This window comes from Nelumbo nucifera, chromosome 3 (genome assembly GCF_055504915.1).
Source record: "Nelumbo nucifera cultivar China Antique chromosome 3, China Antique-T2T, whole genome shotgun sequence".
NCBI classification, from domain to species: Eukaryota; Viridiplantae; Streptophyta; class Magnoliopsida; order Proteales; family Nelumbonaceae; genus Nelumbo; species Nelumbo nucifera.
This window is the reverse complement of record NC_142651.1, coordinates 104,410,880-104,511,991: the sequence shown is the minus strand read 5'-3', so window position 1 is coordinate 104,511,991 and position 101,112 is coordinate 104,410,880. Positions and strand designations below refer to the sequence as shown.

The following is a 101,112-nucleotide window of genomic DNA, read 5'->3' as shown; positions in this document are numbered from 1 at the left end:
GTCACTCCCAAAAGCCTACGGGCCACATTACTGCTTAAGACCAGGTCGCCTCTCCGACACGGGCGAAAATCAAAAAGAGTAGACTATGAGTCACTCCCAAAGCCTGCGGGCCACACTGTTGCTAAATATCCAATCGCTTTCCCAGCAGGAACAAAATCAGCAAAAGTGAACTATAAGTTGCCCCAGAGCCTAAGGGCTACACTACTAAAACCGGCGGAGACCCCCTCGTCTTACTGGCAGCTCGCCACATACAGGCAGCTCCCAAAGCCTAAGGAATTGGATCAAAACTTACTAACTCGTCGACTTACGGGGCCAAAAGAAATCTACTCCCTTCGCTGAGTTACTCTCAGCTCGGGAGTGGGGGGCAATTGATGAGGGCAGATTTGGCCCTCCAGTGAAGTTGCGACACGTGGCACCTCGTGGCAACTAGGCAAGCCCCCAGGCAACAACTTACCAAGTTGGTCCCCCCCCGAGCACCGGTCTGGTTGGCCTGGCGCGACCTGGCACGGCCTGCGCGCGACCTGCGCGACCTGGCCGGATGAGCCTGCCACATGCGCCGACCTGGCAATCTGGCCCGGACGCAGGCATCGACCTGGCGATCTGGCCCGGACACAGGCGCTGACATGACAACAGGACCCGGACACAGGCGCTGACCTGCTGACCTGACCCGGACACAGGCACCGACCTGGCAACCTGGCCGGACGCCGACCCGCCGACTGACACAGGCGCCGACCTGGCAACCTGGCCCAGACACCGACCCGCCGACTGACACAGGCGCCGACCTGGCGATCTGGCCCGGACACAGGCGCCGACCTGACAACATGACCCGGACACAGGCGTCGACCTGGCAACCTGGCCCAGACACCGACCCACCGACTGACACAGGCGCCGACCTGGCAACCTGGTCCGGACACCGACCCGCCAACAGACAAAAGCGCCGGCCTGGCAACCTAGCCCGGACACCAACCCGTCGACTGACAGGCGCCGACCTGACAACCTCGAGGAGTTCATCACCGTACCCCGGTTCTGACGGGATATGACGTCTTACCATTTGAAGGCTTTTCACCCACCTAACCCACGAGGGCACCACTATATAAGGACTCCGACCCCCAAAGCCAAAGGAGGAGAAAAAAGAGTATGGTAACCCCCGCTCTCTAGCTCTCTCATTTCTCTCCAAGCCCTCTGTAATCAGAATGCTAACTTAGGCATCGGAGAGTCCCCACCGGGAAAATACCCCCGGGTCCTCTGATTCAGTTCCTACAGGTCCCTCAGCTCCCGCCGTCTACAAAGGAGAGAAAATCACCTCACGCAGGGGGTAGTCGGGTAGCGCTGCACCAGGGAGCTCCACCATCCTCTGAGTTGCAGACCGCCTAGGAGCAAGTCAAGTGACGAGTTCACCATCAGGGAACACTACCAGGTAGTTCGCCACCAGGCAGTTTGCCATCAGGCAGTTCGTCACCAGGTAGTTCGCCATCAGGCAGTTCGCCACCAGGTAGCACTGCCGGGCAGTTCGCCACCAGGTAGTTCGCCATCAGGCAGTTCGTCATCAGGCAGTTCGTCACCAGGCAGTTCGCCACCAAGGAGCACTGCCAGGCAGTTCGCCATCAGGCAGTTCGCCACCTGGCAGTTCGCCACCGGGCAGTTCGCCACCAGGCAGTTCGCCATTAGGCAGTTCACCACCAAGAAGCATCACCAGGCAGTTCTCCCCCGGGAAGTTCGCCACCAAGTAGCTCATCACCAAGGCACGTCACCACCAGGTCAAACACGAGGTACTTAGCCAAAAAATTTTACACATCCCAAAAAATGGTACGTGACCAAAAACGGTTACATCAATTACCTTTATGTTGATCATGATTCTAGGAATTGCCTTGGTCTTTGCAATGTCCAAGAATTCAGATAGCGTTAAGAACTTACCTTTATTCTTGTTTGCTGGATGTTTTGACAAAGAAACATTGGATACTAGGCTTTGTAGGTCAGCTAAAATGATAAATCTCCAAAGTTATTGAGGTCTCTAAAGTTAAGTAGATAAAATATCTCCCTAACAATCTAAGTTTTGCATCAACAAGTTAATTGGTCTATTCTAACAATGGTAAATTAATTTCCATATTTCAACGTAGTCTTTTGTATGATAGTAACTCTACTAATTCAAATGCACATAATAAGTATATTTGGTTAGCAAAAGTAACCTTTTATTGTTAGTACCGGTAGATAACACCAGCAGCTCTAGGCTAATCTAGAGCTGTCAGTTGGTTGGGTATTTCCTATAGAACAAAATCAATCAAACTAATTATGCCAATTCTAGTTCTGGGGTTTTGCTCCAAATAATAATTAGATCAGAACTAAGGTTTTTAAAACCGATTCAGAAGCGGAACCGTTCTTGCCACCGGTTTTCGAGTCAATGGTTCGACCATCTAGGTCAAATGATTTGAACGGTTTAAATATTTTAACAGGTGATATGCCATCTTACCCATTAGATTGGAATATTAGGGTAAGATGCATATAAATATAAGAGAAATAAGTTTTGACTGTTTGAGAATGAGAGAGATTTGAGAAGCTATCAACGGCTGAGAGAGTTTAGAAGAAGAAGAAGAAGAAGAAGAAGAAGGAAGAGGAGGTGGAGGAGGTCTCTTGCAGGCTGCAACGGCGATGATGATAGTGACTTACAGCAGCAACAGTGACGGCGACGGCGATGGCAAAATACAGCGGCAACAACAGTGGCAATGGAGGCGAACTGGCGATGAAAGTAGATATGTGATTTCTCTCAATCTCAAATCTCATTTTTCTCTCTCTCTTGCAGATCTATCATCTAGACTGCTCTCCCAGATCTCTCAAATCTCTCTCACTGTCTCACACATCCCTCAACTGATCTCTCTTTCCAATAGATCTCAGATCTGAGAGATCTTCTTCTCTTTTCATTCTTATTCTAACTTGTCAAAAGTAATAAACCGCAAACTGTTCTCTGTGTCAAACGGTTCACTGGTTAAACCGTCTAGGTCAATGATTCATTGACTAATGCAACGGTTTTTACCAGGGACCAGGTTTGGGGTAAAGCAAAACTGATCACCTGGACAGTTTCCAGTCCAAACGGTCCAACCGTCTGGGTCAATGATGGTTCAAAAACATTGATCAAACTGGTTCTTGTTGTCACAAATTGATTCAAACATAAACTGGTTATATAGTCAATAATATAGAAAGGCCTCCTAGTTTTCACATGATGTTTGTTATATTTTATCCCTGGTTAGGATCCTAGTCAAGGAACTATCATCTCCCATTCCAAAACAAAGCGTCAAGATCTCCCTATGGATAATTTCCTAAAGCAGATGATCCCAAAAAGTCTAAGATAATTGATCTATTGATGCCTTGATAAGGAGGTGACAGTGGGATCAGCTGAAATAAAAGTTTGTTCACATAGACCCTAATACGACCCCTGGGAAGGATATGTAAGATTCATACACATACACATGAACCAATAATTCAATGTTCCTATAACTATTTTTGATGAGATAATAAGATAATTCCATTTATAGAAACAATAAATAAAATGTGAAAGATGACAAGGATTTCCAAAAAGTTGTTGAAGACAGCTACTCTAAAATCCCCCCCAAGTTAAAAGGTGAAAGTAGTCAATGTTCCCGAAAAGAAAGATTGCAGAACAAGTTTAAGTTCTAGGTTTGAGATATAAATAAATACAGTAACAACTGAGACATTAGATGAACCATTCAGCATAATTGTCATACCAATATATGTAAATCATCCAGAAATCTAGAGTTACCTTTCTTCCAAACATAGATTTCTTTCAACTTTATTTCACAATGGCCAACACATTTGCTATTTCCCTGGGTGGATCATTCAAGCAACTCCTTTTCTACACTCTCCCTAATCCTCTCCGGCTCAGGTCTGAAATGCCTGATGAATCCCTGCACAGGCCAAGCAGCAACATCACCCAATACATGCCTGCCCTTCTATCTAATGCTCAAGTAAAACAGAACCTTAAGTGAATTCAATCACCAAAAAAGGTTTAGATGGGTTGTTCTTTATAACCCATAACCCATGATACCGGATCGGAAGGGCTTTGACTAATCAAAACCCTCCCTGAATTTGTAGAGCTTTGACTAATGATATGGGTTGATTGGTTAAAAGTTTTTCCTATATATCATGTCTTTCCGATATCGAAGTTAATCCTTAGCAAAATATTAAAATGAACCTACTCTTACTAGTTTTCTAACTATTGACAATATAGAGAAAGTAGTCATTTTGATTGCCATTAATCAAAACAATACATACTAAGGATCGGTACCATTAGCCTATTCTAATCGAGACATATGAAAATAGAGAGACAAACAAAGGCAAATCCCAGAAATAATAAAATGACCTAAAATGGGGATTACTCACGTTGTTCTATTCTAATTTTTGCTGCAACATATTAAAAACAAAATAATAAGAAATAAAATGTGGACAAACCACTTAAACATATTCAACAATTCAGTCGGGTACTAGACAAGAAACTAGATAATCATTGAGATTAATTGATTAATTATTAATCACTACTCCAAACCACATGAATCGCAACACATAAACCATTTGAGAGAAATAGAACAAGCTATTCGCTATTGCCCCTGGTCCTAGTTGGCTAGCACTTTGGAGCATTAAAGACCTCACATTGGCAATGCCTTAGTAGACATCCCGATGATGTATTACTCTTTGTAAGTTGACCTTGATCAAGTTGCACATTAAAGAGTTATAGTCGATTATGGTCGTAGCCAAGGTTCAAAGTATCGGAAACGTCAAGTGTATAGGAAAGGCAATTTTAAGAGACATATCGAGATACATCTTTGATATGTATGCGTAGCCGAGAAAAACTAAGATACGCATAAATACGCTTTGAAACACTATAAATGCTTTAATAGATCGTAAAAATACATCAACAACACTAAATGTAGACCTCAATGAGGTGTATATACATTAAATTAATATATTTTAATGGTTTTATGAAAAAATGCATTGTAGTTAATTATAATTTCATTAAAAATTCTATGCTTAACAATAATTTATAAATTATAATTATTAAAATTTAAAGTTTTATGGGATGGGAAAAAACCCAACTCTCTTATCCAACCATAAAATATGCATTTGCACAACTTCTAAGTGAAAATATAATTAATAATTATTTATTTCCAAAATTTATAAAAAATAAATAAATATTATATAATATATTCAAAAAATAGTTATTAAAGAATAAATTTCAATTGATTTGTGGATATGATAGATCATCTATATAATTATAATATATTCAATCATTGTGACCAAATGATAAAATATAATTAATTAATTAATTATTTTTTAATTCTAAAAATAAAAAATAAAAAATATATATTAAACCAGAAATTTCAATGGGTCTGTGGATACGATAGATCATCCATAGAATTATAATATAAAAATTAAAAAATTAAAAATATATTAAAGAAGAAATTTCAATTGCTTTATGGATATGGTAGATAAATCCATAGATCTAAAACATATTTAGTCTTTATAGGCAGAAAAAAAAATTACATTTTCAATTTTTTTTGTATATTTATGTTTTCCCCAAATATCTTCATAAAATTTTTATAAATCTACTGATAACACACAAAAAAATTGTGATTTTGAATGCAATAAATGTAGATCAACATAAATTTAAACATTAAAGAAAAAAAAATCACAAGATATTATAAAAAATTGAAAAACACCTATTTTGCCTTTTTTCAAATTTTAAAAAATCTTCAAAAAAAATTAATGATTCACACTTGTTTCTTGCAAATTTTTGCAAATCTAGCACTTTAGTAATGAGGTTTGGAGTTTTAAAGTCATTTGTGGGTGAAAGAAGCATTATTTCAAGGAAAAAAATCATGCTTTCCCCCTTTAATTTTTTATTTCAGTTTTTTGCCATATCTTTTTCGTCAACACGCTATGAATACACCCCAATATGTATAAAAAAAACAATACGCCCGATTTCCATTTGTATCTTGTATTTGTCTTTCAAAGATATGATACGCCCCATATCGAGCGTATCGTATCGAAATTTTAAACCTTGTTCATAGCTACCATGCTTTCCCTAGGGTTTTGGATCACAATACATGGGAAAGAAGCTCCAACAAGGGAGGTTTATGGTAAAATAGTTTTATTTGAATCAAATCAGCTACCTAAGTTCGATTGGTGGTTGGGGAGTGAAAGCAAATAAGAAATAGAGGATTGTCTCGATAGGGTCAGGGACTATGATTGATGGCTTGAGTTCCTCTTCTGAAGATGTTCAGCCATAAAGAGTGAATGGAAGCTCTCTCCCGTGCAAAAATGAAAAATATTTCCCTCTCATAAAAAATAAAAATGACACCAAAATTAATGCCAAAATTAGAGAGATTAGCAGCAAAATCAATAATTGAAGCATAATAAAGGCATGTTTTTGTTTTGCAAAAAAATAGTTGGTAGGGATGGAGATTGCTTAGAGGGTGCGGGATGGAGATTAATAGAGATCTCCAATTAGGATGGAGCCCCACTCCAACCTGATTATATGTATTAAATATATTTATAATATTATTTATATTATATATATATATATTAAAATATTATTTATATTTAATTTTTTTCTTTATTTTAAGTAAATCTATTTTCTAAAAAAGTTCAATTAAAAAATTTTAAAGATTTGGATCCTCAACGGGGAATCCATCTTTACTAGGGATTAAGGATGGAGGGTAATTTTTGTTATCGAGGTCAGTGATGGGGATTTGTTTCAATGTTATATTGGATGGAGAGTATGGTCACCCTATTGCCCATACTAGACAAAGTACTTGGTAATGTTTAAAAAATTACCCAAAAAAAAAGTAAAAAAAAAAACAATCTGAACTCTCTCTCTGAGTGCAGAGTTAAAAAGTTGGGATATACGTAAAAAAAAATTAATAAAAAGCAATTAATTTTATGAATCCAGGACCAGTTTACCAATTCCTAGTTGGCTAGTTATGGGCTTATGGCTAGTTTTTCACCCTCGGTTTTTGGAGCTTAACCGAAGAGGTTGGATTCACAATTTTTTTTCGGTCCAACTAAATGGTTCATTTCAATTCTCCAAACACTGTCATTGATATTTCAGCATTGATTTGTATATTTAAGCTTATTTGAGTGAAGGTATACTATATATCATGCTTTTGAAAACCAGATCAGACCGGGTGGTCGAGGAATCGGTCAAGCAACCAGTTCTATTTCACCCTAAAATTATACTTTTGACAAAAATCGTTGATTTGATAGTGATCCACTAACCCAGGCGGTCAAACCATTGACCTGAACAATGGTTTTTGGCCTTTTTTGTTTTAATTATTTTTTATTTTTTTAAATCAAAATAGACCGTCTATTCAAATTAAACAGTCGTACCATTTGATCCGGGAACTGGTTCAGTGTCCAATCTAATTTTTAAAACCTTGCTATATATCAATGTTTTAGATCATGTTGACTTAGAACTGTCCAACCCAAGAACCAATCAAATTTCTTGTTCCATTTATACTATGGCATAACATTATAGGAAGAAACCATTGAAATGGTCAATAAAAATATAAAATAAGTCTGGAGGCATCATTTGTTTTATGGCTTTTATATGATTGATATTGTTATTAATATATTTAGGCCCCATTGGTTTATGGGAATAGGGGTTTGGAATCTGATTCCAACTGTTTGGTTGGATAGAATCGGAATTTCATTCCCATTTCTACAGGAATGACATTCCCCCATTTGAGGGAATGGCTATTCCCTGTCCCTCCCTAGTTAGGGAATGAAATCTCATTTCTGCTGATTTCAATTCCCATTCTCATTCATGTCCGAACCAAACAGACTATGGGAATGGGCCATTCCGATTCCGATTCAAATTCCAATCCAATTGTGAACCAAATGGACCCTTAGTTAATCTCATCCAGTGAATTATTCGTCTTAAGGTACGTGTTGATGTTCTAAATAGTTGGACAACACCCATAACTAATACAATGGTTTAGCAACACTATTAGTCAATTGTTGCTAAAGGACCAATGTTAGCAACAGTTGTATGATACCTGTTTTTAATACATTGGTTTCACAACACTGCTAGTCAATTGTTGCTAAAAATTACCTTTAACGACAACCATTTATAACTCTTATGTGGTGACTGTTGCCAAAGACTTTTTTTTTATGTAGTGAAGCTCAATTTGTTTGCATGGTGTAAATGTATGGGACTGCAGAGAGGCTGAATGTAAACTCTGGTTTTGTCTAATTTGTTTACAGGAAGTAAAACATAACTTAAAATAGCATAATCTCTATCTTAAAGAAGAGGATAAAGGTAGTTAGGAGGAGGGTTATCTATTTGGAAGTGAGATAAGAAGATATGGTCCTCACTTTATAAAGGGGTACCTCATCAATGCACAAGGTTCCTATCAATGGGGGGTTGGGGACGGATAGATGTATTACCCCTCCACATATAGAAAGTTGTTTTCAAGATTTGAACTTTGGTATATGTTTGGAATCAATGTTGCATATACAACACCATTTTTTGATGTCGATGTGTGGGTTGGAACCAACGTTTTCTAAGAAAATAATGTCTTTTTTTTTTGGAAACGTTGCTGCCAGGGGTAAGACGTTTCCTGGAGCAATAACAACATTTTCTGTTTGGTACCGATGCTCTAGGAAACGTTTTCAACACCGGTACCTATTATCCAGTGCCACGTCATGTCCTTGTCACTGCCACCTCATGTCCTTATCGGCAGCAATGAGCTGCAGCTCCAGGAAATGCCAAATTCGGTGTTGCTCCAAACCACGCCTTCCCGATTTCCAAACCATGGCTTAGAGCATCGTTTTTTATGGAAAAATAGTTCCAAAGAAGCAGGTGTTTCCTGGAGCACAATTTTTTCTGATGTGGTGCTGATGTGTCACCGTTTTCTGGAGCAACGTCATCGATGCCAAACAAACGCTTGGTCATCCAGGTCACAATGGAGAAACTCAACCGTCTCACTAATCCAAATGAGACAGGCTAAATTTGGAAAGAGTACAAATGCTGAAATGCAAATACATACAAAATACAAGGCTTTACACTCTAGATATTTGTATTTATAACTCTATTTAATTTTGTACTCTACATATTTGTATTTTTGTATCTGTACTCCTTCCAAACTGAGCCTATACTCGTTCGCCAAAAGTATAAATTTTATATTAGATAAGAGTGATGGAAAGCTTATCGAATTGGGTGCAAATTTTGTAACTAATTCAGATTTGCACCATAAACAAACGAAGCCATAATATTTGTATCATATAGAGCTTCCAAAAGCTGCAAGCATGCAAAAGCGAAACGAAAAGAAAAGGATTCTGATGACACTGGAATGCAAAGCTAAAGTTACGCAGTGGAATACTGGCTAAGGCAACCTAAAGAAGAAAGCAAGACACAGATTCAGTTCGTAGAAAATATTTTGATGATGTTGAAGCTCAATAGCATCCAAACGCAGCCTAAGAGACCGATAACAGGCCAAACCCAGCCGGACCTGAGTCTCTGCTGGAGTAGTACTCCATATTGAATTAACTTTACTCCATGAACGATATCTAATTAATGCGCAACACCAACACGTACACATGCATGCATGATACACACGTGGCTACCAAACACTTGGGAGTTGGGAAAGGAGTCAAGGACTTTCTCCTGTAATCTAGGTTTAATTAGCTTCATAATTAATAACCCCAACAGTTTACCATTACTTAGTCCATACACAATTAATATTTATTACATAATAACAATTAATCATAGATTATCGTCACCATCTTCAATACTACTAAAATAATTAATAGAATTGTTTATTTTATAATATATATAGTTACGTCTGCTACTACTCCTTGTAAAATGAGATCTTTTGTACCAACGGAATCGTGGAAACTGGTCCAGATGCATGCACTGACGACACACACATCATCCCAAACAAGCACAGACCACGACAATTAAACGTTGACGCAACCACCCCAACCCTCCACAATTCATGAATCAATTATCAAAGAGAGAGAGAGAGATTTATATATGTGGTTTACATATGCGCAACGTCGAAACTGTAGCAAAATAAGGAAACACTGGTACGAACACACATATTCAGACAGACACATGCACACACACACTCATTGGGAAAATGACTCCACTTCAGTAAACGAGACGATGGGGAGTAATGAGAACGTCTCCCGATAGCCAAAGATCCATTGCTTCCGGTTCCACACTCCCCACCGACTCCGCTGCTTCAGGCTCAAGCTCCAGGAACGATTCCAAGTTAGAAATCTGTTCTTTCAGTTCGACTTTACTATTGGTGTGTTGATTATAGAATATTTCCGCTTTGAAAGAAAATGACGTGGCCGTGATAGTATCCGATTCTCCTTCTGTGGCCGGAAAACTCTTCTGGACTGAGTCGGGGACGAAACAGCATCGTCTCTTGGCTGGTGGTGGTTGTGGTGATGGAACCGATTCAGGCTTCATTTCAGAGAAGTTGAGCTTCGCTTTGTTACCTCGGATCCTCTTGGCCGCCTGGTCGTAAGCCATAGCAGCCTCTTCGGCGGTGTTGTAAGTACCGAGCCACACACGGACGCCCTTCCGTGGGTCGCGTATCTCGGCAGCCCACTTCCCCCACGGCCTCTGTCGGATACCCCTGTAAATGTTCTTTCGAGCTCGGGTTTCCTTATTTTTGCTCTTCCCTTCTTGATCTGTTCCAACCGTGTTCGTCTTTTTAGTACTCTTGTTATTACCACCCGTCGTCCCTACACAACATTAAACGACGTTAGGCTTTTTTCAGTTTTTTCTGTTTAAAAACTTTAAAACCAACTAAATCCAACTTTAAAATATAACCCAGAAACAAAAATCTGACCTCCATTTGGTTGCGTTTTCTTCTCCAACTCCGTCAAAGAAGAAGAAGAAGACAACGAGTCTTTGAGCAGGAGATCGGAGATGGTATCGAATTCCGACCAAAGGTCCTGCGTCGTCAGCTTACGACCACGCTTCGCGGCGATGAAATCGGAGATGATAGCCCCTCCGCACATCTTACTGCAGATTTAAGACTCCACTCCAGAGAGAGAGAGAGAGATCCTGGGGGTCTGCTCTTGGGCAACGCCTTTTATTAATAGTGCGGCCGCTACGTCCAATGATACTGAAACGGACAAAGTCGAAATAAGCTTTCCCTTTTTTTAATCCTTTCCATTTCTTCGTCCATCGTTTCTTTCTTTTTCATCCAATGGTCACAATAAATTCAAAAAAGAAAAGAAAAGAAAAAAAAAAGGTCACAGTAAAGCTTCGATATTTTTTTAGTGATGGATGCTGCAGACTGCAGCCTGCAGCCTGCAGGAGAGACCACGCTGAATGAATTACGTGTTCGTCATTCATTGGCGACAAATTTGAGACAGTTACAAAATGAATTAATTTTCTAAATTTTTAGGCCAATAAACAAAGACACTTTTCTTCCCTCGGATTGGAATCATCTAATTATCAATAATGGCATTAGTCCGTTCAATCTACAATTAATCCTAATTTTAAATGCGTCCAACGTAGTTTGAATCAACACAGAAGGCCCTGTTTTGGTGTAATGGAGTATAGTCGAGTCTAATTTTGGGAGGTTCGTGTAATCGTGTTCGAGCTAAAACTCGATTAAGTTTGAGTTATTATACTCGAATTCGATTCAAATTGATACTTGCAAGATATTCAATCTGGACTTGGCTTGAATCAATTATAAATGAATTGTTACTAAAAATTATAAATAAATTAATGTTTAAAATATTATTTATAAATAAATAAATTATGATATTTGATTATCAATTTTTATTTATTTATATTATAACCAAATTAATATAAAAAATAGATAGTTATTTATATTTTAAATAAAAATATATTAAAAAATAAAATAATATTTTATTAGAAACTCGATTACGCCTATGAGCTACTTGATCCGGGTATTACTAAGCTCAAACTTAATTCAACTAATTACACGATCGGTTCACTCGAATCAAACTCAACTCAACTCAACTCAATAATTTTCAAACCGAATTCGAGTATTTAGCGAATCGAGCCCACATTAGGATTGAATCATTGGAAATAATAAAAAGAATAAGGTGGTGTGTTTTTTTTTCTGGTATTGGACGTTCACAAACACTCCCCAAAATTAAAAGAAATGGGTGGTTGTAAGAATGGGAAGAGACAGCGACCGTAAGATTCTGCGAATTTCAAAAGGAAAATGACACGTGGGTCCCGTTTTGCGAACATCATCATTCATCAGGTCATCAGCTGGCAAGTTGGTTCCAACTTCCAAGAGGGGAGGGGCCCACTGGGGGACGGAAATGAATATGAATATCTACAAACCAGAAAGAAGCCGGTATACCGTTTTTCCATGCCCCCCTCAATGATCAGATCATCATATATCCAGGGGACCTACCCAAAAAAAAGGATGGAAGGACGATCATCCAGGAGGAGAGGGAGATAGCTCTTCGAAAATGAGTGGACCTTAAATCTCATCCCACCTCATGAATCCATGATCCAGACCTCCATTAAATAATAATAAATTTATAATATTTAAAAGTTAAAAAAAAAAAATCCATGATAGAGTCCAGAAGGTTCAAAGTTCAAACTGTGGGGACTTTAAAATGAATTTTATGATTATCAGGGCTAAACTCAACAATCAGTGTGATTGGTTGATTGACGAAGCTCCTTAAATTTTGTCTCTTTCTTTTATTGCATTTATATTTAACTCCTCTCAAAATTGTATTTTGAATTTGATTTTTTGATTATCTTTTTTGGTTTTTTCAATTTGGTGGATTTACCATCAATTTTTTTTTTCTATACTTAAAGTCATTTTGGATTTATCTTTCAAGATTTTAGAATCTCATGCAATGTCCATCCTTTTCATGACCGTTCGGTTCAAACGGATGGCCCGTTTTAACAACAAAAATTAAAAAAATAATAATAATTAAAAATAAAGAATGGCCAAAAACCATTGACTGGGTCAATGGGTCATTGACTGATTCAACGATTTTTTGCCAAGTACCGGGTTTGGGGTAAAATGAAACTAGTTGTCTGGATGGTTCTCGGGCCGAACGGTCCTACCGTCCGAGTCAACTGAGAGTTCTCAATGTGAAATAAAAGACAACTATGATTGTGTTCTTTTATATGAAATGCTTTGTTAAAACAATATTTAAAAAACAAGCATATGATGATCTTTTTAAGTCTTTATATGAGTTTCAAGACTTGAGTACTTATAATTGCAAGTTTCTTATTTAGAAGCCATTGTCTTTTTTAATGTAGTAAATAGCAATGTTACAATTTGAATCCAGTCCCTCCACTAGTTATGACTTATGAGAGCAATGAAACTATTGTGTATAGGGTGTTTTAATGGGAACTGCGCGAGGGCCGAGGGTTTTGATCCACCAAATAACACTTGGATTCTGGTTTGGGAGGGGGAAAAAGCATCAAAGAAATGGATTGTTTGTTTTTGGAGAAAGTTGGTTAATGGGATTTTGGTTCTTATTGACCAAAATAATTATGTTCTTTTTTTAGATTTATGTGGATCTACGAAAAAATTATTTTCTTTGGATATCACTTACCCAATATATCCATCTCCTAAGTGCATAAGTAACTTTTCCACCAAGGGCAAAAGTTGCCAACACTTGGATGAGACAAAATTACCCCTTTTAATAATGGTTTTTTTATGGCTAAAATGATTATCACCTTATTTACATGAGAAATGAAGAAAAAAACATGGGTAAATACACTTATCTTCAAAGTGAAGTGTATTGATTCATCTTTGGCAATTGAGTACCTAGGAGAAGCTATTTAGGGTAGCTTCCTATATGCTTTTAATTGCATTTGCCATGTCCAAAACATAATGATCCCTTTTCTAAATTTTCACCAAACACAACTGGGCCTAGCTTGAAATACTAGAAGACGCATCCCAAAAACTCTCCCAAACAAATGGTCATTGAATACTTGAATAGGAAGCATGACAAGTTATATAGGGCCCTAGAGAGTTGAGAGTACAGATGGGAATCCTATAATACCTTTCCACCGCTCTCTTGTGACCAAATAGCTAGTTTTATGAATGATAATTTCTTAAACTATCCCTACTGTTTAGTTAATTGACAAACTCTATTCTTATTGTTTATATATTGTCATAAAGTATCTTTATTGTTTCTCGCAATTGACTAAATATTCCTCTAACATTAAGGTTCTATCTTCACCTCAATGTCACTACTTGTCGTCTGAAAGATGGGGGTGCTGATGCTTTGTCGTCTGAACCTTAGGAGTAGGTGCTTGCATCTCTTCAACCCCGACGCTGGTGCTTCCATCTAAAACGTGGGGGGTGTGCGGGTGCTTGCCCTTCTTCTTCATCATTGTTGACGAAACCCCTAGTGCCCAATTACCCACTCCGAGGTTCTCTCTCTCATTTGATTGAAACTCTCTCTGTCGTCTAAAACGTCAAAAGTCTCGTTGGCTACTTGGGATCAAATCGTGCTGTCACTAGGGTTGGGGTTACCTCGTTGTATAGCCTTGGGATCAAATGTTTATAATTATAATAATAATAATAATAATAATAATAATAAATTTTTAATATGAAGTTTGAGCATAAGTAGCATCCCCAATTTATAATGGTTTTCATTAGGGGTACAACATCGGCAGGCTTGGCCCAACTCGACCCAACCTGAATATTTGTACAGGTTGGACCTACATTATTGGGCTGCAAGTTGGGCTTGGCCTAAACTTCGGGTTGGGTTGATGCCCTAGAAAGTCCAACCGACTCTAGCCTAACCCAACCCAAATACGTCCATACTCCAAACAAATATATACATACATGCATTGTATTTATTTAAATTCATCTTTTTTTTCCACTTATATATAAAACAAACACGAATATGTACATTTATAAATGAAAATTACACATTTTCAACTCATCATACTCTTAAATTGGATTATAAAGCCGAATGGAAAATAATCATATAAAAATGTATTCATAAATTCTTTCAAATCCAACCAAATTATCCAACCTGACCTTATATAGCTTAAAGTTTGAGTTGAGCCTCACCTCAGGTTGGGCTTGGATAGGGATGGCAATTTTTCCCATTTTCTCGATCCCCGTGGGGATCCACCTCGAATGGGGCGGGGATGGGGATGATTTTCCCCCGCAGGGACAGGGATGGGGAAATTTTTATCCCCGTTAGCGGGGACGGGGAGAGCACTCCCCGCCCCGGGGGGACCCCGATCCCTACCCCGTGGGATCCCCACTAATATATATGTATATATGTATGCATACATTATATATGTATATATGTATACATACATCTATATATTAATATTTTTAAAAATATGGTTGAATATATTTGAATCTTTTCTAATGGGATTATAAATTTTAATTTTTTAATTTTTAAATAAAATAAAAAACAAAAACAAAATAATTAACATTATAAAAAATCATGGAAAATGTGGATAACCTTGTCCCCATTAATAGGAATGGGGATGGACGAGGACGGGGACGGGGATAGGGACTTTAACCTGACCCAACCCGCTCGAGATGCACCTAATTTGCAGAATGGTGCTTTTATGTCTTCCATCATACCTACATCATCGTACATCTGTTGCAATGTATAAGATGATATGCCCAACTAGTCTTTTTCAAAGAGGACTGCTAGGTTGTGGACTTGGATGGTGGTTGGCATATCTGCATTTTTTCAACTCCTGATTTACTATAAATATAATGGATATTGGGCAATAGAATATCCCGGCATTTTCATGCAATGTTCCTTGTCAAAAATTTGTTTGGTAGAGACAGTATTGATAACTTGATATAACTTTAACATGTTCGCCTTTATTAAGTAAGGCTTCATTTGGGAGGGGTGCAAATACAAATAACATCATTTTCACCAACTTTGCATAATTGTATATTTACACTCTTCCCAAACATTCAAAATTACTTGTTTAAATAAGGCTGTCAATGGAGTTCAAAAGTGGAGTTTGTGATTCATACATTATTAGTTTCATGTTTATTTGGATCAATTTTTATGAATAAAGTAGCAATTAAGCTATTCTTGATATTTCTCTCATTCTATCAAAGTTAACTAGGGGTGTTCATGGGTTGGTCCGGCTTTGGGTCTATTCCACCATATGCATTATATTTAATGTATATAATATTTTATATTACATGACATATTTATAAAATATAAAATAATATATATAATATTATATGTATAGTTTTATGATATATATAAATATATATTTTTATATTCAATGTAAAAAATTTTACGGGTTGGGTCAAGTGGGAAATGATTGCCCATAATCATTTAATTGGGCTTCCTTTTCTTTTTGGGAAAATCTCTTAAAGTATCCATAAGTTTTATGAAGTTGATTAAGGCCTCGTTTGATAACTCTTTTTAGAGGTCTGAACTTTGAATTATCTACTTTTAAGATGGCCATTGTCATTTGTATTGCATCTGAAATGCTTTTTAAGATCTGAAAGCCATAGACACTGGCCAAAAGACGTAAATATCCCTCCTTTACCTTGTCAAGATTCGATTTTCCTATTTCGAGTTCACGAGGAAGAAAGAATGTAGCCTCTTCGATCACATTTAGCAGAATCCAGCTTCCTCAGACCATGATTTCTCCCATAATTTATAAATTTTCTCCACTTGAATCAAATGGGTATCGATTATTTTCTTCTTTGAATGCTTCTCTGGTCGACCCAACTGAAGATACAAGTCTCTCAAATCCAAGATCGATGACGGAAATTCCCAAACTTTAAGTACGGAGAAGGTGCTTTAGTACTGTACTCGTTTACAGCGGTTTCATGCATTAGAATATTTGATTTTCTTTGCACTTTTGGTTTTTCTTGTTCTCGAATTTGGTTCAAATTTACTGCTTGATTGTGTATACAGTTATACCAATTTGCACTATATTCTGATAGAATTATTTTAAGGAGAACGGGAGAAGAATAATGGACCTAGCACATTGAAAATCATATTTGTAATCGTCAATTTCAAATGTTAATTTACTAGTTTGTTCGAGTAGAACTGTGAAATGGAGAATAGGAATAACTTTATTAATTATTAATTAGTAATCACTAATTTTTATTGATTATTTTAATTTTTATTAAATTTTAATCATTTTTATTATTTTTAGTAGTGATTAATTATTTTTATTAATTTAATTATGTTATTTATTAATTATTAATTATTTTTCGTAATTATTATTTATTTTATTATTTTTTTGTATGATTTCAATATTATTTTGAATTTGATAAATTATTTTATATGAAATAGTACAAGTTGAGCTCAAATTTACCAAATAATATATTCTATGGGTAAAATAATAAAATCAATACATTTAAGATGTTAAAGTTTTGGTCCAACACAAACAAGCTTAAGTATTCAAAGCCTCTAAAAAGTAGGAAAGCATCAATGCCTCTTTTCAGATTTTAGATACTTTTAATATCTTTTTAATTTTTCATATTTATCAAATGCCACCTAACTCTACCCTATTGTTTAGACGTTGTCTTAAAGTAACCCTAAGTGTTTTAACAATTAACTAAATCCTTCTCTACCATTTCTGTCCATTAGCGTCCCATTATAAGTCACTAACATGTGACACCACGTGACATAGAGAATTTTTTTAAACTCACTTTTACCCTTTGTGGTCAATTTTACCCTTCATTATTTTTCAAGATTTTAAAACAAAACTCAACCTTTTAATTAGTTGAAGGTCATGAACAAAGATGGACATGGAAGAAAGGAGACAATCCCTCATGTTCACATGTTAATAGGACTTTGCAGCATCAAAGAAAGGAGACAATCCCAAATAATTTTGGGTTGTAGATGGTTTCGTTGAACATCTTCATCCGTGGAAAAAGTTTGTCATGAGGAGAAGACCAACATGGTATTATTTAAATATTACAAGTTTATCCAAATATTTTATTTAAAAAATTTAAAGAAAAATAATGAATAAAATAGTCTTTTCAATATTTTTGTTAACAAACACTAACAATAGGAAAAGATTTGTCAATTGAAGTAATTTAAATCAATTTCTAAGCAGTGGGGTGAGTATATCAATTTCCTTAAAAACTAGTGGTACTTTAAAAAACTTGCCCTTTATTTTTATATTTTTTTCCCGGTGAAGACAACAGGGGATGTTTAAGGATTACATTAAAAGTGCGGCGATGTTTTAGAATTTATGGAAAAACTTCAGGAGGTTTATGGATTTTCCCCTTTCTTATATTGGAGACGTGGCACAATGTGATTGTGCAGGTCGTAGCCTTGGCTGCTAATCGCAGCCTAGGAAAAAACCCTCGCTCTGTTTTAGTAGACAAAACTACCCTTCTCTATTCTCCATTCTCCACCACACCATTAGCTTAGCTCTCCATCGATAATTAGGGGGCTCACATAATCACATCCCTTGCGAGGTACAGGACCTCAGGTTGCCTCTCAGAGTCTCTCAGTCGACCCTTCCAGGTAAGCTAATTCAATATGGTTTTCATCAGATCTCGTCGAGTTCTGTTTATTTTCATCAGATCTTAGTTTCTGATTCTGCCGTTTTTGGCTGAACAAATCAACAGAAAGGATCTAATCAAATGGCTGTCAGCCGATCGATTCAGCTATTGCTGAGGAAGAAACTTCAGTCCCAATATACCGTAAGACTCTCTCTTCTTATTTTCATTTCTTCGTTTTGATTTCTTTACTTTCCAAGGCATCGCCTACGATGATCTCAATTAGTTTAATCAAGACTTGTTTTTTGAAATGAAATCCTACAAGTGATATAATCGATTTGTATACAACAATAGAACATTATAAGATTCAGGTACAACTGATAGTAACTACTTTTACCCTGTCGTACATTGATTATTCCATCGGCCAATGACCATGATGATTTATTGTCTCTTGAGATTATTGTTTGAATTGATGTTTCCTTACATGCAATAAGTTATAAGTCATGATTCAGTAATGCCTGTTGAACTACAGAGCGGGGCATTCTGTAGTTCGTACTTCCTACTTCGTTGGTTTTCCTTCGCTTGTTTAGTTGTTTTATACTGCATTTCCTAATTTATATTGCATTTAGTGTTTCTAGTTTTCTTTTTTAACTTTTAGTCTAATGTAACCCAAGAATATACTTAGTGATTCAATCTGAGAGATAAATACATATAATAATTCTGAACTACCTATTCTTTCTCCACATCTTTGATATTTGTAAAGAAATTATAGCTCCATGGAGTAGAATAGATAGAAGAAACTAGAAGAATAATGAGGTATGCAATCGTGCCTTTCTTAGAGTAGGGACATTAAATAGATGAGGGAAGGACAATAATGAGGAGGTTCAAGGTTGCCTCATGGTAAGTCTTCCCAGAATTTGATTTGAGGATCACTTTTCTTTTCTTTTAATAATCATTTGAAGACCACTTAAATGCAGACACAAGAAAGAAAAGCAGGGAGACCAATATTCCAATGGAGCTTCAATACTATATATTTTACCCTCAACCATTAGAGTCAAGGTTGTGTGTGCTAGTAATCACCAACCTACTGCACGACTCCTATGAGGATCTCTACAACCATTTAACTCTAAGTGATTTGTTCCTTGGGTACAAACTTAAGTCAATCTTCATTCTTTGACACAAACTTGTGTCTATTTGGTTAGTTATCTTATTTTCTTTTGGAATTTTATCTTCCCATAAAAGACTTTCTGAAACTATTCACCATGCTAGATGGGTTGGTAAAATCTAGTCTAGCATATTGGATAGGTAATATTGAAGATGGTTTCAAAATTTCCTTTAAAGTAAACAATGACATTTTTGTTAGCTTTCAGAAAGAAGATGGTATTATCTACAATTTGTAGATGAGAATTTCTTCACCTACCATCTACAAGCCTCATCGGCTTGTTGAAGACCTATCCCATCTTTTTTGGATTCTAAATTATGTTCTATGTTTGATATTGTTGGTATTGGTGTTTTGTAATTCTCTACATGTTCTGTTATCCTGGTGCTGAGTCTGGTTTGTTGTTGAGTTAGGTATCGGTGTGTTCACATTTGTAACTTCGTAATTATTTTTTCTACAAAAAATTTTGACCATTCAAATGGATTATATTTTGAAAATTTCAAAATGGTGACCTATCAAAAAAAAATCAAAATGGTGTGCACTGTTCCAATATGAAAAAAGCATTAAAATTGTAACTTTATACAGCTCAAAAAGAATGTCGATGTAGACCTGATTTAATACTTAAAAGTACCAAAATATACACATGAAAAAAAGAGTAATATGTACAAAATTATTCAACATGTTCATATGCTTAATCCAAAATCAAGATGAACATTGAATGCCAAGCCACTTCCTTGTCCCCTTCCCCACCCACCGTTTCTCTCCAAATTCATTTGCACATTGTATTTTGTTTAAAACTTTCTTGCTTTTAAAGAAGAAAATGTTCTTATTTTTACAAGGTCGCCTTGGGAGGGAGAGATGATTTGTATAGAACCTCCCTAATTTTTTCTTTAAAGCACATTGCATACATGTTTTCCACCAAGTCGATTGATCTATTATTCCTTGAGGTGAAGAAATTGTTCATTTGTTTTTTTCTCTTTTTTTTTTCCAGGAACAAAATTGTTATCAATCTTCTGAGCATTTTTGGAAAAAAGTTATTGTAATAGCATTAGTCTAGGGCTTGACAACTGGATATCTCAAAAACCTCTTTAATTCTGTTCTTATTCTTGTTCTTTTTCCTTTTAATTTGTCTTTTTTATTATTTTTGGGATACGACACCTCTTTGTTTTTCTCCTTTATGAAGTTCGTTTTCAGCCAGCCAACAATGTATGTTGCTATACGTCCCTCTAAATCTCTGATGTAGTATGAACTCTATCAAATTTCTATTTTTTTTATAAGCATTAAGCAACAGTAAAGAGGATTTCATTAATGGACCATAAAAAATCCTTGCTATCCATCCAAAAGGTTGGTAGCAGGGTACAAATTGTGGCAGCAGCAATCAAACTATTCCTGTTCTTTCAATACAATTGTTCTTTACATATCTTCTCCTGGGCCTGGAGTACTGTGGACAGGATTATCTCTTGTGGTTCCTGTTCTAGCTAAAGAATTTGCCAAAGTATTTGCTATTTTAAGTATGCTCCTGAGTCCTGACAATAAGTTCAGGTTAGCAGTTGGAGCCCTAATCTAACCATGAATATTAGTATCTGTGGTGCATATTTACCTCAGTCATCCATTTTATGACCACTTGACAGTCTCCATCCACTTGTAACTCATTCCAGCCAGCTGTTGAATCAAACTTTAACTCATATAGTACGGCTAGCAATTTTGTCATTAGCAAGTTTTCAATACCTACGTGCCCTGAGAAACTAAATAGAATGTTTCCCCTATCATTTCTTATTACTCCTCTAATACCTGAAGCAGGTTTACCAGATTTCTAATTCTCAGAAGAATAGTTTCAGCATTTTTTTGTTAATGGCAATTATATGATAATTTGCAGGTTCTTCCATCATTATCTGCCTCCACCCCAAAGCAGGATCAAGATGGGTTTGTCTCTGCTGGCATGAGGTCTCTAAGGGCAATGGCACTTATTGGAGCAGGTGCTTCTGGACTTTTGAGTTTCGCAACGATAGCATCTGCTGATGAGGCAGAACATGGTTTAGAGTGTCCGAGCTATCCTTGGCCTCATAAAGGCATTCTCAGTTCATATGATCATGCATCGTGAGTGTATGATTGTTTTCTCCGTGTTAAATACTTATGCCAATGATTAATTGTTAAGAAGCATGCACTTCTTACTCCTGTTTGATCAGTGTTATGATATGAAGTAGTTACATGATTATGTGAATATAATGTAGCACTTATGCATAATAACTATATATTGGACAGGATTCGTCGTGGTCATCAGGTTTACCAACAAGTTTGTGCATCTTGCCATTCAATGTCTCTAATTTCATATCGTGATCTTGTGGGAGTGGCATATACTGAAGAGGAGACAAAGGCTATGGCTGCAGAAATTGAGGTGGATGATGGGCCTAATGATGAGGGTGAGATGTTTACCCGCCCTGGTAAACTGAGTGATCGTTTTCCTCAGCCATATGCAAATGAACAAGCAGCAAGATTTGCTAACGGAGGGGCATATCCTCCAGATCTAAGCCTTATCACCAAGGTAACTTCCAGTCTTCTGAATTCTCATATCTTTTGATAAAAACTTTCTGGTAAGTTGGCAGTTTCCAACTCTATCTTTTCAGGCCCGCCATAATGGCCAGAACTATGTGTTTGCCCTTCTGACTGGCTATCGCGATCCTCCTGCTGGTATTTCGGTAATTCTCTGCTTCTTTCATTGAATAGATTATTATCTAATTCTTGAATTCTGGTACCTTCCACAGAATATAGTTTTTTAGGATAGAAGGTTGGTAACATACTCTCTCTCTCTCTCTTGAAAATGTAACATACTCATTTTCGATCACAAACACTTGTGAGATTTGGAAATTTTGTTTTAATTTCATGCTTAATGAGAAAATGAGATAAAGTATATCTTTTGTATGTATTTATTTAGGCAAGTTAGTCTGGGGCTGAAAATGATTCCCCAAACTCCTTTCTCATTCCTGATTCATGGAAAAATTTTGGCCCAGAAAACCTTGGATGTGTTCTAGAGTCTAAATAACTGATAAGCTATCTTTTGTGTTCAACTTTTTAAATTAAAAATTGAAAAAGTTAGAGTTTGGCCCATCAAAATTCGGTTTCACACTAATCAGAACTCTTCCTTCCACTTCTTATTAGTGCTGTTGTGGAGTAAAACTGAATTTGGGGTATTTTGATGGCAGCTTTGTAGGTAATCCTGCCCCCTCTGGAATTGGGGGTGTTTTTAGAGATGTGGAAGGAAGAGTTCTGGCCCTTTTCTCTGGCCCAATAGGTTGGGTGACTCACTAAGAGTAGAAGTTTGGCACTCCTCCAGGAGGTCAGATTGGCTAAACAATTGGGTTTTCAACAGTTAGAAGTGGAATGAGATTCAAATAAGTAGGTTGGATGCAAACAAACAGCTTGGGCACTTGGTCCCTTAGACAGCCTGTAATGGAAATATAGAACCTAACAAAGGAACTTGAAGCACAACAGAAGGTTAACACAATAGATGAGTTTGATTATACAATGGGTGGGGAGGGAGGCTAATGCTTTTGGCTGATTCTCTAGCTAAGCAAGAGGTAATTAGGGATCACTTGTGTTGGGCTCAATTGTAATTCTTGTGCTGTTTTTTCTTTAAGAGTGAGGCTGCACCTTGTGCCTCCCTCTGGGAGGCTTGTAATAGTTGCTTATCCTTAACTGATTTTAATGAAATCTTAATGAATTTTTAATTATAAAAAAGGGATCTTAAAGCACATTTTAATGTTCTAGACTCTAGAAGGTCAGCAAATGCAACGACTGACACCTTAGCAAAGCAAGGAGTTAGTAGGAAACTCTATTCTGGGTGTGTAAGTTGCTTTTATTTCGAGGGGTCACCTTGCCTATCAAGGTGACAGTTGTACTAAATTTCCTTTAAGCTTAATGAAAGTTACTGTTTCCCATAAAAAAAAAGTGATCTGTTACAAGTTGAAGGGGCTAGAAGAGCTAGGGGCAGACCAAAAAGAATATAGGCTGAACTTTGAACTACAAAGAGAGCCCATAGTTTAACAGTGGATATGCACTAAATAAAACAAAGTGGCAGGACAGGATTCATGTAGCTAGGGCTGTCAATGGGTCAGGTCTGGTTCAGAACATGGTAGATCCATCCTGAACCGACTATAAAATATGCAGACCCAGAACCCAACCAGACCCTATTGGGTCTCTGAAATTAGAATTGGTAACCCAATAAGAACCAATTATATTAATAGAAAGATTAAAAAAACAAAATAGCTGACAAATATACATGGTACTGTTCTTTGCTACTGTTCATCATCCTCATTTGAAGGAACAGATACTTACAATAGCTCAGAGAGAAATAAACAAAATGGCTAAAGAATCAGTATCTCAAAAAGATTATGAACAATTGTGTACAGAGTGTCACTTAGAGCCGGTAAAGCAGAGATTTGTTGATAACTTGTGTCTAGCTTGCTGCTGTTCTCAATGATTTGGACCATTGGGTGTCAGCTGCTGTGTGCTGGATATGCTGGTGGTGCCAGTCTCCGACAACTCACCATCTCTCTCAGTCTTAGACTTTGATGCCTTAGTTTTTTTTTTTTTTATCAGAAACAAGAACAAAACCTTATTGATTAGATAATACATTTACAACAACTTGAGTAGCCTCAGTTAGTTCAAGCTTTAACACTTGATAGGAGAAGAATAGAAACACTCAACAGGGGAAGAGTACAAGAGAAACTGAGTGAGTGAGGAAAGATTAGGGTTAGGAGGAAGAGAAACGCTTAACAGGAGAAGAAGAGCAGAGAAAGTGATTAATTGACAAAAGATTAGGGTTTTATTCAAATGCCATCCATTGCCTTGTATTAATAAAGCTATTGAATTTACAGTTTTAGACAATTACTACAACTAATATTGCAAAAATGACATATAATATATCATATATGTATAATTAATTGGTCTGGGTCTGAATTGGTTCAGGACAACTAATGCCGATACTGATCCAATAATAATTGAGACAGGAAACATGGGACCGGAACCAACCCCGGGAAACAAAACTTTGGAACCAGAATCTGCATAATCGGTTTGGCTCGTTTGGTTCTGCTGGTTAGACCCAACCCATTGAAAGACCTAAATGTAGGCATGTAGCCAACCCTTATAGTTAGGATAAGGCTTGGATGATGATAGGTAGAATTGTGATTGCTGAGAATTGTGTTGTTTTTATTTATTTAATGCTTACACCACATACAAAGAAATCAGTTTCTGTATTTATGATTTAGATGTATGCAATTAACCCGAGGACTTAGTATTTTTTTTATTTTTTTTAATAATTAAATAATTAATTTGCAGTTGGTGAATATCTCCGTAAAATTTTTACTGCTTTCTTGTTTTATTTGAAATGTTGTCACTTGTCAGATCTTGGTTTTTCTTTTGCCTTTTCTTTGTCTATTTTTGAATGAAGAAGTGGTTACCATTTCTAATATTGAATATAGTTGTAAGAAGTTGACCTGTGGACTCTGTACAGTGAATTTGCAATTAAGCTGCTCAATTACTGTAATACTGTTAGCATTGCCTACAGATATAAATTGTTGAAGCCGAACATTCTGCAACAGTGCAATGTAAAGAAGGATAACTTAAGAATTCACATTCTTTTAACATACATAATGCATGCGTCTTCTGGCTTTCTTGATGCCAGAATGATTGTTACTAGGTAGGCTGAAGATTGTTTCATGTGAACAGTCTTCTGTTTTTGTTGATGGGTGGTTGCAAAATGATGCAACCTGAAGTTAGACGTTTTGAGGCTGTCATGGCTCCTCTTAGGGGGAGTAGAGGACAAAGATTATTTCATGTCGGATGAGGGCATCATGTTGATGGATGACTGCAAAATAATGCAACTTGAGGTTAGACTTTTTGGGGGTTTATACCAGGGGCTCAACTTGGGAAGGCTTTGATTGGGGAGTCGTATCATTAAAATTTCAAAGGGCCTGGCCTGGTGCAGTGTAAACTCTTCAAATTGGGTGCCCAACTTGCACCCCTAATTTATACATGACATGGTGCTTGTACATGGGCTTGCAGTCTTAACTAGCATGTATTTTGTTGATCCCTAAAAGGTTCCAAGAGGGACAGCCTGGGTCCTGGGCTATCAGACAACCCTTTTCATTTTGTCTCCCACGATATATCCTGAAATTCAGTGGTTGATAGCCCTATTTAATTTTTCCATATCTTAGGCATCATCATGTCTACCATGTTGTTGATCACTCTGATCACATGTTTGTGCTCTTATGTGCTGATGTGCTGGATGGAGGTTGTTTGTTTAGTCATCTCATTCACCTGATTGTGATAATGACATTCCAATTTATTGTTGCTTTTTGGCTCACTGATCCTTATTTTATGGTTGTTGATTTTTGTGTTGGATTAACTTGTTACAATTTGAGTGCATTTAATCTTTTCGTTATCACTCGAGGATTTTGTTTCTCCACTGGTGGAACATATCGCTCTCCTATTTATTAACCAGTTACCGGGCCTTTAATTGCGAGACTAGATTCGAGAAGGGCTGCATTATAATCCTTACTTCCCTGGAGGAGCAATTGCTATGCCCAAAATGCTTATTGATGGTGCTGTTGAGTATGAAGATGGTACACCTGCAACAGAATCTCAGGTAATATCCTAGCCCATCCAGCAATCTTTGTTAACAATTAATTTGCTTATACACATGAAGTTACGAGAAGCTAATATTCTTTATCACAACTTGGTGCAGATGGGAAAAGATGTGGTGACATTTTTGTCATGGGCTGCAGAGCCGGAAATGGAAGAGAGGAAACTGGTAAGTTGGGTGACTTGTCCAAACCGCGTTATATCTCAAGTAGGCTCACAATATGTAGAATGCAAAAGCTTGTATTTTGTATTAATTTGTATGTATGTGCATTATACATATTTGTACTTCTACTCTTTCCAAACTGAGCCTTAAGACTTTTCGAGCATTCCAAATGCAGATGGGATTCAAATGGATATTTGTACTGTCACTCGCACTTCTCCAAGCTGCTTATTACCGGCGCTTGAAGTGGTCTGTCCTGAAGTCTCGCAAGTTAATCGTTGATGTTGTCAACTGATCCCTCTTTCGTTATCTCTCAATCTGTTTGTATTGGATTAGATGTCAACTGGCTTCTCTCTTTGTTCTCTTTCCCTTGAAATTCGGGAGGAGTGGAGGACACGAATTGTCAATAATGGATGTTGAGGATCTATTTTTGTTATACCTTATTTCTTCATAATAAGTTTTGTTATACTTTAGTCCCCATTTTAATCTATTTTTGAGAGAGAAATATATATTCTACTCGTACATTTCTCTTGGTAAACAACTTTTCATACTCGTATACATGGTACATTATATTCTTTTTCTAGAACTACTGTAAAGCAACATGCTATGCACATGTATGTGCAAATGAAGAAGGATAAATTAATCAAATTTAACAGTTATGATTTGCACCAAAATCAAGGCAAGTATTTATTTTTTATCTACGGAGAGTATGAATAGGTTCAATGTAGATTTCTGGATTTTACTGCAGATCTATAAGCATTCAAAATGTCAAAAAACCCCATTTTATACATCAATACTCACCCGTAAATTGGCATTAATTCCGAGCTGTATTTTTACCTTTACTTGTCATAATCACACGTGCACACGTGCATACTAAACGCCCTTGGCACTTGTCATTAGTGCCTATAATGATTCTTAAATATAGGAATATAGGATATCCAATACGGTACTACACTGCGATGTTCATCTTAATCTGATTAAGCATGACCAACACCAGTTGGTGGTGTCATTATTTTTTATTACACTTGTGCAAAACCCAAGTGAATTTGCACTCTGGTTCAATTTCATGGGTATTTGACTATAGGGCAAGGATATGTTTTTGTAGGGGATAAAAGTAAATTTGATTTTTTAAGGGTTGATTATTTATACATACCCTGTCTGTATATTTGAGTAACTGTCTCTATAAACCCTGAAATTTTAAAAATAACTCTCTTTTTCACACACACACATATATATATATATATATATATATATATATATATATATATAATTGTTCATCGGCCTCACTTAGCATAAACAAGGCCCCAATCCTCACACCGTTTAAAACTGTTACCATCACATTCCAAAAATTTTTATAATGCCAAATTTGCCCCAAATCTTCAAAACGATGGGCAAATCTTCTTCCCAACAAACATCGGGAGCTTGGTCGTGGCTTTATGAGAAGAAGAAAGAAGACTGGGACCGGTTCTCTAAACCGGTGCTTATTGTTAGCTTTGCCTCGAGCTTGGTCTTGGCTTTTTAATATAATCGTCAATCTTCAAGAGGCTTACCTCCAAACACACAAGTGAGTGTGTTTTACATCTTGGATATGATTCCACATACCTTCTGAGATGGGTGAGTGGTCTACAGCAACAAGTGTAAAGAGCTCATAGGTGATTCCATCCATGAGCACCGCTGTTTCTGTTTGTCTTGACATGACAATAGAGATCAACATCATTGGTGAAATATGAAGAGCATACTGGTCTCTCTGTCCTGTAGATGATAGAACACAGATGTTGAACGGAAAGATAACTCCCTCGTTTTATGTTTATTAGGGAAGTCCAGATGATATAAATAATGGAAGTGATTTGAGTTTAAGTACAATACGTAAGTGACTACACAGGTTAGCCAGAAAACAGAAAACAAGATAAGAGAATAAACTGATAACAATTAAAGTTGTTAGCACACACATGGTTGCATCCTTAACAGTAGAAACCCTTGTCAAGAGTCACATGGCTGTGGAAAACCCTTGTCAGGATGTCACACCATGTATTCACCACCTACTGCTTTGAGCTCAAATTCTTCTACTTTGGTTGTTGATCAAGGTGAATGCCCGACTACAGTTAATGTGAGGTTGATCTTTAAACCCATAGGAGGAGGAGGAGGAGAGGGAGAGAGAAGAAAGAAGAAAAAAGAAAAAAAAAAGCATGGCATATTTTAAAAATTTAATGAATAATCAGGGATACTTTTGTCTTTTAAATTTTATTGTTAGATTTAACTTTGGAAAGATCAATAATAAGGTACATATAAATTGTTTTTAAAAGTTTAAGATATATATGAGTAGTTTCTCTAAATTAACCCTTTTTTTAATTGTTGTTATACTCGTAAACTAAAAGTAAAATGAAAGCAAACTTTACGCTCAAAATTGATTAATGTAAAATAAATTAGCTCCAGCCATGAGATTTGTATTTACACTCATCATTTGGCCTCATGTGCCTACACAACTGGGGTCCCCTTAACACCCCAACCCCGGTGATTTGATCTTAAGTATCTGCTAGCTATCAGATATTCTACCAACTGACCACCATCAGTTGGTGCATTCTTCAACAAATTTGCGTTCACATTAGTGCATTTGCTTTTTAAACTCTTATCAAATGCAGCCTAATCAATTAAATCGTTGCTATTGAACTTATGGAGTGAATGTTGAATTGGTTGCCCGCTGGCGCTGAGCCAGTGAGGCTGTCGGATTTGGACATGAAAGGGTGCTATAGCATCGACGACATGGGTTTGCAGGCTCTTGTATACCCATTAAACCTGCAACCTCCAGCAGGTTGATTTTTTTATCTCAGAGGGAGCTTCTTTAGTGAACTAAATTAAAGATTTGGTTTTTCTAGATGTGTTGTGTTGGCAACAAATAAATGGAAATTCCAGGATGAAGGTCTAAACTAGAATTTTAGGTGCAGATAATCTTGAGCTATTGTTCAATATCAGATGCAGGATTGTTCACCGTAATGCCATCAAGATGCAAAGATAGCGCACCTTGCCTATATCTCATTACAAGTGTTTGAGTTAGCAGAACACGCGGCATGCAGGGGCATCCTGTGATCGGCTCAAAATGTTGAAGCTGGTCAGCACTCTTAGTGCTGCTTACTATCACCGGAGCTACGTAACTCCAGATCGGCACTGCAAATCCCAAGGTTGCAACATAGGATGGATAGAAAAAGCCTTGGTTCTTGCTTCGAAATTACATATTAGATTTTGTGGGACGTGCACTCGACGGTTTTGATCAAATTACGTTTACTTGGGGAATAACTAATCTGGAGATAGGGGGTGTATCGGATGGTAGGGTCTAGGGTGGGAACCATGCATGTCTCTCTCTCTCTCTCTCTCCGAGTCCCTGGTACAGGTCTGCTCCACGAGTTCTACAGACCCGGTCTAATCTAATCGTGAAGTGAGAGAATCTTCGGTTGCGAGAATTTCTGAACAAACCCACTCACTAACACCAGCAATTAGCGGATCTGCCGAAGCTGTCCGCTTCAAACTCTGATCGAAACATTAATTAGACCTCCTCACCTAATTGTTATATTTAATCTCTATGTATGCTTTGGGTCCTAGTGAAGACAAACCAAGCAAAGTCAGGAAGTGAACCTCGACAGGAGAAGAGCAATGGAGCTCAGCGGCAACTTGAATCAACGAAATGACAACGAGAAGAAGAAGATGATGACGATGGAGCTCAAGGGTGGTGAGTGTGGCAGTGGGTTTGGTGGGATTCTTGTGTTGGGTGGCGTCATAGCTTCTGCAGCTCTGATATCGGCTATTAAAAATAGAACAACTAAGATAATACCATCCCGCACCACCACCCATCAGAAGTGCATCAAAGACACAACTGAAGAACCCACGAAGCCATGCAAGAACAGCAACTGCGACTGCAGCAAAGATGAAGGAATGGAAGGGCTTCGTTCTCTTCTGGAAATTCCATTTCCATGTGATTATGAACATCACCATGGATGGTATATGCGTCGATTACTCTTGTGTAAAATTATCATCTATACGCTTTGTTTTCATCCTTTCTAATAATTTGATTGATTCTTAAGTGGTAGTGGTAGCAGCAGCAGCAGCAGCAGCGAAGAATGGGTGTCGACAATCGGTTCGATCCATGTTGATTTTTCCGAGTTGGTGGCGATTCAGAATCTCGTGTTGGTAATGCTTAACTGCAGAAGGGTGTGACTCGGATTATCTGTCTATAGCATCTGTAACAGGGACAATGCATCTCCAATCACAAATAAACACGTCGGCTGCCATGCATGATCTGGTAACAGTGTGGATTGCTGATGTGTTGGTTGGTGATTGGGGTGTGTAGCCCGTATATGTATAAATTAAGATATGCCACATCAATGACATCATCCTATGCCCACCACCAAGGAGTTTGATGTGGGTTAGGGGGTGCTTTCGTGGGGTCTTTTTTGAAATCGAACCAGTATCACTGGTTTTTGAAAATCATGAACCGAGATTCAATTGAAACCAATCGGGTATCGGCTAACTGGTTGATAAGTTCAGTTTTTGACCGATTTGATCGTTCGGTATATATATACCAATCGGTTCAATAAATTGGAGTTTTTTAACATGGTGTTTGGAAGCATGGGTGCTTTTTGGGACCGATTTTCAAGAAAAAACACCCATGCTTTTAAGACTCGTTTTTCATAAAAAAACGCTTCTACCACGTAGGCAGTGAGCAATACTATGCTGTTTGGTAAGGTGATTTTCATCACCATTTTTCATGTATGTGCTGACAGGTAAGCACCACATAGGATACACATCAGTCAACCGTTGGGGAAATGGGACACCGATGCATGAAACGTTGGGGTCCCAATTTTCGAGGCATGCCCGAATTTTTAATAATCGGCTGAATCAAACAATGAGATACATGGGCATTTGTTGAAACGCTTATGTGGATCCGACGTGGCACCGTTTTTTTTTTTAAAACGGCCACGGTTCCAAACATCCCCTAAGTTAATTAAAACTGAATGGATCAATTTGGTTAACCAGATTTTTCGGTTTTTTAGCACTCCTGGATGTCACATATCATGTTGAGTCTAGATCATCTGCTAACAAAACCCGTTCCAACCCTTTACCAACATGATCTTACACAGGTCCCACTTTTATGGTGGGTCTCAGTCTCATGGTGAGATGTACAGTGTTAGACCAAGTTGGTAGAGGGTTGGAACGTGTTTAAAACAAGATGTTTTGTTGGCACAAGATCTCAACTCTATTATGTTAGCACAGTTCATCTGAACACCAAATTGTATTTATTTATTTTGGTTTTACGTTGAAGGAAGATAAGCCCAGTTTGAGGGTGAATGGCGGGAAGGAAATTATCGGTGAAAAATGGGAAAACCTGTCAGAGCTTGAAATTGATTATATCTCCAAGGGTTGTTTTGGTGCTGGAATTTTGGAAAGACTGGCCTTGCCCAACCCAAACAACGTTATTGGCTGGGATTGGGAGGAAAACCATGTAGAGGATCATCTTCCATCAGTAGATGCGGATGCAGTAAGCGAGATATTTGAGATGGTCCCAACTGTAAAGATCCTTGAAGATACTTCATCATCAATGCAACTCAAAAAAGAAGACGACGATGACAACAACGACGATGATGATGAAGAGTTGGTCGAAGGGAATTCAGAAGGAATAGGAGATTCTTCCAATGATTCAAATGCCGAGGCGATCTGGCCAGTTGAGACCCTGGGAGTGGGAGATGAGTCATTGGAGCTCAAGGGGACTAAGAGTAACTTGTTGATTTCTGGAGAAAAGATTGACGAACAAGAAAGAGAAACGATAACAGAGGAAGATGGAACTACAGGCACAGAAAGGAAGAATCTTAATGAGGAGAAAGAAACAGTGGTTCATTCACCATCAAGATCAATGTTCCTGAACTTCCTACTGTGGTTTATGGTGCCGGTGTTGCTGCTTTTACTTGCCCATTATATCTGCCAAATCAGTTTATCTTCTTAATATGACACCCATTTTCCCATCCTTCTGCAATTTAGCGAGTTGCCAATGGATTTAGTTACGAAATTGTGAATAAAGATCATAAAATCATGGGAGTTGGATTTTTGCCTTTCATTGCTTTTTTTCTCTATGCCCCTTTGCTTACTGTTTAATTGAACCCATCCTCTTGGCACCTAACCTAGCCACCTACAGAGTACAGAACCCCCCACCCACCAAATAAAAGCAACGCTGCCAAGGACCAAACGAAAAGAGAGCGTCGATGGTCTTATTAGTTATCTCCCCTAAAAGTTAAAACAGAGAATTTAGGGTTAACGCGGTAAGTGCATGCTAGATTGTTAGTTAAAACTTAAAAGAGTGGCTCAGTGAAGGTCACAAAGTTGTATGGTGCTCATCTTAATCAAATATGATGATATCCATCTATTCATCTTTAATATAAATAGAAATACCTCTATGCAGCCTGTTGTCTAAAATGTCCATCCAAGAAAGAGACAAGTATATAAAGTCCGACATGGTATGATGCTCCTTATCACAAGTTTCTATTACCACTCCTCTCCTCTATATACAGTCCGCTTACTCCAGAGTCACTCAATTAGCTGATGATGTATCACTTCTCTTTGAGCTCTAAACGAAAAAAAAAAAAATGAGAAACCAAGGAACTACGACACCCACAATCTACACGTGGAACTCACTGATTTCTCAGCCTCAAGGATACAAGGAAAATAAAAAAGAGAATATGATGGTCATCTCGTAAAATTTCCTCCAAGAATATAAATTTGGTAACCTTTGTTGCATATTTTAGCATTCGAGAAAATGTTGGTTGTCTGATGAGATTGGCCAGCTGCAACCCGTAGACCAGCCCAGAACACCAAGAACCAGGTCCACACTGGAACAAGCATTTACCTAAGAGCAAATAAAGAGATATATCTTCAGACGGGCATCATAAAGCAGGATAGTATCATGGCACAAACATGAAAGCTTTTTGCTGTACGTACCAGACTATCATAACTCCCTTCAATGTGAAATAACATGACGCTCATTCCCCTTGTTCTGTCAATCTCTGCCTGCTCATGAAAAACGTATGTTATAACATCAAGGAAAAGCAATGCTTCCTGTTCCTGGAAAACAAGCAAAAAACCCTCTAATCACCGATTACTCACCACACAAGAACAAATGGCGATGCCAACAGCTGTCAATATTGATGTAATTTCTGCCATCATACCTGAAATTTTGGTAAAATAAAAAGTTTTAATATTAATTATCATGATCATCATCTAAGCCTTGTCCCAACTATATGGGGTCGGCTACAGTTTTAATATGAATGGTGAAATATTAATAGAGGTAATCGGGACCCAAGGACCATCAAATGACCTACTGATACTCAAGGTGCAGACGCAATGGATACTCCACATATGACAGGTCCCAACCAGATCATTAGACAATATAACCGAGATCTATATGGAGGTATTGCTATTTCTATTATTGTATATTTCTTTGGTGCATATCTAACTCAGAGAAACTTTTGAATGGTGGTTCCTATTCTTGCATTTCAGATGACAAGAAACAATTTGCCATTGGTAGATAACTTCTTCGTAGGCATATCAGACATTGCTTAACAAAAAAGGGAATAGCTAGACATGGTTATTATCAACAAAGTGGAAGCTGACCTTTCCGATCTATGCATATTACAGAGAACCATTGGATTGAATGTCCTTCATGGTTGTGCCAGGAGGTGATATTGCCAGCTTGCCAGCTTTCCAGACCAGGTAAGACTTCCTTATACATTGGGATGTTAGCATATATCAACCTTGCAATACCATTTCCCTGTGACAGAAACTCTCCCTTGGCCTTCAAACTCATATGTTGTGCGTTCTTGTTATGCTTCCCATTGACCTTAGGGACTCCAACTTTACCGTTCTGAGAGTGTTGAGCATCATCATTGCTTCTTTTTAAAGAAGAGAGCTCTGCAACATTAGTGAGAATCTTCTTCCACAATGGTTTGCTAACATTAGGAGAATTTTCTACCTCTTCTGATTCACTTTCATCTTCAATATCAGCAACAAAGTTATTTACAGCATCTGCTGTTATTTCAGTAGCAGAGAGTGCAGCTTGCTCCTTCAAGAACTAGAAAGAGGACAGAAAATTGATTAATGAAGCAGGACACAAAAATGGAAGTGCGATGTAATATCACCATACAAGAATACCTACTTTCATTATCTTGTGTCGGGCACTTCGTGTTTTTGCATGTTGCAACCACTGCTGATGCCTCTGGAAAGCAGATTTGCTAGAAAGAGCCTAAATAGAAACAACATAAATTATGATATGACCAGCAGTGCTTCAAAAATTATGACATGAGATGACCAACAATGCTTCAAAGAATGACCATCTGAAAAAGGATAGTTGCTTCCCTTGAAAAATCAAAATATTTTTGGCACACAAGGAAAAGATACTTTGAACCAGAAGCACAATGTCTATTGAGATGATGGATGGTATTAAGCCATAATACCCAGATACTTGTACAAGGGTGCCACATCATGTTGCATGGTTAAATTTTTAGTGTAATTGTTAAGCCATGCTATAACCACTATCTGTCTTCAGTGTGTTTTAAGAGAAAGGTTTTGATCATACCAAGTACCATAATGTACATAAGATGCCTTGCCAATTGCCATATCACTAATATGTTTCCAACTAGTTCCTCAAGCAACTTTTAGAGATTGGCTTGAGTGCTTTTTTTGGACACCACAAATTGATTATTTTCTAGTATAATGAGCATGGTCAGAATATGTATCAAATGGAAAAGAAAAAAGAAATGGAAGAGAAGACAAGGCACAAAACCTAGTAACCTACCTTGAGAGAAAAGATTGCAAGTGAAAGATGATGTTATGCAAGGCTCTACCATGGAACGATATACCTACAGTGATGGTACAAGGATTCCTGTCATCCCAATTGCTTCCCAGGCATTAATCTAAATGAGAAATTCAGTGCAATAGTTATGGTCTTTTGCATGAATAATAAGGGACAATGACCAGTTGTCTGATCTAGCAGACGCACCATCAGAAAGCATTCCTAGAATATATTTTAACGAAAGGGATGAGAAGATGCCCCTTGGCATATCTGAACTGACAAGAACAGCAAGCACTACCGCCTTCTTGGAGCTAGCCTCCCCCATGGTTCAAATCATTAATACTCTCAATACAGAAAATTCGCTTATTGAGAGTTCCATTCAATCAATACTCTATTTTTTTCCTGGTTTGGTAATTTGTCAGTGGATATGGTATGACATCTATTAACATTTAAAACTATTAAAACAGCCTAACTCTTTTGCACCACATTCCCATATGAGGGAGCATATCCCAATATATAACCTCTTCCCTTTCTACATAGGAGCCCAACTGCAACTGGAAGAATAAATCCCTCATCCAAAGAGGAGTGCTCAATAAACCTCCACTGTCCACAGGTTTAAAGGGATGGACCATATCACCACCATCACTGCAAAATGGAAGAAGAAACAGCAAAAGTATCCTCCTTAAATACATTATGAACAGATCCAATCTCTAATAAGTCCCACCACCATATTGATGACTTCTGCTTTTGATGCAGTTTTCTGTTCAAAAATTTTGGTATTTCTCTCAAACCATATAGCCCAAAGGATTGCAAAGGGAATAACCAACCAGTAAACTTTCCATTTTTAGTCATCCCGGAGACCTGCCACCCTTTTTAGTCATTCTGGTAGAGTTTACCACTTTTAAAATATGTAAAATGAATGTTTTAACATATTATACTATATAAAATCTACATATGTTAGAAAATTAAATTTGGCAAGACATAAGTCTTTAAAAATGGCATTTAGCTTCAAAAACTAGATAATAAGCATATTACATGGATACCAATACCCATATCCATGTCTAAGATTTTAGAAAACGGGTAGTCATATCCTTTTTCCCATATCTGTGTCCAATGTCCGTGTCTGTATCTGGGTATCATAAGAAAGAGATTTTGAATTCTCTATAGAAACCCATGTAATCACATTTTCGAGAAATTGATGAATAAATGAATACTAGTCTATTAAATCAATGTCTTATTATTTCAGGTTTGTTTTTCTTATTGTTCTTACATGCTTCTTACATTTCGAATTATATACTCAACTTCGTAATTCCTCCTCTTACTTTCCCATCATTTCCCTTCTTTTCCTTTGCATGTCTTTTTTATTATCAAATAAATGTCTTCAGTACTCTCTAACTAGCACAACAGCCATCCTCACTAGCCCTTTCTATTTGCTCAACATACCATTAAACTCAAGCTCATTTTCACCCACTTGTCAATTCTGTTTTATTTGTTTTATTGATTATTTAATCTCTTTAAGTTCTGGCCAGCACAAGCCTACTTTGTTGAGAGAATCAAAGCTAAACCTCAAACATAGTTGTCAAGGCGACAACTAGGTGCTTTTCAAAGAACGCCTCACCCAGACGCCAACTATGTTAGGCGCATGCTTAGTGGGCTGAAGAAAATATATATTATATAGATATTTATTAAATAAAAAATAAAAAATATATAATATTTTATTGGTTGTTTTAGTTTTTATAATAGAACCTATTGCATGTTATCATGCTTTTGTTTTGAGGAAAGTAAAAAAAAGTTAATCTTCCAGGGTTTCACATTGACAATAGAATTGAAGTATCAAACTGAGGAAGATGAGAGAACAACAGCCTCCATCGTTCCCACACAATCCTCTAAAGGTGAGTTAATCAGTTTTCTTCTCTGTTTCCTGGTTTAAAACAGTGGTTACGCCCCATTTTCTCCACTTCCTTTTTGTATCTTTACTCCAAGTTTTTTGAATCATTTTATTGGACTAAAACAGGGGCTCCGCCTCCTTCTTATGTTCTTAAATTTCCTGCATGTTTCAGCTTTTTTTTTTCTCATTATTGGTGTCTGAAACAAGGGCGGAACAGGGGCTCCGCCCCTTCTTTAATTCTTCATATTCTTCTTTTATTTTAGTATTTTTTTCACCAGCTTTTCTGGGTCTAGAACAGGGGCTCCGCCCCCTACTTTTCTTTTTCATTTTCTTCTTTTATTTTAGTATTTGTTCCCTATGTATTGTCGATCTAAAATAGGGGCTCTGCCCCCTTCAGTTCTTTCAAGTTCAACTTTTAACTTGTAAGTTGCAACTCTAATATATTGTTTTGCCTACTTGAAGCAACACTGCAAGAAATACAAGCACAAAAGTAAGGGGCAGAATACATAAAACCAATAAAAACTAGTTCAAGAAATACAAGCACAAAAGTAACTAGTTCATACACAAAAGTATGAAAGAATATTGATTGTCATTCCATTCTTTGAGATGAAGAAAGCACAAGCAAATAATAGATTAGGTCAGGATAACTCCGTGATAAGGCATGAGTTCATATATGGGAAAAGGTGGAGAAAAGCAGACATAAATAGTAACAATTACAGGCATCGTTTTTTTAATCGTTGACATCTATTTTATCTTTGTTTCCACATTGGGACATGAAATTAAAAGTTCTTAGAAATAAATCATCAATAAGAGAAATAAATACAAACAAATAAGTATAAAAATATAATACCCCATTTGGCAAGAGAAGAGGTTGGTAAACAAGGCATAATGTGGAGGCTACCAGGTCCAGGGGCTCATCTGACATTAGTTTTTGTTTAGAATTCATGGTAACGAGTAGAAGTCTCTTTGAGACCCCCCCCCCACACACACACACACAGATAATCATCCCTTGTAAAAATGCATTGCACATGCAATTCTGAGAGAAAGATGAATACTAACATTGTATGTAATTATCTCCACAACTTCAGCATTTGCAAGTACATGCATGGGAGAGACAAGATTACCATTGACCTGCATCAGAAAAAGTTACTAAAATCCTGATTCAGAAACAATATTAGATCAATACAAAGTGAAGTCAGTCATGCAGAGGGGGATCTAAAAGTAAACCTTTGCAGCAACCATTTTATTGCCAATTTCAGTGTGTATCATATAAGCATAGTCAATAACTGTTGCTCCCTTAGGTAGGTTCTTGATCTGTATAAAAAAGTGAAAAGAAAAAAAGAGTAAGAAACTTGAAAACACTATAATACTTTCATATAACATGCATGGTATGACACTGTTATCCTACCTCTCCTTTTGGAGTGAACACAAAGACACGACTCCCTAATAGATCTCTTGTTATTGCATCAACAAACTCTCTAGAGCTCATGTTCCCAACAAACTCCTCTTGCCATTCTCTAATAGCATTTAGCCAGCCAATCTATTGAAAACCAATTCATCCATAGATAACCAATCAAGCCAGAGACTTGAAGGGTTACAAATAACAACCAATCAAGAAAAACCACTAGCTTGGTAAAGGATGATTCATAAATACCCTAAGAGCAATGTTCACATTGTTCAGACAGACTGCTTTTCCTCTTAAATTTCTTCCCTTAAGCATGGCATGTCCAACTAAATCAGTAACAAATATCTTCCCACTGTAGTGCGCAGCAATACCCCTCTCTGCTATCAGATCCATCTCTTCGGTTCTTATCTGCCAAAAAAAGTAAATAAAATCAGAGATGAAAAAGAATATTTTTTAACTAATAAAGACACAACAACATAAAAGATTCAAGTAACATTTTAAGATCAAAATACATTGAACAAAGTTTTATTCCCTTATCACTATTTTCTTTTCAAAGAGAGGGAAATGATTGAAAGAATGAAACTGCTGGTTTTCAAAAAATAATTGGCATAAGTTACCTGAACTTCCAGCCGAAACATGCTCTCATACAGAAATGGTATCACTGTCGTATGAAGACTTTGATAGCCATTAGGTTTTGGGGTTGCAATGTAGTCTTTCATCTAACAAAAGGATATATTTATGTCTCTGCTCAGCTCTTGTGGTCAAAGTTAAAGAAAAAAGAAGCATAATAAAATGCAAATTATACTCACAGCTCGAGGAATGGGGATCCAGATTTCATGGACAAGCCCAAGAACATGATAGCAAATCTGTGTGTAGAACAATAATGAGAAAACTATAATGTGTGTGTGTGTCTATATATATACACACACCATAAATGACATAACCAAATAACTTCAGCAAAAGATTCACCTGCTGCGAACTGCATAAAGGTGCTACTCCAATACGCGGCTTTGGTTTTATGATGATACGAAGCTGTTACATGATGATATAATAAACAATAAAAAGGGTTATATAAAGTTAGCCCAAATATAATACAAATCCTAATTTTCCAGCTTCTCCAGATATTATGAATGGCAAAATAGCAAATCAAAACACCTGTGCAATTTGGTTGATCCCGTCTATTGAACCTTTAGATTTCTGAACAGCTTTATAGATGCTGCAATAAATAACAAATAATGAATGAACGTATAACTATAAAAACTATGCAGCACAAAAAAGAGGAGAGAAAGAGAGAATAATACATAACTACACATCACAGAAAGTTAGCACCAAGCCACAGCCTCTCCCACCCCCCCCCCCCCCAAATAAAAAGAAAAAATAAAAATGGATAATATAACTAAATATAAAAACACCAAGGTACATTGAAAAACCAATGCAAAGATTGATCAGATTGAAAGATCTGCAACTGTCTACAGAAGAAAAATTGGGACCGGTAGGGTAGAATAGGGGGAATTTTCAAAAGTCACTGATGCTCCCTATTCAGAACTCCTTTTTGAATGAATAAATTTACCCTACCTTTTCCAAAAAAAAAAAAGGAACCTTATCTAATATGGTTAACAGGACAAAGAAAATAGAGGGCTCCTACTCCATCTCATGATTATATGTCCCATATGTAGTAACTAAGTAACTCCACCAAATGTGAGCTTATCTTACACCGCCAGTCCCAAGCCCAAATAAAGGAGGGTTGTGTCAGATCGGCAGCTGGCATAAAACTTTTGCCAAACTCTTATGGTCATGGATCCTGATTGTCTTTTCATGTTATGGTACTAAACTGAATGGAATGATGAAACAAGATTCATGTAGCTGACCCCATGTAGCTGGAATAAGACTTAGATGAGAATGATGATGATGATGATGACATGGTAACTAACTAGTACATAAATGTCTAAAAGAATTAATGAAGTCCATCCTACACTGTTTTAGAAGTGCTAGGGCTATTTTGCGCCTGAGGCACAAAGCACATGCCTATTTGAAACAAGGCGAAAAAATGCTAAAAATTTTCAAAAATGCCAAAAAATGCAAAATATAAAAAGTATTACACACACTATTGATTAAAAATATAAATTTAAAATTTAAAATAATTTTTTAAAAAAAGCCTATTATCTCAAATTAAATACATAAACATAACATGTAAAACATATTTGAAATGAAAATTTAAAAATAAAATCAAACATAACATATAAAACATATTCAAGCACATAAACTCTTACTTTCTTTATTTTTTCACAATTGGATTACTTCAAATAGTTAATGTGACATTAAACATTATGCATTCCTGATTCTACAAGCTGCCTTTGTACCAAGCCCCTCGAGGCAAGCCCAAACAAGTCCATATCAGGGTCTTGAATTCTTAATCCCTATAAAAAAAAAGGTTTTATAACGTTAAGTGTCTTTTAAAAATACCTTTTATTAGGATGAAAGAATGAGCAACATTAGCAAAAGGCACATGCCTGGGGCCTTTTGAAAATTCTGTGCCTGGGTCCTAGACAAGGGTTATACCCAAAAATACGCCTTGCCTGGCTAGGCGTCTTTAAAATCACTGATCCTACATCATCCCTTTAGTGGGACCCATGGCAGCATTAAGAGCGACTCATCTGTTTCTATGGTCTGGCTGGATGTGGGCACATTACATCCACCTTGGGACCCAAAATTAGGTTCATCTTGAGGCCTGAATGCATAGAATAACTTCCTTGCAATAACTGTCTGTTTTAAAGGACTGATCTCCCATCAAACCTAATTCAAGAATGGGCTATTTTTCATCAGATCAACTCACAAATCATTGATTTCCAAATCTCTTTAACATTTTCATATTTCTTACTGGTATGATATTTGCAGATTTGTCGTGACTCATGACTAATTCCAATGGAAAGAGATTGTGTGGTTCCAAACATTTATTAACTCAATAAGGTTCCTGAAATTGTAGGTCTTGATTTATAATTGTGTCCAAACTTTGTATTATTTCCTAGGAAAAGCCAAGCTGTCTCAAAGAAAATGAAAATTGATGACATGTGAGCAACTGAGCATTGGGTTATATTAGCCTGTACATGTTATATTCATGTATACACATGTACTCAAGAATTTATTCGCATGAAAGCATGCATACGTCAAAGTTGAAATTACAAGTTGCCTACGAGTTTGGCAAACTACCTGAAAAGCAAGTTATATGATCGTAGGCATTCCACATTCCAGTATCTAATTCATACATGATACTCTATTTCTATAGCTGTCTTATAACAGGTGCCCATTTGGGAGGGAATTCCATGCTATGGCTGTTGGTTTTGGAAGGTGGGGCCCACCCAGAAACCTATAAACAATGTTTGGTAAAAAAAGAGCACAATTTAATAATCATACAGCCATTTAACTGGTCCTCTGGACAAGCCTCTTCCAGTAGCTTCTTTAAAGCAGCTATGTATGAAACTAATCCCTCCCAAACAGGCCCTGACAGAGATGAGGTAGAGGTATATCTTAACCTGTAAGGTTCCTCACATACAGAGCGAACTTCTGCCTTTAATGTCATAAGATCCAAGAATTGGTCATCCTCAATTTTCTTCATTAAAATTCTCTTTGCCTGGAACAAGGAAAAGGGGCTTATTAAGCAGAAAACCACACCCAGAAACAATTGGACAATGCTTGTGAGGCTAGACTTAGATGCTATTTGTGACATCCTTTTTGTGTGCATATTAAGCAATAAAACCTTGTGGAAGGTGACATGAGCAGTACCTCTGCAAGTTCCTTTTCATGCTCTTTATAAAGTTCTGCAATTCTTCTCTTGACTTTAGCATAATCATGGGCATTTGTGTACATGAAGGATAAATTTTCCAGTTCCGACTGCAAGTCATCATCAAGGAATAGGATGATTATAGATAAATACGACACTTGAAAGTGAAACAGTATAAACTTCAAGGTTAGCTACCTAGGGCAGACAATTTTAGAAAGGAAATTTTGCATCATTCAAAAAAAAAAAAATGAAAACTAATCATGGCATAACATTTCCTGCTACAAAAATAGTGGATTCTTTTCCAAGGATCTGAAGCCAGAATTATTTATTTATTTTTTATTTTTGATAAGAAGTATCAATTCATTCAAAAAGAAAAGTACAACCAGAGGCTGTACAAATGAGATACAAGAATAGATCCAAACCACAAACCATTGAGGGAAACAAACAGACTTTCAAATATAAACAGAGAGCTACAAAAAGAACCGTCAACTTTAAACTTAGTCGATGACCAAGAACAGAGCTTCCCCACGATCTTCTGCCACACTTCGTCCTCTTGACAGCTTCTGTTTTGAAATATCCTTGAATTTCTTTCTTGCCAGATCACCCATAACACTGCACCTGGAATCAGATGCCATAACCATTTCCCTTTCTTGCTTAGGCCTTGTAAATTCCAGCTGTTGACAAAAGTTGTCATTGACTTTGGCCAGCAACTTCTGGTTTCAAAAATTCTGAGAATCCTCACCCAGATTTTGTGGGTGAAGCCACAGTGAAGGAACAGGTGATCAACAGACTCTTCATCATTGTTGCACAAGACACACCTTTTAGAGTCAATCACCACACCCCTATTAACCAAGTTGTCTCTTGTAGGAATCTTATTTAAATAGGCAGTCCAGAAGAAAAAAGATACCTTCGATGGGCTGTGTTTGCACCAGATTAAATACGCAGGGAAAAGCATATCTTCTTCCTCCTGGACCAGTTTGGTATAGAAAGATTTCACCGAGAATTGGCCTTTGCTTGCTGCTAATCAGACCCTTTTGTCTGCTGCATTGACATCTATTTGGTTGTTGTACAACCATTGAAGAAGCCTACCTAATGGTTCAATCTCCCAATCATTCAAAGCCCTTCTAAAGTAGGATTCCAGATAATCATCCCATTTTGGAACTGGACATAATCAGCCACTTTAGCTTCCTTGTTTGATGCAATTGCGAATAACTCAGGGAAATCAGCCATTAGCCTGTTGTTTCCACACCAAACATCCATCCAGAAATTGACTATTACCTCTCCGGCTCTCCCCACAACAAACTTGATTTCCTTGCTAAAAGCATTGTAACTTTTTTCAATTCCCTTCCAAACCGAGCAACCATATGACTGATAGACCAGAAATTACTAGAATATAGTCGATTTCTGAAAGTAGGAAGCCAGAAATTTTTTTATTGTATGTGAAACCAGAAATTACTAGAATACTAGTAGATAAAGCAATGACACAGTTGAAACTTACTAATAGACCTGTTCATGGGCCGGGTAGTCCAACAGGCTGGCCTGGCATGGCCCGCTCTTAGTTGGGCTTGGACTAAGAGGTCAAGCCATAGTGAGATCTTTCAGTATTTTTGGGTTTTGAGGTCATTTAATATAAATAAATCAGTTTTGTTGTTGAGCAAAAGAAATCTTTTTTCTCAATTTCGTGGCCGGGCTTCAGGCCTATATGAGGGCTGGGCTCAGGCTCAGGCTCAGGCCTGAATGTGTTGTGTTCTGTTGATATAGAGGCAAAGCCCAGCCCAAACCCGACCCATGAATAGGTCTACTTCCTAATACATTTTGATTTCGTATGGCAGTCAAATTTTAAAGAGAGATGATGATAGCACCAATCTGCAGGACACTAATCTCAAAACATGACTGATGATCACAAAAGGTTCATGATAAAAATATGCATTAACTTTGGGGATGGCCAATATGTAAATCTACAGAACATGATTAAGCATTGCAGCTCATCTAGAATTGAAAACAGGCACTTGGCTTTTTAAAGGTTCAAAGGTACACACCTTGATCCGGTACATTCCTAACAACTTGGCAAGAGGGGCAAAGACTTGCAATGTCTCCAAAGCTATGCTGGACTGTACACAACACGATAGAAACTTTAGAAATAATGCTACTGTCTGCCTACCAGATGGCACATTGGCTATCAAGTTGATGAAGGCATTACCTGCTTATGTGGAGGCATGTGTGAAAGCGTGCGCATGTTGTGTAATCTGTCAGCTAGTTTGACAATAATTACACGGACCTGATAAAGGTTGCCAGCTTAGATAACGCAACATTATTGATCCGTACAATTAATAAAAGAAGAAAAAGAAAACACCTCTTCTGTCATTGCTAAAAACATTTGCCGCAGGTCATCAGCTTTTACATCCTGTGCTGTATCATCTGCATTTTTACATTTTAGCTTACCCAGTTTGGATACCTAATTGACAAGGTAAGGCAAAGGACTTAGCATTAAATTTATCCATCTACAGAGTCAACAAAACAAACAGAAGTTGCACACAAGTAAATTTCAACAAATAAAAACAGAACCTTAGTCTCTCCCTCAACGATATGGCGTACAGTGGCACCAAATTCTTTCTCAATTCTTTCAAATGTAACAACATTTGTGTCTTCAACTGTGTCATGTAACAATCCAGCAGCAATAGATTCCCAATCCAATTCCTGGGGAAGGAACTAACAAGGATCAGTTTATACTTCAGATAGCCAAAGAAATGCACAAGAAATCTCTTAAGCAATTGAATAAACCATAAACTGGTGAGAATTGGCATTGTTAAAAGTAAAGATCATTTTTCATGTTGACTTACGAGTTCTCCAAGAATACGTGCAACTTCAACAGGATGAATGATAAAGGGCTCTCCACTTCGCCTCTTTTGACCATCATGAGCCTCAAAAGCTAGCTGCACTGGAAAATAATCAGAATTAGGTATATCACATCACCAAAGATAGTTCGAAATAGCCATACAAAATGATCGACACATGAAACCTTCAATAAATTTACCTTCAAAGCATTATGGACCAACTCCATCTCTTTCGGTGGAAGGTATGAAATAATTGGTTTAAGGTCCTGAGACACTCAAAAAAATGGCATATAAAGAACTAAGTCTGTAAGTGTGATTCATGAACAACCAACGGCAATAACACAGTTTAATTTTGCTGACATAGGGTAAAACAAAATCATATGGACAATTTACTCAGAAATAGAAAAAAGCAGGAAAATGGTTTGCATAGCAGAATCAAGAGGAGGAATGGATTTCAATGTTAACAAATTTGTTTAAAGATTCTTGGAAAAAGCATAAGAAGCTGGTGCCTTTCCTGAAAAATGAACCTTGTAAAAAATAACAACAAAACATACAATATCCTAGGAAGACAACCAAGAACAGGTTAAAAAATTCGTTCACAACAATTATGAAGGAGGAAAAAGAAAATCTCATGACATATACCCCTACTTATTTCCAGAAAAAAATTACTTGGTAGACTTGAAACTTCCTTTTTAAATAAACATTTGAATCACAATAAGAAAACAAATGCAAATTATAATAAAAAAATCTAAAACAATTACTACGACTCAAAAAATAGTAACCAATCCGAACTTACATTGGTAAAATATTGAAAAGGTTTTTGCAAATTACGAGGTTCTGTTCTATGAAATCCAAAATCCAGGTAATTCCAAGAATGCTTGACTTGGCAATCATTGTAATGTACCAACATTTTTTCCAACAAAGAGCATCCCGAGTATGAATTTTTCCACTCTTATATCATCTGCTTCAAGTTATCCATCAATTATTCAGATCTCAGTTCTGATGCCACCCGAGAACCCAATTTGGATCCTAGAACACAAAATGTCCTGTAATCAACAGTCTAAGCCAATATTTGAAGTTCTCTGTGACTGGAGGAGTTAAACGGTGCCCAGATACACCCAAGCAACATTGCAAAAATCTTAGGGTCCTTTTGGTTCACGTGAATAGGGGTCTAGAATCAGAACTGGAATGATCCATTCTGATTCCGACTGTTTGGTTGGGTAGAATCAGAACTGCATTCCCATTTCCTTCAGGAATGAGAATCCATTCCAGCTGATTCCGATTCCAATTCCAATTCCTGTCTGAACCAGACAAGCAGGAGAAATTGGCAATTCCGATTCCAATCCCGTTGCAAACCAAACAGACCCTTCCAGTTTACAATACAACTCAGAATTTAAATCATGAATCCCAAGGGTTTCAATTTGAATCTCATGTATGATTCTTTTTCTGCCAAAAAAAAAACCTTAAGATTTTTCTTTGAATCCTATGATTTGAATCATGAATCTTGTGGTTTATACGATTCATGCAATACCTGTTTCAAAAAAAAAAAAAAAACAAAGAAAGAAAGAAAATGAAGTCAATTAAGATTTTTTTTTATGAATAATAATAAGTTTATTGATTCATAAGCAAATTAGAGTGAGTTCATACATCATCCCAACGAGAGGCGCGAGCTGCAGCCCCTCCTTGAAACTTACAAGTAAACTAGGAAAGAAAAACAAGAATCACAACTGAGCCCAAAATAATTCTTCCCTATTTACCCCTTGCTTAGCTAACACATCTGACAAGGTATTTGCTGATCTCCCCACCCACTGTACAGTGACCAACATATTCCTTGTCAACCAACTAAATTCCTTCATTTCATTCTTGTATCGCCACATAGCCTCTTCAGAATTTTTTAACCAACCCACCACCACTTTGGAATCCCCCTCGATTATTAGATGTTGTACCCCCAGCTGGTTTGCAAATTGGACCCCTTGTACAGCAGCTAAAAGTTCTGCCCTGATGGAATTCCCAATTCCCAAAGAACCTGAGTAGAGCAACAAAATCTCTCCCTTCTCGTTTCTCAAAGCACCCCCCACTACGGATAATCCTGGATTACCCATGCTGCTTCCGTCAAAGCTCAACTTAATTGAGCCTTCGGGTGGAGGAGACCAGCTTGTAATTGATTTGGCCTTTAAAGATGAACACCTTGCTACTGCTGACCAATTTCTCCAAATGTCATTAAAGGAGAATTGATGAAAGATTTCCAAGGTCTTCAGCCAATGTATTGCCCTGTTTAACACACAGTCTTTCAAATCTTGGCTGTTCCTTTCCTTATCTTGAAAAATTCTGAGATTCCTTTCCTCCCAAAGAGTCCAAGTCAAGGCAGCACGAGCACATCTCCACATAATTCTCCCTATGTTTGTAGGCCAATAAAAGGTAGAATGGTTGAAGAGCATGTGAACTTCTGCTGGTAGACTCCAACTACCCCCAAACAACGAAAGTAGCCAAGCCCAAAGGTCTGCAGAAAAGGGACAAGATACTAATAAATGGTAACAATCCTCACCGTGAGCTCTACAGAGGATACACCAATTAGGAGAAATACAGAGAAAATGTCTTCTCTTTTGTAGGTTGTCTAACGCGTTTACTTTCCCATGGATAACTTCCCAACAAAAAGCCATAATTTTTGGGGGGACTAGCTTACACCAAATTTCTTTTGACGGAAAGGGTTGGTGAGTAGGAAGTTGAGAGATAGACTTGAAAAAAGAAGCACAAGTGAAGGTTCCATTGGGTCTAGGAGTCCAAACCCTCTTATCTGGCTTGGAGGGATCCAAACAAACCTGATTGAGACACCCAAGCAACAAAGAAAGAGACTCAATTTCAGCATCCCTAAGTCCTCTACGAAACCCAAAATCCCAAGTAGGATCTAAGGGTGTTCCCAAAGGTGAGACAAATTTTGAGACCACCTCTTTTTTGTACAAAGAAATAGAAAAAAGTGAAGGGAACAAATCCTTTAACGGTGAGTCTCCTACCCAAATATCCTCCCAAAAAAGGTTAGAGTTGCCAGAATAAACTTCATACCTGATAAAATTGAGGAATTGAGCAAGGGTGTTGTGAATAACCTTCCAAGGTGCTGCTAGGTTAGCTTGCCTCAATACACCAGCATCCCATCCATTCTCTGACCTCCCACGAATGCTTCCCACCACCTCATGCCACAATCTCTCTCTTTCCAAAGGCCATCTCCACAACCATTTCCCTAACAGAGCTTGATTCTTTCTAGTTACCCTCCCAATTCCCAAACCCCCCTCTTCTTTACTTCTGCAGACAATTTCCCAATTAACCAAATGATCCTTTCTCTCTTGTCCCGGCTCCCATAAGAAGTCTCTCATCAACTTCTCCAGCTTCCTAGCTTCCCTAACTGGTATCCTAAAGACAGACAAATAATAGGTAGGTAAGTTAGCAAAGGTAGCTCTTATTAGGGTAATTCTTCCTCCTAAAGAGATATAGTTCCTCTTCCATGAGACTAATCTCTTCTCAAACTTTTCTAACACTGGGGTCCAAAATCTACTCTCCCTAGGATTTGCCCCTAAAGGAAGCCCTAAATATGACATAGGCCAAGTAGAGGTGGAACACTCAAGACACTCCGCAATAGCCTCGACCTCCCCTACCTCCAAATTTATACCTGCTACGCAACTCTTTTCCAGATTTATTCTCAAATTAGAGACACTTTCAAATCCTTTTATTAGCTCCTTTAGGTTTGCTACCTTTTCACTAAGACCTCCTTCACAAAAAATCATTAGGTCGTCTGCAAACTGAAGGTGGGTGACGGGGACTTGGTGTCTCCCTATTCTCCAACCCCTAATGGCATCTTCGTTGTCAGCCTTAGTAATGATCCTACTAATCACATCAGCTACTAAGGTAAAAAGGAAGGGTGAAAGTGGATCCCCTTGCCTGACACCCCTGCAAGATGGAAAAAAATCCTTCACCGTACCATTTACCAGAATAGAGTAGTGACAAGTACTGATACACCCAAAGATCCAACTACACCACTTGTCCCCAGATCCACCATTTCGCATAAGCTCTAATAGAAACTCCCAGTCCACCAAATCATAGGCCTTTTCAAGATCCAATTTACAAATGAATCCTTTCCTACTAGACCTTTTCATTTCCTCCACACACTCATTCGCAATTAGAATCTGATCTGTTATTTGTTGCCCTTGAATGAAAGCCCCCTGAATTTCACTAATGATGGTAGGGAGGACTGTTTTGATCCTCAATGAGAGCACTTTAGCCGGAATTTTACAGATGCTTGTCACCAGACTAATAGGCCTATAATCTTTTGGGTGGTTGGCATCATTCTTCTTAGGTATCAAGGCCAAAAAGGTGGCATTAATTCCAGGGCTTATAGTGTGATTGTCTGCAAATTCCTTAGACTTCAGCTAGATCCTCTTTCAACACCTCCCAACAGTCTTGATAAAAACCCATTGTAAAGCCATCTGGACCCGGAGCCTTGGATCTATCCATTAGAAAGACAGCTTTCTTAATCTCTTCTTCCTCGAAATCCCTTTCCAGCCACCTTGTCATTTCTTCATCAATTCTTGGCCAATCCACCCTTTCCATGACTATTATCTCACTCAAAGGCCTTCTATAAATCGATTTGAAGTGGTCCACAAATTTTCTGGCTATGTCATCCTGGATGGTAATCACCTCCTCTCCTATCTCTAGCTTGGTCACAAAATTCTTTCTTCGTCTCCCATTTGCCAAATCATGGAAGAATCTAGTGTTCCCATCGCCTTCCTTAATCCACTTGTGTCTAGATTTTTGTCTCCAACTGATTTCTTCCCTCAATAACACTTCTTCCAACTCCTTTTTTAATTGTCTCCTTAGCACTCTGTCCTCCTCGGTCAGCCCATTGTGAGATTCCTTTACATCCAAATTCTCTATTCGAGAGATTAGGCCCAATTTTTGCTCCTCAATTCTACCAAACTGATCTCTATTCCACTCTTTTATTTTAGCTCTCAACCTTTTTAATTTCTTATGGAACTTGATCCCCTTCCATCTTACCCCCCTCTCCTCCTCACCCCACCACTCCTTCACTTTTTTCACAAATCTGGATGGGTAAGCCACATATTTTCGAATCTAAAAGGTTTGGGTCCTATAGGAAAAGACTCAGTTCCTATTTGGATAGGACAGTGATCGGAGGTGACCCTGGGTAATGCCCTAGCAACCAAGTTTTCCAAACTATTCTCCCAGGCAAGGTTAAAAAGGAATCTATCCAACTTCGAGCACAAAGGGGTTTCCTGAAGGTTGGACCATGTGTAACTAGCTTGCAACAGAGGTATTTCCTTTAGTTCACAATCTTCAATAAAACCATTAAATTTCCTCATGCTTGTTGAGATTACCTGTTGGGGGTTACTGGTTTCATCAGAGAATCTAATGACATTAAAATCCCCGCCCAGGCACCAAGGACCATCCCATAGCCCCTTGATTGCATATAGTTCCTCCCACATCTCATTCCTCTCTCTATAGGAATTAGGGCCATAAACATTGGTTAAGACCCATACACACCCATTTTCTACATTCTTGCACTTAATAGAAACTGAGAATCTGCCTATCAATTCTTCCACTACTTCCACCACATCCTCCCTCCACAGTGTTATAATCCCCCCCGAAGCTCCCCAAGAAGGAGACGAGCTCCAACCTAAACCTCTAGGCCTCCAAAAACTCCTAACCCATCTCCCATCTAATTCCATCAGTTTGGATTCTTGTAACAGTACAATATCAGGTTTTTCCCTTCAAAGTAGGTCTTTGATCGCCCTTCTCTTCCTTGCACTCCCTAACCCTCTTACATTCCAACTAATAATTTTCATCGATACAAAATAGCAAAGGAACCCAATAAGAGGCCATATTCTCCTCATTTTAGGTCCTTCCTCCTTTCCCCTCTACCACTGAATTCTAAATCCCCCTCAATGTCTGAAATTAGCCTTTCCACTTAAGATCTTTTTTTCTTATTTGTTCCTCTTTTCCCCCCCTTCCCAATTTCTCCATCCTTTCCAGCCAATGTTTGAGAAAGAATTTTGCCCTTCTCACACTTATTTTGGCTACAGCATCTTTCTACGAGTCCTTCCTTTTTATTTTGTTCCTCCATCATTGTACAGATCATCTCCCAAATTCTATCCGCCTCCCCCTTACTACTTCCTTCCAACACCCTCTCTCTTGCATCAGAAACTCCTGGATGGGAAGCTGGGATATCTGTTACAGGCATAGCAAACAAGTCAGTACCTAAAATAGAATTAACACCCATACCTGAAAGAACGGGGGTAGGACTAGAATCACTGGAAATGACTTGCTGACAGTCGACAAATGGTTTTAAAGCCGTTCCCCTTTTTGGACAAGGTTGTGAAGTAGACATGGTGAAAGAATCACTTCCTGACGACCTACCCACTTGGAAAACCTTTCTCTGTGTTTCCGACACTAGAATACCCGCATCCATCCTCACGGCCGATTCTTGTCCCTCTCCACCAACATCCTGTAATTCATTAGACTCAGGGTCAGCTCCCTCGACGAAGGGAGGAGGAGTTTTCACAGCTTTAGAACCAATCACTTCCTCGACGAAGGGAGGAGGAGTCTTTCCGCCACCTGCCTCTTCAGTCTCTTCCTCTAAAAACAACAACTCTATATACAAACTTTCTGTTTCAAGAAGATCCTTGTTGCTTTTTGGAGACAAACTTCCCAGACTTAGCGTTTCGTCTCTATCAAAATTGTCATTGCTATTTTGTTCACTCAACCAATCTTCAGGCCCTGTTCTGTTCTCATCACTGGGCTTCAGGTATCTCGGGTTGCGCCTATCTGGTGACAGACGGTTCGCCAGGTTGGAAGGGACCCACTGTAGAGAACCTCGAGACTGCGAGTCTTGAGACTTTTTTGCGCCTGATCTGTTCGGTCGAGAGGAAGGGTTCGGGGTTGAAGAAGATAGACGCTTTATCTCGTCTATCAACTCATCCCTCCTCCCAGTCACGTGTTTACTTAACGTGTCCCTCGGCCCATCTGTCTTATAATGGGCCTTGGGCTCAAGACTATAGTAGCCCAATTCCTTTACTTGAGAAGCCTTCTCCGGCCCACCATAACTGGGATCCACTCGATTGGGCCCTTCTTTTCGTCCCACGTGACCACTTAAAAAGTCACACCCCCCTGTTTTAATGGTCGAACCAGCAACCTTCCCTATCTAAAATTGCTGGTTCGGCCTTCTCCCTTTCAACACTAGAAGCTTTTTGTTTTTTTCCCCTGACACCACCTGCGCAAAGGATCTGCCATTTGTCATAACCTCTTCTTGCTTTCTCCAGGTTTGACCTTCCAACTGTTGGGACTTTTTGGCTTCCCAGAATTTGTTGGCCCTTTTTGGTGAAACATCCCTTCCCATTTGAATTACCCAATCTCACAAGGCCACGTAGTGCTTCTTCTTCCTCCTCCTCTCCTACCAAACGAACCTCCTTCCACAGCCCTGCTTCAATGGAAGAAGCTAACCACACAGAGACAAAGCTCCCCTCTGTTCGTACCTCTACCTTTCGTGGAATTTCTTCTGGCTTCACACCACTTAGTAGGATTGCTACTGAATAGAGATCGCCCCAGAAAGCACCTTTCAAGATTCCTCCACACAACACAGCTATAGACTCTGCTATTTCTTGTTTCCATAGATGGAATGGCAAGCCTATTACACGCACCACCACACCATCTTCAACAAAAAAATCCTTGGAGTTGGATGTTGGATTCCATTTGAAGACTGTGAATGATCCGAACTCAGCCTGAACATTGATAGCTAATATTTCCAAATCATTCTCTAATGGATCTAGGACAGTTTTACAGTTATCGAAGGGGGTTACTATGAAAACACTCTTCAACTTCAACCTGGTTGCCAGTAAGTCAGCTACCCTCCTCCAATCATTAACCTTTTCCTTGGCTTGTATCACAAACTTACTATCCCACTCCTCTCTCTCTAGACCCCTCCCACCGTTCTGCAATGGCCTTTTGTTTTTGCCATGACCACTGGCCCTTGTTGTATCCTGCTGTTACTGAGATAAGCCTTCTCCTCCCTTATGGAGGCTTTTTTCTCATTTGCTACTCTTTGAGCTAAGAACTCTTTGAGCAACCAATCAACTTCCCCCCAGCCTTGCTTCTGTTTTCCTGCTGGTAGACACACTAGTTGCCTTTGTCCCTTACCAAAAAATTCAGCCAAAGCTATGAAGAACCCCTTTCTATTCCTCTTACATTCAACAACATATCTTCTTCCTTCTAGTGTACTAAAATCCTGCCAGTTTATCTGCTTACCTTTTGAACAGGCTCCAGCTATGAACTTTCTTAGCCACTCGATCACTTCTAGTCCTTCCAGCAATATTGTACCCTTTTTCGCTTCCCTTACCTTCAGGCTTACCTTCCCCTTGATTCTCGTCTCTTCGAACAGGAGATTTTTTGCTTCTATCTTCAAGGATCTCCTCCACTGACCTGCCTGCACGAACTCCATCCCCTCCATTTTCCCTCCCATCTCTAGAGCATCTCTTTTCTTAGCCACTCTCCCTTCCTTTCTGGTATCAATACTTTGAACCTTGATTACCCAACATTCTTGTACCACAGGGGAGGAAGGCGAGGATACAGCTATAGCACTCCAAGATTTTACTCTTCTCCTGTCAGCTATGTGAGAGAAAGGTTGGAAGAATGGGGCCCAAAGTCAATTAAGAATTAGTTCTCTGCCTTTTCATTTATTTATTTCTATTTAGTTTTGTCAAGGGAGACTTAAAGCCCTTAGCAGAAAATAACTTATTTAGATCATTTAAGACCTTTTAGAAATAATATTGAGTCTATTTTCCATCATATATAAATTAAATAGCTATTGTATGTCGATTATTTGATTTTCAAGTCAAACTTGATTATATCATCTTTAAATTCTAGTGTACAGGTGGTAAACTCTACTGTTTTAGGTACATATATGATAGATAAGGATTAAAAATAGAGTAAAATCACTTTTCTATTATATTTAGATTTTTAATATATTTATTTTTTATTTTTTGACAGGTTTTTAAAAAACAGAAATAATCTCACAATTTACAATATGATTCATGATTCAACTCAACTTTCTCTACAACTTATGATACGATTTCAGTTTTCAGAACTTTGCACCTAAGTCATCTGACACCCTGGAGGCGTTTGGCAAGTCTTTTTGGTCTTTCAGGCTTTACAGGAAGCCAGAAAGACCTATGCCCCAAAAAGCTCATGAAAGCCCAAAATGGACAAAAATCTAAAAGCTTCAAATGAAGCTTCCTGTCTTTCTGCACCTAAAATCTTTCATTTAACAGCTCTGTATATCATGGTAGACTAGGATACTTACCAAACGGTCTAGATCTTTAAAGACAAGATCCCAAAAGCTCATTACATCTTATGGCAATCTAGGCTGTTGGAAGATCTTCCAAAAAAGACTAGACAAATGGTTTACCAAGCTGCCTCATACATGAAAGTTTTGAGAACTAAGCCCAGCCAAAACATTTGAACTGTTTGTATGGTGATCCAAATCAGAGACAAGATTAGGTGCACACAATGCAATGAACAACAAAGAATTATATTTAATAGGAAACATTTTTTCTTAATGAATCTTTGAACTGTTTGTACTTCATTATTTTTTCTTAATGAATTCATTTTCTGAGTTGTTGATCAAAAAAAAAAAAGGAAACATTAGCCCCAATCGATAAACTGCTGAAACATCCAAAACATCTAGATCAGTGACAAATAGCTTGGTTCCTTAAGAAAAATTAATAAACAAATAACACTAAACATATAAATTTATTTTCTTGTATGCCTTAGGTACACCATACATTTGGAACATTGTATCATTTCAAGTTCAACCATCTGTGCAGGTGGGATTGAATTGTGGTCAGCCTAGTGCCATTTCATATCCTTCCTTTGCTATCTGGTTTTTTTATGGTAAGGTGCCCCCACCAATGCAACACAATCAATGGTTGATGGTTGTTGACTGTCAAAATTAAAAAGCAAAAAAAAAAAAAGAAACAAAAAACAAAAGAAGAAGAAGAAGAACAAAACCTATGAAAGTCGATGTTGATAAACAGAAAACAAATCTTGTGAAACTCTATTCATTGCAAACTCATGCACATGAAGAAAACCTATGAAACTCGATTCATTGCAAACCTATGAAAGTTTATTTTCAAAAAGAAAAAAGAAAAATATCTTTGATCTTAGCTTTATGATTTCAACATTTTAAAATTGTTTTATGTTTATGGATGTTGTGACAAAAATCAAGAAGAAATGAAATAAAGGAGTGCAAAAAAAGAATAACAAAGCAATTTAATGTGGTTGGCATTTTTATGACTATGTCCACGAAGATCCCCCTGATACTTGTGAAACTTACTATGCTCAATTTAATAGAATACAACCCTAACAAATAAACTGGCTTTTACATCATTAAATTAGGGTTCTCAAGGTTTCCTAACTTGAGTACAATTGAGAATATATAAAGCAAATTGAATGCTGCTCCATACCCCTCCCAATGCCTTTTTTGTCAATCGTCACAACTGGCTGGGTATTGCACCTCTGCATGTACACCTTTGCCACTGTTTTGCTTGTAAGACATCCCTTTACTACAAGAGACCTTTCATCAATATCACTTATGTCCTCATGGGTTAGATGGGTCAGTCCACAGAATTTGTTTTTGCAACTTCCCTAAGAAGGGGTCTAAACACAGAGCTTGCTGACATTCTTAAAAACCACATATTAACTATTTTATTTCTCATTTCAAAAACTTAAGTGATTACATGCTAAAATAACAATGTTAGAAAATGTCCATACCATAATGCAAATTTGGAAAAGACATTACAATTAATGTTAACATCTTAACTCAGATTTGAGAGTTTGATACCATAAGAAGAAGCCTTTTTGGCATTTAACAGATTCAATAGTTGGATTTATGGAGAGGAAATGAAGCATAACCACAGTAAACAATAAAAACTTGTGTAAAATAACAGAGACCTTTAGATCTGTTGAAACTCCTAGTGATATAAAGATGAAAGAAAAAAGGAAAAAAAGCTATAACAAGAGTAACATCATACCTCCCACAATGTTTCAGGAGAAATTATATCAGTAGATTCTGAAGAAAATGAGGAAGAACAACGTAATTGCCATCTTCTACAAGCAACAGGAAGCAAACATGATCTATGTAACCTCCCAGAAAATGCAAACTTGGCAGCTTTTGTGGCGTACCAGTCTCCAAAATATGAGGCTTCAGATCTCTGGAAAGTGGAAAAACAAGAGCCACATTGGCCCCATATGAAATTTAATACCCATGCATACCTATTTGGTTTGTACACATTAAAAAAAAAAAAAAAAAAACTTCGTTGTACATGTTGACTGCAGGATTATAGATATTCTCAAAGCAAAATGGCTATGATTATCTAAAACTGTTAAAGAAAGTTCATGAAACATAATATTCATGATCATACCACTATCTTATAGAGGTTGACATCTCAGACACCTGGCATTGCTCTGTGTCAGCTACGAGCTACCAAGGTAACAATACAACACTGAGATAATTTTTTAATCAAAGATACAAAAGTTGGACCATCTAAACTGCCAAGAGACAACCAACTGAGCTTCAGTGTAGCCTACTAAGTACCTCAGAGTGTTGGTTCGGCTGTCTTAATATGTTTATTTATCTCTGTTGGGTCTTTAGTCTTTTGTTATTGGGCCTAATCTTATTTAGTGCTTTTTTATTTGTCTAGGTGTCCCATCACTAATCAGGGGCATTTTAGTCTATTTGTGTAACATTATGTAATACACTTATTAATAATAGAGTAAGGCCGGCTGAGAGATTATTGCCGCCATTCTACTCTCCTTCTTCTTCTTCTTCTTCTTCTCTTCTCCTTCGGCAGCTTCATTCCAGCAAACATGGTATCAGAGCTCTAATCTTTCACCTGGTTACAGCCGCCACTTCATCATCTACTCGTATCCAACTCTCTTTCTTCCTCTTTTCTATCTTGGTTGCTGCAAAGAAACCCTAGGGTTGGTCGTATAACACAGCAGGACCTACATCTAGGGCTTCCCTTGGTTGTAGGGCCCAAGGGGAGTTAGTCCCAGAAGCTGATGCCCTAATAGACTCAGTACAGCAGATTGTAGCCATTCGGCTAAGAGAGATCTGTGTGGAACAGATCTAGGTGGGAGGACTGATCTCGGCAGTCCTAGAACTGTTCGTGGCAGAGATTACAAGCTGCGACAGCAGTGATTAGAGCACAGCAGAAGTCTGGACTGATTACAGTCTGCGACAGCAGTAATTAGAGCACAGTGCAGCAGTGTGGTGCTCGTGGTTTCAGCTCTGTTACGGGTTCTCTGGACAGAGTTTGCAATGCAGCAAGTTCCGTAAGTCTGAAACAATTCTCTGTATATTGTGTTTACAGTTTTGATTTTTGCAAGTAGGAGAAGATGTCTTCTATATCCGGGGAAGTGTCTTCTAGAGATGTTAGGACTAGTGGGAGGTCCCCTAATCTGGAGAATCCAAATCTGCACAGCCTGCAGATTACTAATGTGTTGTTGGATGAGTATAACTTCAGAGAATGGTTTATTTCAGCCATGCTCTTCATCACATCCCGGGAACTCACTGGTTATTTGGACGGGCAGAAGAAGGAACCTGAAGTGGGTAGTGTTGATTATGCTGTTTGGCGTAAGGAGAATGCTACAGTTATGTCCTGGCTACTTGCTTCAATGACTCCAAGGGTAGCCAGGACTGTTCAACATTTCTCCACTGCTGCCAAGATATGGGAGAAAGTGTCTAAAACTTATGGGCAGAGAAAAAATAATGCCAGAATTTATAGATTGAATCAAGACATTGCTGCCTTGAGGCAAGGGGATATGACTGTTGCAACATATTTTGCTACCTTAGAAGGACTATGGGAAGAGCTAGATCATCACCTCATTCTTGATTGGGAGAATGCCAGAGACAAGGAAAGGCATGACAAACAAATTGAAGAGGGCAGAGCATTTAAATTTTTGGCTGGCCTAGATCCAATATATGAGAGCATAAGGTCCCAAATTCTGGGAAGGGATGAAATGCCAGACTTACATCATGTCTACTACCTCGTGAGGAATGAAGAGGTTAGGAGAAAAGAGATGCAAGTTGATACTCAAACTAAGCCAGCTGAACAGTCTGTGGAACATTCGGCCCTAATTTCTACAAATCAAAAGGGGAATAAGTACTCGGACAAGAGACATCTGAAGTGCACCAACTGTGGAGGAGAAAGGCATGTGAAAGAGACTTGTTGGGTTCTCTATCCACATTTGAAACCAACTGCTTTGAAGAAAGATAAGAAGCATCAGAAGGGTCAAGCTGCAAGTGGAAATCTGGTTGCCAGTCACAGTGGTGATGGCTCAAAACACTCATCCACAGTTACTTCCTCTTCCATGGGACAGATTGCTAATTCCCCCGAACACGAGTCCTTGGGTTTCACTGCCGATGAGGTAGAGGTACTTAGCCGAGCACTAGCCCGTCTAAGGACCAATTCTCTTGCTTCCACCTCCCTTGCCAGATCAGGTACTGCCTCTGCTTATAGTGCAGCTAGTTCTATTGATCCTGCTTCTTGGATTATTGATTCCGGTGCAACTGACCACATGACACGTGTCTTCTCTATTTTCTTCCTATCATTTACTGTCTGGCCAAGATAAGATGAGGGTTGCTAATGGTTAGGGGTGGTTGACCTAAGCAAGGGCCTCTCACTCAAATCAGTCCTGCATGTTCCCAATCTTTCTTCAAATCTCTTATCTGTTTCAAAGCTTACCAAGAATTTGAATTGTAGCATAACTTTTTTTCCTACTCATTGTGTTTTTCAAGACAGATTGACGAAGAGAACAATTGGGAGCGGTCATGAGTGTGGAGGCCTCTACTACCTTGATGCAGACATCAGTTCGGCCTTACAAACATCTGCTACTAGTAGTCAATCCAATGTGAAGTCAATAGCTAGGTTACATCTGTGGTATGCTAGACTAGGTCATTTACCTTTTTCATCATTAGAAGTGTTGTTTCCGAAATTATTCAAAGGTGTTTCAAGTCAAAATTTAGTTTGTGAAGTCTATCAGTTATCAAAACAATGTAGAACTGTTTATCCAATTTCTAGTAATGAAATTCAAGCTTCTTTTGATTTAGTCCACTCTGATGTTTGGGGCCCTTCACCCATTATTTCTGTTGATGGCTTTCGGTACTTTATCAGTTTTATTGATCACTACTCTCGATGCACATGGATCTACTTGTTAAAAGGACGCGATGAAGTGCCACGGGTATCCATGGCGTTTTACAAAATGGTTGAAACACAATTTGGCAAGAAAATTAAACAATTCAGGTCTGATAATGTAGCTGAATACTTTGAAAGGTCCTTGAATCTGTTTATGGAGGATGCTAGAATGATCCATCAGTCATCTTGTGCTAGTACCCCCCAATAGAATGGGGTTGTTGAGCGCAAGAATAGACACCTATTGGAGACTGCTCAAGCCTTACTATTTCAGCACAAGGTTCCCTAAAACTATTGGTCTCAAGCAATCCTTACTGCATCATATCTGATAAATCGAATGCCATCCAAGGTATTGAAGATGAAAACTCCTTTCTCTGTCCTTTGCTCTCATCTTCCAGACATTTCTCTTCCACTGAGAGTCTTCGGTTGTGTATGCTTTATACATGTAAAGGATCCAAAGAAGACCAAACTGGATCCTAGGGCTACGAAAGGAATCTTTTTGGAGTACTCTCCTACACAGAAAAAAGGGTCCTCCAACTCATGACAACAACCAATTGGACTTAGATCAACCTGTCTCAGCAGCCCCAGGTAATCCTATCACACATCCCTCTGACTTGGATCTTCCTATTGCCCTTCGTAAGCCTACCCACTCTTGTACTATCTGACACCCCATTGCTGATTTTGTGTCTTACTCACATTTGTCTCCCCGTTATTGTTCTTTTGTGTCTGCTCTCTCTTCTGTGCATGTTCCTACTAGGTATTCAGAGGCAGTATCCAACCCAAGATGGAAATAGGCTATGGACGAAGAAATGAAAGCCTTAATGAAAGCAAGGACTTGGGAATTAGTGGATCTACCGGAAGGGAAAAGCATTGTTGGATGCAAGTGGGTGTTCACTATAAAGCATAGGGAGGACGGGTCCATTGAAAGGTACAAGGCTAGACTTGTAGCAAAAGGGTTTACTCAAAAAGAAAGGATTGACTACAAAGAAACATTTGCTCCAGTAGCAAAACTCAACACAATCCGAGTTCTATTGTCATTAGTTGCAAATTTCTCATGGGAGCTACATCAGTTGGACGTGAAGAATGCCCTCCTAAATGGTGACCTACATGAAGAGGTATTCATGGATCCTCCACCAGGTTATGGGTTTGGCAGGAAGGTGTGCAGACTGAGAAAAGCACTATATGGACTTAAGCAGTCTCCTCGAGCTTGGTTTGAGAAGCTTTGTGGGAACATGAAGAAAGGTGGTTATACTCAAAGTGGGGCAGATCACACCTTGGTGAACTTGGAATAAAGATCGAGTGCCCTCTCAGGTTGTACTGTGACAACAAGGCTGCCATCAACATTGCAAATAACCCAGTGCAACATGATAGAACGAAACATATTGAGATAGACCGCTACTTTGTTAGAGAAAGAATAATCTCAGAAGAGCTATGCATTCCTTATACTCCCTCCAAGATGCAGATCGCAGATGTTTTAACTAAAGGGCTAGATACAATAAAATTCTTGGACTTACTTGGCAAGCTAAACATGATTGACATCCATGCTTAGCTTGAGGGGGAGTGTTTGTTCAGCTATCTTAATATGTTTATTTATCTCTATTGAGTCTTTAGTCTTTTGTTATTGGGCCTAATCTTATTTAGTGTTTTTTTATTTGTCTAGGCGTCCCATCACTAATCAGGGGCATTCTAGTCTATTTGTGTAACATTATGTAATACACTTATTAATAATAGAGTAGGGCCGGCTGAGAGATTATTGCCGCCATTCTCAACTCTCCTTCTTCTTCTTCTTCTTCTCTTCTCCTTCGGTAGCTTCATTTCAGCAAACACAGAGCATTATCAAAGCATTTCAGGTACAAGCTCAGGCCATTGGATATGTGCATTAGATATCAAACTTCATCACTATTTTCCAATGGTTGTCAACATCATCAAGGACCCCCCCCCCAACAACAGAATAATCTATAAAATTTTATCAGGTGAACTGAATATTTTTCCCACTATACATAACTGACTTTTTGTTCCAAGAGGAATAGTACAATTCAGCCAGGAATGGAGTCCCATTATATACGTATGATTCATAGACCTCAATGCTCCCAAAATGAAAACCCTGGATAAAGAAAGAATAATGCCATTTGTATCCTTGAGATTTGCTAGATGATATTCTTGTACCCAAAATAGTCCTAAATCTAGTCAAGAATATGCACTAATCTCCAGAATCTGAGAGGCTTAGTTAACCCTGCCTTGTTACACAACAAGACAATCAGTCCACATTTTAAAGTGTGCATAAGACATTAACTTGGAATTTGAATTCTTCTATGAAGATTGTCAAATAGATGGAAGTATCTTCTCTCACAAATAAGTCCACATGGATGTTTTGGCCCTAAATTCTTTACTGTTGCAGAATTTTTCCACAACAAATTCAGCTGGATGGCAAGGGACTTGATTAAATCGCAATGAAGAATAAAATGGTACAGTTATATATTAAAAAAAAAGAAGAAAATACATGCTAAACAATCCCAGCAAGAGAAAGAGATGTCAAGGATGGTTTGGATACACAACATAATTTCAATGACTAGCTGCTAAAGTGCACATTGTTATTCATTTTTAAAAGAACTTTCTATGAAATAAACACTTATCAAACGCAAGAAATATATTCACAATTCTTCGTTCTTTAGACCTCACAGAATCAGCGCAAAAACAGGTAGAGGAGGAGGGGAAAGAAAATCGACTCTGTGAACGTAAAGTCATTTATAGTATTGTTGTCAATACTCAAAAGATGAAAAGGAGAAACAACACATTGAAATACAATTGAGAAAAAAGAAACTCACAGATTTGGTCTGGTTTCTTCTTCCCGTTCGCCCATCCGGCGAGGAAGAACAATGAGGAGAATGAGCAGTGCTGGCAAGAGAACCAGTCAAGACCCTAGGAGCCTTCCACGCACAGGAGAGGATGCTACACTCGTATCTTCCACTGCCATCCCCTTTGGATAACTTACAAAGGTTCAAGCATTCGACAGGAACTACAAAATCACCAAACCATTGTCCGTACCAGAGGAAAGAATTAAAAACCAGATTGACCAAGAATCGCATAACGATATAAAAGACAAAAGAATCAATTCCATGAAAACTAGTTTTGAGAGAGTAGACCTACCTGACATAGAAGGAGTAGAAGCCATTTCTACGATAACGAAGCATCGGAACATAGAAATCGCATGGACTCGTGCAAACAAAACAACAGACAACAATAAACAGAGCTCCAACTGAATTGGCGGGTGGCGAACCGGAACTCCAGGAAAAGAAAAAAAGCAGTAGAAAATATTACGAACTACACAAGCAGAGCATCAAGGAGATACTCGAATACTCGATTATATTCGAAGCGACGGGGATCAACCTTCGATTCTTTCTTTTCTTTTTCTCTTTCGTTTTTTTTTTTCTTTTTCAGGCAACAAGAATTACAAGGAAATGTGTTGGCGAGTGGTGGAAGTGGAACAATCGAAGAAGACGAGTGCGAGGGCGAAGAAACAAAGAGATAACGGAGAGAAGTAGTGGGCGGGAGCGTTCAGCCTAGACCACACAAACAAACACCCACGGTCTCTCTCGAGATTTTTTTTTTTTTAATCCCTTTTTCATTTAAAATAAATAGAATAAAAGGTAAATTACATAGACATCCCTGTACTGTAGAAATATGACAGGGTGACATGTCTCTCTCGACATCTATGTATATATATTAAAACGAGGAAATCTAGAAATTTTCTCATTTTTATTATTTTTTATTTTTTAATTTTATGTCATTTTTAAAATAACTAATGAGATGCACTTTTTCAATAACCTAAATAATTTCTTCTCTTAAAATTTTTCCTAAAAAACCTCCCCCACTACCTCCACTTTCTCCAAAATTATTTCTAATTCTTATTTATCTTCTAAATTATCTCTAATTTCTATTTATCTCCAAAATTATCTCTAATTTAGTAAAGAATTTCTCTCCTAAATTATCCATAATTCCTATTTATCCTCTCCCGTACTTTTTATCTATATCCATAAAAAAAGTTTGGATTAAAAAAATTAAGAATTATTTAAATATTCTAACAAAATTATATAATAACTTTAAAGTATTACAAAATAATTATGAAATTATGTAATAATAGTATGAATTATGCTTTTATGGATACTTAAATTAAATAAATAATTAATATTTTAAAATATAATTATTTGACATATTATTTAAGTATTTAAATAACTAAATATTTTAAATAACAAAATATTTAACATAACTAGATTTTAAATAGTTAAAATAAAGAAATTATTTAATAAATTAAAAAAATCTGAAAAGTAGAAAAATAATAATAACATAATATTGAAATTAATAATAATTTAATATTTTTACATAATATTATAAATAACTAACTTCACTTATATCAAGTAATAATTCAAGAAAATAACTTTCAAAAAATAATATTTATTAATAATAATTTTAAACTCTTAATCTATATTTATAATATAATTATATATACCAAAATTAATATTTATTGTATTTCAATAATTATTTATAGTATAATTATATAAATGTATTTTCAATGATTATGTATAAATTTATTTTATTTTGTTATTTAATAGAAAACTTTCAATAATTATTAAAGATTAAACTACTATTATTGAAATTTTTAAATTTAATTTATTTTACTTATTGTATTTTTATTATAACTTATTGATTAATATTTATTAGGGGTTAAACTATTATTTAAGATTATACTATTTATTGACTAAGTTAATATATTTTTAGTACTTATTGTATTTTTGTAATTATTGCATTTTTTCATTATCAATATATTTTCAATAATTGTGTATTTTCACTATAAATTTTCAATAATTATTGGATATTAAACTATTATTATTTATCAGATATGAGACTATTAATTTAGCTGAAATTATGAGTGTTCAGGAGTTGGTTTGGTTCGGTTATAGGCTATTTGGCTAACCAAATTAACCTGGTTAAGTTGGGGAGTTGGTTAGTTGAAACCGGTTGACCTTTTGTGAAATCGACCCACTCAAGTTGTATTAGTTTGGGTTGATTTTTTTGTTTAGTGGTGGGTGTCGAATCCAAACAAAGATAAATAGTTTTGCTCCAATTAAATAATTTGTAGATAATGATGAGCAAGGTCGTCTCCACAGGGATTGGGTGGATTTATTTCCAAGTAAACAAAGTAAGGGGGTTGTAAAGCTAAGGAAAATAAGAAAATAACAGAAAATAACAGAAAGCAAAAGATCAAATCGATGGGAGATAGCTTCCGGTTGAAGGGACAAGTTCAGCTTTGATTATTATCATCGATCATCGATGCAAAGATAGATTCATATGTTTACAAATAAATTGTTTATAGCCATTAACAAGCTCTAACAGCCAGCCTCTACTCGTATTATTCGACAACCAAAACAAGCTCTTTGATTGCTTCTCTTATTAATAGACAGTCTTAAGCAAGCTCTTAGGATTTAATCTATTAATAGCATTAAGAGGGGAGAGACCCAATTCTGGTCAACTATCTCACAAGCTCGGACTATTTAAATCAGATCATATATTTTTCTAACATAGATCGAAAACTTTTTTGCAATCAATTTCTATTAGTTGCCACCATGATTGAACCTACCAATCATATACGAAACTGGAGGTTCAATCGGCCATATATTATTTTCATTGAATGAGCAAGGGGTCCTTCTTGCTTAATCAATAAAAATAATCCTCATAGTTATCACAGAAAACATATGAATACCCATAAACAATGAACTGAAATAAAAATCAATTAGATCTCACAATGTTTATAGAATCAAAGCTTCCATAACCCTTCAACCAAAAATAAAAACTTACAGACACTCCATGATGAAATTGCAGCTTTCAGATGAGTGGGGGGGCGAACTCTGCTACTTCCTCCTTAGTTGCTGATGTCTCTCTCTGAAGGCTGAAGATCTCTTGGAGGATTTGATGATGCCCTAGGTGCTAGTCCTTCCCCCTTTTTATAGCTTTAGGAGGGTGTTGTCTCCTGCTCCTCTAAGGAGTTCTTTCTCCTTTGGGAGATCAATTCTCTAATAGATAATGCTTAGATTAGATCTAGTCTATCCTTATCTCTTAACTGGTAATCCTAAACTTCTTTTATCTTTCTAGAAATACAATAGGAAATTGAATATGATAGGACTCTTTGATGTTTCTTATTCTTGCATTTGTATTGGGCTTCTTTAACGAATTAGGCCGCCGCAAGGCTTCTCTGCAAACTGGGCTTCAGTTGCGAATTGGGCTCCTCTACAAATTTGCTTGGACTTCGAGCCCAATTTTGACATCGATGCAGTCCGAATCTATTAAAACTCAAAACATGAAAGTTGTGGAGTTTTTCCTCATCTTTCCAATGCATCTTGAATCTTCTCAATCGGAGTCCGGATGGGAGAATTATGATCAAATTATCATGCGGTGCCGAAACTGTATAAAATTACCTGATTAGCCTTGTTTTTCCCTCAACGCCTTCTTTCGTGCCCTAAATCGAAATACAAGAACAGTGAGTCCAATTAGGTACTAATTAAGTATAAAAGACTGAATATTGAGGGATAAAAATATGATAATTTTTATTCTCATCAAATCGTCAATCAATTCAAAAGATTTAAACATAAAAGTTTAATTTAATTTTAAAAATTATAGTGCAATTATTAAAAAATTAGATTTATAATATAAAACATTTTAAACTAATAAATATGGGAAATTTTCCACTTTTCCATATTAAAAGTTATATTTAAAATATAAAATGTTAATATATATATATATATATATCCATGGTTAGGTCATTCGATTTTGGTCGGTTTACAAATGATCAACTGGGATCAAGTTGATTAGGTTAGTTATAAATTTAAAAATTAGATTTATGATATAAAACATTTTAAACTAAGAAATATGGGAAATTTTCCACTTTTCCATATTAAAAGTTATATTTAAAATATAAAATGTTAATATATATATATATATATCCATGGTTATAGGTCGTTCGATTTTGGTCGGTTTACAAATGACCAACTGGGGTCAAGTTGATCAGGTTAGTTGGTTTCATCAGTTTGATGAATAAACCTAACTGAAATTAATTATTGTTATTTATGTATTATAAAAAATTATTAAAAGTAGTATTTAAAATATGAATAATTATTAATTATTTAAAAAGTTGAAAATCTAAAACAATTACATACTCTTATGTGTTTATATTAGGGTCATTTACTAGAACACACCTTATAGTTTTACATATTTACTTAAACCTACCTTATAGTTTTCATTTTACTAAAACATCTCATATATATTTTACAACTTATTTACTTAACCAACCTTTCACTAAGGAGTGTTTTTTCACCATTAGGCTCATATTTTTTATTTCAAAAATACCCTTAACACTTTTTTGTACAGAAAACAAAATTGACCAAATATAGCCAATAAAGTGGTTGTTCGTGTCTTATTAAGGGCAAAAATAGTATTTTTGTTTTTATTTTCTTTTGATTAATTTATCTAAATGAACATTAGGATCAACATTATCATTTTTCACTGTCATCTAATGGAAGATTGATTAAATCCATTACAAATTATAAGTGGTGTTTTAGTAAATTTCTATCTATAGGGTAGATTTTTGTAAATCCATAAAACTATAAGTGGTATTTTAGTAAATGACCATTTCTATTATTTAGCTTTTGCTTAATAAATCCCGTGCATCGCATGGGTCCCCGCTAGTATCATATTATTATTATATTATATATGTAGACTTAGGCCTAAAGGCCAACCCAGCCCATTATCACCCCTACTTAAGGTACCAAAACCTAAAAGTCTAGTCCAAGATCGAGTCGACTAAATGAATAGAACTATCAAATTGCGTCCAAATTAGACTTGTTCATGAGTTTGGGCTTAGGCTTAGCTTTTACTAAAATTTGAATGAGCCTGGCCAGAAGCTTGAGCCTGTAAAAGTGTAAAATGTTCATGGGCCAAGAAGCCTAATGCCAAGCTTGTGAACAGGTCTAGTCCAAACCAATAGGATCTTAACCAAAACCAATCCACCCAGCCCTGTGAAGAATAGTATTCTTGTTAATGCCACTTCATCGCTTATTATAGAAGATTAATGAATATCTCATTATAAACATATGTTATCTATTGTGTCTTCATGATGACAAATACATTTAGGTTATGATAAAGGTGAAAACCGACCATCAATTAGAAATCGCCAAGTGGCAGCATGCGGGGGGCAAAGTTGTCAACTAACGAGATGATTTGGTCTTGACAAGCTACGAGCTTACCTATATTGGTGAGATAACCTAGTCCTGATGAGTTATGAGCTAACTTGGTCCTAACGAACTGATCTGACACCAACTCATAACATGCACAAGCAACACGTGCAGGCCTACTGCCTACCATGTGCACACAATGTGTCAACCAAGGGCACGGCAAGTGGACTAAGCTCCGACCACATGTGAGAGATGTGTCAGTTCTTGGATGAAACCCCTCTCTTATAAATAGGTGAGTCCCCCATTCATTTGGACACAACTGAACATGGTAGTACACTACTATGAACAAGGCATGCTAGAAAACCTCGGCACATGGAGCCCTCCAACTCCCCCATACGAGCTATAAAACTCATCACATGGAGCTCACCAACTCCCCATATGAGCTCTCCAACTCCCCTTACAAGCTCACTAGCTCTCCTCACAAGTTTTCACCTTATCTTACTAAGCTCTCCAGCTCACCTTATTTTCCCTTGGCGTTATTGACTTAACCGTCGAAGTTCACACCCCTAGGATATCACCCGGGGCCTCTGACGTCTCTTATGATTGCAAGTCTCTCTCAACAACTAAGGTGCCGGTAGCGGTGGCCATGAGCCGAGCTTCTCACAAGCTATTTAAGCTCGACTTGACTTGGTTTAAATCGAGCTTCGAGCATGATATATAGGCCCATTTGCTTATCGAGTCGAGGTCGATCCCAGTGAAGCTCGGCTCGTGAGGCTCGCGAGCCTAGTATAATAAATAAATACTTTTTTATTATTTAATCCATACATGTATGCATAATAGTATGTATAATATTTTTATTTTTATTTTTTATGTATAATAGTAAATAATTTTTATCATTCTTATTTTTGTATGTAAAATAAAAGCATTTCTTATAAGTATGTTTTTTATTGTTTATATGTATAATAATAAATAATTTTTATAATTCTTAATTTTTTGCATGTAAAATAAAAAATATTTTTATATGTATATTTTTTATTTTTTTAGAAAAGAACTTGGCTTGCATTCGAGCTCGAACTTGCGAGCTTTGAAATGAGTCGAGCTCAAGCTCAAGTCTCTAGCTCGAATCGAGCTCGAGTTCGAGCCAAACACAATTTCAGTGAGCCGAGCTTGAATAGCCAAGTATTTGGCTTAACTCAGCTCGAATCCGCCCCTAGGTGCCAGGCCGAAGTGACACTCCGAGACGAGGTGACACCCTACTCTAGCAACTTTCCATCCTCACACTTGTGGTCAATTTTGATCTTCATCAGGTTATATTTGGTGCCACTTCCATTTCAAGCTCAAACAATCTATACTATATATAAAAGTGTGAATGCAGTGTGAAACTTTTTTTGGACTAAAATTACCCTCTATTTCTTTGTTTGAGAAAAGGTATAAAAGTCATTTTATTATAGTTTTAATGCTAGCTTTAATGATTACTATGATGGCCATATTTATGTATTCAATCCATCTCAAGTTGTAAAGGTTGAAAGTGTAACTTCAATTATTACTTTCCACCTCATTTAATCCCCTCTCATTAAGTCTTATATAGTCATAGTTAGGTAATAAAAGTGGTGGTTAAGAAATTCAACCATCCGAATCAAATTGACCAACCTATATAGTCATAATTAGGTAATAATTTTTTTAAAATAGAAATAAATATAAAAAACTACAAAATATAGAAAAAATAGACACATTTATGATATTTTTATTAATGAAATTAAATAATATGTGTAATAAACAAGAATGATTTTTATTGATAATGAAAATTAAATACATAATTTAGAACTGACCAAACATGAAATTATTTTACTATTTGGCAAAGATCAACAGTTCAACTTTTGTGTCAAATTTGTTAGCATTTAATGTCATAAATAAATAAATAAATAATAAAAATACAAAATGAAAATACATAAATTTGAAAAAGAACATTCAAGCACATGTATAATATCATATAATTATCATATTAAACAAGAAGCAAGTGTGACATATCAGAATTATTTTTACACATAGAAATACAAAAAGAATTATAGAAAAAATTGAACACATATATAATTTTATATTTTCACTACTATTAAAAATATGAATAAGATTATGGAACATTCTTTTAACTAAGATACTCAATTTTGAATTTAGTCCCTATTTAATTGTGAGGTTTAAATTGTAAATTGAACTACTACTTAGGGGTGTTAATTGGACCGGATTTTGTCCAATTCAATCCAATCCAATAAGAGCCCATTACAAATGGACCAGGTCCAATTCAATCCAATAAATATTTTAGACCAATCCAATTCAATGTCTGGACCATCCAATCTGTTAAAGTTCGTTTAAATTTAGATTGGTTTTAACCCAAACCTGGTCCATTGACACTTATATTCTTATCTTATATCAATGGACCAGATATTGGCTTAATTCAACGCAATCCAATACAAATTTATTATAGACAGACCATGTCCAATCCAATCTAATAAATATTTTGGACCGGATTGGTCTAATCCAATATGTCTTGTTGGTCCATCCAATCTGTCCAAATTGATTTTGGACCCCGTCCGGTCCAGTCCAAAATTGGTCAATTGACACCCTTACTACTACTTTTTCATTGTTCAGGTGACGCCCTAGCTGGCCAAAGCTTATGCATGATCTGCCTCTGTGGCCAGTGACTTGGACCACATCGGCACATGTCACCACAACCGTGTCATGGAGAGGCCTCACGAGGAAGTAGAGTCCAACACAGACAAGGAGATGTGGCCCGCCAGAAAGAGTGGGACCTCCTGGGAACCTCGGTGGGCGACTTCATCTCGACAACCCCGCATACCTCATCTGACTACAACACGGGTGTTCGGTCTATATAAATGCATCTCCCCCTCAAGGTAAGCTCTTTGGAATCTAACACACATTACTTTCCTCAGCTTGGACCAACTCTCTACTTGCTCAACCCAACCGATATCTTTCTCTCTTCATTATTGACTTGAGCGTCAAAGTGCCTACTCGGGGATAAATTCCTTAGGCCTTTGATTCTCTCTGTGTTTGTAGACTACAGTGCATGGCCTTGTCCTTCCACCTCGACCTCGACCAGTTGGCAGGACTATCTACTGCGTATTCAGCTCAACACACATCGAATCAAACAACATCATTCACCTCATTCAATTCTCTCTATTTAAATCTTATATTTCTTTGATAAATGAACAAAAAAAGATACACCAAAAAGATAAAACATTAAAAAAAGAAGAATCCAGCCAAGTAGGTAGGCCTATCAATGATACTTGAACCTTTACAACTCGATCCAATGATATTTGGATGAGGTGTTTTATGTAATCAAATTTGGATTTTGCAATTTGCATCTTATTAATAATATAAATAAAAAAGATAAAAACAAAAAAATACATATTAATATATTTTTTTGATATATTATTACTATCATTATCATCATCTAGAATTGCTATGTGCGTGCACGCTTACTAGTATTAGAGAGAGAGAGTCTAGAGGTCATATATTCTTACAACCTATATGACCCATCATCACAGAATATCTACAATTCATGTCTCTTAACACAACCTCAAGAAAACATCTCCACATTTCAACATCACAACACCAAGAGCAAGATGGAAGTGAGAGTAGGGGATGTAAATGGATTTGGTTCAGTATAGGTCAGCTTCAACCTAAACCTTATCTAGAGGCTCAATTAACCTAAATTCAGCACTACACTTAGATTAATTAGGTTGTATTTGCTACCATTGTCATTTCAAGCTCAAACATTTGAAGATACAATGACATTTTGATATGAAACTTGTTTGGTTGCAGTATTGTGTTTGGTATTGACATTGTTACCTCGAACGTTTAAGTGAAATGTTTATATTCAACGTGACACCACTGGCTCTCATCCAATTGTCAAATTTGAAATTACACGTTTTCTGCTGATTGGATCATTATTACGGATAATTAACATCATTGAATTAATGAGCAGGTCAGTTGAACTCCCTAACAATCCTTTCAAAAGAGTAAGGGTAAGGTTAATATTCCTCTACAGTCACACACATGACACACCACTTCCTCGTTCTTCTCTCATTTTTTACACATCTGATTATTTATTTTTTAAATTACTAAAGATATAATGTCACAATAAAAATCCTCTTGAGCCTTCATTTTCTTTAATAAAATCCATTGATACTCTCTAATTCACTATCTCCAATAATTAAATTTTTTTGATAGAATCTCTCCAATAGTTTGATGTTTATAACATCTACCCTCTCCCATTAAGCCCCTTATTTTCTCATTAATCTCTCATAACTTCTTCTGATTCCCTCTAATAATCAGGGGTACAGATTAGATAAATTGGGTTAAGGGCCAACCCAAAACCAACCCTCCATGGATTTACTTGCTAATAGACAGTAAAGAAAGGCTAGTTTAGTACAATGGTAGAATTGACTTTTCCATGTCATTTGTGTTGTGGGAGCCTTCTGCACTGGGCTGCTCTTTTTAGGCTGCTATTTCCCTGCCCTCCGGCCTGTCCATCTCATAGACTTTCCTTTTCAACAGACCAGGCCCATATACAACCCAAGCCTTGAAAGTTGAAACATCAAGATATCTGCAGTCTGAAATGGGAAAGCTGAGTTACATGAATAAGCAAAAAAAAAAAAAACAAGGATAACTGGTGGAGAGATGACAATCCACTCAAGGGGGCACATGTAGAACGCGTCACAAAAAAACAAAAAAACAAAAAAAAAAAGGTCATTGTCTTGGAACATAAACTAGAAGTCTGATTCCACAGCTGTCCAATCCAATTCAACCGACAACCCCACGTCTGAAAATAACGTCATAGATCAAAACACCTTAATGTGTTGCCACATTAGGGTCCCTTTTGTTTGCAGCCAAGCCAAAACCGGAATCAAAACAATTTATTCCTATAACCTGTTTGGTTCAAACGGGAATCAGAATTGAAATTACAATCATTTGGAATGGGGTCTCATTTCCAAGGAAGGGGAAAAGAATGGCAATTCTCTCAAATGGGTGAATATTGTTCTATCAGGAATGGGAATGGGAATCCAATTCCACCCAACCAAATGATTGAAATCAGAATACTAGACCCCTATTTCCATGAACCAAACGGACCCTAAATAATTTATGGCCAAAGTTTGCTTACAAGGCAATCAGAGGTATTGGTGGTCCATTCAGCTACGAATGGGTCAGCTTTATTTTGATTCCATTGGGTTGGCCTCTTCTGAATTCTTAATGGTTCAAAAATTGACAAGGTATACCACGTATAGGTAGGTGGCTAAGGATATTTCAAGATGCAAAATTTAAGCTCAATTTTTCGAGAGACACATGAAGATGGAAATGCAGATGGCAAGAGATGTTGAAAGTACAAATACGTCAGAAATATAGAGAGGGACAAAGAAATGGACTTAATTGCAAAAAACCAAAAACAAAAGGAACAAACATTGATCAAGTGAGTGAAGATTCATGTAGAGGTGTCAAGTCTATTATTTTTGTAGATTACTGGGACATGAATACGTCTTGTGTAACCTCAAGCAAAACCCATGGTACATGAACTGCACCGTGAAGCAAAAAACGTAAACCAGATAAAATGACACGCTACAGTTGGCATATCTGGATCCAAGTAGTTTTACACCAATTTCAAGTCTTCTATAGTCTCTACTCTCTAGGCTGAAGAAGTGAAGAGTTCGTTATTAAGAAATTTACATTATTTAAACAAAAAGTCGATTTTAATCAGATGCTTTTTCTTGCCAAATATAAGATGCTTATCTATCAACCCACTTCACCCCAAAATACATGCACCACCAAAGCATGAACAAAGACGCAATATGTAAGAGAAAATCCCTACCAACAAATCTAGCGGATATTCATACATAGTTAATTTATAAACATAATGAATATGAACTTGTAGCTGGTACCCAAATAGATTTCTCTTCTTTGTTTCCTAAATCCTAACTAGTAACTCTGGATTCACTAAACAGAGAAACATTTTTCTTTTTCTTTTTTTTTTTTAAGAAATGGTGATAATTCTATTAAAAGGAGGAAAAGCATTCCTCAAACAGCATACAAAGGTCACATAAGCCACCAACAAGAAAAACAGAAAACATGTAAAACAGACAGTTAATAGATACATCATGGCAATAAATTGAAGGAATCATCCCATAAGATTTGATGCCAATGATAGAGAGGAAAACTGCAAGCCTGTGGAGCCTGTGAACTCCTTGTAAATCCTCACCCACAGGAAAGTAGGATCTTTCTATTCTCCCTATTACTGCTTCCAGGGGAGAAACAGAAAACATGTAAAACAGACAGTTAATAGATACATCATGGCAATAAATTGAAGGAATCATCCCATAAGATTTGATGCCAATGATCTGATAGAGAGGAAAACTGCAAGCCTGTGGAGCCTGTGAACTCCTTGTAAATCCTCACCCACAGGAAAGTAGGATCTTTCCATTCTCCCTATTACTGCTTCCAGGGGAGAGATTTTTGCATTGAACACTCTCTCATTGTGTTCTTTCCACAGCAAATGACAAGAGATACCAGCTTCCAAATCATATCAAGAAAAGTTGAAAACAGAAGGCAGGAAAAGAACCTAGATAATATTCACAGAACATGCCACAGAGGATCTTACCAGCTATGTTCTAATGCAACTAGAAACACATAAATTTCTGTAGTTCATTATTAGGTCTTCGGCATTATACTTAATACATAACTTGCAAGAAAGAAGACACCAAAGTATGCAAATAGCACATACTACCCATCCACTTTAAGCTCATCAACCAGGAAGAAGCACCAAAGAAAGAAAAAAATGAAGACAAGGGGTAGCTGGGGGTGGGGGGGAGTTATATAGGCATCAGCACTTCCTATAACTAGTCTCTCAATTCATATATGGAAGACATCAAACATTTTGCAATTCCTGCAAGCAAGTATCAAAAAAAAAAAAAAAAAACAAAAAGAATATTATCTCCGGTCATAAGCAATACAGTAACACTTGATACAACACATCGAAGATAATACAGATAAAAATCCTCCTTGAGGACTAAATCATTAACTGATAACCCATACTTCCAAGTAAAAGGGTGGAACTGTAAGCACCTTATGTCTCAATCCAAAATTTAAGGGGGAGGGTCTTTAGTCAGCCAGTTTAGTCAAACGGTGAATTGTACTTTTTGCAAGCCTGTTACCAGGGTCGATCTTCAGAACCATCCTCATGTCCTCTGCCCCAAGTTTGTACTTTTCAGTACTCTCGTACAGGAGTGCACGTTGTATTAGGACAGAAACATTTGCACTATCATGCTCTAGAACCTGTAAAACAAAAAGATTTGATTTCCATACTGAGCAGACAACAAAATGCAGCAACAGTTCACAGAAAAAAAGTTGCACAACCACCTAGGGTACAATGATTAAAAAGCAACATACATTACGCATATTATCAACCTGAATGCAATTAGTTCCCATCTCATAGATTACACTGGCCCTAAAACATAGAGCTGTCAACGGCTTGGGTGTACCTGACAGAACTGACCTGACTATGTTGGTTCTGGTTCTGTGGTTTGTGTCCCAATAAATAATTGGATTGGGATTGGTTCTTGCTGTTTCAAACCTATTATATAGTTAATAATATATAAAGGTCTCCTGGTTTTCTTGTAATTGTTGTTATATGTTATGTCTAAAAGAGTAAATTTTGTAGACAAATATAAGATATATATTTTTTGGTTAAAACAACTGTTTTAACATATAAACAGTTTATTATTTTACTGTCATTTTTATTAAGGTTATATTATGAAAAATGATGTTCTAAGTTGTTACTACTATCATAGGTAATTATAGATGTCAAGTATAATCGGGTCAGGCTCAGGCCCAATTATCCTGATTAATAATTGGTTTGGTTCTGGGCCCATCTTATAGAACCAATTAATAATCAGTTTGGGACTGGTCCGCCCTGTCCCAAAACAGGGCGGACCAGTCCCAAACTGATTATTAATTGGTTCTATAATGACAGATCTACTAAAACAACTTTGTTTTACATTCTTAATATTTCGTTCTGCAGTGTACAGTATGTGTCCAGAATCCAGATAGCTGAAAATAAGTTGTTTACAGCAAGGAACCTCAAAACTGTATGATATCAGAAACTTTGTTTTGACCATCCAAGATTTGGACAAGCTAGACATGGTAAAGTGAGTGGTGGCCTGAAATCTCCTTCTTCGGTTTAAAGAAAAACCCCTACAAATGAAAAGAAAAAAATAGGAAAAATGAAACAATAGTTATACCTTTGAGCAGTCAGCAATTGCTTTCTTATACTCCCCAACTTCTTTATAGCAGGAAGCTCTGCATGACAAAACCTCCACACTGGCTGCATCATCACCAGCTTTCTCTAGAAGCACTACTGCCCAAGACAGCCACTTTATGGCATCGGCAAACTGCCCCTGCTTGTGATTATCCAACCCCTTGTTCTTTGCAGCCGACGCTGTGACACCAGCTGGAGGGGGTGGAAGACCTTCAAGCTCAGTCGTACCACCCACATCACTTCCTCCAAATTCTGCACCCAAGCCCCAGTCATCTGCTTCAGAAAATGGTTCATTTCCGGAAACTTCAGGTGCTGTTGTTGGAGCTGCAGAGGTAGAGTTTGAGGTTGACGAGAACAACATATCTAATGGATCTACACTGGTGGGCTGAGTAGGAGGCTGCTTCTGAGAAGCAAAATCTTGGGTAGTAGGAATTCCAAAATTATCCAAATTGGCAGCAGAACTAGAGTTTGATCCCATGTAATTGTTACTGGTTGCAGGAAAAGCAGATGTGAATGACTGGTTGTTTGATTTGGAAGCGTTCTGGAATTCTCCAAATGAATAGTCGCTGGCGCTGGCGCCGGCACCGGCACTGGAACTATTGTCTGCTGTGGAGTTGAGGTTCGGCTTAGACCCAAAATCTACCAAAGATCCAAATGGGTCTTTCTTGGAGTTTGCAGGGGCTCCAGCTCCACTTCTCATTGCTGGTCCCCCAAGATTTCCAGTCTTATTGCTATTGTTCATACTGTTGGTATTAGTGCTGTTGTTGGCAGCAGAATAACTTCCAAAATTGCCAGAAGATCCCCAATTGCTGTTCCTCATAGGAGTGCTGGTTTTGGGCAGCGAATCAGCCATACCCCCCATTGAGAAAGAATTCTTCGTCTGGGCGGATGCCGTTGGCGGTGCTGCATTCTTCAAAGGAACATTGGTGTTGCTCTTAGCCTGACCGAGAGCAGAACCAACAAGATCTCCGAACAAATTAGGGTTCTTTTCCGGGATGCCAATACGAGCGTTGTTGCCCGAACGGGCGGTAGAAGCCCAACTCTTGCCAAAGATATCTCCGACCATGGAAGTAGGGTTAGATGTACTTGGGGAGGACTGGTGCGTCCATGAAGCTTTGTTTGGGGTCCACGACGAGGAAGATGGGGAGGGCTGTTTGGGTTGGGTGGATGAAGACCAAGCGGTGGTAGTAGTAGTAGAGGAAGAGGAAGAAGGATAAGAATAAGGGGAGGCATTTTGTTGTTTATGATCGTTTAGAGATCGATGACGGTTGTTAGAGAAGCCGGAGCCCAGACCGAAATCGAATTCATAGTTATTACTAGAAACCGATCCTCTTTGTGGGTTACTAGGTTTTCCAAAGTTAGAATTCATGGTCGCTTATGGCAGATCTGAGATGGAGCGAGTGGGAGATATTCAAATTAAAATTAAAATTAAAATTAAAACACCATAGCTTTAATTCGCACGAGATTGCCGAAAAGAGAAGAAACAAATAGAAGGGCAGATCAAGAAAGCGTACCTGGAATAACTGGCGGGGACTCCACGACACAGGAACAAGAAGGGAGAGAGCGGCGATCCACGAACAGAGAAAGCCTCGGTCCAGGCCTGTTCTTTCTTCTGAATTTCCCTGAAAAACTATAACAACAATAATAATATAAGAGAAGCGCAGAAGAACATCGTTTCGGTAATTCTCCAGATCTTACTTTGGTAGGAAGGTGAGGTAGTAAATCAAAGGAAAATTTATTTTAGATCTCTCTTCTTTAGGAGTTCGATATCATTTGTTATTATTACAGCACAGGAATAATAAGACCGTCCAATTGGTCTAAACTACAATATTGGTCTACCCAAGTAGATCAAACCGTCCGATTCAAGCATTAGGCCAGCTAATTGACAGTCTTGAAGTCGGTGGCAATGTCACACCCATGTCTTAATTTATTGAAAGGGATCTGGGGCCCAGAACTTGCAACTTTCCCCACCACCACCAACCATGACCATCTGATGTGGAGACGAAACTATTATTATTATTATTATTATTATTTTGTATATCGTTTTTGGGCCCCTGTGCATGGAACGTTAATAATTGGGTCTGATTAAAGAATTAGTCCCAACTCGAGCTGATTATATAGTTTATAATACATAAAGCCTTTAGATTTTATTGTAACTTTTGCTGTATTCTTGGGTTAAGACGATTTTGGTTAAAACATCATAACAGTTCAACACAATTAACACAATTGTTTTAATTAGGATGCATTTAGTTTGAAATAAAAAATAAGAGATAATAATAATTTAAAACTTTAATTTTGATAAATATAATCATAAGGCTGTATTTGACTGGAAATTCTTGGGTGAATTATTGAATTACACTTCAATAATCAGGATCTGTCGCATAGACCCGAATAATAATCAGTTCCGGATAGGTATAGCCTGATTCGAATTTTGAAAATTCATAGTTATAACTTGTAAGAACAGAAATTTTGGCTACTTTACTGGTAGTAGTCACAATAAATTTGTTTATTTGTTGGACAGATAGACTCTGCCTATCAGTCAGGTCTGATATATCATATATGCCCCATGGTAAAGATCGGAAATTAGGCCCCTTTCCAGTATTAAGATCGAATCGAAGTAACAAGAGTGGAGAATTGTGCATATGGTAGGTAGGATCCTATTCCTATCCAACTGGACTTAATGATCACCATCGGACGCATCACATGTGGCCCAATCATATCTAACCCCATTCTACTCAATTATGCACCTTTTTTAGAACAAAAATAAAATAAAAATCTCCAGACGGAACCAGATCTAGGTGATGTTAGATATACAACTGCCACTCCTTATAATTCCAATCTACAATTTTGTAGGAAAAATTATAGATAATTAGCTTAAATTTGGGGTAGTGGGTCTCAGCTCTCGTAACTTTAAAGTGCAACAACTTTCAAAAATCAACCAAGTACCCTAAAAATCATTTTCTATTTTTAGGATTAGAAATTCAGCAAAAAAATCAAGTTAATCAAAATTTATTATATATAATATAATATGTATGAAATTCGACTTTAACTAAAATAATAATAATAAAAAAAAACAAATAAAAAATCTCAGTTTCGATTTTTTGGTTTTATTCAGTAATTAAGTTTCGGTTTGGTTTTATGCTTTACAAGTTCAATTATATGGTTTGATTTTAAACCAAATAAACTGAATGCTCACCCCTAACTCAGTGAAAGTTCAATCAAAGATTAAACCCTCCCAAATGGGCCCTAAAAAAACTTCTATAGCTCATCATATTATCAAGCAATCAGCAAAAGGTTTAAACAGAAATGAGAAATGAGGCAATTGGTCCTATACTCCCATGCAAATTGATCAATTTTCAAGTTTGACTTGGGCCTCTCTCTCTCTCCCCCCCTCCTGGAACCATTCTCTATTTTGACCATTTTCTCCTTCCAGTCCTACAATAACCCAGAAAATAAATCCAAGCTTTGGATTATACATTCCTGAAGCTAAAATTTGGAGTTTGACCCCCCAGAGTTCTAAACAAAATTTTATGCACTGAACTAAATACCACAGCTCTTACCAAAAGACAAACAAAAACGAAAGAAACGAAAAGAAAAACATACCACATCTATATAGTCACATCTCACATGTTTCCCAATAGACATTCATGAAGGTATTTATTTCTTGCTTCAATCTCAGAATGATTTGAAATCTCCCATATACCTCAAGAATTTATGAATACTCAATTGGCCTGAAAATAGGGAGGCAAGTCAGGCAACGCAGGGGGGGGGGTCTTAACCCATCAAACAGAAACCCAGAGCTTAATTTTATTCATTAACTCCATCATAATTAAAGAAACTCAAATAACAAACAGAATGCTGCTAGTACTCAAATAATAAGATAAAAATGAAACAAAAATAAGGTAATGGAAAGATTGAAAACAACTGCTGCACACATATACACATATAGAAGAAGAGTTCTGTTAGAACAGTGTAGTGGTGTGGAGAAACAAGAGTAGGGTTTTCTCTTGAAAGACAAAAGGTACCCATAAGATTTAACCTTTACAATATCTGTTGTTATATATATCAAAAAGATATCTTTTCTGTATTATGTGCAGCCATCTATTGTCCTTGAAAAAGAAAAATAAGGACATTTTGAAACTTCAGGAATCTGCCCCCTCGCCAGTAAAACTTGGTCATCACCTGAGGTCCCTCCTGTCCATGGTGCCTTTCTCGCCAAATACATCTCTGTCCTTACACCATCATAGTGCATAGGGCTGTTCACTGGTCGGGTTGGGTTGGTTTAGTAGTGTTTTTTTAAACTGACCCGACCTAGTCGGTTTGAGTAGGTTTAGGTCGGGTTGGGTTGGTTTGTGTTTCAACCAACTTCAAGCTTGTACAATGCACATGGAGTCAAAGTGCTAATATTATATATAATATTTCAGAATATATTTTCTGGAAATATGTATTTAAAACCAAAACATATATACAAATATATCGAAATATATATTTTCTAATTTCTGGAAATATATATTTCAGAAATATATATTCGATATATTTCAGAATATATATTTTTTCAGATATATATTTATTATTTAAAACTAAAATATCTATATTTAACAGATATTTTTTCAGAATATATATTTTTTCACATAACTCGGTTCGGTTCGGTTTATTCATCTTTGCAACCCGAAACCGACTGGTAGTGAAGAAAAACCGGCCAACTCGGGTTGGTCGGTTTGGATTTATTTGTGAACAGCCCTAATAATAGTGCATGCCCCACCGGTAACCAGTAAGAAAGTCTACTTAATTAATATAATAGTATGGCTCAGAGAACTTTTTACTAAAATTCTAAAACCAAGGAAAGAAAGAACCTCATATTTGGGCATGTTTCACGGTGTCTATCTAGACCAGAAAGCTACCTTGGTTATACTTTCACTACAATCAGAACAGCAACTGAATACAAGAGGTATCATATTGTTCTTTTTTTGGTATCATCTTGTTCTTGATTTATGATGAACTATCATTATTCTAGCAAGCAGATCCTTACGGATTAACATTAGAAATGACCTCTAGGTAGATCGGAATTAAAATCTCATATCCATATGCAGGAAGCAATTTCTTTACGAGGCATTGTACTTAATTCAATTGGCCATGCACAGACTCTAACCAAGGGTTTTATATGCTTAAACTGGTAATACGTTTAACAGTTACAGGATTCTTATAACAAGGGGAGCATAAACTACTAGAGCAACCACTTATGAGCTTAAAAGCCCAATGGATTAGAGGAACCAATAAACTCTAATACACCATTGGTCTGCATCAATTATCTATAGTGCAACTGCAGTTCTTTCCGTATAAAGAATTAGAATAAGTATGCCAGAGAAAAGACCTACAGGATATTCACATTGCTGACCTTCCTACAGCACATTGCATGTTATATATGTTCCTCATTGACAATAGTTTGTAATGCAAGGGAGATACATCTCTGTTAACAAACTAAGAATTACAACTCATGCAAACCTTAGTTTAGTACTGTAAGTTCTCCACTTAGGCAAATTATCTGTTAATCCTCAGGCATTGTCGGTTGTCGCCAATGAAAATCTCACTGATCTAGTGAGGAATCTCTATCTTATTAATCCTGTCTTCCCATTGCATTTGGTTGCGTTGCAGGTTCTTTCCTATCTTGGGCCCAGCTGTCTCTTTGCATCGGTTCTCTTCTTTCAACCTGCATCGTTTCACGACGTCTGTCATACCGAGGGCGAGGTCTGTTCCTAGTTTGCTGTCTCTCGTTGAATCTGAATTGTGGCCTATGGATGACTTTTCCATCGATAAACAAATCTCCTAATAAACAACCCAAAAAAATGAGGAAATTGAATAAGCACGCATTTCATTTAATCAGTAGAAAGTCCATTAGTTAAGACCAACCTCCATAATCTTTGTTGGGCACATCAAGATACGAATCCGGCAATACCCAAAGAACACCAGGTAGTCCTGTTCATCCCGATGGAAAAGAAATCAAATCCAAGTTAGAAATGAAAGCTACTGAAAACCCTAAACCCCAATTTCGAATACCTTTAACTTTGTAAGAAAGCTCTTCAGATATCAAAGCACCAAAACCCGTGTAAGTGGTGGTGCAGACCGAGTAGATTTTCTTTTTGGCCTTCTCTTCACTGGTAATCCAAATAGGCGGAAGACCATAAATAACATAATGACGAAAACAAAAAATAAAAGGAGCATGAATCAAGAGCAGAGAATAAGCAAAAGATACCTCCCGACAACAGCAGCAAGGGTCTTTACGTATGTAGCGATCATCTCCTCCTCGGAGGGTTTAGGGTCAGCAGGAAACTCCATGACGATGAGCCAGTGCTCATAGTCGCAACCATCGAGGAGGATCGTCTCTTTAGGAGGTCTGTTGCTCCAGTTCGGAGAAGGATCGTTCAAGGGCGAGTAGCCTGACGCCGATGTTTTCGACCGAATCGGGATTGTCCTTGGCTCGGGAGTCGGTAACCGATGCTGCATATCGAGTACTGCGAGTGCGAAACGAGAACGAACAGGTAATAGAGACGATGAGGAATTGATTGTTCGAGAAAGAAGAGAAACGAGGGTACGCCGGGTTAAGTGCGACATAGAAGACCTTCACTTCCTTGCCTCGTTTGGTCTCGCAGAGTTGTAGTCTCGCGCGCTTTCTATCCCTCTCTTTTGCACTATGTAAGCAGAGTCTTTACTTGCAGCACAGGAGAGATCCGGGCTCAGTCCAGACTCCAGAGCATGAGCAATTGGGTATTGATATTGGGGTCGAGATCTCAACTGTCGGATCAAGATCCTTTCGTATGTATGGGTTGATTACTTAAGGCTATGTTTGGCTTGAAGGAAAAGGTAGAGAAAGGAAGGGAAAAATAGGGAAACTCATACAAGATTTATAAAGGTTTTCTACCTTTCCTTTCCCTACTTTTTCCTTTAAACCAAACACAGCCTAAGGGCTTCTAATCTTATAAGGGCACTTTTTGCCCTTAATATTAATAAAAATAACAATTTTTAAAATAAGATAATTTCTTTTAAAAAAAATATCAATTAAGGGCACTGCGAAGTGTTCTCGTCTTCCTCCGCTAACAAAAAAAATACAGTTCCCTTATGCCAAAGAAGAGATCTAATGTTCTAAGAGATGAATTGATATAGTCGTGTTCGTCACCATAAAAAAGAAAAGGAGAAATAAAGGAAAAAAATTGAAGTAAAACCAGTAAAAATCAAGGAAAATCTCAAGATTTGGACATCGACCTCCTTAAAGGTAACATAGTCCGAAAACACAGACGATGAGAATCATGAGATGAAAGAAAGCGGTTTCATTACTTAAAGATCGCAACGGCAATGAGAGTTTGGAGGTTTCCATGAGAGAGAGAGAGAGATTGGGCGAAGCGAAGCCACGAGCCAAATTGATGAACTTTGAGGAGTGCGGTTTTTGTTTCCATCTCATTGACTGCTTTGAGAGAGGAGAGAAGAGAAGAAAACAGGAGTGGTTTTAGGGAAGTTCATGGAGAGGAGTTAGTTCTTATTTTGGCTGAGTTGATGATTGCAAAGACAAGATTTTCACCATGAACGGTAATGGATATCCTAGGATGGAGGCAGGCTATATTATTAGACACCATGGACACGAGACAAGAGACAATCAGTGCAGCTCTGCTCTCGTTAAACACATCAAGGCTCTTGTTCATCTCGTAAGATCCCTCGGTCGATCGATGCCTTCTCATCTCTGGTGTATCTGTGTGTGTATGGCTTTGTTTTACTTTTTCCTTTTTAAGTTATTTTCTTGTTTCAACTGTGTTTTTGAACCTTCAGAGAGGTTGATGCCCAGATCCTGAGATTTTCCATGATTTTTACCGGTTTTACTTCAAATCTTTTCCTTTATTTCTCCTTTTCTTTTTCATGGTGAGGAACCGCATGACTATATCGATTCATCTCTTAGAACGTTAGAACTCTTCTTTGGCAAGCAACAGTGCGCAGTGCCCTTAATTGATATTTTTTTGAAAATGTTATCCTATTCTTTTTTTAGTAGAAATACGAGGAGCTACACAAGATGGGGGTAGCTCGGCCCCATACATCACAAAAACAAATAGAACTTAAGACTCTAGGGATAGAGGGAGGGCAAAAACTGAGAGTGCTGAGAGGAAAAGAAAGATCTTGGGTTGCCATCCAGTCCACTGCTTGATTGGCCTCTCTATAGACATGGTTGTAGGTGACACCACAATCCAAATCTCCAACCAGCTTCAAACACTCCTTGATGATGGTCTTCAATCTCCATGGGCAGTCCACTTTATTCTTTAAACATGAAATCACAAGAAGAGAGTCTCCCTCAATGAAGATGGAGAGACCCCTATGGTTAAAAGCGATATTGTGGGCCTCCCATGCAGCCCAAGCCTCCGCCACATTAATTGAGGAATTCCCGATAAAATAAGCTTTGGTCTCAAGAACAATCCCCCATTGATTTCTTGCAACGCAACCAATTACGCAATCACCTTTATCATTTCTGGACGCGTCAAAATTAATTTTGATAGAACTCCCTTTTGGAGCTTTCCATTTGCTTGGCTTCCAATCTTTATTCTATATAGTACTGGGATTAGAACAATTTTCAATGTTGTAATTAAAATGTAGAGACAAAGCTCTATTAATGATGACCGAAGGGTGGCTACAATGGTTTTGGAAGGTATTTTTGTTTCTATTCTTCCAAATCTGCCACAAGATAAAGCAGGATTTCATAGGGATCGTAGAATCAATTTGATTGGAAAATAAGTCATTCCACCACTCCCGAAGTGAGGAGTCATTTTCACTGGGCCCCTTAATATATGAGTCTAAGATATTCCAGATTTGTTTAGCAATAGTACAATTTTTAAAAATATGATTAGTGTATTCAATTCCATCACAAAAGCTGCAACCAACATCAATGGAGATACCTAAAGACCTTAAGAAGGTTTTAGAAGGTAGCCTAGAATTAAGCAGTAGGTATAAAAAGGTTTTGATTTTAGGAGGAATTTTAAGCCCCTAAATCTTGTTGACCTGAAAGTTAAAATCACTCTAACCCCTGTGCATGATAATAGCTTCTTTGTATGCCGATTTAACAGTAAAGTGCCCTTTGGGATTCAACGTCCAAATCAACATATCCTCATTTGAGTCAGAGGGGATAAAGATGGTTCTAATGCCATTCCAAATATTAAGGGGAACTAAATTACAAATCTTATTCTCCTCCCAAATATGTCTTTCATGATTAATAACATCACTTACTAGCAACTCCTCATGCTCAATTTCAGCCCCCGAAGGCTCTATATTCAATAAACCTTCAATTGGACCTAAGTCCAACCAGATATCTTTCCAAAACTTAATATTCCTTCCATTGCCAACAACCCAACCCAGACCCCTTTTGATTAAATCTCTAGAATTCAGAACTCCCCTCCAAGCCCAAGAAATTCCATTTTTAGGCTTAGCATTCCAAAAAGATTCATTTCAAAGGTATTTGTGGGAAACCACTCGGACCCATAAATTATGTTTGTCGTTTAGAATTTTCCAACCTAGCTTTGCTAGGCAAGCCTCTTTAACCCAGTGAAGATTTTTAAGGCGCAAACCACCCCAATTCTTGGGGAGGCAAATTTTCCCCCAACTTATTAGATGAATGAGCTTTTTATCATTGCCTTTGGATCAAAGAAAGTTCTTTTGTCTCTTATCAATCTCCTCAATCATGTTATTTGGAATTTTGAATGAGCTCATGATAAAATGAGGCAAAGAACTAATAGTAGAGTTAAGTAGAGTGGCTCTACCAGCCAAAGAGAGAGTCTTCCTCTTCCATCTAGTCAATTTCCTATTAACTTTATCTTGAAGATTGTTGAATACTTCCTTTGACACTCTTCCATTGATGACTGGAGCACCTAAATAGGTGGAGTCTTTTCTCTCAAGAGGGATTTTAAGCATTCTTGAAAAAATCTTCTACAATCTAGACGGGATGTTACAAGAGATTCTAAGAGTTGATTTCGTAAAGTTTGGACTTTGACCAGAAGCTTCAACAAACTTATCAAGAATCTCCCTAATCTTCAGACAAGCTGGAATGGTAGCTTTAGCAAAAATAAGACAATCATCAGCAAATTGAAGAATAGGGATACAAGGACCATCCCTTGAGACTTTAAAACCAATTGGACTCTTATGCTTGCTTGATTCATCAATTAGGTTCCTAGTTAAGGCTTCGACACATAATACAAAAATGTACGGGGATAGAGGATCTCCCTGCCTAATGCCCCTAGATGGCTCAAAACTTTTAGAAGGGAAGCCATTAATCAAAATTTTATAAGAGACTGATTTTATGCATGACATGACCCAATCAATCCATTTCCTATGGAAGCCAAACTTTGTAAGAACTTTCTCAATAGACCATTCCAGCCTGTCATAGGCCTTCTCCATATCAACCTTACAGGCCAAAAAGCCTGAGCTCCCTTTTTTCTTTTTCATAGTATAGAACATTTCATGTGCAATAAGAATGTTATCATTGATATGTATATGTGGGACAAAAGCACTTTGAAATGGAGAGATAATATCATTAAGAATTGGCTTAAGTCTATTTACTAGAATTTTGGTAATGATTTTATAAATCACGTTGCAAAGACTTATAGGCCTAAATTTGTTTACATTATCTATGTTCTTAACTTTGGGAATAAGAGTGATGAATGTTTCATTAAGAACCTTGTTTAATTTTCCGGAATTAAAAAAAGCTCTTATGATATTACACACCGTGTTTCCAATGATATTCCAAAATTTTTTAATGAAGAGAGCATTTAGCCCATTTGGGCCCGGAGCTTTGAAGTCTTTCATTGAATTAACAACTTCCTAAATCTCTCTATTTGTAACTTCCTTACAAAGTAATTTGTTTTGCTCCACTGAGATGCAAGGATTTATGTTTTTGATGAAATCATCCACCCCATGAACATTCTCAGACTTACATCTCTTCCTCAAATTTTTTGACAATAAAGTCTGTTAATTGTTGTTGGTCATCCAGTCATTCTTGTCGTTTTTTAATCTGAATATTCTATTTGAATTTCTTCTAATAGTAACCATTGTATGGAAAAATTTATTGTTTTTGTCACCAAAATTCGTCAAATCAATTTTGGCTTTTTGTGCCTAGAAGATTTATTCTCGTTTAAGAACATTATCAAATTGAATTTGGAGAGCACACTCTAGATTGATGGTGGTTCTATCATCTGGATTCTCAACTAATTTGCTTTGAACTTCATTAGGTTTTTGAAGGAGCTCATTCTTTTTGTAAATATATTACCAAAATGTTCTTTGTTCCATTCTTTTAAATTTTGAACAAGTAAATTCCTTTTCTTAATAAATTGGAGAGCTCTAGTACCCGTAGTATTATGACTCCATGAATGGGAAATAACATCAACAAGATTGGGGTCCTCACACCACATTGCTTCAAATCTAAAAGGCTTAGGGCCCCTTTGATAAGAAAGGAAGATTAGTGAGAGTTGCATCAGCAAACTCTCTCCTCCACTCATCATTGACAAAAACCCAATCCAACCTTTCCCAAGTAAATTTGTTTCTCCAAATAAATTGATTCCCAAACATGTTAATTTTGAGGAGGTTGCAATCAGTAATTAAATTATTGAAATCCTTAGTACGAGAAGGATGAATGGTTCTTCCTCCCCTCTTATTTTCATTGGACCTGAATGCATTGAAATCCCCAATAAGGCACCATTCTCTACTAGTATCATCACCAATGGTCGTTTTCTTGTTTCAATGACCACTTTGTTGTTGATTCTGTTGGTTTTTCTAGCGGCTTATGGGTGCTATGGGATAAGGAAAAATGCAATATCGATGTTATATTTTATAATGAAAGACTTGTTCACACCCTTATTACTGATTTGTCAAATCAGAAATCATATTTCTGCACTTTTGTTTATGCTAAGATTGTTATTTCGAATGAAAGAAAAAACATTTCCTCCTTTCACTGTGTTTGGGTAAGGAGCACTAACGGGACCCAAGACGATACTTTTGCCTCTTGATGGTTCTTTTGATGTCGAAATTGTTTTCTGAACCCACTGCATCTTTGGTTTTACATACTTTGGAGGCAGGATTGTAAAGTGTCCAGCATTCAAAAATCTTGTTCACGAGTGGCCTTTTGCTCTTTCAAAATGTTGGCTTTTGATATCAGCCCAATCAGGTCGTTTGCCAGTCCAAGCTCTCTCTTTTAAGTTAGAGAAACCAGATTTATTATCAGAGTTGAAGCTTCTTTGACCTGAACTCTTCTTGCGGTTAACAATCACCCATTCATTTTCGTATTTCTTCTTGCTGGAGTTTGTGCAGCTGGTAGCCTTATGACCTCGCCAACCACAAGCAGTGCAGAGGTCAAAAAAATTCTCATAAAACACCCGGATATGTTGATTCTCACCACACCACCATATGTAATTGGTATGGTGAGAACAAAAGGCCTGTTGAGTTTAACTCGGACACAGATTCTGGGGTAGTTCATCCTGCGCATGTTAACAGTATTATCATCCAGCTTCAAGAAAGATCCAACATCGCGGAGGATGTACTCCAGATCATCTCTAGACCAAAACTCCCCTGGGAGCCTAATCCAGACATCTGAAAATTCGAGCTTTGCCTTGATTGGGTTAAAACCAATCTTCTAAGGGATGATGACAAAATATTTGCCATTTATTAACCAAGGACCATTTTCCAGGACTTTTTCGTAATCAGATTTTGACGTGAAGGTAAGAAGGTAATAACCGTTACCTATAGTCTGCACATCAGTTTTGCATTCAATCTCCCAATCAGAAGCTTTCTCGGTAATAGCCTTAATAGGTTCCGGGTCACCCAGGAATTTGGCAAAAAGAAACAGGGTCCATCATTCGTCGACTTTTGAAGTTTTCTTTCTCTAGTCCATGTTGACTGGCCTGGCTACGTTTGAAACCTTAACATAGCTTTCCTTTTCCTTTTCAATACTTGATTGAGCACTGTCTTTTGAGGATTCAAAAGAAAGGGCCCTTCTAGCTTTACTCGACTCACCCTTTGAAAGGGTACTGTTGGATCGTATTTTCAAACTCTCCATCTCAGGATTTGGGAGAACTTCTTGCTTATTGGTAAGGGGCCACGATACAGGAAAGAGGCTATAGCTCTTTTCGTTCAGTAAAATAGGGTTCTCCACCCCATTACGGGAACCGTTTATCTCCTTTTTATGTTTTCGAGGAATCCTATTGATAGTTCTTTTGTTAATGGGCGGAGAGAATTTATTTTGTTTCAAAAGAGCGTCCCTGTAGCTTCCTCTCCAACCCGAATGCGCTGAGCTTTCTTCTTCCCAAAATAAATTTCCTTGGAGATGTTGAGCTCCCTTGCAATTTAAGTTACTTGGCCTGCTTTTATTAAATGAAGGGGACCCACCTGGATTCACTAGGAGCCAGCATCCCACCTCTTTAGGATAACAATTGAAATCATTCGGACTAGGAACATTAATACTGCAGGCAAAATCTTGTAATTCATGCGGCGGTACATGAAAATTGTCAGTCCCGTGCACCACGTGTTCACTGCCATCATAATGGTGATAACAATTCTTCTCTTTCATGTTCAACATCCAAACCCAGTTTGTCTTTATCAGACTTTTGGAATTCCACTCAGAGAAATCCCCTTGAGTGAACGAGAGATTATCCAGAACCTCGTTCAAGAGCTTTTTAATCTTAGTTCTAAAAGTGCCAAGCAAGCACGCAAGATTTTGCATTGGAAAGAACCGAGGCTTGTTCAAAGAGTCTCTATTTGAACCATGAAAGAATCTGCATGTGAGTTTTAAAGTCGAGCATTTTCCCAATTCCAATTCCTGGGCACACACTTTAGTCACTTAAGTGACAAGAATTTTCACTGAAAACCTCTTCATCATGAGGAGGAGCTGAATCCTTGTTTGGAAGCGGAACTTCAGCAGCGTCTTGACTGGCTTCCATTACCTCCGCTCTAACCAAACTACAAATTTTATCATAGCTGGTTTTAGCAGCTTGATCCTTATTTTTAGTCAAAGGGTCCTTGATCTTTTCATACCTTTGAACAGACTGTTGGTCTGCTGGTTTTTGATTAAAAACTTTTTAACGATGATAGGAATTGTTTCAGACTTCTTATTTTTCTTCTTTTTGATTTCTCAGAAAATTTTCAGAGCCTTCTTTTGAACAGACTTTCGGAGTACTAATACTACACTCCTTTCGGAATTCAACACCGGCTGTATTCCTGCAAAATGTTGGAGCTGTTTCCAGCGAGTTCCATTTTTTTATATCTTGATCAAGTTTTTTCCTCGTAATCTCTTTCGGGAACCTCTTGTCCCCATCAAAAGAGAAGGGCCACAGATCCAATCTACAAACACACTGAAAACATGAAAGGTTGTTATAAGTTGGTTAAAGAGAGATCGACAATCAAAAATGGATACGAACTTAAAGAACACACAAACTTCTCTAAGGAAAACGAAATGCTTAGAAAGAGAATGAGATAGAACAGTCAGAGAGGAACTACTTCCCTGAATTCATAACACGAACTACTTCCCTGAATTGTCTTTGTCATCAAGCCAACAAGCATGTACCAAACCTCCTCGTCGCTGCTCTGCTTGGTTGGTTTGGTTTCATCACAACCGGGCGAATACACTTCTACACACGTTGGGATGTCAGAAGATGGTGATTAGCGGGACGTCCGGTGCAACCTGATGTGATCAACCAGATGCTTGACAAGAGAATGAGATAGTTTCCTATTCTAGCTATTATATAAAAATAGTTATTTTTATTGATATTAGGGGCAAAAAGTTGCCCTTATTGGCTAGAAGCCCATTACTTAAACAGCCCTAAACTATATAAAAATGATTCAAAATGTGTTAAGATTTCATAATTTTTTTAGACTAAAATTACCTTCTATTTATTTTATTTTATGGTATAAAAATAATTTTATTATAGTTTTAATGCCAGCTTTAATGGCTTCTATAATTACCATATTTATGTATTTAATTCATTACTAATTGTAAGGATTGAAAATATAACTTCAATTATTCTTTCCACCTCATTTAATCCCCTCTCATTAAGTCTTATAGTTAATGTATTAAATCCCATTTTCTCTTATTAAATCCTATATTTTAAGTTATTTTTCACTAATAAATGATACTAATTAGACCTACGTCAATAATTTTAACAATATAAACCCATATGTTTTAAAATTAATTCAAAAACAAAAGGGGAGGGGGGGTGGTTTACTGTTCAGTCCAACCCTAGAAATCTTAATTCCATCGTACAGTTGGGGTAGGTGTCATTTCAGAATTGCGGCCAATTCATTGGCGGGTATGGGTGTTATAGTTGGAGGTGTTTATAATTTTGAATTATTGTAGGTCTACAGTTGAATTCAGAATTTTGAGGTGGAGTGTAGTCAACTTATCCCAAAATGAAAATGAAATACATACTTTAGAACCAATCAAAAATGAAATTATTTTACTATTTAGCAAAAATCAATAGTTCAACTTTTGGGTAAAATGTTTTAACATTTGATGTCATAAATAAATAATAAAAATTAATAAAATATAAAAATACAATAATGAAAAAATACATAAATGTCACAAAAAGCATTCATGTGCATGTATAATATTAATTAACTATCATATTAAACAAAAAGTAAGTGTTGCATATTAGAATTATTTTTACACAGAAATATAAAAAATTATAGAAAAAAATTGAACACATCTATAATTCTATATTGACACTACTATTCAAAATATAAATAAAATTGTGGAACTTTCTTTTAATTAAAAAACTTTCAGTTTAGTTCGTATTTAATTGTGAGGTTTAAATTGTAAATTGAACTACTACTTTTCACCTCATTCAATTCCCTCTATTTAAATCTTGCATATATTTGATAAATGAAAAGAAGAAAAAACACCAAAAAGACAAAATATTATAAAAAGAATAATCTAGCCAAGTAGGTAGATATGTCAATGATACTTGAAACTTCACAACTCGATCCAATTATCACATATTTAGATGAGGTGTTTATGTAATAAGATTTGGATTTTGCAATATGCATTCGATTAATAATAAAAATCAAAAAGCATATAAAAACAAAAAATACATATTTATAGATTTTTTGATACACTATTACTATCATTATCATCATCTGTGCAAAGCATGTGCATGCTGATGAATAAAAAAAAGCATGTGCATGCTTACTAGTCTATTTAAAAGTACCTTGAAGTTTCGGAAATTTGATTTCGTTAATTCTAATTTCTTTCAAGCTTTTAAAGTAGATAAAAGACTCTTTTACCCTCATTTATTCTTTAAATTTTCAAAACTTACCCTCTCTCCTTTTTCTAAACCTTCCCTCTTATTCTTTTCTTTTTCTTTCTTTCCTCCTCTTCTTTGTGCTAAATCATGGTGACAGCTATAGATCTAGTCTCGTATAGGTAAATTCAACATGACAACTGACAAGTCCAAGGATTGGAGTTAGAACCATGGTTTTCAAAACCGGATCGGATCGGATGGTCGAATTGGAAAAATCGGAAACCGGTCACCTGACCGGTTCCGTTTTCCCCCAAAACCATTTTTTTCCTCAAAACCGTTGATTTTGGTCAACAAACCGCTGAACCGGCCAGTTAACCGTTCAAACCATTCGAACGGTTTTAACCATTTTCCAATATTTTTTAATTTTTTTATTTTTTTTTGTCAAAATGGGTTGGTCGTTCGGGTTAAATGGTCAGACCATTTGAATCGATAACTGTACCCTGACCGGTTCGATCACCGGTTTGCTTTTAAAAACCATGGTCAGAACACAGACCATGGGCTCCTTGGTTTCCTGTGTTTAATCCAATATTGTCAAGTTTAAACTTTAGACTATTAGATACGTCTGAAAGTCTAAACAAAAGCATTTGGAAATATAGACAATTTGGATGGAGATTGAGTGACTTCCAATTTGGAAGAATTTTTGACAAGTCCAAGGATTAGAGTCATAATACAGACCATGGGCTCCTTGGTTTCCTATGTTTTAATCCAATATCGCCAAGTTTAAACTTTAGACTATTAGAGACGTTTGAAAGTCTAAACAAAAGTTGGAATATAAATGGATGATTCCAATTCCAAAACCTTATTCTCGTAGTTTTGTTTGGTTATTTTCAAGGGGACATAAAAGAACTCATTTATTTGTTCCGACGAAGAAGAAAGTTCAAATGGGTCATTTATGATCAAAAAATGATTAGTGGGAATGTAAATCGGGCCATGCCACTTGCGGCCCGGCACAATTGTATGGGTCATGCTGGGTTTGGGGTTTCAGGTCCACGGGCCGGGCCACTGACTCACGACACGGCCCAGCATGACCCATATATATATTTATATATATTTTATTAATATAGTTATATTATATATATATTTATATATAATATATTAATAACATAAACAATTGTTTTCAAATTTATTATACTATTTTATTTAATTATTGTATATATAAACAATTATATACATCAAAATTCATATAAAATAAAAAATTTAAGATTTTTTTTAAATAAATAGCTTTGGCCTAGTCTACCGCCTGACTAGGCCTAAGGCTCGGCCCATGGACTAACTGGTCCGTGGCACGACACAACACGACACGGGCCCATGCAAACTCTGGACTGATTCCCAAAAATATCACAAAGGACAAAAGCATGGCCTGGCCCGCATTTTGCGCGAACTGCACACGTGCCATGTCATGTTGCCAAAACACGACCTATTAGAGATTAGTAAACTGTTTTCTTGCATGCAATGCTTTATTGTTTACCATTGTCCATTTATCTCGCATGGGAAGCGTGCACCCTCCAATAGGAGGCTTGCACGTCACCCTCTTCAAAATGAAGCTTTCGTTAGTATTCAAGCCTCGTTAACAGGATGAATCCGGTTGAACCAGACGAAAAAAGACAAAATTAAAAGAAGCCATTCTTTTGAAGCAAACCACTCCATCCACTAGTTCTACCTTCCTTTGGCCATGATCCCTGACCAAATGGTACGGCACCAACCGTTCTTGAACTGGTTCCGCCACCCAGCTCCCAGATGGCTCTATCATCGTTCTTTGCACCGTCTCCACTGATAAAATGGTTCAGGTGCAGAACCTTGCCTGCACGTTCAACCCTTTTGATCCTCTTCTCCTACAATGGGTTAAGTATTCGGGCAACCCAGACATTATTCCACCACTCGACATTGGCAACTTGGACTTTCGACGACAAGTGGCATTTTAGTCTATTGGAAAATAATAACAAATAAGGTAGAATGGAATTTATTCGTGAACCCTTTCTAAACCAAACTTAGATAGAGTTGGAGAATTGTGAAGATGAAACTGAAGATTATAGAAAAAGAGAGGGCCGAATCATGCCACTTAGTCACTCTTGCCCCCTAAGGTTTAGTCAATTATTTATCAATCGATTACCAAGATAAAACAAACCACAAGACATTGGTAGACGAGCACTCACTCGAGAGATTAGTCACTTGGTTTCTTACATGCAATGCGTTATTGGTTTATTACCATTATCCGTTGAGCTCGCATGGGAAATAGGAGGTGTGCACGCCACGCTCTTCAAAATGAAGCTTTCATTAGTATTCAAACCCCGTTAACATGATGAATCTGGTTGAACCGTAAAAAAAGACAAAATTAAAAGAAGTCATTCTTTTGAAGCAAAACACTCCATCCGCTGGTTCTACCTTCCTTTGGCCATGATCCCTGATCAATGGTATGACATCAACTGTGCTTGAAGCGGTTCCGCCACCCAGCTCCCCGACGGCTCTATCATCGTTCTTTGCACCGGCTCCACTAATAAAATGGCTTAAGTGCAGAACCTTGCCTACTCGGCCAACCCTTCTGATCTTCTTCTCCTACACTGGGTTAAGTATTTGGGCAACCCAAGCATTATTCCACCACCCGGCATTGGCAACTTGGACTTCCGATGGCAAGTGGCATTCTGGTCTGTTGGAAAATAATAAGAAATAGGGCAGAATGGAACTTATCGGTGAACACTTTCTAAACCAAACTCCAGCAGTGCTGCAGAACTGTGAAGACGAAACTGAGAATTGCAGAGAAAGGGAAGGTTGAATTGTGCCACTTGGCAAATCTTGCCCCTTATGATGCACCTACGTGTTTGCCAATCGGTTGCTAAGATAAAACAGCCCATAGGCCACTGTTTGATGTGCACTCGCTTACAAAAGAAAGACATACAGAGAACTGTGAATTTGTTGGTTCGTAAACCATTCTATTTATAGAGTGTTTCTCAGCCACCCAAGTGGACATAGACGTGTCCTTTCAGAGAGACACCTGTCAAAGGCAAAATGTTTCAATGTAACACACGTATACATGCACCTGTGCCCTTGCCCTTGCCTAGTCCAGCTTGCGCATGTGTAAAGCATCCCCAACCCCCCGCACATGCATGTAGAGATGTACGTATAGCCAGAACAATCCTAGTAATATGCTCTAATCCAAATATTTTCCCAAGCAACTTAGGACAAGAATCTTCTACATGCAAGAGGAAGTAAAAAGAGAAAAAACAAAATCAAAACAAAAAAAGGGGAGAATGAAGAGATTCTTGAAATTTTGAATCTCCCTCCAACATGGTCCATTCACATGCATTTTCCAAATGGCAAGTGACATTTAACCTCTAATTTCCACAAAACCAACATATCTCTCGTATACCAGACCACAAACTTCACCACCTACCATCTTGTTGATGGCATTCTCTATGTTGTTCCCGAAACTTGAATGTGTGAATGCATTGACATCTTTCTCATCTGGCCCACAGATGAGAATGGCCTGGACACGTCGACTAATGGTCCTAGAGTGAAGTTTAAATCCAACCATGACAACACTAGCGTGGGGCCGCCGGAAGGGGCGCCTCAGGAATTCGGTCTTTTGGTTCTTGAAGACAAAAGCCTTGTAGAGCAGACACCTATGAACTTCTACACTGCCAAGGGCATTGGTGGTCACTTCAGGACTTTCTTCTGTGTAGACAAATCAAAGTGTTAGTCCTTTTATTGCTCTTTAAATGTGCATGCTTGAGTGACATTGAAGTATTAATTGGTTCAATTATATATCATCTACAATAAGGCATGAACTAAATAAACTATAAAACAACTATTGTGTTTGATGCAGGTTTTCTTTGGCCAATGATGTTAGAAAACATGTCTATGGGAGCTTACTTCCTGTTCTTGACGGAGAAAAATTAACCATGAGACTCTTGGTAAGTTGATACTTGGTTTTTAGTACAGAATGATCAACATTTAATTTCTAGGCTTCTAGTTAGTAGGTTTTGCTGGACTTATAAACAAACTTTGAAACCCTCTTGGATCTATGAAGTTTTCTTTAAATATAATGAGTTGTTGCGTTAATTTTAAGCTATGTGTTGCTGGATATATATTTGATTTTATGATCGCAATTGATTTTATATATGTGAGTGTGGATTACTACTCCCAGGTTGATCATTCAATAGTGGAAAGCTTTGATCAAGGCAAGGTTCAAAGTATTGATATGTATCGGGCCGTATCGATTGATAGATATTGTATCAAGAACTTCCTGATACACCCATATAGAAGGTGTATTAAGGTTTCGACCAATTCAGGGAGTAGACGGACCTTAAACCAGATATAAAAAAGACTTAAAAACTAAAAAAAGCTATCGATATCGCTCGATACGCCTCTATTGGCATATCAATATTTTGAACCTTGGATCAAGGTGGGAGGACAGCCATCACATCAAGGGTTTATCCAATAGAGTCAATATATGGAGCGGCCTGGGTGTTCTTGTTCAACAATGCTACAGGGGCTAGCATCACTACCTTACTCAAGATTTGGAGATGAATTCTGCCTTTCATTCACCCCTACTCCAATGAGCAGGAGGTGTAATGGACATGTATCCCTGCAACCCATCCACATGTATTTCCTAACTTCCCAATAACCCTGATTGATTTCATTCACCCGTGTATTTTGACTTCTACATGCCAATGTCCTTTGATTATATTCAATGGATCTCTGTTGAATGACTTGAAGAAAATTTTGTTTTAATCAAGGAGATATATTTTATTTCACGCGTTGTGGTGTGAAGAATGAGAGGAGGATTTGAAGAAGATTTGAACAAATGTACTTACCGCCGATGGACTCCATGCCATCGGACGTCGGTTGTACAGTAAAATCGTCGGTGATATGCTCCAAGAGAAAATGGGAGTTCGAATGATTCATGAATTTCCAAATAGTTTAAAAGTGGATTCTATTAAATTTTGTCTTTTTTGTTCGGTTCAACCGGATTCGTCCTATTAACGGAGTTCAAACGCTAGTGGGTGACATGCATGCCTCCCATTAGAGGGTGCACGCTTCCCGTGAACCGATGGGTTCATAGGATGCGAGCTCATTCCCATTGCATATTAGTTTTTTTGGATAAAAGACTTTAACATATCCTTAGTTTTCATAAATTAACTTAAATGTGCATCTTATTATCTGACTTTATTGGACTTAAACATATCCTCCATCAATAAAAGGTACATGTGAGGTAATTTAAAATTATAAATGGTGGAGGGTGATTTGGCCCGACCTCGTAGCACGGGTACATGTGAGCATGACTTTACTCAAGCGATGATTCAGCATGACAGCACAGCAAGCGCAAGCGCAACTTGGTGGGAAGGGCTCACCGAGCTTAGTCTGGCAACTCGGCAGATTAGGCTACTCGTCGAGAACCACCTGGATTGCACCTCATTCCCAAGGCTGAGGCGCTCTGAGCTACCTCCGAGCTCGGGGCCCCTTGACCTTTCCTAATGCCCGAGCTCCTCCCAGTGGATTTTAGGCCACTCCCAAACAGGAACACCCCGATCCGCCTCTAGATACCCCGAGGTAGAGACACCTCGGGCCAGACAGCTTGGTGTAGCTTGCCACAAGCAGCTCGCCACTTGCAGGGTAGTTCGGTATCGGGTAGCTCACAGAAGAGCAGTTTAGCACATCATAGGAAGGCCTCCTGCCCAACCACCGTACCTGACAAACCTGGAGGCTGCAACCACGTCTCTCGTCAGATAGTGACGTGCCCGCCACCTTTAGAAGGTGTCTTACACCTGACAGGTATGTACCCTGCAAGGACGGCCCCGCACGTGCTACCCCAGCCCTGGCTGTAACGGCTGCGGCAGGGCGACAGTGGCGGTTATACCTGCCCTGTCAGAGGCAGGTGGGCCTGATTCAACAGAGTTCTGTTATAAGTAGCCCAATCCCAAAGGACAGAGGTAACTTTCTGATACCCGTGCTATCTGTACTCTTAGTTTTCTTCCTCTCTTCGCATCTTTCACAGAACTCTAACTTAAGCATCGGAGTGTTCCCGCCGAGTAAATCCTCGGGAACCCCTCGTCTTCTCCATCTCAGGTACCTTTCAGGAGCCACACAAGTGCCAGATAGGAGTGACCGGATTGCGCACCATCAATAAATTCAATTTCACCCATTTATTGGACAAAAAATAAGAAAAATGAAAAAAAAGAAGAAAAAAAGAGAAAAAGGCAGCCCCGTATGCCCACACCCCACCACTTGATTAGTTTAAAAAAGTCATATTTTTGAGAAAGTGGGTTCACCACTTGAATAGCCCCCATCCAATTGTAAAAAGACTTCATTTCTTTTCTTTTTCATCAAGGGTTTAGGTAGGAGATTTTTTTTTTGGATAACTAAAATATATCTACTCAACCACCAAAGTATTAACATAATCCTTAACATCGGGTCTCAAAAGGATAAATAGACAAGGAAAATAAGTCCAAGATTGAAGTTTTAGCCTTTTGGGCTATAGAACGGGCTGGGATATTAAAACTTCTATTTACATAACAAAAAGACTCACATGGATCCCGAAAATTTACATAACAAAATGATCAAACACTTTCAGAGGAACCGCATAGGAGCGGCCAGTGAGTCTTGCTTGATCCTGAAGCCCTTGAATTACTTGCGTAGAGTCGAGCATATTAGGACATGATCAATTGCCTTCGATCGGTGGTTTGAGAGAAGATTGTATTTTAGTCTTCATTATTATGATCCACTTCTAGTATCTTATTGAAAAGTGTGTGTTGGGGGAAACTTTTCCCAACACCTTGACTTTTCTGTAGAGAGACTTTGGTAGTATTTGGACTGTGAACTTTTTTTCAATAAATGCTACCACATAGGTGCCATTTCAGAATTTAGTCCATCATGCTAATCCATATGCATAGAGACTCATAAAAGCTGGCATTGATTTATGTGCATGTTTACTGTTGAGGGAAGCTTTATTTTAACGCTTCCCCCAATGGTTAGACATTTATTCATAGTTACACTGATGTGGTCCCTAATAACGCCTATTTGTCAATAAACGGTTTTACTATTAGTTTTATTGGTTTTGCAAATAAATCAAATACAAAAGTTTAGTGAATAAACGAAAGCTATGCTAAATACATACTTTGTAATTGCTTTTTTCTTGGGGTTCAGTTGTTGCTTGATTGGCAGAAGTCTATAAGCATGGTTAGTGCTTCAAAACGGATCGGATTGGATTCGGTAAAAGGTATATTTGATCCAATATGTTAAACAAATCTGATTGATCTGAATCCGATAAGAATCTATTGGATTTTCAAGAGCATGATTCGAATTCAAATATTTTATCAGATATTCGATTCGATTAGACGTGTAATAAAAGCATTGATGATATAATATAAATAAATATATATTATAATATATAATATAGAACATATAATTATATAACATATCATTATAAATTATATATTATTATAATATATAATATTTCAGAACTAATGGATCGACTTTCTGTGATGTGATCCAATTTGTTAAGATCAAGAGAGGTATTCAAATCTGATTCTTATCAGATTGAATTTGGATTTGAATCCGATCTAATCCAACTTATTTGCAGCCCTAGACATGGTGTATCATTCCTATGGCTGCATTTGTAAATGAAATGGAGTGTAAATTTCGGTTCAAGGTAAATTTGCACTCTGGTTCACTTTTACCTGTGTTTGGAAACATTACATTTATGCATTGAAAAATGTGAGAAAACACATTTTCCAATGCATATTTGCATTGATAATAAGATGTAGAAGTACATCAATAAAAAAAGAAGTAAATTTGCTTTCAAGTGGGCTTTTGATAAAAAAAAGGCATATGCATTATTAGAATTCATGTTTGCATCCATTACATTTAAAAGTCTGTTTGGTATGAAGATAAATTTGTTAGTGCAAAACTAACCCAACTTTGCAATTTATATGGACCATTTTATACTCTGCATATTTGCATTTGCACGTTGCATTGTTTCCAAACGCAGCAGCCTATGCTTTTCAGCAAAGCAGAAGGTGCCGCCACTTTTGCACATCCGTACATTTTCTTTTTGTAGCATCCATAATTACAGGTGGCATGGAGTTCTTGCTAAATTTATTATATAAAAGTGATTGTGCTTTTCACCCGTCCATAAGTTTGGCATAGCCTTCTTCTAGTGCAACCTTGCTAGGGTTGCAATAATGCATTTAATACGTAAGGTATCTTTTGAAAATTTAAAAGAGAATGAAGGATAAAAGAGTCACATAGTATATTGAAGTTTTTTTCTAAAAATCTTAAAGGTACCTTTAAGCAAGGTTCAAAATATCGATATGCCCGATACACCGGTAGGGGCGTATCGGGCAATATCAATACTGTTTTTTTACTTTTTTTTATTTTTTTTCAAAACTGGTTTAAGGGGGCCGGTTTAAGGCTCCTCGGCTCCCTGAACCGGTCAGAACCCCAATACACCCACTGTAGGGGCATATCGGGGAGGTCCCAGAACGATATGTATCAGCCGATACGGGCCGATACGTGTTGATACTTTGAACCTTGCCTTTAAGTCAAATTAGAAAAATACAAGGTATATATGTTTAAGTCTTTTACCCTAGTTTTTCATGGTGTTTGGAAGCATGGGCTCTTTTTGGGACCGGTTTTCAAGAAAAAATGCCCACGCTTCTAAGACCCATTTTTCACAAAAAAACGCTTCTGCCATAGACACTGAGCAATACTATGTTGTTGGTAAGGTGATTTTCATCTCCGTTTTTCATGTATGTGCTGATAGGTAAGCACCACATAGGATACACATTAGTCAACAATTGGGGGAAACGAGTCACCAATGCATGAAACACCAAATTTTCCATTTCATGCATCGGTGGGGTCCCAATTTTTGAGGCATGCC

The 101,112-nt window shown here is 37.4% G+C and overlaps 6 protein-coding genes across 9 annotated transcripts; 2 read left to right on the top strand and 4 right to left on the bottom strand.

Moving 5' to 3' along the window:
- Window positions 1–10,013: 10,013 nt before the first annotated feature.
- On the bottom strand, window positions 10,014–11,136 carry LOC104598889 (ethylene-responsive transcription factor RAP2-3-like). The gene is made up of 2 exons (XM_010261166.3): window positions 10,872–11,136; window positions 10,014–10,764 (listed from the first exon to the last, which is right to left on the bottom strand). The coding sequence occupies exons 1-2, from the start codon at window positions 11,041–11,043 to the stop codon at window positions 10,160–10,162; spliced, it is 777 nt and encodes a 258-aa protein (XP_010259468.1). The 5' UTR covers window positions 11,044–11,136; the 3' UTR covers window positions 10,014–10,159.
- A 7,204-nt stretch (window positions 11,137–18,340) lies between these two features.
- On the top strand, window positions 18,341–26,932 carry LOC104598890 (cytochrome c1-2, heme protein, mitochondrial). The gene is made up of 8 exons (XM_010261167.3): window positions 18,341–18,477; window positions 18,582–18,656; window positions 21,488–21,708; window positions 21,874–22,153; window positions 22,236–22,307; window positions 26,138–26,254; window positions 26,354–26,419; window positions 26,589–26,932. The coding sequence occupies exons 2-8, from the start codon at window positions 18,597–18,599 to the stop codon at window positions 26,703–26,705; spliced, it is 933 nt and encodes a 310-aa protein (XP_010259469.1). The 5' UTR covers window positions 18,341–18,477; window positions 18,582–18,596; the 3' UTR covers window positions 26,706–26,932.
- Window positions 26,933–30,018: 3,086 nt separating this feature from the next.
- LOC148801800 (uncharacterized) lies at window positions 30,019–32,530 on the top strand. The gene is made up of 3 exons (XM_088901315.1): window positions 30,019–30,399; window positions 30,484–30,589; window positions 31,722–32,530. Exons 1-3 carry the CDS (start codon window positions 30,056–30,058, stop codon window positions 32,397–32,399), a joined length of 1,128 nt encoding a protein of 375 aa, XP_088757441.1. The 5' UTR covers window positions 30,019–30,055; the 3' UTR covers window positions 32,400–32,530.
- Window positions 32,531–32,778: 248 nt separating this feature from the next.
- On the bottom strand, window positions 32,779–62,986 carry LOC104598891 (putative GTP diphosphokinase RSH1, chloroplastic). Its single transcript, XM_010261168.3, has 24 exons — window positions 62,539–62,986; window positions 62,217–62,407; window positions 56,230–56,409; window positions 45,343–45,408; window positions 45,149–45,241; window positions 44,874–45,005; window positions 44,662–44,763; window positions 44,509–44,586; window positions 44,348–44,419; window positions 42,311–42,418; window positions 42,061–42,158; window positions 39,686–39,746; window positions 39,500–39,562; window positions 39,340–39,396; window positions 39,148–39,249; window positions 38,780–38,938; window positions 38,534–38,665; window positions 38,353–38,439; window positions 38,185–38,256; window positions 34,602–34,688; window positions 34,061–34,517; window positions 33,554–33,615; window positions 33,389–33,457; window positions 32,779–33,296 (listed from the first exon to the last, which is right to left on the bottom strand). The coding sequence occupies exons 1-24, from the start codon at window positions 62,588–62,590 to the stop codon at window positions 33,192–33,194; spliced, it is 2,685 nt and encodes an 894-aa protein (XP_010259470.1). The 5' UTR covers window positions 62,591–62,986; the 3' UTR covers window positions 32,779–33,191.
- A 2,168-nt stretch (window positions 62,987–65,154) lies between these two features.
- Window positions 65,155–79,577, bottom strand: LOC104598892 (Tetratricopeptide repeat (TPR)-like superfamily protein). Of its 4 annotated transcripts, none has more exons than XM_088900660.1 (4): window positions 77,448–77,705; window positions 75,917–77,319; window positions 74,742–74,951; window positions 65,155–65,902 (listed from the first exon to the last, which is right to left on the bottom strand). In XM_088900660.1, the coding sequence occupies exons 2-3, from the start codon at window positions 77,300–77,302 to the stop codon at window positions 74,778–74,780; spliced, it is 1,560 nt and encodes a 519-aa protein (XP_088756786.1). In that variant the 5' UTR covers window positions 77,303–77,319; window positions 77,448–77,705; the 3' UTR covers window positions 65,155–65,902; window positions 74,742–74,777. The 4 variants fall into 4 exon arrangements, with proteins under 4 accessions (XP_088756786.1, XP_088756784.1, XP_088756783.1 ...); XM_088900658.1 differs by lacking the exon at window positions 65,155–65,902 and adding an exon at window positions 71,767–72,241; XM_088900657.1 differs by lacking the exon at window positions 65,155–65,902 and adding an exon at window positions 79,537–79,577 and having other exon boundaries at window positions 74,507–74,951; window positions 77,448–77,563.
- A 1,666-nt stretch (window positions 79,578–81,243) lies between these two features.
- LOC104598893 (multiple organellar RNA editing factor 3, mitochondrial-like) lies at window positions 81,244–82,715 on the bottom strand. Its single transcript, XM_010261171.3, has 4 exons — window positions 82,184–82,715; window positions 81,988–82,085; window positions 81,841–81,906; window positions 81,244–81,756 (listed from the first exon to the last, which is right to left on the bottom strand). Exons 1-4 carry the CDS (start codon window positions 82,540–82,542, stop codon window positions 81,548–81,550), a joined length of 732 nt encoding a protein of 243 aa, XP_010259473.1. The 5' UTR covers window positions 82,543–82,715; the 3' UTR covers window positions 81,244–81,547.
- Between the last annotated feature and the right edge of the window lie 18,397 nt (window positions 82,716–101,112).

Bases quoted from the DNA above. Each gene is read 5' to 3' on its own strand.
- LOC104598889 (XM_010261166.3), bottom strand. From the start codon at position 11,043: ATGTGCGGAGGGGCTATCATCTCCGATTTCATCGCCGCGAAGCGTGGT. The intron at 10,765-10,871 runs GTCAGATTTTTG...AATGTTGTGTAG, and splicing joins GAAAACGCAACCAAATGGAG to GGACGACGGGTGGTAATAAC.
- LOC104598890 (XM_010261167.3), top strand. From the start codon at position 18,597: ATGGCTGTCAGCCGATCGATTCAGCTATTGCTGAGGAAGAAACTTCAG. The intron at 18,657-21,487 runs GTAAGACTCTCT...GATAATTTGCAG, and splicing joins AACTTCAGTCCCAATATACC to GTTCTTCCATCATTATCTGC. The intron at 26,255-26,353 runs GTAATATCCTAG...AACTTGGTGCAG, and splicing joins CACCTGCAACAGAATCTCAG to ATGGGAAAAGATGTGGTGAC.
- LOC148801800 (XM_088901315.1), top strand. From the start codon at position 30,056: ATGGAGCTCAGCGGCAACTTGAATCAACGAAATGACAACGAGAAGAAG. The intron at 30,400-30,483 runs GTATATGCGTCG...TTGATTCTTAAG, and splicing joins TATGAACATCACCATGGATG to TGGTAGTGGTAGCAGCAGCA. The intron at 30,590-31,721 runs GTAATGCTTAAC...TTTACGTTGAAG, and splicing joins CGATTCAGAATCTCGTGTTG to GAAGATAAGCCCAGTTTGAG.
- LOC104598891 (XM_010261168.3), bottom strand. From the start codon at position 62,590: ATGTTCCGATGCTTCGTTATCGTAGAAATGGCTTCTACTCCTTCTATG. The intron at 33,616-34,060 runs GTCAGCTTCCAC...CCAAAATTTCAG, and splicing joins AATATGCATAGATCGGAAAG to GTATGATGGCAGAAATTACA. The intron at 33,458-33,553 runs GTGAGTAATCGG...TTTCATGAGCAG, and splicing joins TCGCCATTTGTTCTTGTGTG to GCAGAGATTGACAGAACAAG.
- LOC104598892 (XM_088900657.1), bottom strand. From the start codon at position 77,302: ATGAATTCTAACTTTGGAAAACCTAGTAACCCACAAAGAGGATCGGTT. The intron at 74,952-75,916 runs GTATAACTATTG...TTTGTTTTACAG, and splicing joins CAATTGCTGACTGCTCAAAG to GTTCTAGAGCATGATAGTGC.
- LOC104598893 (XM_010261171.3), bottom strand. From the start codon at position 82,542: ATGTCGCACTTAACCCGGCGTACCCTCGTTTCTCTTCTTTCTCGAACA. The intron at 82,086-82,183 runs GTATCTTTTGCT...TTGGATTACCAG, and splicing joins CTTGCTGCTGTTGTCGGGAG to TGAAGAGAAGGCCAAAAAGA. The intron at 81,907-81,987 runs GTATTCGAAATT...CGGGATGAACAG, and splicing joins GCTTTCTTACAAAGTTAAAG to GACTACCTGGTGTTCTTTGG.